Genomic DNA, 144,179 nt, shown 5'->3' with positions numbered 1-144,179 from the left:
GCCCAGCTCCTTTAGGCTCCTTTGAAAATCACAGCCAAGTCTTTTTTCGGTGAGGTGCCTAGATATTCTCAAGAGCTCAGAAAACAACGTGGCCCCCTTCTTCTGACACTAGAGCCCACTCTGACACAAGTGTCACCCCGTTGCTGAATGGTAACAGATGTCTGGGGCCTTGCAGGTTGACTTCCCAGTGGAGGAGAAATCAGTGAGGCAGAGTCTGGGTACATTCTAAATGCAACTTGTTTTATTTACACATATCCACCAGTCTTGGAATGGTGGTGGTCAAACAGCATGCAGGGCAATTCCTTCTTTCAGGAATCTCAGCCCAACACCAGTGCCCAGTTCCCAGAGAGCAACTTCGCCTCCAGAATTTACTTTAATTGGAGCCCCAGGCTAAGTGCAAACTGCTCACATAGCATCCCCTCTCCCAAAGTTGCCTCTACATAAAACCTTGCATAAGCCAAAAACTGAGAACACAGTATGTCTTCTCAAGAGTCAAAATTTGCTTGCACACTAAGAAAACAAACTAGGAAGACCATGTATGCTACTTGGTGACACCTGCCATAACAACAATAACCATTATTATTCCATTGATTATTAAAACAGGTTGAAAAATATGACCCACTCCACTGACTACATACATTTATTTAAAACAGTTTGAAGACCTCAACTTGCTCAGAATTTGTGAATGTGCCCACAACTGCCAGGGTAAGTCTTGGGCTCATCTGGCTCTAAGCCCATAAGCTTAGCAGCCGTTCATTGAAGTCATGGCTTTGCAGATGACACAAATATGATCAATGAGATGTCAGGCCTTTAAGGGACCTCATGCTTCCAGGTGTTAATGTGCAACAAAGGTTTAAAGTTCAGGGAAAAAGACAAGAGAAAACGCAGCTCATATGGCCACATGCATGTCGGCATTTGACATCTGACCTTGTGTGACAGATACAGGTCAACAGAAGTTATCTTTAGGGATATTGGCATGTCTTTTGGATGAATGTAATAGCATAGATTGTCTTAACTTCTCAGCCCACCGACTAACAGGATCTTATCTGGTACTGCAAGAAATTGTTTATCCTTACTGGAGGAGTGGAAACAAGCAGACGCTAAACTAAAACAGATTTTCCCACTCTGTTGCACCAGTTCTATGGCAGCGTAAATTCATTGTAATGAAACTGGAGAGTCGGGCTTAAAATCTTCAATCCAGTCCTCAACACTCCTCATTACAGTAATGTTCAGTGCCCTTGGCCCAGTTGTAAGTCTGTACCTATGTCATACTATAACAGATCCTCAGCTGATGTCAATTGGCATTACTCCATTAACTTCAAGTTTAAAACTAAAACCTAATGATTGTCTGGTTCTGCGTGGGGAACAGTTACTTGGCTAGATCCTAAGTTGGCGTAATCAGTGTACCTTTATTGAAGTCAATATACTATCCAAAATAAGAACAATGGTAGTTTAGGACGTGTTTATATTTTGATGGACTCTTTTCCTGCTCCCATTCAAATAAACTGAGAAATCCTTCTTACCACGGCTGTGAGTAACCAGGGGTTTGGGCAAGTGGTTGATACTGTGCAAAACATGTGCACGAAACTGAAGCCCTGTAGAACTTACCTGATTATGTTATAAAGTCGGGGCCCCATTGAGCAATCCGATTCTCATGGGTGGCCCCTTACACCCATGTAGAGTTCAACTGGGGGATCAGGGCCTTAATACTTAGACAAAAGCCTCACCAAGATTTGCGAAGTGTTTGAGTGACCTATGTCCTGCATGAAGTAAACCTGGGCCAATTTACAGTGTCGAGTGGAACACACCACAGGGTTTCACTGATTTAAATTATGGGCTTATTTAAATTGGAACCCAAAGCAAAGCTCAGAGGCTCATACGCTGCTAATATGTCTAATGCAATTTTGTTACATTGTGACCAGACAAAAAGTTTCGTGAAAAGTATGTGATTTTACAAGAAAATGAATTGTGCATATTAATTATTATGTTGTATTACTGTAGCACCTAGGAGCCCATTGTGCTAGGCGCTGTACAAACACAGCACAAAAAAACAGTCCCTGCCGCAGAGTTTACAATCTTGGGATAAGAAATGAGACGACAGGTTGAGACAGACAGATGATACTCCTGCCTGGAGTGCAGGGGACTGGACTAGAAGATCTCTCAAGGTCTCGTCCAGTCCTATGATTCTAGGAGTATAAGGTAACAACGAGACAATATTGGTTGCAGCAGCCTAAACTGTTGTCAAGTGTCTTGTAGAAATCAGGTTAAAGGAGAGTTAAAGAAAAATATGGAACACTTCACAAATGTGCATGTCATATAGAATATAGTTTGCCTGCAGGGAAGAGGGATGGTCTGGAGACTAAGGCATAGAAGTGGGAGTCAGGAAATCGGGCTTCTCTTTCTATCTCTGTCAAATACTTTGTGTGTCCTTGGGAAAGTTACATAACTATTCACAGTCTCCGTTTCCCCATCAGCACAAGGTAGCAAGACCGTACTGCTCTCACAGGTATGTATGTTTGTGCGGTGGTCATAGCTACAGTAATGAGTGCCGTAGAAATGCCAATAAATACAGAGTTAACTGGTATACAACTTAAGTATGCAGTAGCCCAGAGGTGGGCAAACCACGGCCCGCGGGCCACATCCGGCCCACGGGACCATCCTGCCTGGCCCTTGAGCTCCCGGTCACTCCCCTGCTGTCCCCGCTCCCCCACAGCCATGCCGCCAGCGCACTGGCACACCGCTCCTGCTGGGGAGTGCAACGTCATGGCTGCGAGCTCCTACCACTCTGAACGGCATGGTAAGAGAGCTGGGGGGGGCGGTTGGATAAGGGGCAGGGGGTTCTGGTGGGCAGTCAGGGGACAGGGAGCAGAGGGCAATTGGATGGGGTGGGGCAGTCAGGGGACAAGGAGTGGGGGGCGGTTGGATGGGGCAGGGGTCTCTGGGGGCCTGTTAGGGGGCAGGGGTGTGGATAGGGGTCACGGAAGTCAGGGGACAGGGAGCAGGGGGAGTTGGATAGGGGGTGGGGTCCCGGGAGGGGGCGGTCAGGGGTCAAGGAGCAGCGGGGGTTGGATGGGTCATGGGTTCGGAGGGGGGCAGTCAGGAGGCAGGAAGTGGGAGATGATGGATAGGGGGCTGGGGCCAGGCTGTTTGGGGAGGCACAGCCTTCCCTACCCGGCCCTTCATACAGTTTCGCAACCCCGATGTGGCCCTTGGGCCAGAAAGTTTGCCCACCCCTGCAGTAGACTGTCACCAACTTGGTAAAACTATTGCAACACAATGGGATACAAGCAGAAGGTGAAAAAAGGAGTGTGCTATGCTCACTTTGACAGCACATACTCTGAGGTCCCTGCCCTTCTTTGAATGTATCACATAAGGAGAGCCATAATTGTCCTGTGCTGAGGGGACCAGAGATTGGTCTGTGTGTTCCTGGGCGTGGGGGGAGGCAGGACCGTGGCCTGTGAGGAAGAGATGACACCATTGCAGGAGTTGGTACAGTCTGTACATCCCTGCAACAAGGTTCTGTTAATGGATGTATAATTCATCCCCCTGCTTCCCGAGAGGTAATGTGCCTCTGCACCACACCTAACGTACGGCTGAGCCTTAAAGCGATCTAGCCCTAAAATCAGAGGGATACATAGAAGATTAGCATAGGCCTTAAAAAAAAGCCAAAGTGTCACCCACAAAAATAAATGTTTCAAGAAGAAAGGAAGAAATAAGGTTTATATGAGTCGTGGGCAAAGCACAGCTATGTCCATTTAAAATGGAATTTGAAGCCACAATTTCATTTAAAGTTTACATTTGTAGCTGCTCCTTAGTTTGCACCCCAAACTGGGAGACACAGAAATTTGCACTTGCATGTGTGGGTTGGGGGGAGGGAAGGGGGAAGAGATAGAATGATCATGAACAACACATTTTTGCTTACCTGTCTTTCCATTCATCATAGGCTGGTTAGGAATAATGCAGTCCTAGGTCACAGAAAGAGTTCGTAACGAGCTTATGAAAAGGTCAGAGGCTGTGCAGTGCTTAACAACTGCAATAAATAACTTCAGTTGACAATTTTTGCCTCACTACCCATGACTAACTGTGATCAGTCCTATTCCCATTTATAAAACAAAACAGCTGAGCAAATTATTTACCTGGAAAGTAGAGGTGAGGGAACAGGTTCAAGAAAAGGAGAGATTAGAGAGGTCAAACATTCAGTTTGCCAAAATGATCATTTCCAAGTGTTAAGACTATCATCTAAACCATATAGCAGATTCTACATATGCTCACTGGATCTTCCTTAGCTAAGTGTGTTCAGCATGCGGAATAGATTATACTCCATTTAGACAAGGTTCCTTTTGCACTTTTACATGCAATTAAATACATGATAAATCTGTATGGTTTGGGTGAATTTGTGAACATGTCATTTTATTAGAGTGTGGGAAAATGGCAATCAGAATTTGTTTGGATTTTTTGCTTGCTTTCTTTTGTTTGTTTATTGATTTCTTGCAAAAAGTTTTTGGTTTCACAATGAAAAATGGCAGGTTTCAGAGTAGCAACCGTGTTAGTCTGTATCCGCAAAAAGAAAAGGAGGACTTGTGGCACCTTAGAGACTAACAAATGTATTTGCGCATAAGCTTTCGTGAGCTACAGCTCACTTCATCGGATCACGAAAGCTTAGGCTCAAATACATTTGTTAGTCTCTAAGGTGCCACAAGTCCCCCTTTTCTTTTTACAATGAAAAATGAAAATCCAAATAATTTTTGGTTTCTGAAAACTGTTTCTGACCAAAAAAAATCTGTTATTGGTAAAATTTCAGTTTTCAAAATGGACATTTTTGTTGAAAAATATAACCAAAAATGTTTCAGTTTTTAATTTTCAGATTTTTATTGAAAAACCCAAACATTTTGACCTAAATTAAAGTTTTTCCCCAAAATTTAAATTTTGGTCAAAAAGTCATTTTATGATGAAAAAAGGTTTGGGTGAACAAATTTTGACCAGTTCTAGATTTTATATATAAAGGGCCAGATTTTCTTCAAGTGCAGGTCTCCAGTTTTTGAAGGCAATAATTGTGGTTGGGAAATAATTGCAGGTGCAATTTTGTGCGCACAATTATGGTAAGTTAACTGACTAAGTCATTAATTTGCAGGTTACAAATTGTGAGTATGAATAACTGCAGCTGCAAAATTGTGCCTGTAAAAACTTGATTGAGGCTGGGTTGAATATTTGACTCTGTGTCTGTATATGTGTATGGTAAACCATTTCAGTGACCAGGGCAAATTTGCTCTCCTTGCTTTTATAGCCCTCTATGCATTTGCTTCAGACTAACTTAAGGCCTTTGGGTGGGATTTTCAAAGTGTTAAAATAACTTAGGGTATGTCTACACTAAATAAAAAGAACCCACAACAGTGAGTCTCATAATCTGGGTCAACTGACTCAGGCTCACAGGGCTCATGCCTCTGGGCTAAAAATAGCAATGTAGACATTCCCACCTGGGCTGGAGGCCGGGTTCCGAAACCCAGCAAGGGGAAGATCTCAGAGCCTGGGCTCCAGCCCAAGTGGGAAGATCTACACTGCTATTTTCAGCCCCATAGTGCAAGCTCTTCAAGCCTGTGTCGGTTAACCCAGGCTTTGAGACTTGCTGCCGCAAGTGTCTTTGCAGTGTAGACATACCCTAACGCATACAAATGAGGTGCTTTGGAAAACTTCACCTTTTTGTCTTGCTCTGCTTCCCTCTGCAGTACCTTTGGACATCTAACCTAGACCTCCTCTCTGTCCAGGTGCACAATCTCCCCACTCGTAGGGCTCACTCCTACAAGGCACAGAATACGCCCTTCCTGATCCAGCAAAGCACTTAAGCAACAGAATAGCCTCAATGGAGCCAATGGGACTATGCCTCGGTTTCCCCATCAGTAGACCCATCTGAGGTCTACAGATGAAAAGCACTAGGAACCAGGGCTTATTATTATCACTAATAAAGAGAACCATGAGCTTAAGTGCTTTGCTGGATCACTGCTTTGCTCAGCATCTGTCAGGATCCAGCCTTTAAAGCAATAACCTCATTTTATGCAGCTCCTGCTCTCTGGAATAGCCTGACTCTCTATCTCTTCATCTCATTGCAAATTTTACTGAAAATATAGCATGTTTCTGCGCTCATGCCTCTTCATTTGTCCCTCTCCATTTAAGGTGGTAAATTCTATAAATCAATACTGCAAAGTAGTTAGTTTGGGATACGGTTTGTATGAAAGACTCTCTCAAGCAGTGCTGTTGTGTGTCTCTTCACAGGTAATATTTTGCCATCTCCAGCAAACCATTTGCAGCTACTGTATAAGCATATCCAGCTGCTTTCACTGGCACAGGACCACACATTCTCTCTCTCCCTCTCTCCCTCCCTCCCTCTCTCTCACTTTAACAAATTGAAACTAGCGGGACACAAAATGGGCTCCCATTCACCCACAAAATTGGCAATAGTATTTAATGAACTCAGCCCAAAGCAATCTGTTTAAAGTGCACTTTATATTTTTTCCATCATCCTGCAAGCTTTGTTTTTCAGTTGCCGCCAATGAAGTAAATAATTACATTGCCAGCAAGCAACGACTGTTGTAACCTAAAATCAGTCCATAGCTTTAAAATATATATATAAAAGTGTGGAAAGACATATCTTATTTCTGGACGTGTTCCTGCTTTATATGGGTCCACTTCCAAATGTAGGAGGAATGTGTCATGGAATAAGAGGCTGAGACAAGAGTTCACAGCTACTCTAACAAGAGATTGGTCCTTCTTGATAGTTCCTCTAAATGACACCTGTCCTTTACTTTTAGAGTGTTCCATCTGAACATTCAACTCCACTGCTTAAGCAGGAAGGAACATGCTATTTCACCTCTTTAAACACATACACTCGAACAGATACACATGCTTATTTACATGTTGATACACTTACCACCACCAAACACACCCTTAAGTATTTCTAAAGCACCTGTCACCTTGGTTTTCATTCACACACTCGTGCCTGTTAGAAATTAAAGTTTGCAGAACCACACATGTTACTCCACCATAGGAAGAAGAACACAGTACAAAAAAGTCACACCTTGATGTTTGCAGTACGTTGTGCATCTGAGCTGTATTGTTTGCATAATTCAGGACCTGATCCTGAAACTTATTCAGGCATTAAGCACCCTCATCTCCACTGAAGCACTTCAGGCATAAATTTTATTTGTTTACATATTTTTGATGGATCAAGGCTGCTACCACATATTTCCTCTTACCCAATGGGATGTATCTGGTGATTCCAGAGTAGGTGGACCCTTCCCATTGTTAACACCTACCTACCCAAACATTTCCCAGATAACACTGTATTCTACAAATTGATTTCCTTTCTGTGGTGAGCTGAGTTCAGGGGCTCAGTGAGGCTCCCCAGGGGCTATGGGATCCACCCATGTGGACCCCACTGCAGATCAGACCCTTATTTGTTTCAGTAGAGGTCCATAGCACCAATTGCCCATTACTAGCAGAGACATTCAAACATAGTTATTGCTATTCACATGGCCGGGGCACTCAGAGCCAGTGCAGCCACCGCTAGATCGGATCTTTGTGGTGTGGAGATTACCACACCCTAGTGCAGCTTGCTAGCTAAGATATAGGGAGGTGGAGCTGAGGTGCCACCTCCTTCCCCCCCACCACAGAAAGGGAGTTGGGATGGAACGGCCCCTGTACTTCTCCATGCACAAGGTCTGCAATTCTGCTTGATTTTTCTGTGGCCCAGCTGAGAGAGGAGTGGGAAGATTTCTTCTTCCATCTTACCCACACATGTAAGGGCCATGAAAAATCTGGCCCTTCATTTCTATGTGACTAACTACAACCAAAACAATGTTCTGTCTCTTCTACCATAGATTTAAAGCAACTCCACAGCTTGTTGCCAAGAAGGTTATTGTTCCTGAGACTCAGGTAGCACCCCACAAACCCCCTGGCAGTAAGTTTCCAGCAGTCACGACACAAAATGATCAGTGGAAGAACTTACAGGAATGTGTGAAGTGGATATTTCCAGTGTGCCTGTAAGTACCTGACTTCCCAATAGGCCAAAGTGCCACTAGGCATGGTTTCTGAGAAGTGCCAATTCTTTCCTGCTGCTGACATTCAATGGCACAATACAAATGCGTTTCATATGCAACTTGATGCCATCCTGGCTGCATTAGCCACAGATCCCAGGTTGCCAGGGCACTCATCAGTCCTCTGTATTACAAGTAACTAAAATATAGCCAGAGATCATAGAGAAATGTTATTGTTAACAGGTAGGGAGGTTGATAACAAACAAGCAGTTAATTTGCAGGCTAGGGCTCTGTGTACCACGTCACACTTAAGGGTTAATTTTCCTTTAAGAGGTACAGAAAGGGAGGAAAAGTAAGCCCCATGCAACCCTGGGCCACAATCTCTGCTTTCATATGATTGTAAATGATCAGGAAGGAACCACTAGCAGGAGGAGATTTCTCTCCTAGCTACGGTTATCATCATAGGCCTACCCGGTATATGTTACGCATCTCCCTCTGTGTCTGGTACAGGTGCCTGGCTAGAGAGACTTAGTCCTTTCACTCAAGCTTGGGGGGGCTCAGTCTTTTAGCTCTAGAAGTTTCAGATTCAACCTCTGCTGACATCCAAGATGACAGTTGTTACAGATAATATAAGAATTGAATAATCCTACCTGATGACAAATTCATATATCCCTGCTGGAAAGGCTCCCTGTATATGTCCCATGGGCTTTATACATCTCTCCCCCCTCGCATACACACTCCAGTCAGAGCTCCTGAGCAAGAAGATAAGCAACAAGCTGGCCTGGATATTTCAAGGTGTGACAATTACTATAGCAGTTCTCTTCTCAGACAGCCTGTGATCGATTCAGTCAGACCTCGTGACACATACAGTACTGTAACTGGCAGCAGTCACGTGGTGTAAGCATTACCCAAGAAAAATCAAAGCAATGGGAACAGACTGACATTCTGTATATTTTAACTACTGAACAACGCAAGATCAGAGGGACGGTGGAGAGCGAATCAAAAATATGATTCTATTCTGAGATCCAGGCCTGGAAAGCAAAATGCATCATCTAAGAGCTTTTACCAAACCCCACACATCTCTTCTTACATCCCTGGCACTGATTTATTAATGAGACACCATGTCCTAGGGACAGTCACACATATGTTTCACATTGCCATCGGTTCTGTTTCCCACACATCTCTGCTATATGTGACCATTTGAACTCAATGTTTTACCACACAAAGCAAATTCTCTTCAATATTCTAATAGCTGGTGTCCAAAATTGGTGGACTATGTGACTTTGAGTTTATCAGAACCAGCCATCCATACCAGCACATTCTTTTACCTTATGTTTTCTGGACTAAATTAGATTTGGATAGAGGGGGGAAATGACATAAACAGCCTACACCTTAGCCTAATATCCCTTGTTTTGTCTTCATCTGCAGTCTGTGGTGTATGCTTAATAAAGACAATTAGAGTCAGTAAAGTGGCTTCTTACAGCCTGGAAAGTAGGCAAAGCATCTCTTTGATACACATCACAGTTAGATTTAACAAGATCCAAATCTGCCACTGTGCCAACTTTAACCTTCTCTTGCTGTACAAAGATCTGGTAAATGGGGGAATCAGTAGCTATCTAAGTTACTTAGATGGCCCCCAGTAACAAAGTATCTGTGCACTCCATGATCTTTAACATATTTGTCCTCACATCACCCCGGTGAGGCAGGGCAGGGCTAGGAGCCTCATTTTGAAAGAGCTTGCACTGCGGCACTGAAACCTGGCAAGGGGAGTGGGTTTCAGACCCTGGGCCCCAGTCTGAGCAGGAGCATCCACACAGATATTTTTAGTGCCATAGCACAAGCCCAAGTGGAGAGATCTGGGGTTTGAGACTCGCTGCCAGTGTAGATGTATCCTAAGGGTATGTCTACACTGTGATAAAAAAACCCTGGCAGCAAGTCTCAGAGGCCAAGTCAGTGGACTCAGGCTTGGGCTGCAGGGCTATACAATTGCAGTGTAGAGGTTCTGGCTCAGGCTGCAACCCGAGCTCTGAGACCCTGCCCCACTTGTGGAGCCCCAAAGCCTGGGCTCCAGCTCGAGCCAGAAAGTCTACACTGCAATTTTATAGCCCCTGTAGCCCCAGCCCGAGTCAGACGGCCTGGGCCTACTGCAGCCATGCAGCGGGTCTTTGATAGCAGCGTGGATGTACCCTCACCCACAGTCACACTGGAAGTCTGTGGTTGAGACAAAAACTGAATGCAGTTCTCCCAAGAGCCTTAACCACATGACCAATGCTCCTGACTCTTCTCTCCATATTTATTGCTGCCAGCGTCTGTGCTTACTCTTGCCTCCCAAAATAGAAAGTAACCCATATAGCCTCCTCTTTGCCCTCTCTGTCCATGCACTGTTACAGCGTGTCAGTGGATATACCAAACGCTCTGTAAAGGAGCATACTATTTGCTAGGGATTGAATTCCCTGAGGGATTATCCAGTCCTGGAATCCCAGGAGTGCAGCAATGCCAGAGCCAGCATTCCAGTCTGCAAAATTTCAGGCTCTGAATCCCAACCCTGGCGCTCAGTCAGAAAATAATTATATGTTGGCTGGCTGACTTTGCAGACTAGAAAGGCAGCTCTGAAATCTGCATGCTGAATTATAAGAGCTTTCAAGATCCCAGGAGAAAGTAAAACTGATCCTAATGCCCCAGGATTGAAAAGTCTCTTTAACATTGCATGCCCTACTGCAAACAACTGCTCGCCTGTTTTTACTAATCAATATATGATCCATGAAAGAGCACAGGGGTAAACTCATGCAGATAGATAAGGATGGGGAAACAAAATCTGGGAAAGCAGGAGTCTTGCAGCCATGAAATAATGAAGAGGGGACAGGGCTACTCATTCCTGTGTAACCCAGCCTATGCACAAGAGAAAACTTAAGTAGTGACAAGACAGGAATACTGCAGTCTTCCAGCACTGCTTTGTAGCATCGGTGGACAGTGCAATACACTGATCTAGCAGGACAGATTCCTGAGGGATTCTCCTTTAGAACCTCAAGTCTGAGTTTCCAGACAAAGAAAAAAAGACCTTCCTTTTTTCCTTAGCTGGATAACTGTTGTGTAAAGTACTTAGAAACATGCAAGAGATTATGGGTACATCTACAGTGTAGCTAGGAGGTGTAATTCCCAGATCAGGTATATATACTCACAGTGTCTTTGTGACCAAGTGTGCAAAAAATAGCAGTTTGGCCATGACAGCACGTGCAGTGGCTCAAAGCAGCTGCCCAAATACAACCCCATCTGAGATCTTAGTTACATACTTGGTTGGCTAGCCCAAGTTACTGCCCATGCCATCACAGCCACACTGCTATTTTTAGATGCTGGCGTGGAGCAGAGCTAGTGCATGGTCACCTCCCAGCTGCAGCGTAAGGAACAGATCCTCAGCTCCCATAAATTGTCACAGCTCCACTGATGTCAATGCAGGTCTGGCACTTTATACCAGATGGGTATCTAAAAACACTCATATTGATACTGGAGCGAGGCACAAGTGTGTTTGTGATGAGATGAGAAGTGCCTATGGGCACTAAGGGCTGGTCTATGCTACTGCAGTCGACCCAAGTTACAACGCTACTTCAGTTATGTGCATAACGTAACTAAAGTCAACGTAGCTTAGGTCGACTTACCGCGGTGTCTACACTGCGTTGGGTCAATGGGAGACGCTCTCCCGCCGACTTCCCTTACTCTTCTCAGGGAGCTGGAGTACTGGAGTTGACCGGAGAGCGCTCTGCGATCGATTTAGTGGGTCTTCACCAGACCTGCTAAATCGACACCGCTACATCAATCACAGTAGTGCCAATCTACCGGTAAATGTAGAAATGGCCTATCAGAAAATTGGTGGTAGATGGAGTACCTCAAAGAAATAAAGATGTCGTTAGAAGTATTTTCCAGAGATTTTAGGGGACAAAATGTGCTCCTGATAAATCAGAAAAAGACTGGTGTATCAAAGTGGCCAACACTAGCAAGATGGGAGACAAACTTTCCAAGTGAACCTTGAGTTTATATTTCAGAGTAACAGCCGTGTTAGTCTGTATTCGCAAAAAGAAAAGGAGTACTTGTGGCACCTTAGAGACTAACCAATTTATTTGAGCATGAGCTTTCGTGAGCTACAGCTCACTTCATCGGATGCATACCGTGGAAACTGCAGCAGACTTTATATACACACAGAGAATATGAAACAATACCTCCTCCCACCCCACTGTCCTGCTGGTAATAGCTTATCTAAAGTGATCATCAAAAATGGCCCAACTTGATGATCACTTTAGATAAGCTATTACCAGCAGGACAGTGGGGTGGGAGGAGGTATTGTTTCGTATTCTCTGTGTGTATACAAAGTCTGCTGCAGTTTCCACGGTATGCATCCGATGAAGTGAGCTGTAGCTCAAGAAAGCTCATGCTCAAATAAATTGGTTAGTCTCTAAGGTGCCACAAGTACTCCTTTTCTTCTTGAGTTTATATGCAATACTTTATAAAATCCATGGTTTGTCACTCCTAACTCCAAGAGAAATTATCGGACAAGCTTGCCAGGCTGTACACTCAATGGCATTTCTCTGTAGTATAACACAACTTTTGAAAGCTGCTTGTGATCACGTCCAAAGTTTCCAGGAATATTCTAGGGATCATTGGGCAGAACCCTGTTGATTTTGTGGAAAGTCAAAAAAACAAAGGAGGCATAATGGGGGATTTATTGAGCTCCGTTCCTCTGGTTAGCAGAGCCACAGCTTCAAGCACCTCTGCAATTGTCTGTAGAGCAAAGAACTGGTTGATGGCACCCATGAAGGCCTACAAGTATAACAATAACCCTATCTCAGTTCTGTCTATTCTCCCAATAGAGTTTAACATGCGGGGGAATGGAGAGATGCAAGGAGCCCCTGGTGTGTGCAGAGAGTTCGGGGGGTGGGTAGGAAGGCTGAGGTTTCCTACCCACTAGCAAGACATATGGGCAGCAGAAAATGACAGCATCTGAGAGAGGGTATCTAAACCTGCCATAAAGTGGAATGTGCAAGAGACATGCAGAGGAGGGTGGCTCATCGTCTGGGGGAAATGATTTATTTCCCTCCCCCACCACAAATTCAGGGCCAAAGCACCTCAGCTGGTGTAAATCAACCAACCACCTTTGACTCCAATGTCTCCATGCCAGTTTACACCAGATGTGGATCTGACCCAACTGTTTTCAGTCTAAGGGCGTCTTGACAATGTTATATGAACATTCAATAAAATGTTTTTTTTAAATTAACTTATTATGTATCCCTCCATTCCAGACCATGTCCTATTTTGGAAATGTATTTAAACTGCTTAACAGTTTGAGGTCGAGTGTCTTGCTGGGACAATGGAATTTCCATGAGCATATCAAATAGAGCTCTAAACGTTTTCTTCTTCTGCCTCTAAATTTAAAGATTGCTGGCTGATTAATAAGCAAATAAATTCTCTTACCTGACTAACTCTACAAGCAATATTGTTGCTTTGCTTCCAGGCTTGAGGGTTATCACAAGTGTTCACATCTTTAAAGGGAAAAGTCAGCTGCAAAGAAACCGGAAATCACAAAAGGTTTTAATTTTGTGCTTGAGCATGTGTGTGTGTTCCCAGGGCTACAGGCTGCGTGAAAGAGAAATGCATGAAGTAAATGACACCAGTCCAAAAGGGGCCAATTCTCCCACACAGCTCTGAATCAACAGGAAAGAAGCATCTCTCATGCTGCTCAGTTATGCTACTTTGAAAAAAACAGAAATTTTTCTCCCAGAGAGACAATTTACTGTGATCCTTGAAGATGCCGGTGGGAGATCCCCATGAGCACATTGCTGGCTGTATCAGCTACTGTTCGGTGTTCTTCAGAGGTTGCGTGGCCATTTCTTTCTTCCAAAGCTAGTGCTGTTTCTAAGCTGGAGCATACATACTTGTACTTAACTTATAAGCAATGATTTGAATAGAGGCCCTGATTCAGCAAAGCACTTAATCCCATGCATAAGTACTTTGATGAATCAGGGTCATAATAATGTAAAATCCTCAAACAGTAACAACTGAGTGTGGAAGGTTTCCCAATTAGACTAGTTTCTAATAATAATATGTTAGGAGAACAAGGCTCAAAGGGTTTGCACACGACAGCACAACCCCATCATAAACTATCTGAGGTAAGATTATGCAGTAGAGAGTCATCTTGGACTGGGAGTCATAAGCTCTGGGCTCCAGCACCCATTTTGCCACTGGCTCATGTGTGGCCTATGGTTGGTCACTGTGGCCAAATTTTTTAAAAGGCATAACTAGGGCTGTTGATTAATTGCAGTTAACTCACGTGATTAACTAAAAAAAAATTAATCACAATTAAAAAAAATAATCGCGATTAACCAGTTTTAATCGCATGGTTAAGCAATGGAATATTAATTGCAATTTATTACATATTTTGGATGTTTTTCTACAATTTCATATATATATTGTATTCTGTGTTGTAATTTAAATCAAAGTGTATATTATTTTTATTACAAATATTTGCACTGTAACAATGATAAACGAAAGAAATAGTATTTTTCAGTTCACCTCATACAAGTACTGTAGTGCAATCTCCTTGTCATGAAAGTGCAGTTTACAAACGTACATTTTTTTTTGTTACATGACTGCACTCAGAAACAAAACCATGCAAAACTTTAGCGCCTACAAGTCCACTCAGTCCTATTTCTTGTTCAGCCAATCGCTAAGACAAACAAGTTTGTTTATGTTTATGGGAGATACTGCTGTCCTCTTCTTATTTACAATGTCACGAGAAAGTGAGAACAGGGGTTCACATAGCACTTTTGCAGCTGGCATTGCAAAGTATTTACATGCCAGATATGCTAAACATTCGTATGCCCCTTCATGCTTCAGCCACCATTCCAGAGGACATGCTTCCATGCTGATGATGCTCATTAAAAAATAATGTGTTAATTAAATTTGTGACTGAACTCCTTGGGAGAGAATTATAAGTCTTTGGCTCTATTTTACTCACATTCTGCGATATATTTCATGTTATAGCAGTCTCGGATGATGACCCAGCACATGTTGCTCATTTTAAGAACACTTTCACTGCAGATTTGACAAAACGCAAAGAAGGTACCAATGTGAGATTTCTAAAAATAGCTACAGCACTCAACCCAAGGTTTAAGAATCTGAAGTGTCTTCCAAAATCTGAGAGGGATGAGGTGTGGAGCCTGCTTTCAGAAGTCTTAAAAGAGCAACGCTCTGATGCGGAAACTACAGAACCGAATCACCAAAAAAGAAAATCAACCTTCTCCTGGTGGCATCTGACTCAAATAATGAAAATGAACATGCGTCGGTCCGCACTGCTTTGGATTGTTATTGAGCAGAACCCATCATCAGCATGGACGCATGTCCCCTGGGATAGTGGTTGAAGCATGAAGGAACATATGAATCTTTAGCGCATCTGGCATGTAAATATCTTGCAATGCCGGCTACAATGGTGCCATGAGAACGCCTGTTCTCACTTTTAGGTGACATTGTAAACAAGAAGCAGACAGCATTATCTCCTGCAAACGTAAACAAACTTGTTTGTAAAAAGAAAAGGAGTACTTGTGGCACCTTAGAGACTAACCAATTTATTTGAGCATGAGCTTTCTTGAGCTACAGCTCACTTCATTGGATGCATACCGTGGAAACTGCAGCAGACTTTATATACACACAGAGAATATGAAACCATACCTCCTCCCAGCCCACTGTCCTGCTGGTAATAGCTTATCTAAAGTGATCATCAAGTTGGGCCATTTCCAGCACAAATCCAGGTTTTCTCACCCTCCACCCCCCCACACAAATTCACTCTCCTGGGCTATCACCAGCAGGAGATTGGTTAGTCTCTAAGGTGCCACAAGTACTCCTTTTCTTTTTGCGAATACAGACTAACACAGCTGTTACTCTGAAACTTGTTTGTGTGAGCAATTGGGACTGAGTAGACTTACAGGCTCTAAAATATTACATTCTTTTATTTTTGAATGCAGGTTTGTTTTTTTACTTAATTCTACATTTGTAAGTTCAACTTTCCCAAGAAAGAGATTGCACTACAGTACTTGTATTAGGTGAATTAAAAATTACTCTTTTTTTTTTTTCCACAGTGCATGCCTCCCCACTTTTTAACATAGGCATAGTTGGGAGGGACAGAGGGTGGTGTTGCCCCCACAAACTGCAAGCCTCAGGCAAGCGTGGAGTGGTGCCGGGCGCTCCCCCACTGCAAAGCACAGCTCCTGCCAGTGCCACTCCGTGCCTGCCCCCGAGGCTTGCAGGTTGAAAAACACCTCTCCCTGCCTCCCAGACTAGGCCCAAGTCAAAAAGTACCAGTGCCCTTGCAAGGAATGACGCAATCAAACAGGGGAGGCAAAGAGTCAATTAAAGCTCACAGGGAAACAATGGGGCAGCGAAACAAAATGGAGTTCATGCTAGCCTGGGAGGCAAGGAAAGCGAGGAAGACTTTCACAAATCACAGAGTCTGGGCACTGATACAGCAGAGCACATAAGTACATGCTTGACTTTAAAGCAAGCGCATAGCCCTATTTAAGTCAGTGGGATTTGTCACGTGCTCAAGGTTTAGCACATGCATTGCAGGGCCCAGGACCTAGTGAGGTCACTGATGGCTGGGGTACTGAAATCTTTTTCAAAATTTGTCTTCAGATAGAAAAGAAAGAAATCTATTTGGACTATTGCACTTAGCTGGCCTGTAAGGCGGCAGGAAATGAACTCCCCCCTGCCCACCACCACCACGCCTTATAACACATTTGTTCTCCTGCCGCAGTATACAGAGGGCACAATATATGTTTAAAATGTAGCACCCCTGTTACACCTTTGTGCTTAGATTTAGGATGGCAGAACAGAGAACTTTTAATAAAATCTCTTTTTGTTACTTTGTGGTTATAGAACAATAAAATGAAGCATTTATATAACACAAGTGTAACTTTAGAAACCCTAATTAATAATGTCACTCTGAAAGACAGTTATTTGCTGTGACAGGGAGAGGTGTTGCTGAACACAACAGAATGAGTCCACGACAGAGACTAGAATTCAGAAGCTCCCGGATCCCAGGCCTGTGTTTACTCTTATCTGGGAATTATTGATGTTGTTTGTGTTTCAGCAGCACTGTGGAAGAGTGGACTCTCTGCTAGAGTGCCCCTTCATGGCTGGACATGGCATGGCAGCTCTTTCCTCATCTAGTGACAGTCACTGCTGACATCCTGCTGACAGTCACTCTAATCCTGTGATGGTTTCTGTTCTCATGTCTCGACACTCCAGTCGAGTCACATTTAGTCCTACCCCATCTGAGGTAACAGAAAATCCAATAAAAACAAATGTCCAATCCCTACATCCGTTCTGCTGCTGTAGGTTCTGGACCCAGTTGTCCATACACACTCTTCTCAGGGTAGTCCATATCCCCTTCTCACGGGCTTCAGACCACTTTACCAGTGACTGGTAGGGGAACCCAGGCCCACCTTCAAAACTGGGTTCGAGTCTAGGAACCCTAGGAAAGGTAGTCAAGGTTCACTTTACCAGACTCCTTGCTGCCACCTCCTGGAGCTTCTTCCTACACAAGCCTCTCCCTGGGCTTTCTCCCCACAAATTCTCTAGGTTCACCCTTCTTTCAGGGCCAGGACTTATAAGGTTCTCCCCTGGAATCCCCACACACAATTACAAACCAAAAATACAAACTTTAACCAACTTTTTCCCTCCTCACGTTTGACCTTTCAAATCTCTTAAGTTACCTCAGTTCTATTCCTCAGTTAAATTCTTCCCAAGGCTCTTTCCCTGGAAGTCAAGATCCTGCCCTATTATCTGGGCTTGGTCCAGCCCAGTGATTACTCCATGTCTCTCCTAGCTTTCTGCCAAACTTTTCTACTCAGGAGAGGATCCCAAGGCCAACTCTCCCTCTGAGCTTCCTCCTTTATCCTCCCAGTTTCTCTAGTACCAGAGAGTGACAGCAGCATTCTTTTTTCTTTCCCTACAGTCCCCCTTTTGCTCAAGACTCTCCTTCTCTATAGTCACAACCCAGGTCCTCCCTCAGCTGGGCTTTATCCTTAATTAAGCCTGACCCACCCTCTAAGTGCAACTAGGTGTGTTAATTCATCTCTCAGGATCTCTTTAACTTTTTCTTTGCTTGTGTTCTGAAATAATTCTCAATTATCGTTCACGTTTTTCTGATTAAATTCTTCTCATAAGTGTTTTCAGCTTTTGAAATTGGCACTTTTAGAGCACCAGGTTATACATATTACTTATTTGGACTTTATTCTGTTTGCACATTATAAATGTGATTGAGACATGATCACTTGTACCTAAGCTACCATTAATTTTTAGTTTTGAGATCAGTTCCTCTTTATCTGTCAAGAGGAGGCCTAATATAGAATTCTGCTATGTTAGATGCAACAAATTTTGAATGAGAAAATTCTCATCTATATCCCGCTCCCCTATTTAAAGATAGAGCTTATTAGGCTCCCTAGAGAGTCTTTTGTTTTGTTAAGTGACCACTAGAGCTGAAATCATTAATAATCAGGTCTAAGTGCTTAGACCTGCTGCAGAACAGCATTTCTGTGGAAAAGACAGCCCAGCCTGCACTCGCTATGAGGTTAAGAACATACGAACATAAGAATGGCCCTATTGGATCAGACCAAAGATCCATCTAGCACAGTATCCTGTCCTCCAACAGCAGCCAGTGCCAGATACCCAGAGGGAATGAACAGAACAGGTAATCATCAAGTGATCCATCCCCTGTCACTCATTCCCAGCTTCTGAAAAACAGAGGCTAGGGACACCATTCCTGCCCATCCTGGCTAATAACCATTGATGGACCTATCCCCCATGAATTTATCTACTTTTGTTTTAACGCTGTTATGGTCTTGGCCTTCACAACATCCTCTGGCAAGGAGTTCCACAGGTTGACTGTGCATTGTGTGAAGAAATACTTCCTTTTATTTGCTTTGTTCCCCCACTGAGAGCTGAAATCACTGAACCTCAAGAGACCGACTTGCAGGGGTCATAGTGGCAGGTGGCAGCAGAAGGTGATGGCACAGGGCCATTGGCAGTGGAGTGAATGGTGGTGCGACAAACAACAGTGCCCGGAGTGAGCAGCTGGAGCGAGTGGTGAGCAGCTGGAGGAATGAGCAAGGTGCCTTCTCCTCCCCGCCCACTCCCCCAGGGTGGGAGGTGAACTCATGTGAAAGCACCTCTGAACTCTGGGTCTTCACTGACCAAGGACAACAACTATGAGTGGGGTGCAGTAGAGGGACAACGGTGGAGCACGTTAAAGGAACATTTGTTTGTTGGGGTACATTTTAGTGACTTTGCTCCAGAATGCTAGATTGGTGACTGAGAAACTTATATAAATATACATTTCCTAGTAGGCCAAGATTTTTAAAATGCATTATTTGCCAAGGTCATTATCTCACATTGTTGCTATCTTGAGATGTCGTTATCTTGGGGAGTTTCTGTACTAAACATTTTTATTAAATGGCTAATGTAGTGCCAATCTTTAAAAAAGGAAAGAAGGAGGATCCTGGGAACTACAGACCAGTCAGCCTAACCTCAGTCCCCAGAAAAATCATGGAGCAGGTCCTCAAAGAATCAATCCTGAAGCACTTACATGAGAGGAAAGTGATCAGGAACAGTCAGCATGGATTCACCAAGGGAAGGTCATGCCTGACTAATCTAATCGCCTTCTATGATGAGATTACTGGTTCTGTGGATGAAGGGAAAGCAATGGATGTATTGTTTCTTGACTTTAGCAAAGCTTTTGACACGGTCTCCCACAGTATTCTTGTCAGCAAGTTAAGGAAGTATGGGCTGGATGAATGCACTATAAGGTGGGTAGAAAGCTGGCTAGATTGTCGGGCTCAACGGGTAGTGATCAATGGCTCCATGTCTAGTTGGCAGCCGGTGTCAAGTGGAGTGACCCAGGGGTCGGTCCTGGGGCCGGTTTTGTTCAATATCTTCATAAATGATCTGGAGGATGGTGTGGATTGCACTCTCAGCAAATTTGCGGATGATACTAAACTGGGAGGAGTGGTAGATACGCTGGAGGGCAGCGATAGGATACAGAAGGACCTAGACAGATTGGAGGATTGGGCCAAAAGAAATCTGATGAGGTTCAATAAGGATAAGTGCAGGGTCCTGCACTTAGGACGGAAGAACCCAATGCACAGCTACAGACTAGGGACCGAATGGCTAGGCAGCAGTTCTGTGGAAAAGGACCTAGGGGTGACAGTGGACGAGAAGCTGGATATGAGTCAGCAGTGTGCCCTTGTTGCCAAGAAGGCCAATGGCATTTTGGGATGTATAATAGGGGCATAGCGAGCAGATCGAGGGATGTGATCATTCCCCTCTATTCGACATTGGTGAGGCCTCATCTGGAGTACTGTGTCCAGTTTTGGGCCCCACACTACAAGAAGGATGTGGATAAATTGGAGAGAGTCCAGCGAAGGGCAACAAAAATGATCAGGGGTCTGGAACATATGACTTATGAGGAGAGGCTGAGGGAACTGTGATTGTTTAGTCTGCAGAAGAGAAGAATGAGGGGGGATTTGATAGCTGCTTTCAACTACCTGAGAGGTGGTTCCAGAGAGGATGGTTCTAGACTATTCTCAGTGGTAGAAGAGGACAGGACAAGGAGTAATGGTCTCAAGTTGCAGTGGGGGAGGTTTAGGTTAGATATTAGGAAAAACTTTTTCACTAGGAGGGTGGTGAATCACTGGAATGCGTTACCTAGGGAGGTGGTAGAATCTCCTTCCTTAGAGGTTTTTAAGGTCAGGCTTGACAAAGCCCTGGCTGGGATGATTTAATTGGGGATTGGTCCTGCTTTGAGCAGGGGGTTGGACTAGATGACCTCCTGAGGTCCCTTCCAACCCTGATATTCTATGATTCTATGATTATATTATAATTAATTTTGACATAAGAACGGCCATATTGGGTCAGACCAATGGTCCATCTACCCTGTCTTCCGACAGTGGCCAATTCCAGGTGCTTCAAAGGGAATTAGAACAGGGCAATTATTGAGTGATCCATCCCCTGTCATCCACTCCCAGCTTCTGTCAAGCAGAGGCTCTCAGAGCATGGTGTTGCATCCCTGCCCATCCTGGCTAATAGCCATCGATGGACATATCCTCCATGAATTTACATAGCTCTTTTTTTAACTCTATTATAGTTTTGGCCTTCACAACATCTCTTAACAAAATGTTCCACAGGTTGAGTGTGTTGTGTGAAGAAGTACTTCCTTTTGTTTGTTTTAAACCTTCCCTTATTAATTTCATTGGGTGACCCCTAGTTCTTCTGTTATGTGAAGGAGCTTATTCACTTTCTCCACACCAGTCAAGATTTTATAGACCTCTATCATATCCCCTCTTGGTCCTCTCTTTTTCAAGCTGAAAAGTCCCAGTTTTTTTAATCTCTCCTCATGTGGAAGCTGTTCCATACCCCTAATCATTTTAGTTGCCCTTCTCTGTACCTTTTCCAACTCCAATATATCTTTTTTGAAATGGGGCGACCAAAACTGCAAGCAGTATTCAAGATGTGAGCATACCATGGATTTATATAATAAAAGTGGAGGAGCTTGGTTTGCCAGACAAATCAGCAAAGCCAATGCTGACAAACTGTGTGAAAAGGCTGCAAAACACAAATCCTCTGGACTGCACTGACATGCAGAAAACCTTATAAGCCAGTCATTGTCAAAGCCAATTTTAGAAGTACTTAATGAGGCTGTTAAAAATGCTGGAGACACAACACAGTTTATTCAAACAAACATGGCTTTCACATCATACTTTCTCTCTACGCAAGAGATACCACACACTACAAACTGGAGGCCAATGTTAGGTGCATTGTCATTTGTTTATCCTGAAGTTGGACACTGGTTCCGACCAAGACCGGCAAATGCTCTCTATCTTTCTGCAAGAAATTCAGCTGACTGGTTAGAAGCATGCAGTGCAACCGCAAAAGACTCAGCAGTTGAAAAAGTGAAGAACTCTCTCACCACTTTCAGAAAATGTGCATACATGGCTGATGAATGAACCAATGCAAATGGGTGTCACGTTATCTTGATGTCAGTGGTAGGCCAGTAGATGAATTTCTAGATGTTCAGGTTACAGAAGGCACATCAGCTGCAACTCTGACAACCCACGTCTTAGAAGAGTTAAATGCTTGTAAATTGGATCCCAAAGAGATGGCTGCTTGTGCATCTGATGGAGCTGCAAACTTCTCTGGAAGACAGTGGAGTACAAGCTTTGCTCATTGAAAAGTGTAACTCTAAACTCTCCTATATACACTGCAGAGGCCATCTACTCCTACTAACACTAGTACAAGCAGCAGGATCTTCAAAAGGCAGTTTAAAAGCTATAAATTTAATGTCTTCATTATACTGTTTTTTTTTCAGCAAGAGTCCAAAAGGACTGAACGTCTTGGAAAATCTAGAAAATACATTGGGACTGAAGTTAAATTAGTCCAACTTGGGAAAACCTGCTGGCTTCCTCGTGAGCAATCCTTGGCAGTTGTCTTAAAATTACTGCAACCATTATTATTGGTTTTGGAAAATATCTACCAAGATGGAATAGATCTAAGTAGTGAGGCTGGTGGACTACTTTTGCTACTAAGTTCAGAGAAGAAAATCACCATTCTCTCATGTAAGTCAACAGTTGAAACGACTTGGGTCATTAAACAATGCCATCCAGGCATCTGCTACAACAATAGCAGATCTCTGTCCAGCAATGGAAGTTACACTTGGATCAATCAGAGAGATATCCATTGAAAACATACCGAAAGAAGCAAAGACTTCAATTCAGAAGTTGACTATTTGGGGCACTTATATTGACAATTCAGAAGTTGACTTCTTGGGGCAAGAAGTGTTTGTTAAGCCAGCTGAAAAAGTAAAGTACACAGACTCGATTCTTATATCTCTACAACAGCAACTTCTGGATTCTATCAACCTCCATGTGGCTTTTACAGATGCCTGTCTTATAAAACACCTATAGTTGAGTGGAGTGAGGCACTACCAGCAATGGGGCTGCCATGTGATCAGGACAGAACAGGGAATTTGAACACAGAGTAGAATATCATACGACGAATGAATGAAGATTTAACTTCAACTTCTTCTTTATCATCACTAGAGGTTTGACCCAATTTTTGTGCTGTGTTTCCTGGGATGAAAGAAGCAGGAATTCATCTCTTTCTAGTCCCAGTCACAACAGCTACAGTTGAGCGATGCATTCTTTTTCCTCACTGAATAGAATTTTGTGTTCTGAAAGAAGTCACCTTCTGCCTGATCATGAGCATATCATGAAGGACTGGAAGTACCGGACTCATGAGAAGCCACCAGAAATGAATGCACTGCATTCAAGAAGTTCATTAACAGAGTTGTGCAAAATTACAAGAAGAAACCAAGAAGGATGTAGATATAATGCTTCATAGTGGTTTTCTGTAGCCAGCTTTAATTTGTGTGATGATTTAAAAACATGAGTTAAAGCTAATAAAATGGTCGTAAAACATTTTTCAGTTTTTACCATGGTATCATACAGCCCACCTTCGCCCTAACTGTCTCCCCCGTCATCGGTCCTCACACACACCCCATATTTTTGGACACCCCCACCCTAATGTCCATTCCTGGAGAAAACACTGGACAGGTGGTCACACCAGTACTATGAGTAACCTTGCTTTGCACAAAGCTAACCACCATGTGGTCTTCCACTTTACCAACCTGAACTGGCACAATGCCAGTCCAGAAGACAAATGCTGCCTTGCAGCCACAGAAGTGCAAATAGTTTTCCCATTGCTATCCCACAGTACCCCAGGCTACTCCACTTTCTACAGCATCACAACACTACCATGAGTTAGATTAGTACCAAATTATCTTCCCAGTTTTAGAGGGAATCTCTTTGTGTCACTGTTGACCTAAGTGACAGAGCCAAGGCCACATAATCAGTCTCAAAAAAGGAGACAGCATCAAAGCTGGGAATAGAATCCAGGAGTCCTGACACCAGACTATTGCTTTCCCACTGCCTATGGAGAAGAAACCCACTATGAAGATTCTCTGCTCTCTTTCTTTTATACTTCTGCAGCCTCTTAGTATACTGACCAGCACAGGGCTACTGTAGAAAACAAAACTCGAATAAAATTACTTCCCTATGCAGTCCAGCTTGCAGCAATTTTTCATGAATTATGCGTGTCTATGAACCTTCCCTTGCCATTGAGATTTTGGTTCTTGCAGAACTTCTTCAATGCCTTTTGGCAACACAAAAAGTTATAAAGCTCTATAGCTCCACGTCTTGGATCATCCTCAAATTCTAAGATGCTTTTAAACGGAATCAACAGCATCAGCATGCATCCATTTGTGGATGAAGAATGCTAGCAGCAGACAGTGCAGTTTTTTGTGGGATGGGCCAGAGGGGTTGAATTCATGAATGACCAACCACGACCTAAAAGGTGTCTTAAAATGTTGTTAAAGAGAGACTAATGCATCTCATTCTGCAATAATGGCTGCGCCTATGCAATCACAATGCCATTTTACAATGACCCACACATTCTATTTTGCTCATCTTAAAGCATGCAATTTGTACTCTTTGTTCACTTGTACTATATTTGACTTGAAAAGACTAGCTCATTTTCTGAAGTGTCCATCATACCAGTACCGTGTTTGCCAGGTGTGTTGGGGCTGCTCTGTTTCACATGGTGTATAATAAGGAAAAGTAATAAATGGTTTGGGGGATGGGGAGGTGGTTTAATATCTTCAGATTTTTTTTCACATTAGCCTGCATGTAGTAACAAATGTCAGTTACACCCTACAGACTCAGACCAAGAAAGAGATGCAGAGAGGGAAAATCCAAGTGCATATCAGCTTTCTATGCAAATCAAAACATTCAGAGGCAGCAAAATTTAGTGTTCAGTAGGACGAGGAGGACTGTTCAGTCTGTGGGTTCCTGTTTGCAATAATGACAATGTGTGTGTGATTTTCTTCACTTCTCTTGAGTTTGAATACACAGTCAGCAGATGCTTATTTAACTCTCTTCAAGATCTTGGCCGAGAGCCTTACGTTTTTTCAGATAAGTGTAGTTAGAGTGGATCTACTTAATCATTTCAGTAAGGATAGAATGACCCACACTGAGCTTCTGAGCTGATTTATGAAACAATTACATGAAATAGAATAAAGTAGTGGGCTGATACGATGGTGGTCACATAACATCCCTGCAATGTTCAAGCACAAGGCTCAGAAGAGAGACAATGCAGCCTAATTGGACAGCACAAGGTAAGGATCCTGCCTTCCCTGTAACATCAAACCTGTATGTTAAAGTTACAACATTAAATTTACAGCTGTAGAAAGCAATTCAAGTAGGGAAGGATGGGGTAAAATGGAGCCCAGATGGGGCCATCCTTGCCTCCAGACCCAGAAGTATGCCGGGGAAACCCCACAAAACTATGGGGACACTAGGACTCATACAGTGTCCATCCACCCCTCCCAAATCATCGTAGTTCACTCTGGATGTGTGCCGTTCCCCTTTCCCCTATCCTGTGTCTGTGTAGTCCATCTGGGCTGTAATATTTTTAGGGTAGGAATGGTCTCTTATTTTGTTTGAACAGTACCCAGAACAATGGGGGACCATTCTCAGCTGGCCACTAGGCACTGCCATAATACCCACGATTAATCAGTTCATTTCAGTAGAGTGCACGCTTCCTCTTTGACAATCCTATGTGACCAGCTTCCCTTCCTGCTGACTCAGAGACTGGTTGCTCAAAGAGCGGAGCTTCCTCAATTCCCACTTACTTCACTAGGCATTGAGAGCACTCAGACGCTTCCGGGAGGCACTTAGTACTTTGTAGTATTTGCCCCCTACTAAACATATTGTTGACATTATTCCACTAGGCTAATGCATTAGTCCAACCACAGCAGGGTGTCTCCCAGGCAACACTGAGGATCTAGTTTTAAAAAGGCCTATGCAGATCAAGTGCTTGGTCTTTAGCAGAGAGACAGGAGTACTTAATAAAGGTGATTTTCATGTCTTTTGTTACCATCCTTTAAGGAATCCATGGCCAAATACATATGAGGACCACACTCCTCAGCAAAACAATCTCTTTGGGTGTGTCTACACTGCAATTAAACACCTGCAGTTGGCCCATGTCAGCTCACTCGGGTTCATGGGGCTTGAACTGTGGGGCTGTTTAATTGCAGTGTAGATGTTTGGGCTTGGACTGGAACCTAGGGTCTGGGACCTCAAGAATAGGGAGGATTCCAGAACCTGGGCTCCAGTCAGAGCCCAAACATTTACACGCAAGTAAATAGCCCGGCAGCCTGAGTCAGCTGACACAGGCCAGTCGTGGGTGTTTAACAGCAGTGTAGATGTACCCTTGATGCCTCAATTCCTCATCTGTAAAATGTAGATAATACTTCCCATGTCTGTTTTATCTATTTAGATTGCAAGCTCTCTGTGGCAAGGAATGTATTTGAACAGAACCTAGCACAATGGACCTCTAATATTGGTTGGAGCTTCCAGGTACTGCTATAATATCAATAATTAATGATAATATTAGGAAAAAAGGGGATTAGATTGAATATATATAATGCCCAAATTCAGGAAAACTCTTAAGCACATGCTTAACTCTAAACATGCACATGAATCCAATTGAATTAAGCATGTGCTTAAGTGCCTTGCGAATAGGAATTGCTCCCTGGAATAGGAGCTATAATTAGGAGGATAAAACACAAATAGCATGTGCACTGCGCCTGCCCAGTGAAAGGAAACAAAAGGGGCTTTCTGAGTGAATGGACCTTGCTGCACATGCTCAGACACCAGATGATGAGCACAGTACAAGAACCAGAATTGAACTAATTTCAGTGAAAACAACTACATTTGCTAGCCTTTTGCTTTTCAAAAATGATAGTCACAAAGATTTACCAGATTGCGTTTTGAGGGGTGTTCTCCTGCAGGTTCCTACTGAAAACCTGATCTTCCAATGTCTTGAACATCCCTGATTCAAGCACTGAATGCCTAAGTCCATTGATCCTTGACTAACCAGAGAGACTGTGGCTGAGCAACACACAGCACGCTCTCTCCAGCCTGCTCCAATGCACACTGAAGCCAATGGAAACATTCACATAGATCACATGGGAGGCCTGTATAGTGCAAGGGGTGCGCCCCAAGAGCTGGGAATTTAACCCATGTTTCCAACATGCAGCAGTGCACAGCATTGCTAGCCAATATTTCTGGTTTCTTCTTTATTTAGTTATTTACTTTTGAACTGTGGTAATAATCCCATCTACACATTCTCTTATACAGGTTCACAGGTTTTAAAGCCAGAAGGGGCTACGAGATCATCTAGCCTGACCCCCCTGTATCCCACAGCCCATCCCATTTCACCTCCTGTACTGAGCCCGCTGCATGGGATGAAGGAGAAAACGTTGGGTTTTCCTCCATGTAGCCCAAACCAATTAAACTCCTTGTTCCTAAATTCCAGGTGCTCCCTTTAAGTGCTTTCATTATTGAATCACCAGCTCATTTACCAGGACAAACTGTACGTTTTGGTCCCTGCGCAAAAGAGCAGATATCTCCAACCAAACCTTGCAGCCCAAATGCAGTATAATTAATTCAGTCTTCCTCTACTCAGATGTTCTCCTGACTGAAAAATCAATGCTAATAAGGAGCCTTGGGAAAGAAGTGAGTTGCTGTCTGCTGTCAAATGGACTAATTTTAACCTGCTATCTAATGACTTTCAGACTGACAGACTTTAAAGAACCTACAAAGCCAACAAAGAGGTTTTTAAATGTCCCTTTCCGAAACAGCATTCTCGGCTGATGAAGGCATCTAAATGCATGAGGATGCATTTTTATTCCAACTCAGTTTCTCTATCAAGAATACTGGGTGCAAGGACTGAAGTGACAATTGTATTTTAACTTTGTCAGCCATTAGACCCGTGTGCAGGGAAGAACCAGGTAATGCAGATTTGAAAGACCAATCTCAGCTACTCAGAAACACTAACAGGTTCTGAATTCATTGCAACCTGTGAGGAAATTGGGCTTGATGTCAATGTGTGCTCAGTGAATAGATCTGCTCCCTGCACAGTTGCAGCCCAAACTGCATATAAGGTGTTAGGCTATATTTAAAAGAGGAAGAATAACGACATGACCATTATCCACAACACCATTGCCTAGCATCCCTCTACTGGCTCCCCTGGCTCCACTGCATCAAACAAAAGCTCCTTGTCTTCACCTTTAAAGCGAAGCATGATTTGCCCCTCCACCCATCAGATCCACTAGCTTACGAAGTCACTGCCCCCTGCCTTTGCTCTGCCAAGCATCCCAGCCCTGCTTAGCCACTTCTCACTCGAGCACCTTTGTGCTTCTTCTCCTGCTGCCTGCCCAAGTGTGGGGCAAACTCCTCTGGCAAAATTTGTGAAGCAGCCACATTTTATCCTCCTTCAAATCATTCTTTGAAGCCACCATTGCTGTGATGCCCACAGGTCACTCCCACCTGCCATCGGTTAGGCACGTGACAAGTGGTGACATTTTGTTCTCTGCTAAACTCTGTTAATTTTGTTGTTACCTGAGCCTTCCGACCCATTGGTTTGGTTCGTCCACCCCAGTTGTGAGCTCCCTGGGGCAAGGACTGTCTTCTTTGTTAAGTGTCTGAAGAGTGCCTTGCACAATGGGGCCTTGATTGTCAAGGGAGGCTCCCCGGTATCACTAGAATATAAATAAATATTACTGTTATTACGGTCTATCCTCACTTTGAATACTGCCTCCATGTTTGGTCACTTCATCGCCAAAAAGGGCCTAGCTAAAAAGGTCCAGATAAAAGTAATAATGGCCATTAGATGCATGGGCGAGAGGGATTCAAGAAGAGGGGAGACTGAAAATATTAGAACTATGTCGTTTTGAAAAGATTCAAGGTGAAATTCACTCCTGTGCAGAGCTCTAGGCACGATTTAGAAATGGGCTGTAGAGATGGTCTAGCAGTTAAGACACTAGCATAGGACTTCGGAGACGGGTTCAGTTTCCTTGTTTGTCACAGACTTCCTGTGTGATCCTGAGCAAGTCACTTAGTCTCTCTGTGCCTCAGTTCCCCATCAATAAAACAAGGGTAATAGCACTTCCCTGCTACATAGGGGTGTTATAAGGATAAATACATTGAAGAGTGTGACACAGTAATGTGGCAATATAAGTACTTTAGATTTAAGTCCTTAGAATACTCAGTTACTCTTTCCCCTTGCACAAGCCTTCAATGAACTTATAAGGCAATATATTTACAAAAAATATATTTAGTACATATACTTAACCTGTGGAACTCCTCACCACAGGAGATGAATATAATAAAAAATGTAATATTATGTTACATGTATATAGAACATTTCTCCTCAGTATCTCAACAGGATTTATAGTCATTAATTTACTCCTGTGAGGTAGATATTATCCTCATGTTATTACATGAGCAAACTGGGGCACAGAGAGATTAATTAATGTGCCCAAGTTCCCACAAGAAGTGTGTGGCAGAACTAAAAAACAGAACTCCAGTCTCTTGGCTCCTAATGCTGTATGTTAAGTGGGAATTTTCTGTAATATTTTTATGAAGCCTTAGAGACTAACCAACTTATCTGAGCATAAGCTTTTGTGAGCTACAGCTCACTTCATCAGATGCATCCGATGAAGTGAGCTGTAGCTCACGAAAGCTTATGCTCAAATAAATTGGTTAGTCTCTAAGGTGCCACAAGTACTCCTTTTCTTTTTGCGAATACAGACTAACACGGCTGCTACTCTGAAACCTGTCTTTATGAAGCCTGTTTGTGCCTCAGTTTTCTCTATACATAGTAATGTTACCCACTGGGTGGGAAAGGACTGTTTGCTCTCAGGGGAGGCTAAGAGACATAAATTGGTTAGTCTCTAAGGTGCCACAAGTACTCCATATCTATGTCTCTTAGCCTCCCCTGAGAGCAAACAGTCCTTTCCCACCCACTGGGTAACATTACTATGTATAGAGAAAACTGAGGCACAAACAGGCTTCATAAAGACAGGTTTCAGAGTAGCAGCCGTGTTAGTCTGTATTCACAAAAAGAAAAGGAGTACTTGTGGCACCTTAGAGACTAACGAATTTATTTGAGCATGAGCTTTCGTGAGTTACAGCTCACTTCATCGGATGCATACTGTGGAAAGTACAGAAGACGTTTTTATACACACAAACCATGAAAAAAAATGGGTGATTATCACTACAAAAGGTTTTCTCTCCCCCCACCCCACTCTCCTGCTGGTAATAGCTTATGTAAAGTGATCACTCTCCTTACAATGTGTATGATAATCCAGGTGGGCCATTTCCAGCACAAATCCAGGGCGGGGGGAGAGAAAATCTGGATTTGTGCTGGAAATGGCCCACCTGGATTATCATACACATTGTAAGGAGAGTGATCACTTTACATAAGCTATTACCAGCAGGAGAGTGGGGTGGGGGGGAGAGAAAACCTTTTGTAGTGATAATCACCCATTTTTTTCATGGTTTGTGTGTATAAAAACGTCTTCTGTACTTTCCACAGTATGCATCCGATGAAGTGAGCTGTAACTCACGAAAGCTCATGCTCAAATAAATTCGTTAGTCTCTAAGGTGCCACAAGTACTCCTTTTATTTTTGCAAATACAGACTAACACGGCTGTTACTCTGAAACCAGACATAGATATGAATGTCACCTTACTGTCTGGGTCATTGGGAAAAGACTAGCCAAGGCCAACCTCATATCAATGCAGAATCCATGAAGACAATGGCAAAGCCAATCACCAAGACACTGAAACCTAGCAACCAACAATTCAGAGGGAGATGGAATTCCCCAAGTCTCAGCAGGGAAGCTGAGCGACATTCACCAGCTCAGGAACAAAGAACTGGAGAGGTGTGAGGTAGAGGGGATAAGTGTTGGCTGATGGCAGGAGTCAGGGCTCTCACCTGGGATCTGACAAAGGAAGTAAGACTGAGAGACAGACAGAGATTGGATAATGGGGATCACGACAGGTTGGCCAGGCTCTTGGCTAACCAGAATAGACCTGGGCTATGCTTTAACCTTCCTTTCTCTATGCTCACCTAAGGACTTCCTATGCTGTGTTCCAGTTGACTAATAAATCCTACCTTTTTTTTGACAACTCTGTTTGAGTGTCACTGCAAATACTTGCTCAAATAAATTGGTTAGTCTCTAAGGTGCCACAAGTCCTCCTTTTCTTACTGCAAATACTTGTTTCAGTCTCCAGAATGAACTGAAGTGAAATGAGACCCCCAGCTGAAATATTGTGAACGTTGTTTTATTGTGTAATTGTGAAAGTGTACTTGTGTTTTAAGATGTGAAAATTGTAAGTAGCGACTAAGAAAGGACATATTTAATGAGATGCCAGAGATATTTATTGAACTTCTATCTATCTATGCTCTAATATAAAAGAAATACTGTTACTTCTTTTGCCATGCTCAACACATAATGTTTGATGACTTTCTAAAACTGCGGAACACAGACTTTTGCTCTCCCTAATACTGTTTTTTCCCCCTATAGAAAACGAAAGATGCCCCCAAAGAAGCCTGCAGGAGCACAGTATTGCAATCTACTTTCCAGCAAGGGGCAAATTTGATGGGAAAATATCTGAAACAGAACATAGACTTGTTGAACTAAAGGACTAGGAAAGGATTCAGAGTAGCAGCCGCGTTAGTCTGTATTCGCAGAAAGAAAAGGAGTACTTGTGGCACCTTAGAGACTAACCAATTTATTTGAGCATAAGCTTTCATGAGCTACAGCTCACTTCATCGGATGCATGCAGTGGAAAATACAGTGGGGAGAGTTATATACACACAGAACATGAAACAATGGCTGTTACCATACACACCGTAATCAGAGTGATCACTTAACATTCTAAGGCTGTCACCTACTGTAAACACAATTTAATACTGGTCCACCCAATGTTGGCACAAAGTTCAAGTTTCTTGATGTTAGTACATCAAGTTATTTTTAAAATGTAAAAGTTTTGAAAAGCTCAGAGGATATGATTTTTTTATTTGCTTATATATGGCATGAATAAATACAGACTTACAGATCCTAGCGTGCCAATTCATCATCTTAGATAACAGGAATAAATCATGCATACAAATTGTGCATCAAAGTCGTGAAATGGGCTACAAATGCAATAAAAATAAGGTATTCAAAAGTTTAACAAATGTAGGGGGTTGCTGAAGACTCTCCTCGCCTATGGAGCCATTTGGTCTAGGTCTGGCCCTGTCAAGCAGTCACACCTAAGTGCAAGATAGAACAGATTGTTTAGCATAAGTAGTTAGCATGTATTAAAATGGACCATTCAAAGTACAGTGCCTACAACTAAACTGCATGCACTCAGGACAGGCAGCTGTGTTCCTTCTTTCTGCGGGAGGGGAAGGCTAAACCTCTGCATATGGACTTTACTTCGCCCTTCACAGATTCAAACACAGCTCACTGGTGCTGCCAATTTCTTCCATTGCATAAAATCTCCTCCTGACAAGCCTTTCTGCGTGGTCTCTCATGCTGGTGCAAACAGGACATGTATGGTGTTTTGGTTTGTCTGAAGATCTGAGGTTATGGTTAACTTCTGACAACAGTGAGGTTCTAAAACATTGTAAAAGAACAAGTTAGATTTTTCCTCTTGGCAAAGTCACATGATGTGACTAAGATGTGTCAGATACTCGTTGCATGATGGCTGTAGAGTACAGCCGTATTTCAAGTCAGAACTGCTTGGTTTTATTCCACCTATGGTAATAAACTGATCAGTGTGGGTGTTTTCACACTGCAGTCTCTTAGATGGAAGCTGAACTTCCTAGTTATTTGTCACAGATCCTATCCCATTAATACTTAGCAAAGATGTTCCTCAAGCAGAAGGATAAGATGTGAGTAGAGCTGGCTGGGAAATGGTTTCACATCCCATCACAATATTTGAAATTTTGAAAAAAATATGTCCCAACTGGAATCGGGACAAAAAACAAAATCTTAAATTTTTGCAAACCAAAAATCAGCTCAGATCAACTGAAACATTTTGTTTCAATAATACTGAAACATTTTGTTTTGTTTTCAAACTTTTTAATTCTTTTTTACTTTTTTCTATAAAGTAAGTTAAATTTCAAAACAAAGTTGTATCAACTCCAAAAAATTAGAACTTCTTCGTTTAGAAAATGTTGAAAATCGAGGGCCTTTTGATAATTTTGAAAATATATTTTCAATTTTTTAAGAGGGAAATTTGTTTCAAACATTCTTTTCCCGCGAACAGTTTCAGTTTCAATGCATCAGCACTTTCCAATGAAAAAGCCTTTCATCAAGAAATTCCCACTCTGCTCTAGATCTGAGGTTTAGCCCCACTGCTGCTGTGAAGCTCCATGTGTCCAGGACACAAGTATGAGCTCAACTATAAGCTCCAAGGTGACCTCTGGCTACTTGCTTAATACAATCCATCTAAAAGGCTAGAATGCTGGATTCAGACACTGCCGTGATCTGCAGCCAGTCAGTCTCTTTCAATCTCTCCTATTGGAGCTGTTCCACTTTGTATAAATATTAATTGAGCCAGAAACAAAGATTGACTCTATAACCTGTTGGGTAGGAGCCTGAGGACCAAGTCCCTGCACTGACTGATTCAGTTCAGAGACCTGAGCTGGGTTCTCCCACATCCGAGAAGACTGTCCCAACTACTGGTTATTCTGGGGCTTCTGTCTCTCTTGTTTTTTCACAACAAATTTCAAAAGGACTCATTTTCCTTCTGCACTGGAATGAAAACAAACTTCAAAACCTAGCATGCTTTTGCAAAACACAATTGTTGTTTTCCAGCCAACCCCAGTTACTGCCCATAAAGCACATTGTGGATCATGAAGAAAAACAGATACATATTCTATGGCAGCCATTTCTTATGCCTGACGGCCTTACAGTAGATAGCCCATCATGACAGAGTGGGTAGAGGGTTAGGCAGGGGCACCACACAGCCTCACAGTTCAATTCTCTCTGAGCAAAATCATAAAATACATTTTCTTCTCCAACAAGAAGCAGCTCTTTCTGTAGCACTGGGCTTTGCATTGTAAGGACACTGCTGGCCATGAAGCACTCTGGACTATTCTAGCTATTTCTTTATTGACAAAACAAATTAAAGGGGGGGTTATTACCAAATGAGAAGTCCTGCTCTTTTGAGGTTAGCTCATCGTTAACAATCTAAAAGTCCCATTGACAGTGTCCCCCTCATTCAGGGATGGAAGAGATCCCATGTAAAGAATTTTGCCAGGAATTTCAGAGAGTTAGGCCCAGATCCTTCAGGGGCATTTAGGCACCTAACTCATAGTGAAACTAACACGGGGTTTGTAAGAGGATGAGGGAGGGGTATCCTCCCACCTCAACCCCACCACCTCCGCTCCCAGAAGAGTCTAGGGAGGTGGTTTTCCTTAATAAGAATCCAAAAAATGTCAAGGAAGGTTTGTTTCATCAACACAGGGCTTCTTTGGACTCCTCCCTTGGGGAGGGAGAAGGTGACCCAAAAACAAACTTAAAAGGGGGAATTCCCCAATCATTCAGAGTCCCAGAAAGTCTGTCCCAGGGCATGGCTCTTACCTCAGAGCCTGGGTGAGCAAAAAAGATTTCTTCACAGAGTCTCTCATATCACTTCTTTTGAGGTGACCCATGCCAGGTTTGGCTTGCAGCTGCCTGGCTTATAGCTGAGTCCCTTGCAGCCTCTCAGTATCAGTCTTCCCTACCTCCTACTCCAAAACCACTTCAGCTCCTTTATGAGGAACCTGCCCCAGGTGTCTCTGGCTGGCTCATTGAGCAAGCCGGCTCCAGGCTTCAAGTCTTCTGAGGCAGTTCTCTTATTTCTTTGCTTTGAGGATTTGGGCCCTCGGCACCCAATTCTCACTGAATGTCAGAGGGAGTTTGATATTGAGCTCCCATAAACTCTTCTGAAAACCCCAGACATTAAGTTCATCTTGGAGAACTTCAATGTCCATTGACTAACCTTTGTAACACATGCCTGCCACTCGAGTGGTTAGCTTATTTTGGGCAGAAGAGATCACTCTTTCCAGCTATGCTTGATTATCTTCAGGTGACATTACCTGAGAAAAGTATAAATAATTTTGAGCCAATGTTGAAATGCCAGACTATATTGACATTTTGGGTATCCTACGGTCTGCAGTTAAATTAACAGTGTTTGGATGTAACCTTAATGATTAAGCATTTGGGGGCCCAATTCAGAGGTTAACTGATTACATTAATTGTTAAATTGTGTGATTTACATATTGAATGGGCTGAAATAATGTGAAATTATAACAATTTAAGCTCCTTTAATTTCATTGTGGCTTAGTCTATGCTAGAAAACCTTTTCTAATACAGCTGTACCAGCATATCCTCCTAGTGTAGATGTTACTCAAACTGACAAAAAAGGGCCAGTATAGTTTATACCAGTTTCTTGAGTGAAATAAACTCTAACATCAAAAGGACTTTTTGCTGTATAACTCCATCTACACTAGGGCTTTTGCTGGTATAGAAAAATTAAAATCACACACCTAACCAACGTTTCTTTACCAGCAAAAGTTTCTTCTATGGATCTGGCCTTAGAATCACCTTTAAATCTGGCCTTTTATGTGTAACAATTTCCAGCTCATGGAGAAGGCGTGTTTTCCCATATTGTGTGACTGTATTATCCCAGTGTGGTTACAAACCCTTTGTTCCTGTGGCATGGAGTAAATTATTTGCTCCACTTAACTGTTCTTTAAGGAGTAGTTGAAAAGGTATCTGTATTTGCAACAGTGAACTACCAGCATCAGAAAATTAAATGATTCAGTATCACAGATTCAGGGTATTCTTGTTCATTTAGGTTAAGCCACTCATCGAACACATTTTGGCAATGGCACTGTTTCTGTAGCAGAATAATTACTATAATTGTCACAAATTGGTAACTCAGTGGGTGACCTTGTATAGCACCATTCATTCAAAAATGAGCTACACAATCCATGCAGCCTTTTAAAATCGTCTCCTTTGCTGAATAAATGTAACTGGAAGTCTTACACTTTATCCTACTCCTGCAAAGTTTAACTTCTTGTTGTTCCCAAAGCACTTTAGTATCCACTGAGGGAAGGTGCCCCAAAAGTACAATGGATTATTAATTCTTATGACTATTCTCTCTTCAGTTTGTTTCATAGAATTCTCACCCTGCTAAATCTGAAGGCCTTAAAAGCAACCTGTCATGGGGCGCACCACTCACAGTTGTCTGGCACCTCCTCCTTGCCACTTTGGCGATTAGCTTGAGGTAGAGGACTTCCTTCTGTGCTTGCTTTCCCCCCCATCTTGACTGCTGCTCTGCTCTCTCCTGGATCTGCAGTTCTCTCCTCCTGACTGGGCCCACCAGCCAGGTCACTTAAGTTCTCCCCTTCCAGGGAATCACAATCTTTCCTGACCCTGCTGTCTTCTTTGTATCTCCCACATCCTTAACCACTACCCAATGGCTGTTGGCGGGGATGGGAGCCAAGCCCATCCACTGCTAAAGGTCCTTGCCCAGAGACCCTCTGAACCACAGTCTGCATTCCTTTACCTTGACTCCCGCTACATTTCCCTAGGCCATTCCCCTGTGGACACAGGACCCTACTCAATCCCAGCAGCCCATCTGAAGCTCCTTCTCTACTCCCCAGGTCCCTGCCTGCACTGCTCTGTCCAAGGAACAGGTTGCAACCTACTAGGAACACAAGCTTCCCACAGCCACTGACCCTGCTCTGCCCTGCAGCTCTTCTTATATGGGCCTTCTGCGCCTGGATTGGCTGTTTCTCACAGCCCCCCTCTTATCGGTCGCTTCCCTGCACAGTCTCCCTAACCCTCTTAACCCCTTACTTGCCAGTGTGGGGTGGACGCCCCATCACACAACCCATCAGGCACGTTCAGCAGGCTGGTTTGCATCCACTCTATCTCAACTCTCATCTGAGCTGCGTTCTCCTTACATATCTCAGGGTTCAGTCTGCACAGCAGGCCTCCGGTAGATATTTCTGCATTTTAAAAAACAGCCTCTTATAGCCTGCGCTGATGAATTTTCTGCCACCGGTGAGTTGGGAATTCAGTTACCCAGAGTTTCCCTGCTGGTTGCAAAACATTTCCACAGAAGCAATGGATGAGTCAGGCAGAGGGGGACAAAATGTTCAGCAACCCTTCCCAGCCACTGTACACAACAGAGCCTAAGCTGCCACTGCAGTTAATCATAAAGCTATCAGCACCTGGAGCAACTTCTTCAGGGAGCCATTTCAATTATGGAGCCAGATAATAATACCAGTGAAAAAACACAGGAACAATGTACTACAGATGAGGAAGGGAGCCTACCTGGGCTCAGCATGTCAGCCCTTTTGCAGTAGTGAAACAGATTAATTTCATTACAAGCAAAAAGATATGACTAGAAAAGCAGCGTGGTCTAGTGGGTAAAGCAATGACCAAGCACTCAGGAGACCTGGGTGATATTCCCAGCTCTGACACTGACCAGCTGTATGACCTTGACTGAGTCCCTTCTGTCCTCTGTGCTGCTGTTTACCTTTCCACTTTTTGTCTATTTATTTAGATTGTTTAAGCACCTTGAGGCAGCAACTGTCTCTTACTGTGTGTACATATTGCGCATAGCACAATTGCACCTTGATCCTGGTTGGCATTTATAGGTGCTACTGAAATGCAGATCAATAGTAATAAAAGTCACACAATAACTTTTTGATACTCATTAAAAAGTTCTTTTTATCGGTATTTTTAATTTTTTCCTACCAGCAACCATTTCACATAGGCTAGTCACCTTGTTATACCTTTGGCTCCATTCAAATGCTTTGGCTTCTGTTCATGGATTTCAAAGCAATTAAGGGATATTCATGAATTAATTCTTTCACTATTAGAAGTGAAACATAGATTATCCCACTTTTCCATCTGGGGGAAACCAAGGAACAGAGTCTGTGAGTTGCTAAAGGCCACAGAAGAAGTTAGTTAGTTTCAGAGCAAAGATTAGAACTGGAGGGGTCCTGGTGCCCACCCAAGTGTTCAGATCACTAGAGGTAGAAAGGAATCCTGATCCTGCACTGGGATCCACATGGAGAGATCCCTGAATCAAGGACCTACGCCCAGGTCCTCAAAGGTATTTAAGTACCTGACTCCCTTGAATTCAGTGGGAATTAGATGCCTCCATACCTTTGAGGATCTAAAGACCATTCCATCAGAACCATTTAACTTTCAGACAGAGGTCTGGAAAAAAGGAAGAATGATGCTCCCTCCCCCAAGTACTCAGCACAGGATATTACTGGAGATGATGGCAACAACTTGATGCAACCTTTATCCCAAAACTTGTGTCAAAACTGGCTGTAGTATAATGGGCTGGGCTGGCAGTTGCTATTTATTCTCTCTGCTTATTAATTTGGTAATGCCTAAGGACAGTTAGAAAGCAGCATGACAGCAATCAACTATTTATGCTTCAGACATGCATAAATTACACACTATGAAGCATATGCCAGCCATACTGATTTCTCACAAGTATATGCATCTGCACATAGGTATCTGTGTCTATACACTGGTTGCATTAAAAGCTGTGTTTTGGTTGTGCCTAGTTTGTCAAGCAAATCAGACCACTCCTCCTCAGTGATCTGTTCTCCTCATTATTTACCGCCCCACCAACCTTTGGGTCATCTGCAAACTTTGTTGATAAATATTTTATATTTTCTTCCAGGTCATTGAATATGGATAAATATCGAATAGCATTGGACCAAGAACCAATCCCTGCAGGAGTCCACTGGAAACACCCTCACTCATTGATGACTCTTCATTCGCGCTGTCTGCACACAGACACACACCAGTGAGGGCTTGATTGGAAGTCTCGCCTTTGACTCCAATGGGAGCCAGATTGGGCACTAGAAGGTTGAATATGCCAGAGTTATTGCTCATTCAGTTTAACAGGAAATGTTCTCACTCAAATCATAGAATCATAGAATATCAGGGTTGGAAGGGACCTCAAGAGATCATCTAGTCCAACCCCCTGCTCAAAGCAGGACCACTCCCCAATTTTTGCCCCAGATCCCTAAATGGCCCCCTCAAGGATTGAACTCACAACCCTGAGTTTAGCAGGCCAATGCTCAAACCACTGAGCTATCCCTCTGCTTAAGCAGGGTTTTGCTACAAGGGAAGATGATTCCAATCATAAACTGTGTAACATACCAGAGGAGAAGTACTCAGCTGTGAATTCTGAACCCTACCATGCCACCCTTCCTTCTACACAGCTGCTGCTGGCGGTGACGCTGCCAGTTGCTGCCGCTCTCCTGCTGCCCAGCTTTGAAGGCAAGGAAAAAAATCAGACATTTTTCTTTTCTTTTTTTTTCATATTTCCAAAATCTGCCCACAGGGAGATAGCAGACCAAAAAAGAGGTCATGTCCGGGAAAACCCTCCACTAGTCTTGCGACCCCCTTTTGGGTTGGGACCCCCAGTTTGAGAAAGGCTCCACTAGTGGATTCCCCAACAACCTTGAGGTCCAACATGGCCAATAGTTTCTGGCAGACCGTTTCCCACAACTTCTGCCAAAGGGGTCGTAGATTCTCAGGGATCTTTTTTCCCGGGTTGGTATCCACTTGGTGGTAGGCTAGGTGGGTTTGTTCTGGCAATGCTACAAACACTAAGGAGAGTTCTTTGATTAGCTGTTGTATTTGCTGTCTCTGTTTGAGCCAGAATCATGGATAAAGGGCACTTATGGGGCCAGGCTCAAATTCTGGTAGAAAAGGCATTATGAGGAGACTCTCTTGGTCCTTCTAAGCCTTCAGAAAGTTCATGTAGTACATCTGTGCCTCTTTTCTCTTCCCTGGATGGCAGATTTAATAATCAACTGCCCTTGCCCCTTTTTACAGCCTTGAATGATCCTTGCCACTTGGTCACCAGTTTTGACTTGAAGGTTGGTAGCAACAACAAACCCTAGCACTGGTCTTAAATTTTCACATCCTGGCTCCATTGTTGTAGCCATTCCTCATTCTACTGAGATTTTAGCAGGCTTTTTCTCAAGGAAGCCCACGGCATCTCCAAGTTTTCCCTCAAATAGAACATGTACCATACTGGCTGTTCCTGGGTCTGGCTCCTCACATGGTTTGTGGAGATCAAAGATCCTCTCATAGAGTAGCGCAAATGGGGATAATAGGAGGTGTGGGATCAACTGGGCTAAGTGATGGGGATCTGAGGCCTTGGCTCTCTGGCCAGTTCACCAATTGAGTCCAACAAAATGTATACAATCCAATGTCCCCACAAAAGAAAAGGTCTTCAGCCCACCTCTGGTCTCCTGTGAGTGGCACATCTTTGGCTCAGGGCTTATAATTTCTCTACCCTCTCCTCCTCTCCAAGGGAGGGAAAAGGGGTCTATGTCCCTTCCATGAAATGGAGGGTTAGTACGGGAGCCCAGGCCCTCCCTCTCCACTGGGCAATCAAATGCCTCAGCCATGATACTCCTGAAGTTAGATCAAAGAGTTCTAGTCTTAGGGAAAGGCTAGCCCCTCCTCTCAGGCCTGGGGTAGCTGCTTAGCTTCTGCTAGCAAAATGTCTCCTGCAGCCTGGGCTCCTGTTGCACCATTATTCAGGATCTCCTGAGGTAAGTCTCTTGTTCTCTGCTGCCTCTCCCCCTTCTGAGCTGTCTGGCTCTGTGGGGTGGTGCATCAATGCAAAGGTGCCTGCCTTAGCCAAATGGGGGTGGGAGCATGGCTCTGACTCACTCAGCTGAACGGGGCTGTCAGTCCACTCTCCTGGTGTCCAGTAATCTGGACATCTTCTCTGTTCTCAGGTCCATCAGGGGCGTTGGTAGGGGAACCCAGGCCTACCCCTTCCACCGGTTCCAGCTCTGGCAGTGGGGCTTGGGGGGCGCTTTAAAGGGCCCGGGGCTCCGGCCACTGCGGGGATCCCTGGGCCCTTTAAATCACCGCTGGAGCCTTGCTGCCGCTACCCCAGGGCTCCGGCAGTGGGGCTGAGGAGGCAATTTAAAGGGCCCGAGGCTCCGACCGCTGCAGGCAAGAGCCAGTACGCCATGCCGGGCCGGACCGGCTTACTTTCACCTCTGAAAATATCTGAAACAGAACAACACAGACCTTTTGAACTAAAGGTCTAGGGTTAACATTCTAAGGCTGTCACCTACTGTCACACTATTTAATGCTGGTCCATCCAATGTTGGTGGACAGTTCAATTTCTTGATGTTAGTACATTTCAGTTATTCTTAAAATTAAAAAGTTTCTATAAGCTTAGAGGAAATGAATGTTTTATTTGTTTATATATGGCATGAATAAATACACATTTACAGATCCTAGTGTGCCAAATTTATCGTCTTAGATGACAGGGATAAATCATTCATGCAAATTGTACATCAGAGACATGAAATGGGCTACAAATGCAATAAAAAATAAGGGATTCAAAGTTTAACACATGGAGGGGGGGACTGAAGACACTCCTTGCCTGGGGTGCCATTTGGTCAAGGACCAGCCCCCAGATAATGGCAACTGTTGTGTAGAGAGGGAATAGACTGTTTACCAGTGTGTCATCTCAAAGTAGGAATAAATGATGTGATATTAAAACAAAAGACTGTCTCTTTCTACACTGCAGCTCTACCGATGGCAGTATCAGTGTGCGGGAAAATGCCACACAAATCTTTCTACCGCATACAAGTTGCATGAGCAACATGTCTATCATATGCACAGACACCAGAAGCAATCCCTAGTACACACCTTCCTTTGAAGCTTCTGGCTTTGACCACTGTTGGAGACAAGTTACCAGAATAGGTGGACTGATGGACTGTTCTATTTGTTCCTACAGTTGCTTCCAAAGGTTTACACGCAATGTGATGTCTAATTACATGATTTCTTTACTATTGTGTTAAATTTTTAATTGATATTAGTACAAGCAAATGCAGTGAAGCGTCTTTTAAGGAACCCACAAATCAGGTGTTTTTGAATCAAAACGTTGAACAAAATTGTGCTTGAATTTTTATGGTTAGTTAAGTGGTCATTTAAGACATGAAAAGAAAGTGTTTTTCCCCAAACCAAACCACCAAAGGGAAATTGCTCCCAAAAACAGAGAGGGAGGGAAGAAAGAAATATGGTGGAAAATGCAAAATGTTAAAGCTACATTCGTATTTTTTAGTTCTTTCAATTTTTTTCAAGAAATATACTTACCTTTTCCCAACCAACTCTACTGTCATCAGTGACATGCATTATCCTCATTTGACCTTGACATAGCGCCCCAGTGTTCCCCATGACTCCTTAGACAGCTCTTGTCCACAGATCCATCCCCTGTGCAGCTGTACTCCTATCTCATGTCCCTCCAAAGAGTCCTATTCTCCTTATGGCACCACTGTACAGTCCAGATTGCCCCAATCCTCCCACACGCCACAGCATGCTTGCAAAATTCATTTTTAAATGCATATTTAGATAAGCGCAGGTCCCGGATTAGTGCAGTTTACACCGCACTGGTTTTCAGAGCTATGCCTAACATCACAATCTAGCCTCAATGAAAAGTAAAACAGTGTGGACTAAAATGGCAGTGGGGGAAAAAATCCACCCACCGCACAGTATCCTGGGTTTTAATTTTACCTTTCAGTATGTATCTGTGAACTTCTGTGGATGACTAATTACCCAACCTCTTCAAAAACTCCAATTAACAGCACTAACAAATTGACGTGGATGCCCAACATTTAGAACAAGTTAAATACTTTGCAAGAACACAGCAGTAGAATTTTCCCCATCTAAACTATTGGGGGTTTACTTCGCGGTCGTATCCCTCTGCGGAGAGGGTGAAAGAAACCAAAGATTCAGTCAGTCAAATCTATTTTTAACTCAGAGATCCGGACTAATAATATCCGTGTAGCTAGTTTATCAGCTAGATCTTTTGCCTGATAAACCTTAAACACAGAGTCTATTGCCATGTGAACATCCCACAGGAATACTATTTCATTCTGCGTGTGTCTTGCTATCACACAAATAATGCTGCCTTTGACAGAGCGACTCATGCCAGAGTTTGTGAGTCTAATCCCAGAGGAAATGAGGCCTCTTGCAACAGCCCTGTCGACCAAGGAATTGATCATTAAAGTTTCGCTTTCTCACAAGACTCTTCACTTCGTGACTTGACCCTTTATGTTCCCCTCAAATGACTTTTGAGAGGCTGAGCTCAGACAATTGGAGAGAAATTCAATTGTCTCCTTTGAAAATCCTGCTAATGTAAGAAACTACAACATAAACCATCGCAGCTACAGGAATTTCTGTCCCTGAGATCTGAATTTACCCACTTTCTTTGTTTGTGGCTTGAGGCGACACTCCCAGTGCACAAGGAAAACCCCTTTTATCTGAAATGGTCTCCAGAACCAAGGACTTAGATTACTAAGAAATCATTATTTCTGACTTCTTGACCTACTTGTAGCATTTAACAGAGATTGGTTTGGTAATGCAAAAATTCCAGCACTGGTTCGATTTCGTTTTGTGTCCCAGTTCAGTATTGAAAGCTGCTGAGTTTTTAAGCTTGTGGTGATGCAGCTTAGTCTAGTTGATAGGGCCCTAGACTAAGAATCAGGATTCCTTTCTAGTCTGTGTCACTAACATGTTATACAACCATGGACAAGTCACTTCTCCTCTCTGTGCTTCTGTTTCCCCTCACACCCTTTGTATGTTTAGAATCTAAGCATTTTGGGGCAGGGACTGTCTTTCACAATGGGTTCTCTAGGCACTACTGCAAGACAAATACTATTACTGACATATTGACTGATGAGGCTCAGAAGTACACAAACATATATATCAAAGACTCACCCCATCCCCTATTGGTAAGTCTCCATCCAGGCCCTGGCATGCTGCCACTGCTCTTCCCTTTTTCTCTGCACAGTGAGGCCTGCCCTCATGACAGAGGTTTACTGAAACCCCAGCTTCACTGGAGAGCAGAGACTGTAAAACTGGAGGACCAGTGACCTCTTTACAGAGGTGGTCTTGGCTTGGTAAATTGATACAGTTACCTCTAACTATTGGGGATTAGGAGGAAATGTACCCTGGCTACAGGTTATCCCTTAATTACTTACTGCAGGATTTCTTGCACCTTCTTCTGTAGCATCTAGCACTCACCACTCAAACACTGATCCAGTATGACAGTTTCTATGTTATTAGAAAAGTAATTGTCACTAACGATTGTCTGCTACAAACATCTGTATAGATTCAATCTATTGGACAAGCAAGGGAGGTGTGTGTATTTTATATATATTCTGTGTAGTCTCTTGTGCCCTCTACTGGAGAATGACGGACTGGCTTAGCTAGCATAGGAATGTTCCTGCACAGAAGTCTGCAATTCAAATCCTTTAATGGTGCTGCATAAAAGGGGAATGTTTAAAGACCATAATGCAATAGTGCACGTGACCAACCACAACCTATTACAATGCACTGAGACCTCCACTTATTGTATGATAACTTGCTTACTTTATTATTGCTTTACTTCATCCTCCTCCATTTGTTTATCTGATCCACTTATTGCATCTCGTCATTATCTGAATGGAAAGCTCTTTTTTTAATGCATAGCTGTAGAGAGACCAGAACAACAGGGCTCCATATGATTGGGACTTTAAAGTGATCCTTTAATACAGATCATAACAACAAGACCCTGAGGCTTAATTGACATCTCTAGGACCTACTGCAATGCAAATAAATAAAAAAAGTAATTTTACGTTTTCTTCATTTACAGTCCCCCATGCACTTGGCCACACATGCGCTACCCACACACAAAAATCAATATACAAAACGTTTCTTAGAAGTATTGCCCAGAGAAGTTGTGCAGATGTTGCTGGGGTTTCTGAGCTCGACTCGCTAACATTTGTTCTGAATTCCTGGCTTTATCAAAGCTTCAGATGCCGACGGTATCAGAACTCTGCTCGCCTGCTATCAGGTTTCATCTTCTATTATATCCCCTTGAGTGGGGTGGACCTCATTTCTAAATGTCTGGAATCTTCATTCTGAACAGGAAACAGCACAGACCGACCAAATTCCAATCCCATGATATAACATTTCTGAGCCACTCCTGGTACGGGTTAGCGGAGCGCTGAGCTTCTCGCTGTAAATGTAAAAATGCTGCTAGGATTAAGGATTCCAAACTACTCATTTCCAATCGAAATCCAGTATCACTTACTGTCATGCTCCTAGCACCCAGGCAGCATGAACCCAAGCTGGACATGTTGCACCAGGCTATGTGCAGTGATTAATGATTTTTGAAGGGCTCAGGATGGAAAAGAATGCAGGCCGAATTCCAGACCAGAATGTAGGCCTTCAGCAGTACAGAGTTACACAGTCTGGCTCAGGTAGTTCTGAAGAACGCATCTCCACAGTACCTGAGATCCTCCCATCACTTAAATTCTGTAGAGATGGGCACCGCAGGACAGCTGGAGAGTATCTGAATGCCAAATGGAGTCACCTAGTTTCCCACAGTACTCCCCAAGATGACATCATAGCTGATTCTTCTCTCTCCCTCTCCCAGCTCATAGGAGAGGGCCTTCTGTACTTGGGCTTGAAGGTCTTGGTCTCCCACTGGCTGGGTCTCAGGCTTTCAGACTTGAGCCTCCCATTGGCCAGTTCTTCACCTTCATCTTAATAGTAAATGGAATTCAAATGGTCCTGAATGGTGTATAAATTATTTCTGAGCATAAAATACCTTTTAAATTGCATTACACAAAATCAGCACCCTAAAAAGTTTCCATAGACCAAAAGCATATCAGACTCTGAGCTCCGCCGGCACCTTGTCAGCAGTCTCAGCAAAGAGGCCAGGGATGAGTGGGTAAAAAAAGATTGCCCCTCCAGGTCAGAGTAGAGACCCTTAGGCAGGGCAGTTTGGAGAAAATTTGCACTACTGCCCATGCTGTACCCATTTAAGGACTCCACTCCCTGGGGATGTCTATCCAGCACCCTTCATAACAACAAAATCCACTGGATAAAAACTAAGTAAAATATCCACTTAACAGGACAGTTCCAAATGACTTACAGATCTGTAGGTGCTGACACAGAGCCCTTTGATTTTTTTTTCTTATTATTATTTTAAAAGGTCTTGTCACTTTGCAATACAGACATGGAATTTGTCTGCAGTACCAAGTGCTCCTCATTTGCAGGACCAGAGAATGAAGCGAGTTGTGGCACTGTGTTGAAATGAAGATGAAGTAAAGACAGTGATGGATCACCGAGCCTTTGAAAGGAAAAGTTGCACTATAGTAATTTATGGGAGGGAGAATTTGTAGGTGGGACAGCCACTAACAGAATGGTGGCATTTAGCCAATAAAAGATTCCTCACTTCAATAGAACTCTACTGCCATCTTCAGGACAGTCAGTTTCTCTCCAAAGAGACATAGAAATGTATTGAAACCTTTTCCTCTGAGCTTTTTTTTTTTTTTTTAAGCTCTTTTTATAGGCGGGAGAAAGCTTTTATTCCAACACTATAATTATTCCTGTTGCATGTTATCAAAGTTTGATAGATCATGCTTTTGTTCAACACTCTCCAACCTCTGAACTCTAAATGCCAGAAACTAGTTAGGAATCGATTGACTTAAATTGAATCACAGATTCCCAGAGATCCAAGATGGGAAAGACCTATCTAGGTCATCTAATCCAGCCCATCCCAGTGCAGGATTGTTTCTTAATGCATATTTTCTAGTGTTTTACCCAATCTAAGGGCTTGTCTACACTACAAAATTAAGTCGACTTTATCTAATTCGACCTCGAGCCTCCAAATTAATTAAATTGATTGTTCATGGCCACACCATGCTCATTGTCTTGATGGAGTGTGTCCTCACTAGCAGCGCCTGCATCAATGCACAAAGCAGTGCATTGTGGGTAGCTATCCCAAACTGCAACTTACCGCAGTGTGTTTTGGGAAGTTTGTGCAATGCCTCATGGGACCGAAACATTGTCACTGGGGAGAATGGGAACATTGCGTCATCATCCCATGATGCACTGTCCTCCCTCCCTCCCTCATATCAACAGCAAACAATCCAGTGTTTTTCACGCCTTAAAACCGCCGCGCGTACGCCATAACCCCAGGAGCATGGAGCCTGCTCAGTTGTGCGCTCTTGCTGTGAGCATCTCAAACACCTCACGCCTTCTCCTGCAGTATTTCCAGAGCCGAAGTAGGGTCCACCGCATGGAACATAGCGATGTCCTGCAAGCAGCCCTGCTGCAAGCCATTGAAAAAAAACAGTCACAGAGCAGCTGCACTCTGTTGAGCACCGTTTCTGGTCCCACGAAACAAGCGCTGACTGGTGAGACCACACCGTTTTGCAGGTATGGGGTGACAAGCAGGGGCTGCAGAACTTTTGAATGCGGAAGGCCACCTTCCAGGAGCTTTGTGCAGAGCTTCCCCCTGCCCTGCTGTTCAGCAACACAAAAATGAGAGCTGTTCTGACAGTGGAGAAGCGTGTGGAGATCACTATTTGGAAGCTTGCAACACCAGTCAGTGGGGAATCAATTTGGAGTAGGTAAATCAACCATGGGAGCTACTGTGCTCAAGGGTTCAGGGTCATTAATTGACTTCTGCTACGAAGGGTAGTGAGTCCGGGAAATGTGCAGGACATAGTGGATGGTTTTGCTGCGATGGGGTTCCCTAACTGCAGTGGGGCGATAGATGGCATGCATATCCCCATCTTGGCACCAGACTACCTTGCCAAAGAGTACATAAACTGAAAGGGGTACTTTTCAATGGTGTTGCAAGCACTGGTGGATCACAGGGGGCGTTTCACCGACCTTCAACATAGGAGAGTCGGGAAAGGTTCATGACGCGTGCATCTTTAGGAACTCGGATCTGTTCAAAAAGCTGCAATCCGGGACTTTCTTTCCAGACCACAAAATCAACATTGATGACATTGAGATGCCTGTTGTTATCCTGGGGGACTCAGCCTACCCCTTGCTCCCGTGGCTTATGAAGCCATACACTGGCTGCCTGGACAGCAGTAAGGACCAGTTCAACTATAGGCTGAGCAAATCCAGAATGGTGGTTGAATGTGCCTTTGGTCATTTGAAAGGGCGCTGGAGAAGTTTACTAACAAGGCTGAACCTTGGTGAAGAGAATGTCCCATAGTTATAGCTGCCTGCTGTGTGCTCAAAAATATCTGTGGAAAAAAGGGCGGAAATTTTCCGCAGGGGTGGGCAGTTGAGGCAGATCATATGGCAGCCATTTTTGAGCAGCCAGACACCAGGGCAATGAGAAGAGCACAGCAAGGGGTGCTGTGTATCCGTGAGGCTTTGAAAAGCCATTTTAGTAATGAGTCACAGTAATGTGAGCTGCTTGTCTGCATTGTGCTTACTCAAAGCTTCATCTGGCTTGTATCACTGTAAAGCCAACTCCCCACCCAAGCCCAGTGCTTCCACTCAATAAAGAACATTTTTTTCTCGAATCCATTGGTTTATTTAACAAACATAAGTAAAGAGGGAGAACAGGAAAAAAAGTTAGTCTTGGGGAAAAGGGGTTGTAAAGTTGGAGCAGGAGAAACGTTTCCAGCTGTGTAACATACCACTGCGTGCTAGACCATCAAAGGCCTGTGAATGGGCACCTTCTGTTCCTTGTATCCTCCCCTTGAGGTAAACGAAAGGGATAATGGACTTTTCACCCACACCTCATGGAACGCTTGGGGGACGGTGATTCTGCACCAGGTGATGCTGGCTGGCTGTCCACCACGGTCTGCAGAGGGACTCCACCCTCCTGCTTCTGTTCCTGCAGTTCAACCAGGTGCCTCAACATGTCTGATTGGTCCCTCATTATCCAAAGCAGCTCGTCCTGTGCCGCACACTCATGCTCATGGGAAGTTTTTCTGCTCTCCATGTCCACATCTAACTTCTCAGACAGTGAAATCCTCCATGCTCTCAGCTCTGGGTCAGCTGTCCTGGAGGCGTTCATTATCTCGGTGAACATGTCCTCCCACGTTCCCTTTCTCCTCCTTCTAACCAGCGAAAGTGTGCTTTCAGGTGTTGATGACATGCTGAAGGACACATTTCCAGCTGTCAGTCATGGGAAATAAGAAAGGGACCATTGTACATGCATAAAATGTTTCCATAGCAAGGCTGTTTTCATTTTTAAAAAACCCTACACTAGGTGCAAGCCATAACATGATCAGAATCTGTAACTATTCACTGCACTATTTTGCTGTTCCAGCCATGGTGAGTAGGCCCCCCACCCAAGTCACGGGTGACCACACTTTTAATGAAGTTTATGGCAGGCTCATGTTGGGAGCACAGGTAGCTAGTTGAACAATCGCCCCTCCCTGGGAAGCTGTTTATGAAGGGGCGGGGCGGAACGTTTTCACTCCCAAATTGTGGAATCTCACATGTGACCCCAGTTCCCTATCAGCCACTTTAACGACTTGCCGACCCATGCCGAGCACAATAAAGGCACATTAGTGGCCGCGTGGTTTGGCGATCCGGAATGTGGGGGGTGGGGTGGTCTAGAAGCTTTTTTTTTCTTGTAAGAGCCCCTAGGCGACCCTATGTGATATCAGTCTCCTGAGGGTAACAGAGGTGGAAAGGAAGAGACTGCAAACATCTGGGCATAGACCTGGTCCTTATGCTGCTATACCATGTACCACAATGATGCCAGCAGAATTAATTCAGGAGTTGCGTGAGAAAGTGTCCTACCATGGTGGAAGAAATAAGACTGCCCTGCCCAGAAACCTTCTGCAAAGGATTGCAGAATACCTCCATGAGAGTTTCTTAGAGATATCCATGGAGGATTCCCTGGGCTATCCCAGGCCACATAAACAGTCTTTTCCAGGGCCACCTTCTGCATAGCTGGAGCGGCCTCTTGTAAGCAGAGAACCACAGCACCTCACTTTTTCTTCACAGTAAACATGCAATGCCACCGAATGTGTGTGCCCGCTAAAGTTTAACTGGGCTTTCATTGTAATTGTATACTCACCAGAGGTGCCTTCCCCAGCATCATGGTTGGCCACCGTGAGCTCCAGGGTTAAAAATATTTCCTGGCTCTCAGGGAGAATGGATCCACCGCTCGCCTGTCTCCCATTCTCCACCTCCTCTTCCTCATCCACCATATCGTCCTCTCTGTTGTCCCTAGACTCACACACCTGTGAGGTGTCCATGTTACTTGTGGGGGTACTGGTAGGGTCACCCCCAAGAATCACATGCAGCTCATTGTAGAACTGGCATATGTGGGGTTCAGCACCAGAACGACTGTTCGCCTCCCTTGCCTTCTGGTACGCTTGGTGAAGTTCTTCTATTTTCACACGGCACTACTGTGTCCCCCTCATGTAGCCCTTCTCCCCAATTCCATGTGCGATCTTTGCACAGAAGTCAGCGTTTCTTCTGCTGGATCGGAGCTCTGCCTGCACAGACTCTTCTCCCCCCACAGCGATGAGATCCACCCCCTCCTGTGCAGAGCAGGTTGGAGTGTGTTTGGGGCGTGTAGTCTCCATGATCAGTTGTGCTCATGCTGGCACACTCCCAATGCTGATCAAACACGAAATGGGAAATCAAAAATTCCCGGGGCTTTAGCAGGGGAGGGGCTGTTTCCTGTGTACCTGGCTGCAGTGCAGCAGAGTTGAGAATGATCTGCAGAGCGGACACAGATGAGCATTGTGGGATACCACATGGAGGCCAATTATGTCGAATTATACAACGCTGCATCTGCATTACCGATGCAGTCGACCCATGAAAATCAAATTAAGCTCTGCGCCTTTCGCAGAGGTGGATTACAGAAGTCGACATTAGAGGTGATTTAGGTCAGCGTAAAGGACCAGGTAGTGTAGACACATACATTAACAGGTTGACTTAAGGCAGCTTCCTTCCACCTAACTCTGTAGTGTAGACCAGGCCTAAATTTTCAATGCCTCTAGGGATCAGATTTCCACCAGTTCCCCTGAAAGATATTTCTGCAGCATAATAGATCTCACTGTTGCGATATTAGCCTATTTCCCCCCTCTTCGCATTACTTAGAGTTATACTCTAATCTCAAATATGTAAATGTAACCTTCTGCCCATCAGAGTTGGCAGCAACAAGGGCCAGGTTCAATATCTAGGGGATCCATTCCCATAACACAATGCAAAACCGGCTCGAGCCCCCACCCAGTGACCTGGGACAAATATATACCACCCCCGCTGGGCGCCTCCAAGAGGCAATACTTCCCCTCTCGCAAGCACAGAGTCTGAGTGTGGCAAAAAGCCTTTTAATAACAGAGAAACAATGTGGCATTATGTTGGGGAAACACCACCAACAGGATTCATAACACAACCCATAAGTAAAAACCCACCCCAAGCAAATTGGGTCGTGTCCTTTCCCTTTGGTTCTTGAGTCCAGCAACCCAAAATCACCCAAAGTCCCAAAAGTCCAATGACCCAGAATTCTCTGTCCCTGGTCAGGGCAGCCCCAGAGTTCGAAAGTTTATCTGCAGAGCTTTACCTCCCAACCTGGGTGGAGATCGGGGGGGTGGAGGGGGGAGAAGAGAGGCAAGGGGCACCTTACATGATCTGAAGCTGACTGCCCCGCAGCTCCATTGGGCTCCGCTCCGCTCCATGTCCCACAAGCAGCTTCTGTCGTCCCACAAACTGCTCCACCAGCCTGTCCACAAGGCACTCCAGCCATCCCGCAAACTGCTCCACAATATCTCTTCAGGCTCCCCCCCTACTTAACACAACGCTCAGTGATTTCAGCTCTGAGTCAGTTCAGCTCTTTAGTGAATTCAGCTTGTAGTAGGGGAGCCCGAGTGCTGGTGCACCCTTAGCCTAAAGTGAGCTCAGCAGCCTGTAACTAGACTCCTAATGGAATCAAAATTAGCTCTGATATTCCACAGTGGAGAGAGAAGGAAGTGTAATTAGCATGTAAGACCCTCACCAAGGCACCCATACTACCAAGTACTAATACTTATCCCCAATCTCCCTCAATTCACAGTTTTGGAACCCATGACCCTTGCCTAGCGAGTGCTACTTAGTTGATGGTGAATCCCTCCATCATAACAAAAGGCCAATTACAGTTCCAAGCACAGTTCCCATAATCAGGGTAATAACAATTTATTCTTCCTGCCCCAATAACAGAGACACTGGGGTTCCCACAGCAGCCAAAGTGACCATTTGGGCAGCTATGGCCTCATTCTAGGCGGGGTGGGTGTGCCTATGCAAATGAAGTTCTTTTGCACAACTTGCCACACCTCACCACCAGATGTCAGGGTGGAGCTCATCCTGACTCTGCTTACATAAATATCTGCTACATGTAGAAGACACCACTGCAGGTCTAGCACCACCATAATGATATGCCATTTGTCAACCGCTTGCTTTTTGCAAACAGTTTTAAACATTTGCAGTATGATGATTATACACATGTATATATTATATATGAAAACAACATTAAAACATTAAAGTTCACAAAGTCAAGCACTGACAAGTTAGGAACTGGCAGAATTAAAGGTGCCTGAGAAACTTTACTTCAGCCCCTTTGCATTATGATAAAGTCTTTAATTACATGATCACAAACTTGTTTTGTTTTCCCACAGGACCCCTGACATTCAGTGCACAGGAAGAACAGTGCTCATTAAACAGACAGCTAGTCACTATTTCTTTTTATTCCCATGGTTCAGTATATGGCCCCATGCCTTATTTACTATACATTATTCAAACCCCGCACAGAATACAGAATTATCATCTTCCTCATGGGCTTGTCTATGGGGCTCATCGCTAGAGCATCCAAATGTTTCCCACATATTAATTGAATTTTTCTTCACAACACCCTGAGGTGAGATGGTATTATTATTTTCAATTATTTTACAGATTCATAGGCTCCAAGGCCAGAAGGGATCATTGTGATCTTAAAAGCCTTTAATGCTCACTGGCATTGGGTACACTGTCTCCTCAGACCCAGCCAACTCTCTACACCCAATACTCTGTTGTCATGGTATTTATCCAATTTCCAGTACCAATATTGTGTAAGGTATCATATGGAAGCTAATCACACACTGGTTATTAATGTAATTGCCAAATGCATGTGTTCATGTTATATGTGACATTATGAATTCCCTCTGTGTGATATTACTAGAACATTTGTAAGACCAGACTGCCCAGCCGAGGTAAAGGAGATAATCGGGTACGTCAGTTCTAGTCAAAGAAATGTGGGTTTACTTAAATTTACATATTAGCAGTAAGCAAAGCAATCGAGCAAAACCAGCCAGGGTTATTCTGAATTCCAAAGAAACAGAGAATTAACATGGCTCCTCCATCCCCGAGAAACAGGAGACTGAATCCCCAGGAGACCTTCCTGACTTGTAAGACAAAGACAATCCCTTTGGGGATATTAGGAACAGAGAGAGATTCCATCTTTATCCTTCACCTCAGGAAACAAAGGAAGAGGAATTTACTCACCTTGTGCAGTAAAGATGGTTCCTCAAGACGTGTGTCTCTACGTGTGCTCCACTCTAGGTGTATCTGCACCCCTGTGCCTCCGAGCTGACATTTCAGGTAGCGATGTCCGTTCAGCACTGGTGGCTGGTATCGTAGGCTGGGGGAGGCTGTGCCTAGCATGGCCCCAATGTGGCCCCACCCACACAGCCTAGCGTGGCCCTGCCCACACTCCGCCCCCAAGCCAGGCCCCATCCTGCAGTTCCCAGTGCTCTGCCCTGGCCCAGGCTGGCTGGGGCTGACCAGCCTGCCTCCTGCAGGGACTCAGGGTGACTGGCACAGGGGCCACACTGCCCACGTGGCACACCAGGGCTGAGGGCACTGCAGCTGCACCACCTGGTACACCGGGGCTGGGGCCTGGGCGCTGCAGTGGGGGTGCTCTGGGCTCCTGTGGGGTGGGGCGGGTAGAAAGGGAGGGGGAGGAGCAGGGCCAGGGGCTAGCCTCCCCCAACGGCTAGGCTGCCCATGCCATTCAGCCTCCCTCCCTTGCGGTCTGCCTCGAGACTATCTAGCACTGTGCACACAAACCGCCCACAGTTCCTTCTCTACCCCAGAGTCCCACACCGAGAACTCCAAAGTAGAGGGGAGGAGGGTGGGTTGTGGCGCACGCAGGGGGATACAAATCTTGAAGAACCATGATTACTGCACAAGGTGAATAACTTCCTCTTCTTCTTCTAGCAGTGACATCACAGCAGTATCCGCCCTGTGCGGGCTGAGGCTTCAGAGTGGAGTCTGTTATTACAGAGAGCACTGGGGAACCGAAGATGGCATCGGAAACCGAGGCTCCAGTGATCGCATAGTGCTCCAAGAAAGTATGGGCAGAGGCCCAAGTCACTGCACTGCAACTTTCCAAGATAGGAACATCTGTAAGGAAGAGATTGACCTAGTGGCGTGCGTACAAACTCCAGACGGAGGCACCAGGCTTCGCCCCTGGTAACAGTGAGTAATGCAACTGGAGATCCATTTGGATAATCTTTTAGTGAACATTATGGAACCTTTGGATCATTCCACAAAGGAAGAGTTTAGGACAGTGGTTCTCAAAGCCGGTCCGCTGCTTGTTCAGGGAAAGCCCTTGGCGGGCCGGACCGGTTTGTTTACCTGCCGCGTCCGCAGGTTCGGCCGATCGTGGCTCCCACTGGCTGCGGTTCGCCGCTCCAGGCCAATGGTGGCTGCGGGAAGGGGCGCGGGCCAAGGGACGCACCCTTCCCGCAGCCCCCATTGGCCTGGAGTAGCGAACCGTGGCCAGTGGGAGCCGCGCTCGGCCAACCCTGCGGACACGGCAGGTAAACAAACCGGTCCGGCCTGCCAGGGGCTTTCCCTGAACAAGCGGCAGACAGGCTTTGAGAACCACTGGTTTAGGAGACATCCTGAAGTCTTCAGTCCTGTCCAATTAAAATGCTAGCACTCTTCTAACATTTAGCATGTGCAGAATAGCCTCCCTGTTGTCATGATGTGGTTTCAGGGAAAAACAGGAAGATGGATTTGTTGATTCATATGAAAGGCTGAGGCTATTTTAGGGAGAAACTTGGGATATGGCCTCAGTGTTACTTTGTCTTTTAAAAAGACTGTGAACAGCAAGTGTGCCAGCAAGGTCACTATTTCTCCTATGCGTCTAGCTGAGGTGATGTCAATAAAAAATGCTGTATTCATGGATAGGTGTAAGAGAGAACAGGTTGCCATGGGCTCAAAGTGTTTCTAGTCAAGAACTAGATTGAGATCGCATATTGGAGCGGGTGATCTGACACGTGGGAAGAGATTTTCAATACCCTTAAGGAAACTGCATGTCAGTGGGTGAGAGAACACTGAGTATCCATCTACTTGACATTGAAAGGCCATTATAGACGCAAGATGTACCTTACAGGAGCTGAGAAAGAACTTTGACTTTTTGAGGTCTGAAATGAGAGGGAGGATGATGTTGGGTCTATGTGCTTAGAATGAACCAAATTTGGAATCGCTTCCATTTCTGCAGGTAAGCACACCAAGTGGTTGATTTTTGGCTGTGTAGCATGTCTTTCACCTGTCAGAGCATTCTACCTCTAAATCCTGGAACCAGGATGGAGCTAAGCCTGGAGGCGGAGAATCCAGAGGTTGGGGTGAAGGATCCATCATCTTGAGTGAGCAGGTGAGGAATGGGCCAAAGAGGAACCCATGGACATCTGATGAGGTTCAACAAGGACAAGCAGAAAAGGACCTACAGGTTACAGTGGACGGTTACAGTGGACAGGTTCAGCTGGATATGAGTCAACAGTGTGCCCTTGTAGCCAAGAAGGTTAACGGCATTTTGGGCTGTATAAGTAGGAGCATTTCCAGCAGATTGAGGGACATGATCATTCATCTCTAATCGGCATTGGTGAGGCCTCAACTGGAGTACTGTGTCCAGTTTTGGGCCCCACACTACAAGAAGGATGTGGAAAAATTGGAAAACGTCCTGCGGAGGGCAACAAAAATTATTAGGGGGCTGACGCACATGACTCATGAGGAGAGGCTCAGGGAACTGGGATAATTTAGTCTGCAGAAGAGAAGAATGAGGGTGGGATTTAATAACTTTTTCAACTACCTGAAAGAGGGTTCCAAAGAGGATGAATCTAGACTGTTCTCAGTGGTACCAGATGACAGAACAAGGAGTAATGGTCTCAAGTTGCAGTGGGGGAGGTCTTGATTCGATATTAGGAAAAACGTTTTCACTAGAAGCGTGGTGAAGCACTGGAATGGGTTTCTGAGGGAGGTGGTGGAATCGCCTTCCTTTTGGGGTTTTTAAGGTCAGGCTTGACAAAGCCCTGGATGGGATGATTTATTTGGGGATTGGTCCTGCTTTGAACAGGGGGTTGGACTAGATGACCTCCTGAGGTCCCTTCCAACCCTAATATTCTATGATTCTATGACATACTGCCATCTGTGCTTGGTTAGGATACCAAACTTGCCTTGGCCAAGAGGGGTCAATGAAAATAACTTTCACTTTGTCTCATCGTATTTTCAACAGGACCTTGGCTAGTAAGGGAAAGGCATATAAAAGGTCCCTGTCCCTTGGGAGGATGAGCGCATCTCTCAGAGACTGCTCTGGAGCACTAGCAAGGGCATTTCTTGTTCCAGGGCATAGCAAAGAGATCTATAGTTGGGGTTCCCCAAAAGATGAATATGTCTCAAAGCACCTCTGAGTTCAGGTCCCATTCCGTTCAGGTCATGAGAAAAGTTCCAACTGAGACTGTCAGCTGTCATGTTCTGTATCCAAGGTAGGGAGATGGCTGAGATAAGCATATTGTGTCAGATTAATCAATTCCAAAGTTTGAGTGCTTCTGTACAGAGCAATGGAGATCTGGCGCTGCCCTCCCCCCAGAGATTGATTGTCCAGCATAACCTTCATGTGGGTGTTTTTGAGGAGCGGGCGAAAGTGTGCACAGGCGTTCCTGAGAGCTCTTAATGCCAAAAGATTAACATGGTGGTTTGCTTCTGTAGGCGACCACTAGCCTTGAACCACTACAACCCCAAACCTTTTTCAGAGTTATTGCTCCCCAGGATACTCCCTCATCAGATAGTATGGCCTATATTCTGTGTTCCTTTGTTAATGAAGACATGAGGCACAAAGACAAAATGTCAAAAGTTTCCACTAATTTTGAATACTTAGTTTGAAATGCTTATGGCCTGATTTTTCAGATAACTTAGTGTAAGCAGAGTCAGAATGAACTCTACCCTGACATCTCGTCATGAGCTGTGGAAAAGGACTTCAGGGGCTGATCTTGTTTGCATGGGCACACCCACCCTGTCTAGTATGATGGACTGCTTGCCCAAATGGTCACTTTGGCTGCTGTGGGATCCCCAGTCTCTTTGTTATTGGGGCAGGAGTAATAAAGTGTTGTTATCCTGGTTATGTGAATCAAGGACAGTAGAACTGTACTTGGCATTTTATGATGGAGGGACTTGCCCTCAACTAAGTAGCACTTGCTAGGCAAGGGACATGAGTTCCAAAAGCCAATGACTTAAGAGTAGGGTTGGGGACAAGTATGTGTGCTTGGTAGTGTGGGTACCAAACACCACTTTGATCTCTTTGCTGTGTAATAATCTTTAATCTTACAAAATAGTGTTGCGGCTCGTTTAAAGGCACAGGGTCTGACTCTCTTCTGCCTTGCAAGGGAAGTTGTTAATAAGTTTTGGGGGGGAGGGATAGCTCAGTGGTTTGAGCATTGGCCTGCTAAACCCAGGGTGGTGAGTTCAATCCTTGAGGGGGGCCATTTGGGGCAAAAATTGGGGATTGGTCCTGCTTTGAGCAGGGGGTTGGACTAGATGACCTCCTGAGGTCCCTTCCCACCCTGAGATTCCATAATATCAGACAGAATAAATAAAAACAGAGCTAATTTTGGCTCTATTAGGAGTCTTGTTATATGCTGCAGAGCTGAAATTGCTGATAGATAGGCCTGAGCATTACACCCACTTTGGGCTAGAGGTGTACTAGCCCTGAAGCTCCCCTATTACCAGCTAAAAATCACTGAGAGCTGTGTTAAGTGGGGGGGGGGGGCTGAAGACACGTCGGTGAGCAGACAGCAGGATGGCCAGCGCGGAGTGGAGCGGATAGTAGGGCAGTTGGTGGAGAGGCGCAGCTGGTGGTGAAGACCGCAGCAGAACCCCATGGAGAGGCGTGGCACTTGGCTGTTGACCTGAGCAGCGGAGCTTGTAAGATGCTCCCCGTAGCTCCCTCCGCTTCCATCCAGGCTGGGAGGTAAACTCTGCAGATGAACGTCTGAACTCTGGGGGGCTGCACTGACCAAGGACAGAAACTGGTGGAGGAGGGTGACCATTGGGTTGCGGAACTTAAGACCCTGAGGGGGACAGGACACTGCCAAACTTACTTGGGGGTGGGTCTTTTGCTCCTAGTTGGTATTATGAATCCTGTTTGTGGTGTTTTCCCAATATAATGCCGCATTGTTTCCCTCCTTTATTAAAAGGCTTTTGCTACACTCAGACTCTGTGCTTGCGAGAGAGGAAGTATTGCCTCTTGGAGGCACCCGGGGGGTGGTGTGTAATTGTCCCAGGTCAGTGGGTGGGGGCTCGAGCCGGTTTTGCCTTGTGTTATTGAAACGGAACCCATAGATACTGAACCCGGCCCTTGTTGCTGCCAACTCTGATGGGCAGAAGGGTTACATTAGCATTTTAGAATACTTCTTCTGTTCAAAGCTCACCTGCCATTTGTGACACTGTACAGAATCTGGGGGACACTTTAGGATATTATGAATACAAATATTGTAAAATTGCAAGGAATCTGGCCAGATATGATATACCATGTAAGGTATTTATTAAAATGATATTATTTGCCAAATATGATGATCTTGTTTATATATTTGGATCACCTTTGTATTATGAGTTATAGATATGTCTGGTATCTCTTTATTTCCAAATTTGTGCTGTGTTTCTGTGTGACACCTCCCAGACAGATTGGCATCAATATTAGACCTGGCTTGATGACCCATCAAGGGTCATCAACTGTACAATGAACCCCTTGAAAGGAACAAGGACTACACCTTATGATTCAGCAAGACATGCAGGGGCATGCCTATGGACAGAACTCTAAGGCTTCCAGACCAGGTGCTGGGCAGCTTGTGTTTGCAACAAAGAAAATACAAGCTGCATGGCAAAAGACTATAAAATGCAGCTGCATCTTCTCCATATTGTCTTCAGTCCTGCTTCTTACCTCTGGAGTAACCTTCCTACAAAGGAAGCTCTGAACAAAGGACTGAATGACCCATCCAAGCTATGGATGTGTACCAGAGAGATTTTCAAGCCAGCAAACTCACCAATATTGCTAGGAATCTGATATATGGACTTTGAAGTGTTTGTATGTATGTGACTGTTTTACCAATTAACAACTCTTTTTGTGTTCTTTTTTCTTTATAATAAACCTTTAGTTTTAGTGGTATTCTGGGTAAGATCCAAACCTATACTGACCTGATTATCACTACAAAAGGTTTTCTCCCCCCCCCCACCCCACTCTCCTGTTGTTAATAGCTTATCTAAAGTGATCACTCTCCTTACAATGTGTATGATAATCAAGGTGGGCCATTTCCAGCAAAAATCCAGGCCTTCTCCCCCCCCAAACCCCCGTCCCCACTCCCCTGCCGGCAACAGCCCATCTAAAGTGATCACTCTCCTCACAACGTTTATGATAATCAAGGTGGGCCATCTCCAGCACTAATCCAGGTTTTCTTCCCCCCCAACCCACTCTCCTGTTGGTAATAGCTTATCTAAAGTGATCACTCTCCTTACAATGTGTATGATAATCAAGGTGGGCCATTTCCAGCAAAAATCCAGGCCTTCTCCCCCCCCAAACCCCCGTCCCCACTCCCCTGCCGGCAACAGCCCATCTAAAGTGATCACTCTCCTCACAACGTTTATGATAATCAAGGTGGGCCATCTCCAGCACTAATCCAGGGTTTAACAAGAACGTCTGAGGAACTGTGCGGGGGGGGGGGGGGGAGGGAAGGAATAAACAAGGGGAAATAGGTTATTGATCACTTTAGATAAGCTATTACCAGCAGGAGAGTGGGGTGGGGGGAGAGAAAACCTTTTGTAGTGATAAACACCCATTTTTTCATGGTCTGTGTGTATAAAAACATCTTCCACAGTATGCATCTGATGCAGTGAGCTGTAGCTCACGAAAGCTTATGCTCAAATAAATTGGTTAGTCTCTAAGGTGCCACAAGTACTCCTTTTCTTTTTAGGAACAATTTAGTTGCATAAAGGAAATATCATTTGCAAGAGGCTGGCAGCAAAGTGCTGAAGTGTACCTCAGAGACACCAACATGCCTCCAGTTCAGAAGCTGAACAGCTGAGGCAGGCCTGCCAGCATCCCAGATGTTCATCTCTCTGGGGAGAGGGACTAGCAAAATCAAAAGTATGCCAGTTGTAATCTGTCTTCCCAGCTGCATATGCCAAGAGCAATCATAGACCAGAAACGTTGGAAAGAGAAAGGAAAGCTCTAATTATTCTCAGGCTGCAAAGGAATGATGTTTAAAGGCAGAGACTGGAGGGAGAGCAGAAATGAAAAGCTGTCCGAAGCAGTCAAATTTAAAAGGCCTCTTTCAGGCAGCGCAGAAAGAAAAACCTGATACACTATTAAGTCCTTAAACAATAGCTTCCCGGCTGGATTTACTCTCTTCTAATGTCTCAAGTCTTTTATAATGAGATCTTAAATGGGGCTGACAAATTACACTTTAAAACATGCTCTCCAAAGAGGGGTTTCCTCAAACATGCTTTATTTCCAGTAATAACATGAAACAACGGGGAGTGGGATTGTGTCTCCTGAGATTATTACTAGATAACATTCATTGTGAAAAGACAAGAGGCAAAACTAATTGCTGCTCAACCTTGATGGTGGTGAAATCATCAGGATGGCGAGCTTTCAGGTACCCACTATGTGATTTCAGCTGTGCTGTTAGGAGGGACCATGCACACATCACAGAGAAAAGCTCCAGGTGACATAGTCTAAAGGAGTAGAAACCTAGGGTCAAATCCATCTGTGGGGTAAGCAAAGTCAGTCTATTGGATTGGATCCATCAGCTCCTCAGCAGGTGTCAATCAGCACAGCTCCACTAAGGCTGCCTACAGAAATATTGAACTGCTCTTCTATAAACCCTTCCCATGTATCGTGTATGTAGTGTAGACGAGACAGTTCCCTACCTGTGCTGTAAATGTAGTTCTTCCAGACGTGGGTGAAGCCGTGCATACCACTTAGGTTTCAGAGTAACAGCCGTGTTAGTCTGTATTCGCAAAAAGAAAAGGAGGACTTGTGGCACCTTAGAGACTAACCAATTTATTTGAGCATAAGCTTTCGTGAGCTACAGCTCACTTCATCGGATGCATACTGTGGAAAATACAGAAAATGTTTTTATACACACAGACCATGAAAAAATGGGTGTTTACCACTACAAAAGGTTTTCTCTCCCCCCACCCCACTCTCCTGCTGGTAATAGCTTATCTAAAGTGATCACTCTCCTTACAATGTGTATGATAATCAAGGTGGGCCATTTCCAGCACAAATCCAGGGTTTAACAAGAACGTCTGGGGGGGGGTATGAAAAAACAAGGGGAAATAGGTTACCTTGTATAATGACTTAGCCTCTCCCAGTCTCTATTCAAGCCTAAGTTAATTGTATCAAATTTGCAAATGAATTCCAATTCAACAGTTTCTCGCTGGAGTCTGGATTTGAAGTTTTTTTGTTGTAATATCACAACTTTCATGTCTGTAATTGCGTGACCAGAGAGATTGAAGTGTTCTCCGACTGGTTTATGAATGTTATAAATCTTGACATCTGATTTGTGTCCATTTATTCTTTTATGTAGAGACTGTCCAGTTTGACCAATGTACATGGCAGAGGGGCATTGCTGGCACATGATGGCATATATCACATTGGTGGATGTGCAGGTGAACGAGCCTCTGATAGTGTGGCTGATGTTGTTAGGCCTTGTGATGGTGTCCCCTGAATAGATATGTGGGCACAGTTGGCAACGGGCTTTGTCGCAAGGATAGGTTCCTGGGTTAGTGGTTCTGTTGTGTGGTATGTGGTTGCTGGTGAGTATTTGCTTCAGGTTGGGGGGCTGTCTGTAGGCAAGGACTGGCCTGTCTCCCAAGGTTTGTGAGAGTGTTGGGTCATCCTTCAGGATAGGTTGTAGATCCTTAATAATGCATTGGAAGGGTTTTAGTTGGGGGCTGAAGGTGACGGCTAGTGGCGTTCTGTTATTTTCTTTGTTGGGCCTGTCCTGTAGTAGGAGACTTCTGGGAACTCTTCTGGCTCTATCAATCTGTTTCTTCACTTCCGCAAGTGGGTATTGTAGTTGTAAGAAGGCTTGATAGAGCTCTTGTAGGTGTTTGTCTCTGTCTGAGGGGTTGGAGCAAATGCGGTTGTATCGCAGAGCTTGGCTGTAGACGATGGATCGTGTGGTGTGGTCAGGATGAAAGCTGGAGGCATGTAGGTAGGAATAGCGGTCAGTAGGTTTCCGGTATAGGGTGGTGTTTATGTGACCATCGTTTATTAGCACTGTAGTGTCCAGGAAGTGGATCTCTTGTGTGGACTGGACCAGGCTGAGGTTGATGGTGGGATGGAAATTGTTGAAATCATGGTGGAATTCCTCAAGGGCTTCTTTTCCATGGGTCCAGATGATGATGATGTCATCAATATAGCGCAAGTAGAGTAGGGGTGTTAGGGGATGAGAGCTGAGAAAGCGTTGTTCTAAGACAGCCACCAGGTTAGCCGTGACATTATCGGGGATAGTGTTCTTGACGGCTTGTAGTCCATCTTTGTGTGGAATATTGGTGTAGAGGGCTTCTACATCCATGTTGGCCAGGATGGTGTTATCAGGAAGATCACCGATGGATTGTAGTTTCCTCAGGAAGTCAGTGGTGTCTCGAAGGTAGCTGGGAGTGCTGGTAGCGTAGGTCCTGAAGAGAGAGTCTACATAGCTAGACAATCCTGCTGTCAGGGTGCCAATGCCTGAGATGATGGGGCGCCCAGGATTTCCAGGTTTATGGATCTTGGGTAGTAGATAGAATATCCCAGGTCGGGGTTCCAGGGGTGTGTCTGTGTGGATTTGATCTTGTGCTTTTTCAGGGAGTTTCTTGAGCAAATGCTGTAGAGTTATCAAAAGAGCACAAGTACTCCTTTTCTTTATACCACTTAGGTGCATGTACACCCCGCTCATCAAAGCCAGAGAACTTTGCTGAGCAGTACACTTCTGGGCAGAGCTCACACCCTCTGGCCTTCTAGCCCCGCCCTATTTAAGCAAGCACCACCCCAACCTCCCTCAGTTCCTTAGCACCGAACATTAGGAGTTGGTCTCTGATACAGAGGGGATGGAAGGTGGGTCAGGGAATAAGTCTGCACTCACATCTCAAAGAACAGTTACAGCACAGGTAGGTACCCGTCTTTTCTTCTTTGAATAGTTGAAGATGTGTACTCCGCTCAGGTTTCAGAGTAGCCGCCGTGTTAGTCTGTATCTGCAAAAAGAATAGGAGTACTTGTGGCACCTTAGAGACTAACAAATTTATTAGAGCATAAGCTTTCATGGGCCACAGCTCACTTCATCGGATGCATAGAATGGAACATATAGTAAGAAGATATACATATACACATAGAGTTTGTATGGCAACTTCCACCTTCTCTGTAAAAGGCTAATTAATTAAGATGAGCTATTATCAGCTATTATTAGCTTATCTTAATTAATTAGCCTCTTACAGTTTGTATGGCAACTTCCACCTTCTCTATACATGTATCTATCTTTTACTATATGTTCCATTCTATGCACCCAATGAAGTGTAGCCCACAAAAGCTTATGCTCTAATAAATTTATTAGTCTCTAAGGTGCCACAAGTACTCCTGTTCTTTTTACTCCACTCAGGTGACTCACAAGCAGTATTGGTAGGAGGTGGGGCTTGGAGTCTACTTTAAGAACAACTGCAGAATGGCTTTCCCAAAATTTGCATCTGATCTGGATGCTGTCGTAATGGCATAATACTTGGTAAAAGTATGTATGGAAGACCAAGTAGCAGCCGTGCTGCAAATCTTCAATAACGAAAAGTCACTGAGAAATGCAATCAATGTCACTTGGGCCCTCGTTGAATGAGCTCTTAACCTCTGTGGAGGCTCGTGAGAAGGGATGGGGATGGGAGGTGGGAAATGAGGGGTGTGCAGAAATTGGATGGCATAACTCAATCTCATGGTGCTTGGGACCCAATTGTCCATAATTACTGTGTCCCAAGCACTATAAAGGCGAGACAGCCTGTCCCTGAACTGAAGAGATTGGGATGGGGAGGGCACAGCTGTCCAGGAAATGACCGTCAAAATGGCTGCTTGCTCAACTTTGTTGGAGGTCAGGTTGGCTGGTTAAAATGGACCCAGGTCTTCTCCTCTGTGACCTATGACTCTTCCTGGAGATATCTTGCTGCCCACCAGAAAAGGACAACTCCCAGAAGAACTGCTGTGAGCACTATTGCTGCTGTTGTTCCTGACCTCCATAATCATGTCTGTTTGGGGCTAGGGCAGGGGGGTCCAACCTGAGCCAGAATTTACCAATGTACATTGCCAAAGAGCCACAGTCATACATCAGCAGCCCCTCATCAGCTCCCCCACCCCCACTCCCAGCACCTCCCACCCACCGGCAGCCCCGCCAATCAGCGCTTCCCCCCCAACCCCATCAGCTGTTTTGTGGCATGCACGAGGCTCTGGGGGGAAGGGGGAGGAGCGAGGGCATGGCAGGCTCAGGGGATGGGGCGGGAAGGTGGTGGAATCTCCTTCCTTTTGGGGTTTTTAAGGTCAGGCTTGACAAAGCCCTGGATGGGATGATTTAGTTGGGGATTGGTCCTGCTTTGAGCAGGGGTTGGACTAGATGACCTCCTGAGGTCCCTTCCAACCCTGATATTCTATGATTCTATAGTCACAGCTGAAGTCATAATATGGGAGAAAGCATCTGCTACAACCAGAGCTGACTGCAATGACATGTTGACCACCAGATGGCCCTCTGCAATGAACACCTTAAACATTTTCCTGGAGTATTCTAGCAAATTATCAATGAATTTGGACACAGCATCCCAACTGATGAAGCCATATTTAGATGCTCACTGCAAATCAGCAAGCATTGTTATCTGTAATGATGAGGTTGAATAAATTTTTCTCCACATCAGCTCCAGCCTCTTAGAGTCCCTGTCCTTATGTGTGGACTTGCTTCTCCCCCACTATGATCTATTGTTTGCTGCTGCTACAAAAGTTAGGGGCTGCATGGGTATAGAAGCATTTGAAACTCTGCATAGGGACATAATATTGTTTATCAGTACACATTGCTGTAGGTGGCAATGAAGCTCTTCTACAAGGATTAGGCTCCAAAAGATCTGGAGAGCTACGCACCAACATGAAAATCAATGTGGAGACGGAGGATGGAAGAACAGTCAATGTCTTATCTACGAAAGAGACATCACACTTCCACTCAGCAGCGGAGCAGATGGGGATACTGAAGCTGGAATCAGTATCAATCCTGAAGATGAGGTCTGCACTTAAAGTATCGTTGGTTCCAATGATAGTGCCCTCAACAACAGACCCCTCAGTACTGAAAAGAAGGCAGACCTCAACACTGCATGCTGCACCCCTGGTGGTGCAGAATATGGTAATGGCGAACGAGATAATTCCATGACCAGACCAGGTGGCACTGAGGACACAGCCAAAGCAGAAGAAGCCATAGCAGCTGAGTGCTCCTGAATTGCTGGAGAATCAGTAATGGAGAGGCAGAGCAGGTCTGATACTGTCTGGTACACCAATGGCATAGAGACAGTCTGTGCTGACACCAATGTCATTGGTACCAGACTCAGCAAATGCCCCATGGCCGGTACTAGAACCAACAATACAGTGTCCAACTGATCTTGATGCAGTAATAGGGAGCAGTTAGATGGCTTAGCTCCATCCCCTGTATATGAGGAATCATGGTGCCGGTCACCATCCCTCTTAGAGCACGAAGAGGAATCTCTTCGAATCCTAGAATGGTCTCAGTCCATCTTGTGAGACTTCTTCCTTGGACAACCAGAAGAAGGAAAGCAATCCCTCTCTTCCTCTTAAGCCAGAGCCTGGAACAACATCTCTCATTAGTTTTGAAGGGCTCTGCAAGTCTACACAATCAGTGGAGGTTTCCAGTGACAAAGCGGGTCTCAAGGCCTGCTCCAGAAAGTACTGCTTGAGGTGCAAGTCCCTCCAACTTGAGTTCTTGAGAACCTTTTCTTTAACGTGCCAGCTCCCAGGTGAGATAAGCACCCAGTGTGGGGGTGTGAGGAATAACCACCCCACATGGCAGGCAATATTTAAAACTTAGTGAGGTCATTACACCAGGCTAAAAACTACTGCTAGCTACCATTAACTAATAAAAACCTAAGGGTACTACTAAACTGACTTACTATATATAACAACTCCTGAAACTCTGGACAGAAAGAAGCATGAGGTAAACACCACACAGAATGCTCCGACAAGTCATGGGAGGTGAGAAGGAACTGAGAGGGCTACAGGGCCGGAGGTTACTGCTAAGCAAAGTTCTCTGAGAGCTTTGGTGAACTGGGTGCTTGCAGATCTGAATGGAATACTCATCTGCAACCACTCAAAATAGTTCTCAGCATTTTTCTAGTGGCAGCTGCTAAAAGAATCCTGAAAAGCAACCGAGCAAATAGCCAGCTCTTTTTAGATGTCTTACACTTTGCTTTACTAAGGTTCTTGGGCAGCAGTACAACCAATGAAAACAACAACAACAAAGTCTGCCAAAAAGAAATAGAGCAATGTCGTTAGAATGTCATTCTAATGCATTTTTTCTTAGCTTTTTCAGATTTATGTCATTGAGCTATCAAGGACAACAAAGGCACTAAGTAATCTGGTATTATAAGAAAAGGTCATGGATTGTTCTGAGAGAATGTCGGCTCTTTCAGCAAGAACGAAAACTAGGGGAAAGTATAACAAGAGTTAAGAGTACTCACTAGGTGGGATGGAAAGAGATGCAGCAAACAGAGTTAGCAGCAGAATGATCACTTGAGGGCCACAGCTGCTTGTTTCTATCACATTTAAAGGGACATCTCCTCTTCCCATGTTGGGAAAGAATTTCTATAGGACAACCATGCTGCCCTGGGGTGGACCAATAGGGACCAGGCAAACACAAAGGAAGGTGCTCCTGGAGAAGGGATTGCTTTGCCTTTTGTACCATTTTCTGTATCACAAAGTTTTATGCCTGCACATTGCATCTTCAGCAGAGGAGGAACCTCGTACTCTCGACAATTTGATGGCTACAATTGACTTATTCAGTGCTCCTCTAGCGAAAGAGTCATGATTAGGGACTTCACTCCTCCAAAGAAATCTCATTGTTTTGGTTCTGCTGTGACCCACAGAATACAAAATCTCTCCAATATTTTGTTATATGGCCGTTTTGCAGCTTTCTTCTCATCTGAGAGCAAAGATTGCATTGTATGTTTTTGAATGCAGGTCTTCTGGCAGGAATCCCTGGTGGCAGACATCTAGTCATCAGTTTAAGCCTTCCGATGCTCAGAACATGCTTCCTTCAACAATCATTATGTGGTATGTGAAGGGTCACCTGAGTCGCATGGTATTTCTGCCTTCGATTGTAAGACAAGATGAGAATAGATGAAGACCAGCCAGCAGATACTATTATTCCTGCACAAACACCCTTGTTTGCATGTGGATATGGGCATTCATTCAAATACAGCCATTCCCCAAGTATTTGTACTAACAAAGACTTGTTCGTGTGAATGTTCACAAACAAGAGGTACAATCATAGTCAAACTAACAATATTTTTACAGAATTCAAACTGCTAGCAAACAATGCTTTCGATCAGTTCAGACAGCTTGAGTCATGAAAATTTTCTAGACATTTTCTACAGAATAAACTTATTTTTTAAAGAAGTATTTCAATCCCTTCTAGTTGGGAAAGTTCACAATATAAAAAGGTACAGTGATGTTAATTAAATACTACATTTGGAATGTGCAATTTGTGAAGTTGTCAATAAGCACGTATAAAGGTTAAATTTTGAAGGATTTTTTAAATGAGAAATCAGTTTATTCTATGCAAATGCCTACTTTAATCTTTTGATAATTTTACCACAGATTATCAAAGATTAAAAAAAATCTCAACTAAGCGCTCTCCATTCTGCCGTCCCCATGTGTACCGTCTTCTCCATTTCGAACAGATTTTAATTTTGGGGTGGGGGGAGACAGGATGACTTCTGTGTTTTGAACATTGCTAGCACACTCACTGTTTAAATTTTAAAAAAATACACATTTTAGGTTTTTTCCATTGTTCTTTACTGGCAGCGCACAAATGACTATGGGACACAGTGAAAGAAGACTGGGATGTTTTGGGCTGCTTGGTTAAAAAAACTCCTGGACTAGCTGAACTAACATGATTTTTTCCCATCCCTTGCTTGTATGACTGTCTTGGGATTAGGAAATAACCCATATCATATATTGTAAATCAGGGACCCTAACAGATCCTGTTAGGCTTAACTAAGCACTGGCTCCATCCATTTCAGGTGATTACATGTAATGAAACAGCAGCATAGTTTTCACTATATAAAATTTATACATGTACTTTTCTGGTAAAAAGCCAAAAAAACATGGAGACATCTCACTCAAAACACTGGTAAAACAAACCACACTTAGAAAAATGAAAGCAGATTTTTATTATTTTATCCACAGCCAATCATTTGACATGAACATGCATACGTAATTTTGCTACGCACACACCACATATTTTAACGTTAGTTTTTAAAGGTTAAACATACAACATACATCCTTATCCTTACAAAAATGAGTCAAAATGCAAACATAACTTTTAAACAAAACAGTCTTTACTTATTTAAAAAAACTTTTGTGTTGAGTACCATTTTGTACAAACACAGTTAATTTAAACAAATCTGCTCTTATGTTTCCTCATGGTTGCACTTGAAAATAAGCCGCAATAGAAAATGAAGTCATTGAGGGTTTTTTAAATAGCAGAAATAGGCAGTTTTGCCATGCAGAAGAAGCAATATTAAATATTAGTTTTTCAAAAAAAGAAAAAACCACAAGTTTAAAAATATTTAGTTCAAGTCACAGAACTTTCCCCGTACAGAGAAATCCAAACGCAACGCATAATTAGCTGCCACTTAAGGATGGCTGTTCTGAAAAGTAAAAATACCTTCCAGAGTTGATCATTTTCATTGATTTGGCACAGAAAAGAAGTCTGAGCTTACTTAAGAACAAGAAAGTGATTAAAAAGGGAAAAGAGGAAGAGAGAAGAAAATAAAAAGCAAGAACGAATGAGATAGTAGTTGCAATCACTAAAAAAAAAAATCTGTGCATCTCAGTCATTGCAGAATACTGTCTTCTGTTTACAGCAGGGGCTAATTCCAGGTAACTGTTATTGCAACATAGATTTAATTTGCTTGGAGGTAGTCTCATCATTCAAATGCTTTGTTGTGTACCTAAAAATAAAAAAAAAAAAAAAAAAGATTTACAAAAGCACACTTACAATTCTGTTCTTCTACAACAGACAAAGCAGGTAATTGAAGGAACAATACCAAATTTATTTAGTTACAGTAAACCCTCACCAATGATTGGGAGATCTATTTGTGTACTTCCTAACTAGGAAAATTCAGTAATTCCCATTGAAAGTAACATACATCTTTCAGAAAATTAAATTTATAAAAATACTAAATGACAGATAATGCTACTCATGATTATGTCCAACTGTTCTGTTACAAAAGGAGATTTTAAATGGATCCCTACATGTATTTGGGAAAAAACCTCAAGATCTCTTTTGAGTTGGATAGACTAGAATCAGTAAGGAACACTGACACATTAAAGACTGTTAAACTGTCAGTCAACGACATCTAAAATGTGTAGGTCTGGACTGAGATTAAGGTTTGATAATGATGCTCTACTTGAGTAAAGACAAATTTTGGGAATTCCCTACTGTAAACAAATGGCTACTTATAGGATTTCTTATTCTTGAATTCTGTTTAATGCTGTAGGTAACATTGAACTAAGTGTTTATATTTACAATAGTCCCTATATTTGGATAATGTTGAAGAAACATTTAATATGGATAAATAGCAAGTATTTAAGTGAGGCCATCGTATGTGTGAATTACTACGGGAATTATCTAAAGTGTGTTTAATCTCATAATTGATAATGTATATGTGCTTCAAATTATGTAGAATATAAGGTAACAGACATTTAAGTGTATTTATGTGTGGACTGTTTCTGTCCTATGTCACTGGAGGAAAACTGAATTTAATTCCTGCTCTAAAACGCTTTCTTTTCTTGTACCCAGCTCTCTTCTCCTCTCCTTTCCCTTTAATTTTATGTTCACCAGATAATTTGTGTTTTCTATTTTTATTGGTTATACCAGTAGTTCCTTTGTAGAGTATGTTCTTTTTTATGACTGAATATACTGAAATTATGCCCAGGTGTTTTGCTGATGAGTGGGGGCATGCTTCTGATTCTTCCCCTCTATCTCAGGACCTGAGAAGCTCATCTTCTGAAGCCGCACCTGTGTGGAGTGTCAGAAGGCTTCTGGAGCTGGAAGGGATGGAGTAGCCACTAAGCTCATGGTTCTCATGGGAGACTTCAATCACCCTGATATCTGGCCGGAGAGCAATACAGCAGTGCACAGACAATCCAGGAAGTTTTTGGAAAGTGTAAGGGACAATTTCCTGGTGCAAGTGCTGGAGGAACCAACTAGGGGCAGAGCTCTTCTTGACCTGCTGCTCACAAACCGGGAAGAATTAGTAGGGGAAGCAAAAGTGGAGGGGAACCTGGGAGGCAGTGACCACGACATGGTCCAGTTCAGGATCCTGACACAAGGAAGGAGAGCAGCAGAATACGGACTCTGGACTTCAGAAAAGCAGACTTTGACTCCCTCAGGGAACTGATGGGCAGGATCCCCTGGGAGAACAACATGAGGGGGAAAGGAGTCCAGGAGAGCTGGCTATATTTTAAAGAATCCTTACTGAGGTTACAGGAACAAACCATCCCGATGTGTAGAAAGAATAGTAAATATGGCAGGCGACCAGCTTGGCTTAACAGTGAAGTCCTTGCTGATCTTAAACACAAAATAGAAGCTTACAAGAGGTGGAAGATTGGACAAATGATCAGGGAAGAGTATAAAAATATTGCTCAGGCATGCAGGAGTGAAATCAGGAAGGCCAAATCACACTTGGAGTTACAGCTAGCAAGAGATGTTAAGAGTAACAAGAACAGTTTCTTCAGGTATGTTAGCAACAAGAAGTCAGTCAAGGAAAGTGTGGGCCCCTTACTGAATGAGGGAGGCAACCTAGTGACCGAGGATGTGGAAGAAGCTAATGTACTCAGTGCTTTTTTTGCCTCTGTCTTCATGAACAAGGTCAGCTCCCAGACTACTGCACTGGGCAGCACAGCATGGGGAGGAGGTGACCAGCCCTCTGTGGAGAAAGAAGTGGTTCGGGACTATTTAGAAAAGCTGGACAAGCTCAAGTCCATGGGGCCAGATGCACTGCATCTGAAAGTGCTAAAGGAGTTGGCGGATGTGTTTGCAGCGCCATTGGCCATTATCTTTGAAAACTCATGGCAATCGGGGGAGGTCCCGGATGACTGGAAAAGGGCTAATATAGTGCCCATCTTTAAAAAAGGGAAGGAGGAGGATCCGGGGAACTACAGGCCAGTCAGCCTCACCTCAGTCCCTGGAAAAATCATGGAGCAGGTCCTCAAGGAATCAATTCTGAAGCACTTAGAGGAGAGGAAAGTGATCAGGAACAGTTAACATGGATTCACCAAGGGCAAGTCATGTCTGACTAATCTAATTTCCTTCTATGATGAGATATCTGGCTCTATGGATGAGAGGAAAGCAGTGGATGTGTTATTCCTTGACTTTAGCAAAGCTTTTGATATGGTCTCCCACAGTATTCTTGCCATCAAATTAAAGAAGTGTGGGCTGGATGAATGGACTTTAAGGTGGATAGAAAGCTGGCTAGATTGTCGGGCTCAACAGGTAGTGATCAATGGCTCCATGTCTAGTTGGCAGCTGGTATCAAGCGGAGTGCCCCAAGGGTCGGTCCTGGGGCCGGTTTTGTTCAATGTCTTCATTAATGATCTGGAGGATGGCGTGGATTGCACCCTCAGCAAGTTTGCAGATGACACTAAACTGGGAGGAGAGGTAGATACGCTGGAGGGTAGGGATAGGATACAGAGGGACCTCGACAAATTAGAGGACTGGGCCAAAAGAAATCTGATGAGGTTCAACAAGGACAAGTGCAGAGTCCTGCACTTAGGACAGAAGAATTCCATGCACTGCTACAGACTAGGGACCGAATGGCTAGGCAGCAGTTCTGCAGAAAAGGACCTAGGGGTTACAGTGAACGAGAAGCTAGATATGAGTCAACAGTGTGCCCTTGTTGCCAAAAAGGCTAACGGCATTTTGGGCTGTATAGGTAGGGGCACTGCCAGCAGATCGAGGGACGTGATCATTCCCCTCTATTCGACGTTGGTGAGGCCTCATCTGGAGTACTGTGTCCAGTTTTGGGCCCCACACTACAAGAAGGATGTGGAAAAATTGGAAAGCATCCAGCGGAGGGCAACAAAAATGATTAGGGGACTGGAACACATGACTTATGAGGAGAGGCTGAGGGAATTGGGACTGTGTAGTCTACAGAAGAGAAGAATGAGGAGGGATTTGATAGCTGCTTTCAACTACCTGAAAGTGGGTTCCAAAGAGGATGCATCTAGACTGTTCTGTGCTAGCAGATGACAGAACAAGGAGTAATGGTCTCAAGTTGCAGTGCGGGAGATTTAGGTTGGATATTAGGAAAAAAAATTTCACTAGGAGGGTGGTGAAGCACTGGAATGCGTTACCCAGGGAGTTGATGGAATCTCCGTCCTTTGAGGTTTTTAAGGACAGGCTTGACAAAGACCTGGCTGGGATGATTTAGTTGGGGATTGGTCCTGCTTTGAGCAGGGGGTTGGACTGGGTGATCTCCTAAGGTCCTTTCCAATCCTGATAGTCTATGATTCTACTGGTGTTCTCAAATTTCCAAAGTAGATTTTTACAATGATTCAAGCAGCATGAACATTTAGGCGCCCACCTTCCCCACTTCCAGGCTGCTACCATGCAGCCCTTGCTGTTGCTGCTAGCTCTGTTCTCAAAACAACAGGACAGCTGCACAGAACAGCTTTCAGGAGAGCTAACTGTTGGGGGTTGGGGGAGGAGCTGGCTTTTCCGCAGGGGACAAGAGGAAATCCCCACTGATGCAGCATGAGTTGGAGAATAAATTGAAACTGGCCACATCTTACTCATTTTTGGACATATTTGGCACATCAAAACTTCTGACTACAAGATCTGGCTACGGTCCTCTAAGGACAATGAAAGTCCTTTCCTGCAGATTTTTTTGGCTCAAATTTTCATTCTGACTGCAAGTTGTGCACCCCTGCATAACTAAAGAATCTGCTATGCACTGAGGTGTACATTTTCCCAAGTATCTATCTATAAGGTTAACATCAAGTATTTTCCAGATCTATGCAAATGCTGGCCACTGTTTATCTTTAATAAACAGGAGAATATTGTATACAATCAAGTTTATTATCCATGTATAACACCCCAGTTGTTTTATATTGGAGGTCTACTTTACTAAACTCCCATTAGACTACAGCTTACATTTATTCCTGTAACTAAAATCTGTTATACTAAATTATTAGCCACTTGTCTGCCTGTGATACTCAGTTACACGGATTTGGAAACTGGTTACTCTGATTTGTTGTTGCTGTTATCCTAGTGAACAAATATAGTGGTGCTTTCTTCCTAGGATTTCAATCCATTCTGATAATGTATGTTCTGCACAATAACAGACTAAGATTTTCAGAGATCCAGAAGGATTATACTGTACAGAGTACTGTGCCAAAGTGAAATGCTGACCTGTATTAGAATATTTAACTGAATCTTGAATTATAAACGTCCTATATCTTTCCCCATATACATACTAATATCATATAAACTCATCTTAAACAAACTGATATCTCAAAACATACAATATGAACATTTCTGACATTCCCCACAATCCAAAATTGAGCTTTCACTTCTGTGGTTCCTCAGATTTGCTTAAACTGGCTTCTCATATATCATTTTATGCCTCCTACTTCCATCTACCCAGTGAGCAACTAATTAAATTTCTCCAATTCTGTTCCTTTGCTTGTACTTTAAGAACTGGATTTGATGAGTCTATTTGTTTGGGCATGACATTTTATCCAGTGTTAACTCCCCTAGCATCTCACCTAATGTACACAGTTGTGCAGTTAGGTGGTTAACTGGCTATGGAAATGGGCAATACAAATGGCAGTTCCATGTTAGTAAATGCAAATTTTGAACCAAAAAACCACCATAAAACAACACAATTAACAGTAGGTAAGCTGACTGGCAGTCGTAGCCAGGGAGCAGGGAATGAATGGGCCTGAAGACTTGACTATTGTTTTACCCACAAAGGCAGTCAACTCCATGTTAGGATTAAGGCATGCTAGTGAGGAAGCCTGCAGAAGAGAGGCTCATCTTTTATCTGTTATATTGATAGAAGACTTCATCATCCAGGTGTCTCTGTTCAGCACCTTCTAAAAAATTCACGTTAAAATCATTTCAAGTTAAAAATAAGTACCTGAGAGCATTTAGAAGGCCTTCTACGCTGTTAGGAGGCTGGTCTTTAAGGACTTTGATGCATCCTTTCATCTGGAAATTAAACAAGTTAACACTCTGTATCATGTAAATGCCATACAAAAATAACTTGCAAAAAGTACAGTTCCCCAAGCCCTAACACTTAACTACTTTAAAAGACTTTAAATGTACATGTTATTCTTCTGGATATTGGAAAGGTAGCAAACATCTAGAACTCTGAAATCTTCCCTTAATGTAGAAAGGCTTATCTAGTTACTTGCCATCACACTGAAAGCAGTGGAATAGCTACATCAAAATCTGCTGTAAGGAACTGAAAGACTTTTACCTTAAGAACAATATAAAGGTTTCACAGGGTTTTTTTCTGGTTTTTAAAATTAATACTTGTTTTGTCAGTGTGCTCAGAACAATACAGAATAAAAACCCCTGACCCTGGACCAAGTTCCATGGGACAATATTTCTTTTGATGCATCTACTACACATTTAACAAATAAAACATACACGCAATAGTATACATCCAACAGCACATTTCAATTACAGAACAAAAGGGGGCAAAGTTGAAGGTTGGAGGACAATGCAACCAATCCAAGTTGGTCTGGATGATTGTGAGGGATGAAAAATTATGTGGCAGTGGGGAACACACTGGACCTACTAGCCTTTCATTTGTAGATATTCTAATATTTATGTTATTTAAAAGATACACATATTGTGTGAATAAAGTATAATAATGTTTCTGGGTGTTATCTGGATTCCACTGAAACTCACATTCTACCTTAACTCTTAAGATGCCTTTTTGTGCATTTGAATGTATATTTTGGATTGCTTGCTGTGTGCAGTCATCTATACGGTAGGCTGGTAGTATATGCCAACCAATTAGGACTATTCCAGACTGTACGCATACTTGTTATTGATCTATTTGGACTCAGAAAATTCATATTACAATGGGAGGGGGGAAAAGACAGTCTACGTATAACTTTGGTTTAAACATCCAAAGACTATGAACACCACAAAACTTACATCAATTTTTGAAGTTTTGGCAAAGGCGCCCACTGGATGCACATGGTCATAGAGTATGATGACACCCACCATTACCCTCAGACAGAATGATACTGTTTCCTCATTTGTAAACCTGCTTCTGTACTCACTGGAATTTTAGAACACAAAAATATCCATTATTATATCAAACACCAAAACAGGCCTTCGTCTTTAACACTGACATTTAGAGGGGAACCTTCCAAAAAAGAAAAGTTTCTTCAGAGACAAGAGCAACTATTTTCACCAACACAGAAGTTAAACCATTGCTTAGAAAGCCCATTATTTGGAAACTGGAAGAATAAATCTCTCTCAAGCCCAAACTGACATCTTGCTGTTAATTTTAGGATTTTTCGTATTAACTGTCTTGGCCTCTTCCAAACAAGTGAACATTTAGTTTATACCCAAAGAAGAAAAACACAATTCGCTTGTGATGTACGCATGGAATAAGGATGCCAAGTTTTTATGAGCAAGGCGTAACTGCTTGTCTGTCAGTGGCACAAACTGTCCCTGAAGTTCAATGTTTGGAGTCCCTCCTTCTTATACCCCCCACAATAAAACATGCACTGGTATTCAGCCCAGTCCTTTGTGTTTTTGTTTTTAATTTGACACGGTTACTTCATTCCTGAACAGCTATATCAATAGCAGCCTCTTCAGATCCATGAACAACTGGTTAGAAAAACTTAGCACACAATGTTTAACTTCTCCTGCCCATAGTTTGTCACATTTACAGTAGACTCAAGTAGCCCAAGCCTACAAGTTGTTATAGTCAAGACTCAAACAAGGACCAAGGCAGTAGACTTGCTGGAGCCACCATTCACCCACTGAACTCTCCTTTCATGCAGCAGTTAACAAGGAAACAACCATTACGTGCACTGCTCGAGCCACTTTTCAAAGCATGCTCTAGGCAAGTGTGCTCAATTTTCCTGAATTATGCATGACAAAGTCATTTACAAATGTACTGAGAGATCTGTTAACTTTCATACCCATTCTACTTTTAAATATTAAACAATATTCTCACAGAAAGTAGACAACATGCTGTGTCTAGTGCATGAGAAAAATAAGTCATAACAAGGCTAGAAAAATGTTATGGAATTTAGTAAAAAAAATTATTTGGCTCCCATTTTGTTAATTTTCCTATTTTTTCCCATTCATTTTATGCATTATGGATTATGCCTGACATGCATACTTATATTTTCTATTGATATTGTGCACAAGAGGCCTATAAATGAAGAAATGAATTTTGCCACTCAGATCATACTTACGGGGTTTCCAACATGACTCTGCACACACTAGCCATAGTGCTTAAACAATCTGTGGTATTTTCAATTGGTAAATTTTTATTCTGTGAAAGGAGAAATGAGTAATTCTATTCAGTGTAATGAAAGTGTAATACTGTAAAACCTAATACAATTCTAGGTCAATGAACACTACCTAAGACTGAGCGCTCGAGTTTAAAAACACACCCACATACCCCCCTTTAGGGGATAAGAAACACTGCAGTACTTTATCAATAAAACATTTACAATCAGTTGTTTTAAAACCATAGTGATTGTACCACTTCCACTATTACAGACACCAGGCCTTACTATAGTTTCCATTTTTACACAGAATTTTTCATTGATTTTTGGAGAGTTTGTTTTTGCTATATTGATTTCAGTGGGGAGCTTAAACAATGGCATGACAGGTCCATTGAGAAGGAAGAAAAATGTGACCTTAAAATAAGATTCTCTGTCTTTGACTGGAGATCATTATGTACTACAGTATTAATAATACATTACTATTCATTTGAAAAAGTAACATATTTTGTTTAAAAAAAACGGTATAGTTTTAAAAATAAAGGTTGATTTTTCTCAGCTGTACATGGGAAACTGTGGTAATAAGTGAGCCAAGTCAATAATAGTGGTGTTGTGGATGTCATGTCAGATACTTCAGTAGGTAGTTCAAGGACAAATGCGAAAGTAATTGGATACTTTGATCCTATTCCATAACAGGTTCAAGATTTATTCTAACACACTCGTGTATCTAATCAAGTTTATGCTTGTATTGTTGTAATTACATTTTAACTTCTATATGTACCAGAATGAAGCTCTCCTGGGAATCTTTCTTTTAAAAAAAGCACATCACTTCTTTTTTATTTGCTTCTCAATTTCAAGCAGAGATATTCAAGCCCAATTTGTTTCACTCTTTGTTTCTAGAAGCCCTTTTCGAGTATGGATATATGATTAGAAAAAGTGACCATCTAAAAATGCAGATTATCAGACAACATAACCGAAGGCACACGACCAGAACAGGCATGTGCTTATTTTACTGGATAAAATAAGTGTTTACTGATATCAGTACAGACATAGCTATTGGACAGCACCTACAACAGAACTGTTGGAAGGCCAGCTGGAACCTATTCTACCATGCATAGCATCTGCAAGACTGGCTGCATCTAAATTTCTTCTGCTTGTGTAAAAGGCAGATATTTGATTTACAGATTCTAAATTACGGGCTTGTATACATGGTGCCAGCAAAGCCCAGTAGAGGGTTGTGATTTGTTGAGCGCGCTCATGTGCTGCACTGTAACTGCCCTGTGCAGGTATGTAGACTGCTGGCGTGCTCTAAAAGGTACCTAGCTCGTCTTAACGCAGTCCTGTGCAGTTAGAACAAAGAATGTTACGTGATCTATAAATCATTCCCTTCTACCCCTCTGGTGCACTTTGCTGTGCCATGTAGACAATCCTTAAGTCTTCAGCAAATTTCACCTGGGAGTTATCAGGACAGAATGTCCCACAATAACTTCTTAATTGTTGTCTTTCAGAACATAGCTGCATTTTACAGTGCAATATCCAAGTCAAAGAAAAACCTTCTCCCATATGCTTACCTCTGACACAAATTTTGTCGTGGCATCACTTAAGGTTTTCAACATTGGCGTCGCTTCAGCATAAAATAAAGACATTCTATTTGCCAATTCGTTATTTACTTCATTTTCACCCTCTGCCTATAAACAAAGATACAAAATTATATGTACAGTAAAAGCTTTGTTATCTGGCATATTGGGGGAAAGGGGGGTGCTGGTAAGTCAAAAAAAATTCAGTTAACTAAGAGGAAGGGAATTTGGGTGTAGGAGGGGGCTCAGGGCTGGGGCACAGGAGGGGGTGTGGGCTCTGGAAGGGATTTTGGGTGCGGGAGGGGTTTCGGAGTACCGGATTCGGGCAGCTCCTGGCGAATGGGAGCTGCAGAGCCAACGCTCGGGGTGGGGCGGGGTAGTGTGCAGAGCCGCCTAGCCACACCACCGCCTAGGAGCAGCAGGCACATGTCACCGCTTCCGGGGAATCACGCAAAGCCAGGTAGGGAACCTGCTGGCCCTGCACCCGGTCAATAAACCGGACTTTCAATGAAGATGAGAAAAGCCAGTTTATAGAGCTTTCCGGTTGGTAAAGTGCCAGATAACACAGCTTTTACTATAAATTGTTTTATACCCTAAAAAACTGGATAAATAGTACTAGAAAGACAAAGAATTTAGCATTTAAAGTGTTTTTTCACTTCCAGAGGTTACCTACTGGAACATTATTAATCCTCATACGACTCAAAGTTCTTCTGTAGTAGCTGAAGTCATTCTGTATAGCAGGATTTGTCATCTACAAAAAGTGAGAAAATGAATATATTTTAGTGACAGATGCTCAGTTAGGATCCGAAGACAAACTTTATGGAGATATATATACTAAGAGGTATAGTGCACACTCAACTGTCATTGAAGTCACTGGAAGTATAGAGCACTCAGCATCTTGCAAGCCCTGGATGTCTTTAGAGGTTCTCAAACTGGGGGGCCTCTCAAATTGGGGGTCTGGGGGGAACAACCTTACTGTGCAGATTCAGAGCTGGGCAGCCGGAGAACTGCAGCTGCTGGCTGGGTGCCTAGTCCTGAAAGCAGCACAGCCGCCAGCAGCAGCACAGAAGTCAGGGTGGTATGATACTGACACCCTTACTTCTGCGCCGCTGCTTGCGGCGGTCCTGCCTTCAGAGCTGGGTCCCCAGCCACAGCTCACCGCTCTGCCTTAGGAGCTGGGCAGCTGGAGAGCAGTGGCTGTTGGCCGAGTGCCCGGGGTAGGAGAACGTAAACTACTACAGACTCAAAGAAGGGGGTAGGATTAAATAAATTTGAGAAGAGAAGGTTACTCACCTTTTGCAGTAACTGAGGTTCTTCGGGATGTATCTCCCTATGGGTGCTCCACTCCAGGTGATGGTGAGTTCCTGCGCCATTTGCTTGGAGAGTTTGCAGCAGTGTCTGTACAGGTCACGCATGCATGGTGCCTACCTCACACACCGTTGGCACTTCATCTAGCATGTGCATGACCCAGAATCCTCAGTTCCTTTTCTACCGCAGAGTCTACTTTAAACTCCAAAGTAGAGGGGAGGAGGGCGGGTAGTGGAGCACCCACAGGGACATACAACATGAAGAACCTGTTATTCCACAAGGTGAGTAACCTTCTCTTCTTCGAGAGAGATGTCCCTGTGGGTGCTCCACTCCAGGTGACTGTAGAGCAGTGCCCTCCTAGGATGGTAGGGGCTTCGGAGTTGGTAGGATAATTGCCGATAATACAGCTCGGCCTAGTCGAGTATCCGCCTTAGGGCCTTGTGTGATTGTATAATGTTTGGCAAAGGTGTGTTTGGAAGCCCCAGTGGCGGCTTTGCATATGTCTAAGTGAAACATTGTTTAGGAACACTACTGACACTGATATGATCTAGTAGAGTGCGTCTTCATCCCCGCTGGAGGTTGTGAGCATTTTAATTGATAACACAGGTGAATGCATCCAGATATCCATTTAGATAGTCTCTGCGTGGATATGGCGGTACCTTTAGAGCGTTCTGCGATGGATATAAAGTATTTTGGTGAAATTCTAAATGTCTTGGTTCTGTCCAAGTAGAAAGCTAGTGCTCTTCTAACGTCAAGGGTGTACATGTTAGCTTCAAACGTGTTCTTGTGTGGTTTAGGAAAGAAAGCTGTATAGGTTGATTAACATGGAAGGACGCTTGTACTTTATGGAGAAATTTAGGATGGGTTTGTAATGTGATTTCATCTTTAAAAAAGGTCATGTATGGTGGATCTGCCACGAGTGCCCCAATTTCTCCCACATGTCTAGCTGATGTGATTGCTATTAGGAATGTCACTTTCATGGATAGGTGTAGTAGGGAGCAGTTTGCTAAGGGCTCAAATTGTTTCTGAGTGAGGGCCATTAAGACCAAGTTTAAGTCCCAGGGTTGTGTGGGTGCTCTTACGTCCGGATATTGAGTCCTTGACCTTGTGGGGGCATTGTTAATCATATGTTAAACCTGTGTTCGTTTGGTCTGTAGATGGTTGCTAGTCATCCTTGCAGGCAATGAATGTGCAAGTGTGCATGTCTGACCACAAATGTGCATGCTGCCATGTGGCCAAACCGTTGTAGACACGTGTGGGCTGTTCTGCACTGTGGATAGGGGTGTCTTTACCATGTCGAATCTGTCTCGTGGAAGTGATGCCTTCACCGTCACCAAGTCGAGATAAGTGCTGATGAATTCTAATTGTTGAGCTAATTCTACTGTTGACTTCTTTTTGTTTATTTGTAGACCGAGACTCTGGAAGCAATCTATCGTTGTTTGGGTAGAGCGAATGGTATCTAATCGAGTGTATGACTTCAAGAGACAGTCATCCAGGTAAGAAAATTTATTATTCCTTGTTTTCACGGGTGCACTCGCCGTTACTACCGCGAGGATCTTTGAGAAGACACGAGGCGCTGTTGACAGACCAAAAGGTAAAACCTTGCATTGATAGTGGTCTGTGTCCGAATCTCAGTAAATCTCAGAAAGCGCCTGTGGGCAGGGTGTATGCTAACACAAAAATAAACATCCTGCAGGTGGAGGACTGAAAAACAGTTCCCCTGCTCCAGTGTTGGTATTATTATTGCTACGGTGACCATCCTGAACCGCTGCTTTCTTACAAACTTGTTCAGTCACCGGAGATCGAGAATAGGTCACCATCTCCCATTTTTCTTTTGTGTTAAAAAATAGTGGAAGTAAAATCCCTTCCACATGTGTTGTGCGGGAACAGTCTCCACTGCCCATAATTGGAGGAGATGATGACCATTTGCTATGTCAAGAGGTATATGAAAGGGGTCCCTGAAGATGAACGGGGAGGGTGGGAGGTTGGGGTGTAGATACAGGAAAGGAATGGTATAGCCCATTCGGATGACTTCTAGGGCCCATTTGTCCATGGTGATGGCAGCCCATTTCAGGTAGAATGAGAACAAATGGCTTCCAAATAGATGGGTGGATGGTGTAAGCACTGGAATGAGGGAGAGGTCTTCCAGACCCTCGAACAAGCCTTCAAATTTGTTTATTAGAGGCAGTAGGTTTAGATGCCACTCGTGGTGATGGACATTGTCATTGTGGTCTCTGTCATTGTTGTTGGTGTTGTTGCTCGTAAGGCCTCTGGTGTTTCTGTGCGCATGTTGGGTATCTATTCCTCTGATATGGTTGATACCTATATTGTCTCCTTCTTGTGGCAGGTGTATGAATGCCGAGGGACTGGAGAGTGCCCTGCGAGTCCTTCATAGTGTGCATTACCTCATTGGTTTTGGCTGCAAACAATTTTTCTCCATCAAGGGTGAGATCTTTGACTGTATTTTGTATCTCCCATGGGAATGCTGAGGAGTTAAACCATAAGGCATGTTGCATGATGACAGCTGTAGCAGTGGACCTGGCGACTGTGTCAGCAGAGTCTAGTGAGGCCTGTAGAGCCATGCGTACGATCATCTGTCCTTCAGAGACCAGAGATTTAAATTGTTGCCCCTTTTCCTCTGGGATCTCCCTAATAAAGTCCATAAATTTGCCATAGTTCCTGTGGTCATATTTGGCAAGTAGTACCACATAATTTGCCACTCTGACTTGAAGCATGGATGAAGAGTATACTTTGCGGCCGGAGAGGTCCAACCTCTTACTCTCTTTATTGTAGGGTGGATCAAAAGTGCTGATGTTTGCCCCTTTAGTTGGCTGCTTCCACTACCAGAAAATTGGGTGCGGGTGTGTGAATAGAAATTCTGATCCCTTCGAGGGAACATAATATTTTTGGTCCGCCCTTTTGCAGGTAGGAGGTATGGTGGCTGGAGTTTGCCACAGCATCTTGGCGGGTTCCATGATAGCCCCACTGATTGGCAATGCTATCTTGGAGGAGTAAGATGTCTAAGATATGTTCGCATATGTTGAGTTTCCAGCACTTCCTCCAGAGTAATTTTGAGCTCACTGACCACTCTTTTGAATAAGTTTTGGAAGGGGGTAAAGTCATCCACCATGGTTGGTGGTGGAGGCATAATAGCCTCACCCAGTGAGGAGGGAGGATGTATTGTTCTAGGTTGGCGAGGTGTCGGGAGCAGTGTCTTCTTCCTGCTTTGCCATGGGTTCATCTGTCTCTGTCACTAGCCTCTGAAGGTGGAGGTGGGGATCTGGCATCTTCCCTACGTGGTCTGTGGTGCCTGCTATAGTGTCTTTGGTAAGACCCTTAGGGTTCCAGTATGGCCAGTGACTAGGATAGGGTATGGCTGGTGCCATCCATGGGTGGCTGTACTATAGCAACATGTCGTGAGCATATGAGGGTTGTAGCCGTAGGGGTCCAGTAGCCATGGGGGAGGAATGGTGAAGGGAAAATACCCCTTCAAAATTCTTCTCTTCTTTGATCAAGAACTGTGACGCTATCGAAGACAAATGGTATGGTACCGCTGGCCCTGGTGAGATATTGGTGCCTAAGAGAGGAGACTCCAGAGTTGAGGATACCAATAAATCCTTGCGGTGCAGAAAATGGCGTACTGCTGAGAGCCTCGGTCCTGGAGGGCAAGGTCCCGATTGCATCGTTGGTGTGATGTGCTGAGCCAATATAGTTTGTATTGGCGTCATTGCCCTAGTAGCATTGGGCTGCGGCACGGAGATAGGAGCGGTTGTCGGTGCAGTCTCCTTTGGAGCTGCTGACGGTACCGTGGTGGAGGCAGGCAGCTTAGAGCCCTTAACCATGGCACTGTAGCGCTGGGTTCCGGCGGCCGCTGCCGCATGGACTGTGCTGGAGGTGCCCAGAGAATCATATCTGCTGAGCAGCAGTGTGGCTGGCACCGATGAGAGCGATTTGGTCAGTGACCGTTTTGTGTTGATCTGCTCTCTATGAGGTTAAGAGGATGGCCAGTTTTTGGCCTTCAGGGACCTTGGCAGTGGGGAGACCAGGGACCTATGCTGGGAAGAGGGTTCCTGTACCCGGGTCGGAGGCTGGTCTTAAGGACTTCTTCATCAAGATGAGTTTAAGTCTCAGGACTCTATCCCTTCGTGCCCTAGCCTCCAGTTTGTTACAGTGGACACATTTCTGAGGAATGTGAGCTTCCCCCAGGCAACGGACACATTGAGTGTGTCCATCTAACACAGGCATTGCCTCTCTGCACGTCGTGTATCTTTTAAATCCTGGTAAACTAGGCATTTTCCTAACCTAATTTTAACTGTACTAAGGGATGGAAAAAGAAAACTTTTTTTTAATTTTAAATAAAAGGAACGTAACTCTAATAACTGAAACTTAACTTGTCTAAACTATCCGAACTCACTAATATATCTAAACTTATCTATTTGAAATGAAGATTTGCAACGGGACTGCTGAGCAACGTCTTAGGCCGGGGACGGTTTAGAAGGAACTGAGAGTCCGGGTTGCACGCATGCTGTATGAAATTGCCATCAGCGCGTGAGGCAGGCACCGCGAGTGCGCGACCCGTACTGGCACTGCTGCAAAACTCTCTGAGAAAAGGCACAGGAATGTACCATCACCTGGAGTGGAGCACCCACAGGGACATCTCTCGAAGAACCACCACGGCTTTAGAAGTAGCTAGAGCACGTAAGATTTCCTGCTTTGCTCTATATAATTTTTCAGAATAAAAAACTAATGTGAGAGAAGAGTGGATGTTCTGATCTGCTCCAGTTTGCCAGCTTTACTGCCATAGGATTAGACCAGTGTGTCTAGACCATTGCTACGTGGTTTTTGGGAAACTACAGACACGATGAGAGTGAGAGAGAAAGAGAGAGAGAGTGTGAGTGTGTGTCCAGAGGTAGCAACTTTCTCTTGATGAAGAGGTATGTCAGACTAAAACGGGAAGACACAGAACCTCAGTAATGTGGGGAGACCTCAAGAGGCCATCTAGTCCATCCCCCTGCACTGAGGAAGGATTAAGTATACCTGTACATGGTTGATATTAGCCTTGAGCAACTGGAATAATACACATGGCTTTAGGGCTTGTCTGCATTATGGATTTTTGCACTTGCAAAGGCATGTTCAAGTAAACTGTCTGTGCAGATGCACTACACCAAGGTAACTTACTCCAGGAGGTAAGTCACACTGGCACGCACCTCACTTTACAGTGAAGCGACACATGTACACTGTGGGGTTTACATTGGTGTGGAAACAATGGTACAAAAATCTCTAATGCTGACATGCCCATAGTTTAGAAAAATCCCCAGTGCACAATTACTTGTGGACAAAAATAAACTTGGATCCAGGAGTATTTTTTTAAAGCCAAAATTAAAATTGGTATTTGGGGGCTACTGATTCCACATGAAGAAAAGAAAACTAATATTTTTTATTATTTGTATTATAGTAGCAACTAGGCACGCCAAGAGAGATCAAGGCTCCACTGTTCTAGGCACAGTACGGAATGAGCAGGTCTTCACTAGACATGCTAAATCAACCCCTGATGCATCGATCGCCGGAGTGTCGATCCAGCAGTAGTGTAGACATGCGTTAGAGACAGTACTCGTCTGAGGAGTTTACAGAATTATTGATGGGTCTTGACATTTCCATTATGTACAGACTTCATTATCAGAGTTTAACACTTTATCATTAACATTTGTGCCAAGTAAAAATTCTGTTTTCATGTTAGTAGGCATTTTGAAAATATTCCAAACAGAAAAATGAAAGGGATTACATTTCGAATAAGTAGTATGTTTTGTGCTCCCCATTTTTTTTAAAGTCCTATTTTCAAAAATTAAACCTGGAAATGGATCAGGCAAAAATATTTCTTGTTCTTTTTCAATCAAAAACAAAAATATACAGAATTTCAAAAATGTTGTATTGGTCACATGCAATAATTTTTAATGTAAAGGCAAACAGTTTGAGATTTAAGCACAATGAAAGTACTCTCTCTGTAAAGAAATCACAGAACAGTAAGTACAGATATATTTGGAAGATATATATATTTGCTTCATGCAAATTGACAAGAGCCAGGGAAACCCAAAGACCATCCATCTCAGTCATAAATTTCCTAGCTTTTGTTAATTGCTTTCTTCTCTTTTAATGTTAGCCAACTTTTTCTTCCTCATACTTAATTATATTAACTATTTTCAGGAACATAGGGCCAGATTTGATGCAGTGCAGCTACTTTGTACCACACTGACAGTGTAACCTGGACCTAAAGTCAGTTTAATCAGCCCAAGGGGATTTCACCTGTGTATGGGTGAACTTCAAATGGCAGAGAGCCAATTTATGAGGCTCTTATTCTTTTGACCACTTTTCTTTCACTCCTGCTGACATTGCAGGGAAAGAGGCATGGTCAGAAGAAAAACAGCACTGCTGACAAGGTCATGTGCTATACTAATCCTCAGCTGCATTTTCAGTGCCCTGGGGCCATTGCAGCCTGATGTTAAAGTAGCCATAAGGAGACCTAGCCCGCATACAGCTACAGCAGGATCACGGGAATGAAAAAGCGAGCTTTAAACTTTCGTTGCCCTCTCCCCACCCCTGACATTCGACTTGTGCAATTCAACCACATTCCAGAATTGGCCAATGAGTGTTGACAATTATATGCAATTTCTATTACATAAATGAAGCAATTCTCAATTTTTCCATAATACATGATGAATGCTAGCATTCAATGAAATAATTAACTTTTCATGATCTAGATGAGGGATTGTCAAACTGGGGGTTGGGACCCCTTAGGGAGTCGCAAGGTTATTATATGGGGGGTCGCGAGCTGTCAACCTCCACCCCAACCCTGCTTTGCCTTCAGCATTTATAATGGTGTTAAATAGATAAAAAAGGTTTTTTTATTTATAAGGGGGGGGCACACTCAGAGGCTTGCTATGCGAAAGGGGTCACCAGTATAAAAGTTTAAGAACCACTGATCTAGATAAAGTATCTGAGGATTTTAAGTATCAGGAAGCATCACAGAGGGACTGAAGCAACCATCATTCTTTTTACAGATAGGGACATCAAGAGTGATTAAGAGGTTTGCCCAATGTCACAGAGTCTGTGGCAGTGTCTGGAATGAAACCCAGGTTTCTCCAAACCTCAGCCCTGGGCTCCTTTTAGATGAACTGCCTATTTAAAAATGCATGGAAATTTACCTTGAGCTCATCAAATCGGAGTGTGAAATGAAGAATTTCTGCAAACTGCTTAGCAAGAGCCTGCTCTCGCTCCAGGTGCTGAGTCGGTGAATATGGGGTGCTTGTCAGGGCTCCCAATAGACCTCGCAATCCTGCCTCTAAATAAATAAAGAAAATCAAAACATGTCAAACGGTATCTGCTTCTACTATATATTAGTCGTTGACTTAAAATGCTAAAATGTATGGTAATTCCATGATCTAAAGTGAGTTTTAAGATCAAATAAGTTATAACTGGTTTTCATGGGGCATTTATACTGGAGATTACCCATGAATTGCTATAGATATAGAGCCTATATCTGGATTCTATCCTGACTGGATTCTACAGTAAACTAATTTTTCAAGTTGTTTCATGACTATATTCAATTTTTGTTTGAAATTGACTTTACATTGGTCATTTCAGTTAATATTGCTATATGAAAAGCTATTCAATGTTAAGGAACAGAAATGAAACAGTGACAAAATTTCCCTATCTACAAAGGCCATATCAAAAAATTGGAAATGCAGCTAGTAGTTAAAGAAGGCAAGCTGTAATCTCTTAAAATTTGGCAGGCTAAAGTTTTATTTAAAAAACAAACAAACAAACAAAACCTTTGTCATGAAATTATCTACTCAATTAAAAGATGCATTTCCAAGTATCTTTCAATCCACTAACCCAGAATGGAGAACTCTTCTGTTGGTTGAATACCTAATGAAGAAACTTTTAAACCTTAGCACTAACAAGTGAGAAGCTAAGTTAATAAGTGGCTAGTTTCCTATGTTCTTTAGACATGTTTATGTAGACCTTCAAAACGTTTTTCCTCTACAATTTTTTTTCGGTGGGGGAGGGGGGGAGAAGAGGACTGTGGTGAGATGAGATTGCCTGAAGAAAGCAGAGTTTACCTTATTCATGAAATACAATCCTGCACTTAGCACTATTTTGCTATTAACTGTGGAAGTGACAGAAGGTTGTTCAATAGACAAAGCCGCCAAAAATAGTTCTGAAAGTTCTATGGCTGATGCATTTCCAGCTTTAACATACAAGGGACACTCTGAGATATTGATTAATTACTATTTCTTAACACTGTAGTTCAAAGGGACATTCTGAAATCGTGTCTCTCTCACCAACAAAAGTTTGTCCAATAAAAATATTACAGGTTTCAGAGTAACAGCCGTGTTAGTCTGTATTCGCAAAAAGAAAAGGAGTACTTGTGGCACCTTAGAGACTAACCAATTTATTTGAGCATAAGCTTTTGTGAGCTACAGCTCACTTCATCGGATGCTTATGCTCAAATAAATTGGTTAGTCTCTAAGGTGCCACAAGTACGCCTTTTCTTTTTAAAAATATTACCTCACCCATCTGGTCTCTCTAAGGCCTGTAAAACTAAGATAAGATTTCACTTTTAATGGATTACATTTTTTCATCTTCAGAAACTTGGAACATTTAGGTGCAAGAAGATGCTACATTTTCTTGGAGACCACAAGAAGGTTTCCAATGACTGTATGCTAACATACAAGGAAAGTTCATGGAAACATATTCCTGCAGGAAACACACTATGGTGAGGGTGACATATTTTATCCTTTCTTTCAGTGGTGTAACTGGTTTGCCTCTACAACAGTGGGCAACAGTGCACGTTTTATAGTAAGTGAAGCACCTCCTGGAGGATAATCAAAAATACACACATCACATTGTATCCCCTCTAAATTTTCTTATGTTTTGCAACGTGCATTACTTTGCATTCATCAACATTCAATATCATCTGCCATTTTGTTGCCCAGTCACCCAGTTTTGTGAGATCCCATTGTAACTCTTTGCAGTCTGCTTTGGACTTAACTATCTTGAGTAATTTTGTATTGTCTGCAAATTTTGCCATCTCACTATTCACCCCTTTTTCCAAATCATTTATGAATATGTCGAACAACACAGGACCCAGTATTGACCCCTAAGGAATACAACTATTTACCTCTCTCCACTGTGAAAACTGACCATTTACTCCTACACTTTGTTTCCTATCTTTTAAACAGTTACTGATTCATGAGAGGATTTTTCCTCTTATCCCGTCACTGCTTACTCTGCTTAAGAGCCTATGGTGAGGGACTTTGTCAAAGGCTTTCTGGAAGTGTAAGTACACTATATCCACTGGATCACCCGTGTCCATGTTTGTTGACCTCAAATAATTCAAATATACTGGTGAGGCACGATTTCCCTTTACAAAAGCTATGTTGACTCTTCCCCAACAAATCATGTCCATCTATGTGTCTGATAATTCTGTTCTTTACTACAGTTTCAACCAGTTTGCCTGGTACTGAAGTTAGGCTTACCAGCCTGTAATTGCCAGCATTGCCTTGGGAGCCTTTTTTAAAAATTGGTGTCACTCAGCTATCCTCCAGTAGTCTTGTTAGGGTGACCAGACAGGAAGTGTGAAAAATCAGGACAGGGAGTGGGGGATAATAGGTGCCTATATAAGACACAGCCCCAAATATTGGGACTGTCCTATAAAACTTAAACGATCGGTTACATACCACAGTTAGTAGTTCTGCAGTATTATATTTGAGTTCCATCAGAACTCTTGGGTGAATACCATCTGGTCCTGATGACTTACTACTGTTTATCAATTTGTTCCAAAACCTCCTAATGACATCTCAATCTGGGACAGTTCCTCAGATTTGTCACCTAAAAAGAATGGGGAATCTCCTTCACATCTGCATTGAAGACCAATGCAAAGAATTCATTTAGTTTCTCCACAACAGTCTTATTGTCTTTTGAGTGCTCCTTTAGCACCCTGATTGCCCAGTGGCCCACTGATTGTTTAGCAGGTTTCCTTCTTCTGATGTACTTAAAAAAAATTTGCTGTTACTTTTTGAGTCTTTGGCTAGTATGAAGGCTATCAAGTCATTAATTTACCACCTTTCAACTTACCTAGCCTTTGAGAAAATTCATAGAATTTCTTTAGCTTGCCTACTAATGGAACAACTGCACCCCATGCCTTCTCCTGCAATTTTTCATCAGTGGGATGCTGTATCGCCTTGAAAATCGAACACATGGAGAAAGAAAGAAAAAAAAGTCACACCTCGCTTAACAACAGGAATCAAGACTAGGAAAGTTTTCTTTCATTCAAAATATGTATTAAAAGAGATTGATCAGAGGTACTGAGGAAAACAGAAGAAGGGAGCATCATTCTTTAGATTGTGGGAAAAGAACAGTTTCTCCAGACATTATGGGTGCAACCAGTGTCCTATTATGAGTCAGATTTTCATTGAAAATTATAAGCTGGTGTCTTTCATCACATATTGCACCTGTTATGCACATTCTTTACACATACACAATGAAAATAATTAAACACACTTTATGAACATAATATTTTATAGGATGTAAACCCTATTATACAATTACTTGTATGTGGACGATTTTTAAAGTTGCCTAAAACACAAAAAAGGAAACAATTTACACAGTACAATCTACTTGGTCAAATAACTGCTTTATCAGGATACTCCAAGAGAATGAGTTTAACCTAGTTTAATGATCATGGCTTGTACACAAAATTAGTTTCAGCTACAGCAATCGGTATCAGGTAATGGGGAGGGAGAACCAACCACCTTTAGCTCATGGAATTTTTATACAATCAAGTCAATACCGCTGGCAGAATATGACACCAGGGAAAAGGTGACTAAACATCTCAGGTAGTTGAGATTTTTTGGTGTTCTGACAGGAGTGCTGTGTCAGAACATTTGATATATAAACATTCTATATTAATTGCAGTTAGCTTTGCAGTATTTTGTCACATTTTATAGGAAAATATTTGTTCAAAAATTAAACTGTATAACATTGAGTTCTAGAATAGCAAGTTATTCAACAGTGTCAATCAAGAACTACATTTGCTTGTATTTGGAATTTTGCTTAAAAGAGGAACACTCAAATATTAAATGACCCCTTTGTACTTTTCAGATCATATAATGATAAATTCAGATATGTTATTTCATGCAGAATTTTAGTACAAACAATATATTTAATTCTATAAAATTATTTAGAAAAATTTTACTGCAGTAAATATTAAAGTTTAGAGTAATTTCCTTTCTCCCAAAACTAACAGGAAGCATAATGCACGCAAACAATCTTATTGATTTTTTCCTTCCATACTGTAAGGTATTGGGGAATTTAATTTTCTTTTTAAACCTTTCCTAGTCTTAACCTTCCCTTCCCAGTCAACTTAGATGAAAAGTGTACATATATCATATATCTTACAGGAAGGATACTAAAATTTTGAAAATAGACACTCTTGGAAAGAGTTGCTGTGTAAGATACCAACAGGCAGGAAGTTTAGAAATTCTAATGTTCCTGCATAACATTTGTGAACTGATACACTTTTATTTTCATCTGTCTAGTTTATACTGGTTACTACATTGTTTCACTTCTTGTTCACTGTTTTCTTACATGTCTTGCTGCAAACCTTGTGTTTCAGTCATTACTTTTGAACTAATTCTTATTATTTGTTAAAAACATTAGTTGATTTCTAACAGTGTGGAGGTATACGGTGGGAGTTTTTGTATATTAACACTTCATTTCTCTCTCCATCCCTGGTTCTCATCATTGTGGACACACTTAGATTACTCAGTGGCATCCCAATATGGTAACTCCTCCCTTAAAGTTGTCCTGGTTAATGTCATTTCGTTGCTGATCAATTAAAGAACATGCTCGCTTAAAGTTGCGTAATGCTCCCTTATAATGTTTGACAGCCTCCTGACAGAAAGAGCAGCCCGTTGGAGCTAGCTGGTAGGGGCTTGGAACCAGGGCGGACCAGAAGCCCCCTATCAGCTCCCCACTTCCCTAAATTCCCTGTGCAGCAGCCGCCCAGCAGGCTATCAATTCCCGGGCAGTTCAGCTGTCCCTCCCCCCACTGCCACGTGCTGCTCCTGCCCTCTGCCTTGGAGCTGTTCCTGGGAGCCTCCTGCTTGCTGTGCAAGGGGGATGAAAGGAAGAGGGGTGCTAATGTCAGGGTGTCCCCCTCCCCCGCTCCTTTACCCCATCTAAACAGAGCAGGGGCGGAATACGACAGGGCACAGGATGGAGGGAGCTTGCTGGCAGCAGCTGCTGTCTCAACTTGCTGATCTACTTAAAAAGGCAGTGTACTTAGAGTGGGGTCAGCATATTTAAACGGGCAATGCGCGTCTTTCTCACACACATGGTGTATGTCTCTGTCTCTCTCTGCCATGCTGTCTCCCCTCCCTCTGTTCGTGCTGCCTTGTAGAGCGTGAGGCTACACTGACAACGTGTTAACCCTTGAGGGCTCAGCCAAGTGCTAGTTCATCATTTAGCAGTAAGGCATTCCCTGGGAAATATCCCACCCTCTGACTCCACCACCTCAACCAACTTCACAATCATCATTGCTGGGTACAGTATTAAATTGTTTAAAACTTATGGTGTGTGTGTGTGTGTGTGTGTGTGTGTGTGTGTGTGTGTGTGTGTGTGTGTGTGTGTGTGTGTGTGTGTGTGTGTGTGTGTAGAGTCTTTTGTCTGGCAAAAAAAGTTTCCCTGGAACCTACTCCCCCTCCCCCCCTTACATTAATTCTTATGGGGGAACTGGATTCACTTAACACTGTTTCGCTTAAAGTAGCATTTTCAGGAACATAACTACAACATTAAGCGAGGAGTTACCGTATGGTACTTTAATTATATTTACATAGAAATCAATAGACTTTTTTCTCATTCAATTATTCAAAGCTGGGTATAGTAGTAATAGTCAACAGAACACCAAAGTGTGCCTGAATCTATCAAAATCAAAGACTCTGGGCTTTCCAGTCTAATCATTCCAAACTGATTCACAAACCTTGACTGTGACACTACACTATGACCACTCTGGTCTAAGCCAAGCCCAGCAGTTAACATGAAAGGTTCAAGTAGTGATTAAAATCTTCAAGCAGAAGATCTAAAGTTTCAGGAGCCATCCAAATCCATATTCAGAAAACAGAAACAGAAAAGGCAGACAATACCCTGAACTGTACACAAAAGAGTTGCTCCAGAATTGCAATTGTTATTATAGATGGGAGCGATATGGGGGTGAGAGCAAACAAGTCGGTTTGGGACACCACTGCAGGTTGCCTATATTGCCTACAACTGTCGAAAACAATTCTTCTGCCAGCTGTGACCAAAAGAGCTAATAGGATCCTGGGATGCGTAAAAGGGGAACCTCGAGTACGAGTGGAGAGGTTATTTACCTCTGTATTTGGCACTGGTGCGGCTGCTGTTAGAATGGTTTTTGCCTTCCTCTGCAGCATGGGGCACAAGTCACTTGCTGTTTTAAACTAGATTAAATGGCAGATTCTCTGTAACTTTAAATCATTTAATCAAGATTTGAGGACTTCAGTAACTCAGCCAGAGGTTATGAGCTATTACATGAGTGGGTGCAGGAGGCTCTGTGACCTGTGGTGTGCATGAAGTCAGATTAGATCAGTGGACTGCATATGCAGTTCTCTCTGTATTATGTGGGCCACATCCACACAATATACATACTACCTATATGGCCCTGAGGATGTCACATGGGCTGCATCTGTGTGCGGATTGGGCCGCAGGTGGCCCACGGATTGAGAGCCACTAGATTCGATGATCACAATTGTCCCTTCTGGCCGTAAATTCTGAGGATTCAGAGAAGAGCCATGATAATGATTAAACGGTAGAAAACATGCCGTATAGTGACTTAGCTTTTGAGTCTATCTATTTAGCTTAATAAAGAGACAGTTAAGGGGTGACTTGTTTACAGCCTATAAATATCTACACGGGGTACAAATATTTAATAATGGGTTCTTCAATCTAGCAGAGAAAGGTATAACACGATCCAATGGCTGGAAGCTGAAACTTGACAAATTTAGACTGGAAATAAGGCATAACTTTTTAACAGTGAGATTAATTAACCATTGGAACAATTGATCAAGGGTTGTGGTGGATTCTCCATTATTGAGAACTTTTAAATCAAGATTGGATATTTTTCTAAAAGATCTGCTCTAGGAATTATTTTTGGGAAAGTTCTATGGCCAGTGCTACACAGGTGATCAGACTAGATGATCACAATGGTCCCTTCTGGCCTTGGAATCTACGAACACTGAGGTTGTGCTCAGCTTTGCATTAAGAGCTGTTCAGGTCTGCAAAGTTTGACTTTTTTCTTGTCTATTTTTCTTTTAAATAAGTTGGACTTAAGAGCAGACCAGAGAAGTACCTTGTGGTGCCTTTTTAAACTCCACTGATGGTGATGGGTATATAAAATTAGTTAACAGGTCTGGGCAATTTCCACAGACCTTTAGTTACTTGCAGTAGGGTTACCTCTGGAGAACAGTTGTCATATTGGCCTGGCTCAGGACGACAATAGGACTTCATATACTTTTGGGGCATGGTGCATTGAGCTGAGAACTATGAATTCTCTAGGAATGGGAGGACTGCCTGCGCCACCGTTTTATTGGAAGCAAGGAACAACTGGAACAAGCTATTAGAGAGGGAACACCCCCCCCCCCAAATCTCTAGTTCAAATAAGACTATTAAAACGTATTATGGGGGCATTTCTTGTCTCTCAAGATTTGCACAGCAATTTTTCCCAGCAAACAAAAATACAGCTCCAACTGCTAGTCCTGAAAACTCACCTATGAATCTGAAAGGCAAGCTATGTTCTTTCTGGCTCATGCATTATTATAAGTAATAAAGATTCTGCAATTTCAGCTTAGTTAACAACGATTACATGTGTGGTCAGAAAAATCTTCTATAGTCTCCAACAGCTGTGTTAGCTTGCAATAGTAAACAAAAATGAAAAAGTTGTTTTAGTCAGTAAAGTCAGCAAATGTTATTGAATACACACAGAAAGCAGATCTCTGTCTCAGGCTAGTGACCCAAGATCCAGCAGCAAGAATCCTGTTAAGATAAAAGCTTTAGAGGAAACATCTTTTTAATTACTCAACTATGTGCATTTAATATGAAAGTTACTGAAGACAAATATAGTAGCCAGTGATATAGTAGCCAGTGATTTTTTTTAAATCACAACATTTTAGAGTAGAACCATATTTCAAAGTAGAATATTTTCATTTCAGATTATTAATACAATAGCCCTGCCAGAGAAGCTGAAAATTAGCTCATCTATCTGTTCCAGGTTATGATTGCAAAATATCTAACGATGCTTTACCTCTCGTATTTCGTGGCCAGCTCCTCTGTATGACTGTAAGTCTTCCAGGATTCCTTCTGCATCCTTTAGCACTACATTCACCTGATTATAAATTTCCTTTTCAGATTCTGTAGGCTGGGCATCTAAACAGTAGGAGAGCATATTAAATAATTTGTTTAACTGCATGAGTTTTTAAGAAGTCCACCATGATCGAAAGGACAAAGTTCCTAATGAATTCTTGTATAACTATTATTCCATTTACTGCATAAAGCTACCACTATATCTCTGAGAAACTTTACAAAGATAACTACAGTTGTGTATATTCCCCCATCATTTTTTGGATTTGGAATCTTTCGTGTATGAGGTCTACAGGCAGCAGGGATGTTAAAACCTTAAATTTACCTTCCAGATTACCAAACATTATGACCCATGGTTAGTTACAATTTTAAGGTTTTTTTTTTTAATTAAAATTGACAAGTTTTAATATGTTTTTATTTATCAAACCATACTAGGATTTATTCTCACTTTTAGGATTCAGCAGGAACTCAGTCGAAGAGCCATAGGTGAGTTATGGAAAGACACACTGATTAAGGATACACTAAAAGTGTTACAAAATAAGGTAGTCTTATCTACTTTCATTTTAAAAAACTGTACACTTATATATTTTAAGTTTTTGGAGCAGGAACTGTATTTTTGTGTTTTCTTTATAGCCCTGGGCACATTTTTAGTTCTGAACATATTAAAATATAAATGCTGATTAAAGGCCAGTAATCTAATTAGTCATGAGACAATCCATTGTAATTGGCTCAAAGACAGATGCAAAAAATTGTTAAAGCCACCTGTGCAGACTCTCCTGTATATTGTCTATAATTGGGATATATTGTTATCCCACATAATAGGATACTTAAATCTCTCTCTTTCAGCTATAAGACACTCTCCATCTCTGGGTATCATTTAAGTAATGCTATATTTGTCTAATAAACACAAAACTAATTCATAAAAACAATGTATATGTTTTAAGAAATGTTGTAATATTTTTGTGGTCTAACAAGTTTTTTTGTTTTGTTTTTTTTAATATTTAGGAGCATCATCCCTAATCCAAACATTTTATTTCATAAATTATTTACCTTAGGTGAGATCAGATTGTGAGAAAAAAAAGTTATAAAAGAATACAATTTTGGCTCCTTTTATATCCCTAACTGGTAATTATGGTGTCAGAAAGAAAAGCTATTCAGACCAATGAAACTGGTCATTACTTCTGAACTCTGCAACTTTAACATTGACACTATTTCTTAGCTATCTACACTGGCAAATGAGTTAGGAAATAAACTTTCAAAAGTAAATTAATCTAAGATTTTCAAAGTACAAAATCCAGGTAATTATATTGACCAAATAAAAATTATTTTTCTAGTAAGGATTATCTGTAAACAACTGACCACTAATGCTAATATTTCATGTGTTAGGTGCAGCTAGGCCTGTACAAGTTTAATGTAACTAATCAATACCACATTAAAGGTAAATTAGAGTAAAGGGTCTTCTGTCCATGATACAAATGCCTAACTCCCAAAATAAAACCAGCCCGCTGGGGTAGCAGTTCCTGCTCTTCCGACTGTTTTCTGCCTGTTGTACGTAAGCTGTAGGGAATGCCTGGCACCCTGGAGTACGGGATCCCCTGCGCCTGGCTCTCCCCTCCATGGGACTTGACAAGCAAAGCTGCTGTGGTCCTAGAGGAGACACAGAACTCTGTTCCACTTTTGGCAGGACTCTGCTGCCTTGTGACGGACACCAGGTGCCTGCACATTAGTGAAGAGTGTTTGGAATAGCTGCTTTCCCCAGCTGGCTCCTTGCAGCTCAAGGCATGTGTAGCTGTAGCCAGTGTGTTCCATGGGATATGTTGCCTGATTCTTTGTAGGTTATTTAAATGGCTTCTATTAAGTTATACAAATGTAAATAAAGTGCATTGTGGTCCATGAGTATGGACCACAATTGATGGGTGGTCCATGAGTCCACCCATCAATTGGAACGTACATCCGTTAATTTTATACATTGTGGAAAACAGTTTTAATGCATGGATCATGATGGAATAAAAAGGTTACACACACATTATCTATCTGGTTTTGTTATACTCAGTTTTGTTAAACCACAAAAATAGGACATCTATGTTACGTGCATAAAGATGGGGCATTGTTAGCAAGTGCACCTAAGTAGACCTTGTAACAGTTTATTAATACTTAACATTTCAATATTAAGAAGTATCTGAACACAAGGAAGCTTGCTGCTCCCTTTTTAAAAGGAAAAAATAGCACCACATTGATTAGGTCTTGACTACAGAAATAACTGGCCAACATTTTTGAGATTGTCATAGAAAAGTCAGATTTATAATTTCGAAAGCTGCTGAAGACTGCTGTAAGAAATTAAGATAAAAATAGCAGACAGGTAAGCAGCAGTTTACTATTAACAGTTCATGTACAAACATGAAATGCTATAGTACATGAAATACTATAGGACAGTATAGTCTAATATAAAGCTCTGTAGCATTCCAGAGTATTTGCATTGTTAAATAATTCAATCAAGACTTGACACTTTGGTTCTCTTATACTGAATACATCTCCTGTAACCTTAAAGCTTTTCCATTACCCTTCCTTGCTTCACCCTCCTTATAAAGGGTGCTCCTTTTAGACACTGACAGAGTAGTAGAAGGATTTGTGAAGATACTAGCCAATGTCAGAAATTCTACACAGAATGGATATGCTGAGTTGATGCATTAGAGTAGATTGTGCTCTTCGTTTCTGAAGTCATCTGAGGTGATACCACCTAGATACTCATCTCTGGGGATTGGAAGAAGGGCTGTTTCAGTTAAGGGTCTCTCGCTATGGAGCTCATTCCCTCAGGATGTGGGCAGTGAATGAGGAGGAGGAAGGATATTTATGCCGCAGTTCATTTTAAAGACAATCCTTTAATGACTGGTTGAATTTATCTATGTCATACACCCAGAACAGGATGAGGGGTTGATACAATTATTCATTCTAAAGCAAAGTTGAAAGAGCTCCCACTCTTGCTTATATGACAAGACCAGGATTCTACATTTCCCTTGTAACACCTGATGACAGCAAAAACACCAAAAGTTTTGCAATGTTTAAATGGTTGAGGTTGTCATTTGTTTCTGGGGGAAATTACAACCTTAGATCTTTCAGGTAAACAGGCTAACTTCACCTTATACTTGCTATTACCAATGAAGTCCTGGGATGCATAGACAGGGGAAACTTGAATAGTAGAGAGGTTATTTTATCTCAATATTTGGCACTGGTGTGACCACTGCTGGAATACTGTGCCCAGGTATGGTGCCCATACTTCAAGAAGGATGTTAATAAATTAGAGAGGACTCAGAGAAGAGCCATGAGAATGATTAAAGTATTAGAAAACATGATGTATCATGATAGAGTCAAAGAGCTTAATCTATTTAGTTTAACCAAGAGAAGGTTAAGGGGTGACTCAATTACAGTTTACAAGTACTTACATGGGGAACAAATATTTAATAATGGGTTCTTCAGTTTAGCAGAGAGAGGTATAACATGACCCAATGGCTGGAAATTGAAACTAAACAAATTTAGACTGCAAAGAAGGTGTAAATTTTTAAAGGTGAGAGTAGTAAACCACTGAAACATTTTACCAAGGATTGTGGTGGATTTTCCATTACTCAGAATTTTAAAATAAATATCAGATGATTTTCTAAAAGATGTGCTCCAGGAATTATTTTGGGGAAGTTCTATGGCCTGTGCTTTACAGGAAGTCAGACTAGATCAGAGGTGGGCAAACTACGGCCCGCGGGACCCTCCTGCCTGGCCCTGAGCTCCTGGCCTGGGAGGCGAGCCCCCGGCCCCTCCCCTGCTGTTCCTCCTCCCCCGCAGCCTCAGCTCACTGCGCCATCAGCGCAATGCTCTGGGCAGCAGGGCTGCGAGCTCATGCTGGACAGTGCAGTTGCAGAGCTGCGGCCTGACCCGGTGCTCTGTGCTGCGTGGTGGCATGGCTGGCTCCAGCTGGGTGGCACGGCTGCCTGTCCTGGTGCTCTGGGCAGCCCGGCTGTAGTGCTGCCAGCCACCAGTGCTCCAGGCAGTGCAGTAAAGGGGAAGGGAGCAGGGGTGGCTGGATAGAGTACTAGTGAGTTCGTGGTGGTGTTTGGGGGCGGGTGTGTGTGGATAGGGGTCGGGGAGGCCAAGTTTGTCCGCCCCAGACTAGATGATCACAATGTTCACTTCAGGACTTGAACTCTATGAATCTATATTTCTAGATTATAAACTAGAAAGACTGGCCCAGTTGTTTCAAGCAACTGATAGTCCTTTTAGAGCTAACCTTCAATGAATTTTAAAATGTAATTGGTATCGGAATGCACTAGATTCAATATATATTTAAGAATTCAGAAAAGCTATACAGTATTGCACTGAAGTAATAAGAACTAATAGGAATATGAGTACTGTCACATGGGCTGAATATTGGCTGAAGGACAGTACATAAGAGTATGACAGACAGTGTATCAAGTAGGGGGGATGTTGATGCCCATTCTAGTGCCAGAAGTGAATCTAACTTAAGAGGGAGAGGGTTTATTTAGGATAGTTTGAACAATGAAATTGAGCAACAAATAATTTACGCTGCATATCAGTAAATACTTCCCTAATGGCAAGTTCTATTGTACTGTGAAATATTCTCCCCAGAAGTAGCAGCACAGGAACCAGCAAGAAGAGCTGTAAAAAAGGGAGGTTGAGTAGGAGTTTGTAGGGGAGAGAGAGAGAGAGACAGGGGGAGGGTTCCCACTCTTCTTGACAGGAGCTTAGGAAGGAAAGCTATGACAGCTACAGAGACAGCAGTGCTAGTGACCCAAAGAAGGGAAGAAACAATTAAGATGACTGGATGTGGAAGCCATGGTATTTACATTATTCTGGAGTAGGTATCTGGAAGCTGCTTTGCTTGTATAAAGCGCTACCTGAAGATCTGAGGTTTGGAGACACAGCTAGAAACTATGGTTCAGTTTTGAAGGGGATTGGAGTGGATGATGGAGGGAAGGAGAGAGGAGGTTGAAGGGAAACCTCAAGTCTTGGAGATGGATGCTGGACCAGAGGACTGTGAGGTAGACTGCTGAATGAGGAAAGTGGCCAGCGGAAGCATGTGACTATGAGAACAAGTCAGAGGAAAAGACTGGCTAGCGAAGGAGAAATAGATATGAATAGCTTACTTTTTATGTTCAGCATGTATGAACAGCTTACTGAGTTGGAACAAAGTGAAGAGACAGGCAGTAACAAGATGAGAGAGCAAGGGAGAAGAGAAGAAGAGCTAATCCTACAATAAGAGGGAACGACAATGGAGATAGCCAGAATTCAGAGTCCCAGAAAGAAAGAGGATGATGCACAAAAGACTGCAAGTGATAACAAGACAAGACGACTTGCTGCTAGAAAGAACAGAAGGGGGAAGGCTGGAGAATTGCACCCACACCAGGAAGGGGCAGGTCTACGTAACTGGGGACTCCCTACTAAGGGGAGGAACAGACAGGCCTGTAACCAGAGCTGATCTCAAGAACAGAAAGGTGTGTTGTCTGCCAGGAGTTAAGATACAGGATGTGGTCCTGAGGCTAAAGAAGATCCTAATGGGAGTGCGAAAGAATCCACTGATTGTCCTTCATGTCAGAACAAATGATACTGTTTGATGCGTCCCAGCAAAAATCTGTGCCAGGCTGGGGAAGGCACTCAAAGAAATGGAGGCTCAGGTGATCTACAGTGGGATTCTACCTGTCCCTAGAAGAGGAGAGAGAAGGTGAGACAAGATTATGGTTATCAACAAATGGCTTAGCCAGTGGTGCTATAAGGAGGGCTTTGGGACATTCAATCACTGGGAGGCATTCACAGACAGAGAACTGTTATTATGGGATGAACTCCACCTGAACAGGAAGGGAAATAACTTCTGGGATAGAGGTTGGGACGACTGATAAAAAGCTTTCAACTAGGAATTTGGGGGAGACGGTTGGGAGATCCTCATGTTATCTCCACACGTGATGCTAATACTGGATGGTAGGAAAAGTAAGTAAAAGATGGAGAAAGGAACAACAGAGGGTAGGAAAATAGACAACAACAGCAAACTGTGTCAATAGGCCAAGCAGAAACAACTAAGATGTCTGTACACCAATGCAACAAACACAGGTAACAAAAAGGAGGAATTCGAATTACTGGTGCAGGAAGTGAAACCAGATATTATAGGGAAAATGGAAACATGATAGAATAATAGTCATGACTGGAAAACAGGTATTGAAGGGTATGTGCTGTTCAAAAAAGACAAATAAAGGGAAAGGAGGTTGAGTAGCATTGTATATTAATGATGAGGTAGGCTATAAAGGAATTAGAAGTGATGGAATGGAAAAAATTGAATTTGTTTGGATCAAAATCACTTAGGGAAAGAAAGGTAACAAAGGCTCCAGTAGAATAGTGCATAAATAAATACTACTGAGAATTGTGTGATTATGGGAAACTTTAATTTCCCAGATATAGGTTGGAGGACAAATGGTACAAACCAGATATTCCTGGATGTGATAGCTGACAGATTTTTTCACCGAATAGTCATGAAACAACAAGTGGAGAAGCCATTTTTGATTTAGTATTGGTAAATACTGAGGATCTCACAGAAAAAACGTTACCTACTTCTCATAACTGTTGTTCTTTGAGATGTTGTGCTCATGTCCATTCTATTCTAGGTGTGCGCGTGCCCATGTGCACAGGTGTCAAGAGATTTTTTGCCTTAGCAGTATCCATAAGGCCAGCAGTGGTGCCCCCTTGAGTGCTGCACTCATGCACCGGTACATCAGGCGCTGCTGAACCTACGCTCTCTCAGTTCCTTCTTGCTGGCAAATACGATAGAGGGGCAGGAGGGCGGGTAACCGAATAGACAGAGAATTATCATAGAGGCCAGCATCATCCTGGGCCTGCTGGGTCAGCGCATAATGGGACGTAAATGTGTGGACAGACGATCAGGTAGCAGCTCTACAGATCTCCTGGATCAGCACCTGGGCTAAGAAGGCCGCAGATGCTGCTTGTGCTCTAGTCGAGTGTGTTTTGGCTATTGCTGGTGGAGGCACACTCGCCAGCTCGTAGCAGTATTGGATGCAGGCTGTGATCCAGGATGAAATTCTTTGAGCAGACACAGGGCGACCTTTCTTCCGGTCTGCTACGAACAGTTGTGTTGACTTACGGAACAACCATGTCCTATCAATATATATGGCCAGTGCTCTCTGGACAACCAAGGCGTGTAATCTGCGCTTCTCTTCAGATTTATGGGGTTTCAGAAAGAAGACCGGTAAGAAAATGTCCTGGCCGGTATGAAACTGGGAAACTACCTTGGGCAGGAACATCAGGTGCGGCTGGAACTGGACCTTATCTTTGTAGGACATAACCGCCACCAGAAACGCAAACTTCCAGGAGAGAAGGAGAAGAGAGCAGCAAGCCAGAGATTAGAAGGGAAGCTCCATGAGCCTTGACAGCATGAGACTCAAATCCCAGGGAGGGACAGGATCCCGGACATGAGGGTAAAGATGTTCCAGACCTTTCAAGAACTGGGCCGTCATGTCTTGAGCGAAGACCGACCTGCCTTGGAATGGAGGGTGGAAAGCCGAAAAAGCAGTCAGGTGGACCCTGATAGATGACAGGGACAAGACCTGAAGTTTGAGGTGCAGAAGATAGTCCAGAATCACTTGCAGCGAGGCCCGGATATGCTGATCCAAAGCCCAGCACGTGAATCTTTTCCACTTAACTCGGTAGGTTGCTCTGGTGGAAGGCTTTATGCTACCCAACAAGAACTGCTGCACCCAGGTCGATCAATCAAAAGCTATGTGCACACTACAACTTACTGTGGTATAACATACATCACTCGGGGTGTGAATAAGCCACCTCTCTGAGCGACGTAAATTACACCGACTTAAGCGTCGGTGTGTACAGAGCTATGTCAGTTGGAGAGCTTCTACTGCCACTCGCGGGGGCTGGAGTAATTAAGTCGATGGGAGACTTCGCTCCTATCAGTTTAGAGTGTCTGCACTAGCAGTGTTATAGCGGTGCAGCTGCACAGGTGCAACGGCACTGCTGTAAGCTCCGTAGTTTAGCCATAGCCTTAGTTCAAGTGATCAAGAGTTAATTCAGTTTAAATTAAACAGAAAGATAAACAAAAATAGATCTTCAACTAAGGTCCTTGATTTCAAAAGGGCTAACTTTAAAATATTAAGGGAATTAGGGAAGTGGACTGGACTAAAGAACTCAAGGATCTGATTGTGAAGAAGGCTTGGAATTACTTTAAATCAAAGTTGCAGAAACTATCTGAAGATTGCATCCCAAGCAAGGGGAAAAAATTGTTGGGAAAGGTTGCAGACCTAACTGGATGAACAAACACCTTAAATAGGTTATTAAGAGAAAGCAGAAAGTCTGCAAAGAATGGAAGAAGAGATGGATCAGCAAGGATCTCTTGGAGGTCAGAAAATGTAGGGAAAGTGAAAACTGCCAAAAGCCAAGCAGAACTTGACCTTGTGTAGGAAATTAAAACCATCTGTAAAAGGTTCTTCAGCGATACACATAAAAAGAAAACAAGGAAAGAAGGAGTGGGACCACTGAGCACTTAGGATGAGGTGGAGATTAAAAATAATCTAGACATGACCCAAAATCTGAATGAAAACTTTGCCTCAATTTTTAATAAGAATAATGAGGTGCTTGAGGACAGAGGTAGGGTGACTACTGGGCATGAGGATATGGAAGTAGAAGTTACCACATCCTGTGTGGAAGCCAAACTCAAACAGCTTAATGGAACCAAATTGGGGGACCTTAATATTCTTGGATGGACATTATTCAAGGAACTGGCACATGAAATTGCAATCCCAACAGGAAGGATTTTTAATGAATCCAGGACCCCAGGTCATACCTTATGACGGGAGAATTGCAAATATAGTACTTATATTTAAAAAAAGGAAAAGAACAGTGATCCAGGAAACTACAGGCCCCTTAATTTGACCTCCATTGTATGCGAAGTCTTAGAACAAATTTTGAAAGAGAGAGTAGTTAAAGACAGAGGTAAAGGGTGACTGGGATAAAAAGAACATGGTTTTACAAAAGGTAGATCATGCCAGACCAACCTGATTTCATTCTTTGAGAAGATAACCAATTTTCTAGACAAAGGAAATGCAGTAGATCTAATCAATCTGATTTTCAGTAAATCATTTGATACAGTTCCACATGGAAATTAGTTGATTTGGAGAAGATGGGGATTAACGCGAGAACTAGTTAAAGGGAAGACTACAATAGGTCATACTGAAAAGAGAACTGTCAGGCTGAAGGGAAATTACTAGTGGAGTTCCCTCAGGGATCCATCCTTGGACCCATCTTATTCATTAATGATCTTGGCACAAAAGGGGAGTTTGCTAATGAAATCTGCGGATGACACAAAGTTGGGAGGTACTGCCAATCCAGAGGAGGACCAGAATATCATACAAGAAGATTTGGATGACCTGCAAAACTGGAGTAATAGAAATGGAATGAAATTTAGTAGTGCAAAGTGCAAGGTTATGCACTTAGGGACTAACAACAGGAGTTTCTGCTATAAGCTAGGGATGTATCAGTTGGCAGTGACAGGGAAGGGCAAAGACATGGGTTTATTGGTCAATTACAGGATGACTACGAGCCGCCAATGTGATGTGGCCATGGAAAAGACTAATGAAATCATTGGATGTAGCAGATGAAGTATTTTTTGTAGAGATAGGAAAGTGTTATTACCATTATACAAAGCATGGGTGAATACCGCGTGCAATTCTGGTCTCCCATTTTTAAGAAGGATGAATTCAAAATGGAACAGGCGCAGAGAGGGGCTACTAAGACGATCAGAAGAATGGAGAACCTATCTTGCCAGAGGAGACTTAAGGAGCTTGGCTTGTTTAGCTCAACAAAAGAAAGGCTACAGGGAGCGATAAATAACTCTTCTCCCTTCCCAGTGTTTAAGTTAAGGGTCAATGGTGGCACAAGAACAAATGCATATAAACTGACCATCAACGAGTTTAAGCTTGAAATTAGATGAAGGTTTGTAACCATCAGAGGAGTGAAGTTCTGGAACAGTGGGGGCAAAACACCTAACTGGTTTCAAGTTTGAGCAGTTTATGGAGGGGATTGCTCAACGGCATACGGCCCATCCACAACTGCTATTAGGAAATATCTCCATCGGTTGCAGATGGGACACTAGATGGGAAGGGCTCTGAGCCACCATAGGGAGCTCTTTTCCACGTGTTTGGCTGGTGGGTCTCACCCATATGCTCAGGGTCTAACTGATCATATTTGAGGGTCAGAAAGGAATTTTCCCCCAGGTCATATTGGTAGAGACCCCGGTGGGTGGGGGTTGCCTTCCTCTGTAGCATGGGCCATAAGTCACTTTCTGGCTTTAACTAGAGTAGATGGTGGATTCTCTGTAACGTGAAGTCTTTACATCAAGATTTGAGGACTCTGGATTCTATTTGTTTTTCAACTTTACTTGTTGAGTACTAATCAATATTTGCTCTTTTGGAGCAATTACACCAACCTATAAGGTCCACTGTCATCACCCTCTACTGCCCTGTTGCAACGACTCCTGTGTGTGTTTTCACAAATAACCACATCATACTGTCCCCACCGTAGCTGTGCCCCTTACACTGGTGGTCTTAGAATGTTGGTGCCCGGTAGGGTGACCAGACAGCAAGTGTGAAAAATCGGGACAGGGTGGGAGGTAATAGGCGCCTATATAAGAAAAAGCCCAAAATATCGGGACTGTTCCTATAAAACCGGGACATCTGGTCACCCTAGTGCATGGACACAAGTAGAAAACAAAAGGCTACTATTGGTTTTCAGATATTTAAGGAGTATTACAACAATGCTGAGTTTAAAACCATCAGTGTTGCAACACACTGACAATATCTAAAGGGAGAGCTGACAGCCCATCATACTAACTTTCTTGATATTCTCTCTTTGCATTCTCTGAAAGCCAGTGAGATTACTATCAGTGAAATCTAGCACCAAACAAAATTAAGTCTGGAAGTCTCAGAGACTGGCGTACAAATCCATACTACGTCTTTCAGGTTCACCACATATCCTTAGTAAACCTTATGGAGATTAACTTTGTGCTGTGTACTGCATTCTCTGATAATACGGGTGTTTAACAACTAACCTTTTCAAGAGGTCATTGTGAAGTGTGTTTATAGGCTTGAATTATATGGAACAACCACCCAAAAGTAGCTTGTTCTGTAACACTGATAGGCCAAACAAACACAGCAGCTAGCAAATTTGTATTTAATATGAAGCTTCCTCACTTGCCCACATAAAACACGACATTAAGTTTATCAAAAGATCAAGTGCCAAATCTTGAAGTATAAGATCTTGACTGTATCAAAGCCAAGATTCTGTAAATGCAAGCCATCTGAAACAGAACAGAGAGAATAGAGGGGCACGGACACGAAGTACAGCAGTAGAACCAAATGCAAGTTCAAAATGAACAAAATACATGACCTAAAACCCAGCCATAATATAAGCTGCTTCATTTGATTGCATATGTAAACACTTTGTGTCAGCAACCTGCTTATCCCCATGCCAATTACCCTTTTTCATGCTGAAAACATGCACTTTGCAATAGAACTGATCATTTTAAAAGGTCAAAACATTTTAAAAACTTAGCACAGATTTTTATCACATTTTAAGTTTGCTAGATGTATGATTCTTACCACTAAAGTCATTTGATGAAGTGCTATTAAATAGTCTAGAGTGTGTGGAGTGCATCTTTATTCCAACATTCTGATACACAACTCAAAAGCTCCCACAGTTAATATTTTACTGTCCTGAGACATGATAATTAATAAAGTATATTAATAATATTAAAGAAAATTTAAAAAAACAGTAAACCAAAGAAATCATACATAAAAGGCAGCTATGCCAAGATATTGTAAGGAACGTAAATATATTCAGGAAAGTCAATACTTTTAAATGTCAACAATAAAAGGCAAGTTTAGAATTAATTATTCTTCTACTGTTTTAAAAATTAAATTTAACTTTTTAAACTAGTTTTTTCACATTAAAACCAATACAACCAAGATGGCATTGTTTTGGCAAAAAGGGGAAATCTAAAAAAATGGAGAGTGCACTTCATATTTACGCTATATCAATATTTGCTCTCTTAATATTTCAGTTACATATTATTGATTATATTTTACTAAAAGGGCAACTCTCTTTCCCCACAGACTAACAGCATTAGTTTGCTTTTTTTCCATGTACTTTGGTGCACATCTGGGAAGTTAAATAATAGCCAAAAGCAAAGCAGTTAAACATGCACAGCAGCAGCCAATAACACTTACCTGCCATTTTTAGCCCATATTACATCATGCAGTGTGGAACAAACAAAAAGCAGAAATAATTAAAAGATATGTGAACCTTTCAGGACATTTGGCACTGATCAGGAAAGGAGATTTTTTTCTTTGCTAAAAATTACTAAAGTTCTGCATGTAGATTTTGGGGTTTTTTTTTGATGAACTGTAGGAAGCACTTCTGTGCTTAGTCAAGTTAGGTTCACATGTAATGCACCTTTAACATGCTGCTGTTAGAGAGTTATGAATGGCTTTTGTGAACTGATTAGCATGGTTAGCATACCAACGATTGTTTCAGTATATATTGGTATAGTGTGGAAGACTGGATTCACATTAGTATTCTAGTTCTGGAATCTGTAAGCCAGTTTTGGCAAGTCATTCTACAATTCTTTTTAAGTTATGACATATTGAGAGGATTATTTACCTCTATGTACTTAAATGTTTTGGTTTTTTTTAAAGGGATGAATGGACCATTATATGTGCAGGTTTTACAATTAGTGAAGTCTCAAATTTACAAGGCATAACATAAGGGGCAGATATTTTCTTTAAAATGTATTAATGTCTAGAAAAGGCACAAAAGCATATCAGATCCCAGACAATGTAATATCAAAAGCGATCGCTAAGACAAACTCACTTCTGGCTTCCCTTTTTTTAAAAAAAAGACAAGCTTACCTTTGTTAATATAAATATAGTGGGATATTGACAATTATTTTACTTTCCAATTGTTCACAAAAGTATTCATAACTCGGTCATGCAAAGTAGTTAGAAAGATGGCAAAGTGAAGACATATGTTTAGCATGAGACATAAATGCAGTCTACTGCAGGCAAAGAGAAATAGATATATAAAATCATCTTCTCACTTTCAAAATCAAGGAAAAAATTTGGCCCCTGCTCAAGGTCTGTGCATGTCAAAACTTTAAGAAGGTTCCCCATGTTAAGGTACCTGTCGAGACAAGAATGAGAGAAAAGAGAATATCCCTTTATAAGAAGGAACAGCCCAAATATAGTAGAATGAAGGTGGGGAGGAGGGGCCTGGGGAGTCCAAACAGTTCCATCAGATATAAAAGCATCCTTCAGGTTCCTGCTATGGTGCATGCTGGTGGAGGGTGATCCCCACCTCCAAGGATGTACAACTGGTGATCCCAGAGATGCAGTGTGGATTTCCTGTAAAAAGTGACAGACATATGTCACCCACATCTTTATAGTCTCTCCTGTGAAAAAGAAGAGCTCCAACTGAAGGCTTTATAAGTGAATAAATTCCATCTCACTGAGCCAGTGTCCTGAGCAAGTGTCTGTGCCTTCAAGGGTAAGTATTCTATATGCAGCATGGCTACTATGTTAATGTTGACCCAGACTGCGTTTGATGATGTGGAGGGGTGGAGAGCTTTCTTTTTTTCCTTTACAATTTTGTTAAAGGAGAAACATCATAGAAACCTGCATCTGGACAGTTTTTTCATTTCAGTTTAATGTGTACAAAAAACAACATAGCACCATATGTGATCCTAGAGATCCTGTGATCTTTAGGTAATGCACCTGAAAATTAACAGGTGTGACGCCCGAATTCACTTCCATTCATGACTTTAAATCCTGGGTAAAAACAATACTAGCCCTGCTATGAATGAACAAGTTGGAATCAGACAGGGATTTTACTGTTCCTTCATAAAAGTCTGTACATTTCACTATGGCACACTGACAGAATTTTTCATTGTAAGGCTAGTTGATTTGCAGACAGATGAAAGGACATCACTGACCAGAGAGACCCAAAATGATTAAGCACATGAAAATCAAGAATTACATAGTAGCATGATGGTGGCTTGCCTCTACTGAAAAAACAAAAACAAAACATGCAACCCTTTCTCAGACTGTGCTTTTGCAACTGCTGTTCCCTCCGCCTTCACGGTGGTGGAGGGTACATGCAATCCTACCGTGACCATTTAAAAATGCACCAGCTGCGAAGGGCTGAAAGACTTACTTTCAAAATCCAAGAAAAAATGTGCTGCATTGTGGTCTATGTCCCTGGTTAGCACTTTAATGAGATTACCCATGCCAGCAAACCTAAAAATAAAAATGGCAACATTGTTTAGTTCCAATAATTGTTTCCTTTTTTAAGCAGAGGACTGGGGTCCATTTAGGGCTGGCTCCTTTGTGGTTTCACACATGTGCTGATTCACCAACTTGTGGCTTGGACAGGGCTAACATGCACTTTGTGCAAGTGCCATTCCACCTATCCCTTCTCAGAAATAAGTGGTTAATGAAAAAGAAGATGGCAATTTATACAGAAAAACGAAATTCTGCCATTATGTGTATCCAACTATGACAAACATTTGTATCCAACTATGGAAGAGCAAGGAGTAATTCTAGCATTATAGTTGCTTAATACTGAGTAGTGTGTGATTTGCAGTGTCCCATGGGGTGGTCACAACTATTTCACAGACTGGGTGGAATCATGGTGTCCATTATAAATACAATTTTCTTCCTCTCTCTAAAATCCAGAAGAAATGCAATTCTGGCTAGAAATCTGGTAGAAGTAGTCTGTAGCAAAGGACAATTTTCCCCACCGAAACTGAAGTTAAATTGACAAGCCAAATAAGTTAAACTTTATTCCCCCAAAATATGAGCGAATCATATTTGAAAGGTTTTTCTTATGCTTTTCTGCTGCATCTTAGCTAAAACAAACAGAGAGTGAAAGAAAAACAATTGTGGTTTATTAGATTCACTTGGTTGAGACATATATCCACATGATGAAACCTCAAACATTACCAGCAAATTTTAGAAGTAATTAAATGCTTACGTAGGAATGCCAGAATGACACATCATGAAAGGGCAGCATTTTCAATGCACATCAATAGTTCTAAGACCAACATATAGCTCTCCATCATGCTTTGGCAAGATCTGCAGAACAGCAATGAGCATGAGCCAACCTAAATTCAGTGGGGTGCTTTAACAATGTTGCTGATACAAGGCCTAAAAGCAAATACTTACTACAAGAACGATCCCATTTCAGAAGCTTCACTAAACTAAAAAATGTGAGATGTGGATTTCAAGCACTTAAAAATAAAAATGTTAAATTAAGGCCAGATCAATAGTCTGACTTATGGGTTCAAATGGAAGGAGCCAAGAAGGAAGTTTATTGATCTGCAATTCATTGAATGCATTTGTATAAAAATCACAGAAATCTAGTGTTTTTCACTAAGGTGCTCTGAATTCTTTATTCATGGCAGCAATGTTTATTTGGAGCAGGAGAGCACAAGACCATTCACTCTGAATTGTTAGTGACTTGTAGAGTACATGACTGAAGCAGTGACCAGTAAGTTAAGCAAGCCGTTGGATCTCATAGTGCTTGGAATCAGCAAAAGGAACTGGGGTAATTTGGAAAGAAGTCAACTAAAGACACTGGAAACAGGCCCACTACTCCTATCCATCTGATTAGATAGTACCCCAGAATGCATCACATGATGTGAGAAGCAGTTGGGGGGGGAGAGGGGAAGAATTAATCCAAGACATGCAGAAGGTCATTGGTGTTTTGTTTATTTATGGATAACAAAGCATTTCAGAAGCCATTTATAATGAAGTCAGACAAAAGGCAGGCAATTATGAAATTGTTGGACAGTAATGAGAAAATCTCTCTCCATAGCGAAGATTTATACATGCTGCCCAATTTTAGCCGCTCTCTAATGTCCTAGAAAAAAAGTCACATGCACCTCAAATTTTGAAAGTCTGATCCGTATTTTTGCAATATGGAACTTGAGAAGTCAAACAGCTGGTAATAATCTTTTAAAAATTCTCCCTATCCTTTTTGCCATATACCTCATATCAAAACACAGCTATTTTAGAAACTCCAAATGAAGCTTATTTTTAAGATCTCAGCAAGATACAGTACCCAAGATCAATAAGGAGAGCAGTGGGGGGCAAAAAACCTAGCTGGCTTCAAGACTGAGCTTGATCAGTTTATACAGGGGATGTTATGATCAGACTGCCTACAATGGCATATGGATAATCTGTGATTGCTAGTAGCAAATATCCCCAATGGCTAGCGATTGGATACTACATGGGAAGACCTCTGAGTACTACAGAGCAGCAGTTCTCAACTGTGGGTCCGCGAGCCCTTTCAAGAGGGCTGCGAGGCCCTGCAGCTAGAGCCCTGATCCCTGTTGCCCGCCATGGGGCTGAAGCCAGGAGGGCGTGGGGCTGAAGCCCCAATCCCTGGCGCCCCCCAGGGGGCTGAATCCCCGATCCCCGGTGCCCCCTGGGGAGCTGAAGCTGGGAGGCGGCGGGGGGTGGGGTGGAGGGGGAAAGGCCCTGAATCCCGGAGCCCCGAGCCCTGGTGCTCCCTGAGGGGCAGAAGCCCTGAGTCCAGGGGCAGAGTTGGGGACATAGAGGGCATTGCCTCCCCAAAAACTGCAGTGCAAGAGCACAGCATTCCAGGGGGCAGCTCCACACCTTCACCCCACAATCTCCTCTCCCTGCTCCCTGGCCAGGTCGGAGGCAGGAAGCCAGAGCCGGGCACTGCGGGGCAGCTGCTGCTCTGGTGGTGCTATGGAGCAGGCAGCGGTAGCATTCCCTCTTCCCCTGCTGGTGCCCCAGGTTGAAGTTGCTCCTCAGGTTCCAGCCTCCTTTGCTCCCGCAGAGGCAGCCAGTAAGAGCCCGCCTGGGTGGAGAGACGCGGCTCCGCGGCCAGCAGACCTCTCTGGGAACAGGAACCGCAGGGGAGTCCTCCCTGCACATAGCTCCTAATACCCCTCTCCCTATACCCTGAGCTACACCTCCCTGCACCCTGAGCTACCCCCTACCCACACATAGCCCCTAGTACTCCCACCACATGCACAGCCACTTCCTGTCTGCACATAGCCCCTAGCTACCCACTTCGCTGCACCCTAAACTGTTTTCAGACTTTTTGAGTTAAGCCCCCCACCTTTGAGTTATAATATTTGGTTGTGCACCCCCCAAAACGCAGACAGGCTGGATAGCCTGCTGCGGTGAGTCAGGGAATGGAGGTGGCACTCCCTCCCTGGACCCCATCATGTGGAGGTGGCTTGAGCCCTGCTGGCCCCTGCCCCTCCCCCCAAAAATAGAAGTCAAACTACGCTTATGCCCAAGGCCCCTGCCCCGAGAATCCCCTGCCCCTGCTGGATCCTGGAGTTTTTATATATCGAGTGGGGCCTCAGATAGAAAAAGGTTGAGAACCCCTGCTACAGAGGATTCTTTCCCAGGTGTCTTGTTGTTGGGTCTTGCCAAAATGTTCAAGGTCCAACTGACTGCCATACCTGGGGTCGGAAACGAACTTTCCCCATGGTCAGATTGGCAGAGTCCCTGGGGTTTTTTTTGCCTGTCTCTACAGCATGGGACATGGTCAGTTGCAAGTTTAAACTAGCGTAAATGGTGGTAACTTGAAGTCTTTAAAACATGATTTGAGGACTTCAGTAATTCAGCCAGAGGTTATGGGTCTATTACAGGAGTGGGTGGGTGAGGTTCCATGGCCTGCCAAATGCAGGGAGGTCAGAGGAGAAGACCATGATGGTCCCTTCTGGCTTTAAAGTATATGAGTTCAAGGAGGCTGGGAAATACATTTATGAAATTACTCATTGGAGAATTAAGCACATAAGAATGGTCCATAAGGTTCCAGCAAATTCTAAAATATAATTAAAAAGGTAAGACTCTAGCCCTTTTTCTTACCAAAGCATTCCTAAAATGTAAGCCAATTGATCAGGATGGACTTCCCTAACATTTAAAAACAAAACAAAACAAAAACTTCAGAGTCTACACCCTCCTAACAAGCTGTATGCTCTCCTGTTTGTCTGGCTACTGCATAAAGGGTTTGCAATGCTTACCAAAAATTATAAATTTGAGAAATAAGACTAAGTTAATACAGCAGCTAAATATATTTGAAACCCACCACTATAGCCTTGAAAACTATTTTGCAGGAGAACCTATAACTAACCCCGTCTTCCAGCACTTCCCCAGCCCACCAAGAACAGGGACTGAGGTTAAGACAATAATGAACTATGTATTTTAGTAGGTTAAAGTACCCTCAACCCAAGGTAAATTTTTGGCATTTTTGGCTCTCAAAAGCTTGTTACCATAGATTAATTTATTTCCCAGTTTACTGAAAGGTCACAGAGATCTCTACAAATATCACTACAAATGGTTTCCTACTGGTTAATATCTCATTAGAATTTGCTATGTTTCAAAGAAACACAAACTTGACAGCTACAAAAGTTAACATAAGCAATAATCGACACTTCTGAAAGTCAGGTCACTTATTTAGGTCCCTAAATATGGACTCAGAAGCCTAACTTTAAGCACTTGTTTAGGAAAATCTTGACCTATTTCAGCAATGTAGTGAGACTCATGTTTTGAGGAGTTGTTTAGATGGATTGATTTTTTCCTAAATACACACACAATCACACACTTTCACAATGCTCCTTGCCAGAGCATCTGAGCCAGTCACAAATTTTTGACTTTTTCCTCAAAACCCACTTGTGAGGCAGGGAAGTAAAATGGGGATAACTACTACATGCTTACCTCACAAGTGTATTCTGAATACATATTCATTGTTTGAGAAGTGCTCAGATACTACAGTGATGAGCACCATAAATAAAATGAATTCATCCTTAGAGTTTCAGATGGGGGATTAAGATGAAGTGTAACTTCCCATTGTCACACAAACTTTCTAGCAGAGCCAGAAGTAAAACCCAGATCATCTTCTGAATCCCAATCTAGTGCCTTAATTAAAAAAATTATCCCTTCTCTCAAATGCTTATGTTGCTGCATAACTTAGGACACTTTTACGTTACTTGCTAAAAGAGAAACAAATATTTAAGTTTAACTATACATAATAAATATCTTTATGCACATCCTTGAGCTGCCCAAAAGTTCCCTCAAATATTTTCAGTTCTAAAATTATATTTTTTTTGTTTTCTGATTTGTTTTGGGCCATATATTAGTTACAGAAGCAGGAATTTTCTGCCACTGTTGCAACACGGTCAGATTAAGTGGGTTGGCGAGTGTGTGCTGCTAGGTTGAGAAGATGATAAAATATTCTAGGAAAAATCTATAGCCATCATTCGAGGGCAGTTTTAAAAATTGTTCAATAAAATCCCCCTCTCTTCCTAAAATAAGCTAGAGGGGAAATACAGTTTTGTGCCTAACGACTCCTCAGTCAGAAATGTCTTCATATAATAGATTTTCATTTCCTGCAGGAATCTACTGTTCCAAGTTTCTTTTCTAGGAATAAGGTTAACAAATAAAACCGTTGCCATGCTTCATTGAAGCCCTATGGTGAAATATCGCAGAATACATGCTGGATTTATAAACAGAAATGCGATTACCTAAAGGTAAACTGCTTAGTGCACTTCTCCCACAAAAGAGGCATACATAAGGAATTCATTTGTCTTTCTCAATTTCTACTCTGACCAAGTATAGCCAGAAGTAATGTGCTGCACAAATACAATGATGCCTGGACTTGTCATTTTGTTCCAGTTAGAATTTAGAGGTGACCAGACTTCTCAGACAATGAATTCATAAGCAAATAAAGAGTTTGCAAGATATATTTTAACTATCAGCAGAAAAAAAAAAATCTTCATATAGCATTTGCTCAGACAACCATCATGATTCCTTACGAAAGGCCTAACGCTATATATTTTCAATTTCAGTTTAAAACTAGAAGACAAACATTTTTTCCAAAGCCTGTTATTTAGACACTAAAGAGTATCAACTAAATGAAAAAATTGTTAGGGAGAAGCAAAAGACAAAGTCAAATTAGAAAATATTTGGTTTTGCTACCTAGTTTCAGAACAACTGTGAAAAAAATTACACAAGGCTCCCAAAAGTTTTCATAGTATATGAAGTCTGAGCTCTTGGAAGAAAGTAATGCTTTCTCCAGTTTCATAACAGTGGATTATGACCACAACTCCCCACTTCGAATTCTCAAAAATTTAAGCCATCTAGGTAATGTTCAGAATGTTTCCTGATCAACTAATTTTCAATGCGCTGAAAATATAGTATTAAAAAAAAGGGGGGGGACCCCTAATATACTTCAATACATAGGAAAGGCTGATTTGCTTTTTAATAATTGTGTGCCTGTCATATGAACAAAGACAGGAACTCTGAGTTTACAGAAGCACCAACAGCTCTAATATAAATAATTTAGACAAAGGCCCAAACAGCTGTGTATTCTGAAGAAAAAAAGAAAGCCTTACCATCATACAACAAACTGAAAAAGATATACTGTATTCAGCTTTCAAAAGAAAAGGCTGCACCCAATTTAAGTGCCCAAAAATGCTGTAATTACATGCTCAGTTCAAATACTGATATACACAAGGCTAGGCAAAGTTGGGCTAAATCAGTTGCTTGTTGATTGATCTCAACAGAAAACTAAGGAGGAGTTGCAGGAAATGGTGCTGGTGATTTGAGGAATAGCTTTCTTCCTTTCATGTCTGCACTGATCCAATGCCCCAGAATGGGATTAAAAGACACTGTGCTACCAGAGGCAGGGAAGATGGCTTTGGATGAGATTTGCAAGGAGTGTCTTGATCATTAGGAAAAAATTCCTTCTGCTTTTTATAAGGTCTAGGGATATGAGTTATGGTCCTGGCCAAATTCAAACAGTTATATTTTAACTACTAAAATATCACATCACATCTTAGTAACTTCTGTGTTCTTTACTCTCTCTTTTCTTAGTGTGTGTTGGCTATATATACAGTTTTTTTGTTTCACCCTAAGGTAGATTCTATAATGGGACGAGCGATACTCAATTTGCCAAGTGTTTTGGGATCTCTTAGGATGAACAGCACTATTATTTATATTGTCATAGGACCATGGACCAGACTCCTATTGTGTAGGCGCTGTACAAACAGAGAAAAAAAGATGGTCCTTACCCCCAAGTTGCTTGTAATCTAAGTAAAAGACAAGAGACAAACGGATGCAGACCAGGAGGGAAGGGGAATACAAGGAGTCAGCGTGATAACAGTGGTCTCAGCACACCAGCAGAATATATTATAAATAAGTGCAACATTTCTTAAAACATGTGGTGCTATTACTTAAGTGCTGATAACATCCTCTGAACAGTATGATGTGAAACAAAAGTTCTTTCCAAGTACCAGACAGAAAAGAGGGTGTACTGAGAAATACAAAGAGAGAGCAACTAGGTAAGTTTTGTGGGCATCCCTAAAGAATAATCATTAAAGAAAGTGCTAATGATCTGGGATTTTAAACAACTGCTGTTTAATTTAATTGTAGGTCTAGCCACTCTTGTTGCTGGCCTGGTAGCCTCCACCACTAGACTCTCATAGATTTGTAATGGGGGAGAAAACTGATGGCATCCCCATACAGAAAATAGAGAATACCTTAAAAACAGATGAAGGTATGCCGCTGCTCCCACACTCACTAATTAGTACAACGTCGGGGGGGGGGGGGGGGGAGGGAGGATGTTGTATGAAGATTTTAAATGTTACACTGAGTTGAGCTCCCAGGACAACCTCTTGTTTTTAAGGGATAAAGAACCAGTTCAAATAAGGCTGGGACAACTGGAAGCTTCCAGGTGTCTAACGCGGAGTTATTAGCATTTTAGTAATAGAGTAGGGAAGCCGCTACATGCTGTACACCACCACTCCTAGTCTAGCTGATTGGAGACATGCTGATTATCAAGACAGCACCAAGGCTTTCAGTCTGGCTGCTACCAAGGCAGAGTCAGATGCTCGTCTGAGACTTCCAAATGGGTCAATCAAGGTTGAAGCCTTTTGGATCAGACTCTTGTTGATATTTCCAGGTGGAAAGAACAGCACGCCAAGGTGGTTTCAAAATGCCTGAGGTTCTAACTGTTCATAATATCTGTAATCAAATCTTAGCCAAGCCAGAACTGGTCACTTCTGAAACAGGATGTACCAGCCATGCCTGTTCATAAGTAGATTTGGAAAGATTAGATTTTTATCAGTAAGTATCAGTAAACATCGATTTCACCATACACTCACAAACAAAAAAATTTCCATCGATAACTACTGAAATTTACAGATAGGCAAAGTTAGAAAGATGCTACTTGAGAATTTAGTTTGATTTAAGGGTATTTAGACATGTGATATTGACAACTTGTGTTTTAAAAGTTGCAAAATTTAACATTTTGAATCTCAACATGTCTTCATTAAATAATTGTCTGACCCCCCCACCCATAATTTCCCACAACTCTGAAAATGTAAAATCTATAAAAAGTAAAAAAAAAAAAAAAAAAAAAAAAAAGCTTTGAACCCATAATTTTGCACAAGTCAGAAAATTTTAATTGATAAAAATTGAAAAAAAAAGCTCACAAATGAACATATTACCCATCAAAATTATTTTAAAAAAATTAAAATTGAATTCTGCCAAGCCAATCCATACGAGATACTGTGTCATCACTGAACTGTACTTTTTTTTAAAAAAATAGCAATTGCAGAAAAGCCAGTCTTGCAGAGCCACGTAGTGCTGAAAGGCATCAAAAGTTTCAGAGCTCTGTCCATTATCAGGCTAACTCCTCTCTCATTCTAAGCAAAAAGTCACTGAGCTGCACTTTGTTGAATTTGAGCTTGGGTCCACCATCATATGACACTTCAATCAACTCTTTCTTTTCCTCAGCTGAGAGCCCATCTGGCAAGGTGTCTTCTATTTAAAATGGGTCTCTGATCCTTACCTGGGCACCAGGCAACTTGAGCTCCAAGCTGCTCTTATTCCCAGTTCCCCTCCAGTTCCCTCTGAGCCAGAGAGCTCTGCCAGTCCCACCGCAGGCCCTGGAATCTCTGGAAAGTCTTTCTTATTAGTCTCCTCAGGTGCTGATCTCAACTCCTTCCCCTGGACTCAGGGGCCCCACAGCCCTCCAGCTTAGGCTGCATTGTGATTCTAGCAGGCTTCCATTTTAGGGAGCCTCTCTCCTGACTCAGTGCTCCCCTGACATTGTGCTCTCCAAGCTGTCTGCCTTCCTCCTCCTCCTGGGAATCACCTAACAGCTGGGTTCTATATTAAGAAGGTAGCTACCTGATTAACACCTGGCCCATTTTCCAGCTAGTCTGCTGCTCCCTGGAAGCAGATCTCTGTTTCTATAAAAGGGGCTATATATCATGGAACAGGGATTAGCTGGCCCTGAGTTCCACTACTCCTTAAAGGGGACAGTCATAGTGTACCACTTCCAACAAGCTTAGGTCTCACAGTTTGGGGACTGCAAATGTATAGCGTAACTGTCATATTGTGTGTGAAGATTTGCAACACCAAGTTTTTGAGTACAGGTAAGGACGTTATACAGGCCAGTCTGATGGCTCTGGGCTAATCATGTGATTTGGGGACCAGGTTCCTTGAATCTGTAGGTGCTCCAAATGAGCTCTCCAACCTGTCCCTTGGGTTCCAAACACTAAGCCAGCTCTGCAATATGTTGTGGTATTAAGACCCTCTAGTCTGTCTGACATTTCACCAGATAATAGACTGGTCTGAGCCAGTGCTGAAAGTCTGGCAAGTGGCATCAAATCATGTACACGAATGCCAGCATGTGGCCTAGCACTGCAAGATATGTTCATATTGTTGTAGCTGGTTATTATAACTAGAGCATGAGTGAAAGCTTGTAATGACTGGAACCAGTTCTTGGACAGGTATTCTTTTTCAGATCTGGAGTCAATCAAGGATCCTATGAACTCTATCATATGTGCTGGGGTAAAGGATTATTTTCACAGTTCTCTAGAAAGCCCAGCTGGGTGAAAAGGGATAGAGCACATTATAAGTTTGTTGCTGCCTCTCACTATGCTGTACCTGTCATCTGTCAGTCATCCATGTATGGGCAAATGCGGACTGCTACCACGGCAAGGCATTTCATGAAGACCCTCTGTGCTGTTGAGAATCCAAATGGCAGTGCCTTGTACTAGTAATGATTTGACTCCACTGTGATACCCAAGCACTACCTGTGTGCTAGATGGATGGCTACATGGTATCAAGCATCCTTCGAGAGCCACAAATTAGTCTTGAACTTGACAGGAATAGAAAGATTGAGGCAACTGCTACCATCCTGAATCTGAGTTGGTATATACATTTGTTCAGTCTCTTCAAGTCTAGGGTAGGATAAAGACTCCCCATTTGTACTTTGGAGGAAAATACTAATGGAGTAAAAACTGCTCCATATTTCTGTGAAATCTCTTCTACAGCTCCTAGACAAAGTAACAAGGACACTTTTTGTAATAGGCTTTTGAGGGAAGGGAGATATGTGTAGAAGTGAATAGGATAAGAAGTTACTCACCTTGTGCAGTAACGATGGTTCGAGATGTGTGTCCCTATGGCTGCTACACTGTAGGTATATTTGTTCCCCCACACCTCTGATTGCACATTTCAGGTGTTCAAAGGGTAGTCCAGTTAGGGTTTTTAGAACTAGACTGAGGTCCAATGTTGGAGTTGGGTGTCTGGTGTGCAGGAATAGTTTTCCTATGCCCTTGAGGAATCTTCATGTTGTTGAATGGGTGAATACCAAATATCCATCCACTTCCTGGTAGAAGGCCATTGTGGCCCAAGATGTACTTGGAGTGAGCTAAGAGAGAGACCAGCCCTTTTAGCATCTAGTATATAATTTAGGCTCAAGGGAAGGGAGGAAGATGTTACAGCAACTTGTTTGGAATTGCACCAAATTTGGAATCATTTCCACTTTTGCAGGTAAGTGCAATGAGTCATCGATTTCCTACAGTGGAGTAACATTTCCTTCACCTCCTTGGAGCAGCAGCTCTCTCTGTATGGGAACTATAAGGAGCTAAGCCTGAAGCCAGAGGATCTGTAAGTTGGGGTGATGGAGCTGTCCATTGTTTAGGAAGAGTAGGTGAGGAATGGGTTGAAGAAGAATTGGAGGACACACTGCTATGTCATTCTTGGGTACCACACCTGTCTCGGCAATGTGGGTGCAATCAGTATAACTCTTGATTTTTTCTGACTTATTAATAGGACCTTCAAGATCAGAGGGAATGGAGGAAAAGCATATAGCAGCTCTCTGCCCCACTGAAGGAGGAAAGTCTCTCTTAGGAACGGTTTCCCCAGTCTGGCTCCGGAGCAGTAGTGGGGACATTTCTTGTTCCGGTAAGTACCAAGTAGGTCTCTTGTTGGGGTTCCCCATCAACTGAATATGTTGTGAAGCACTGCTGGGTTAATTTCCCATTCATGATCATGCTCAGTCTCCAGAATCACCGGGGTGTTCACCTCCAGCTTCCCTCTCAGCCCCACGGATGTTCCAGCAAGGAGTGACCAACATGACAACCTCTCTTTGACCTCACACCTCTAGCTGCCTACTTCCAGTTATTTTTACCGATTTAATTCACAAACTTAACTCAATATTAGTGAAAACTGAAGTTCTTGTTTTTTATAAGATCTCCTCAGCATTACTGTAGAACCTCAGAGTTATGAGCTGACCAATCAACCACACACCTCATTTGGAACTGGAAGTACACCATCAGGCAGCAGCAGACACACACACAAAAAGGGGGAAAGCAGTTAAATGTAAAAAAAGGAATTAAATGTCAACTACTAAAAAAAATAAAGTTTAAAAAAGATTTGACAAACTGTTTGTGCTTTTTTTCATTTAAATTAATATGGTCAAAAGCAGCATTTTTCTTCTGCATAATAAAGTTTCAAAGCTGTATTAAGTTAATGTTCAGTTGTAAACTTCTGAAAGATCATAATGTTTTGTTCAAAGTTATAAACAACCTCCATTCCCGAGGTATTTGTAACTCTGAGATTCTACTGTACTTTTTTCTGTTGCCACAAAGGTAGCAAGATAAAGCTAGAGAGAAAATAAATGCTACTACCAATCACTCAGCCCACAAAACTCTGACTATCCCTGTGAAGCTGCCCATAATCCTTTCTGGCACTCAAGGTATTTTCGCCAATGCTCAGGCCACGTGGAACAAGTTGTGGGAAACAGAAGGGCTAGCCAAGAAAATGGTTTCAAACTTGACCTACTTTCAAAAAAAATAAGACATATGGAATGCCACATTTGATTACAATGATTTGGCCCATTACAGCCTTATGGGGCTGTCTGATGCCGAGTGCAGTGTCAAGATCAGACAAGCAGAAAGCAAAGGCATATTTTCAAAACAAAACTCGCACGCATGCCCTTCATGCTGAAAACACCCCTGACAGATTTCAGTTTTTTACTGAAATCCAGAGGAAATTTAATATAAGTACATGACGTAACCAAATTCCCGAGCACTATAGACCAATTCCCTGAGGGGAACTGTACATTAAAGTACTTTGCTCCCAACTGGTGAACAACAAAATATATGCTCAATGAATGATAAAACCCTTTTTAGTATTTATGTAAGAAAATATGAGAATCAAGAATGGTGCCAAATGTAAAAGATGTGAGGTATAAAATTGCCATGCTTTTAACTCAGATAATGTACAAATACAGGAAGATATATTTGTAACCAATGAGGCTTTTTGTTTAAAGAATAAATCAACTCATCTTTGTAGAGGTAAAATAGAAAATACTAAAATATTCCTGTGATGGTTTATTATTTGCATTTAAATGCACATTAACATTGACAGCTATGATGTTTAAAATCAATAGCAATGTTCAATATATTTAAGGTCTTGTGCTTAATTACAAGCAGTTACCTTAAATCCAGGCTCTGTACACTAGTTGAGCTTCCTCTCCCAACCCTCAGACATGCAAGAATACATACCATTAAAAACATGAAAACAATTTATTTTCTTTGTGGGGAACTGGATCCTATGGAAGTTTTTAAGTCAGGCAAGCATTTGTAACTGATTTCAGAGTGGAAGCTGTGTTAGTCTGTATCAGCAAAATGTTTTGTTGATAAAGACTAACGAGGAGTACTTGTGGCACCTTAAAGACCAACAAATTTATTTGATCATAAGCTTTCGTGGGCTAAAACCCACTTCATCGGATGCATGCAGTGGAAATACAGTAGGAAGAGATATAAATATAGATACATATACACACACAGAGAACATGAAAAATTGGGTGTCACCATACACACTAAAACAAGAGTGATCAATTAAAGGGAGCTATTATCAGCAGGAGAATTCTGGAAATCAATTTGGCAACTCTGTCTTTTAAGGCACGCTGAACATGTTTTTATTTGAATGTATCACAAAGAGATGACCAGCTCTTCCCTGCTTAATGAGTAACAGTTATTTTCTGAATATATGATGTCCCAGAATTAGATTAGTCAGATAATGGCCTGAGCATGACATCAGAAAATAGCTACCCAATTGGTTTGAACTATTTGCTTTCTTCCCTCATGAAATATACAGTTTGTGATTGGAGGGAAGAGGAAATGGGAAGCTGAGGTTATACTCTGAAGCTTCACCACCAATATTGTGGAATTCAGAGGCTCTAGATACATTCAGCCTTCAAGGCAGATGGCAGGCTCCAGGAATGCAGAGAGGTTTGTAACCAATGATACTAGGAGTTAATCCTTTCACAGAAAGCGACCAGAAAGATCTTAATATTTTACTTGGCTCTGAATGTAGTCCACATTACTGTCCCATCTCCATAGTTATTTTTTCCCCCCTCCAATGGAGCCATATGAAGGAACAGGAATACTAAAAAGTGTAACCATCTCCATCTACTGAAAATCCTAGTATTATAGATGTTACCTAATGAGGTCCGCCTAAGGGATCTAAGGTTATAACTCAGGGACTGTATTGTGCAAACAAGCCTTAATGTCCAGCTTGGAAAGGATTATTCCAATAGATTTTTACTTGAAATCTAGCAGCTATTCAGACACTTGTACAAGCTTATAAATAACCTGCTCAACTGCTCATTGAGAATGCTCAATCTACAGACTGAGTGGAAAAAAACACAGCCCTATTAATGTTTATAGGTACTACTAATTTAAACTATGTAACCACTCAACAACAGAGATGCAGGTTTAAAATCCAATGACAAAACAGCTGTGGTGGAATTTTTATTTATTTTTTAACACAGGAAAGATGTAAATTTAGAGTTATGGACATTTACTTATTTCAGTGTATGATTCAGATTAAAGAATGGAAACTACCATGAATTTCATATGAGCAACTCAGAAATTGATCTGTGCTTTAGCTATTTAATACACAAATTACTTAGAGCACATTTTATTGTTTAATATTCTTACCATCAAATTTAAGTTTTGTGCATTCTTTTCCACGACTGACATCTAGTGGTGGCTCTTAAAAGAGCCACTTCAAGAACTCCATAATAGCTTTCACACAGACCAGTTTTCTCTTGGAACAATATTCTACTAAACTACCATGTTTTTCCATAAGTGGCCCTTCAATTCTGCAGTTGGAATAGTTCATGCATTGTTCTTTGATAAGAAAAATATTGCCTTAACTGAAATTAATCAGTTATGGAATAAATGTAGATTAAGTCTTTCAGCAACTATAATAGGGTTCAAAAAAGAACTAGATAAGTTCATGGATGATGGGTCCATCAATGGCATCCCTAGCCTCTGTTTCCCAGAAGCTGGGAATAGGTGACAGGATGGATCACTTGATGATTACCTGTTCTGTTCATTCCCATTCCTATTTGGGCATCTGGCATTGGCCACTGTCGGAAGACAGGATACTGGGCTAGATGGACCTTTGGTTTGTCCTAGTATGGCCATTCTTATGTTCTGTTCAAATTGTTATCTACTTGAGGGTCCTTCATAAGGAGTTTGACATCAGATTATAGGACTGCACAGCTGAGCGGTTCTTTATTAATATCTGAGCTGTGAATAAGTTGCCTTCTAATTTCAGAGGAAAGTAAAACACCTGTTTTTACTTAAGAAACTATTTTGATGGAGTGATATTTTTTAAAGTTGTATCAATAGTCTCTCCTGTGGCAGAGTTTAGGGGTTCAAATCACAGGACTTTCTTCCCAGGATCTCATCATTTGCCAGAGGAAATGGCTTAGTGAGCAAATCAACACCTAGATTCCCTGAAATCATAGTTTCAAAGTTTTGACAGGATTGATTCCACCCCCTTCATTTTAAAAGAAAAATGGATCATCATGTTATTTTTTTGTATGAATCACCGATGAGACCTTGAGCTGAATACAGTCTATTCTGTGTAGACACTAAAGATTCTTTTCAGAGTAACAGCCGTGTTAGTCTGTATTCGCAAAAAGAAAAGGAGTACTTGTGGCACCTTAGAGACTAACCAATTTATTTGAGCATAAGCTTTCGTGAGCTACAGCTCACTTCATCGGATGCATACTGTGGAAAGTGTAGATCTTTTTATACACACGAAGCATGAAAAAATACCTCCCCTCACCCCACTCTCCTGCTGGTAATAGCTTATCTAAAGTGATCACTCTCCTAACAATGTGTATGATAATGGCCCAACTTGATTATCATACACATTGTAAGGAGAGTGATCACTTTAGATAAGCTATTACCAGCAGGAGAGTGGGGTGGGGGGAGGTATTTTTTTCATGCTTTGCGTGTATAAAAAGATCTTCTACACTTTCCACAGTATGCATCCGATGAAGTGAGCTGTAGCTCACGAAAGCTTATGCTCAAATAAATTGGTTAGTCTCTAAGGTGCCACAAGTACTCCTTTTCTTTTTACTAAAGATTCTGTGGAACTTTCTTCAAGAATTGGAGGCCCCGTGGAAGACCTCATGTACACAGGGAAACCGGCCAGCATAGATGTTGCAAGAATAAGAAAAGTTCATCCTGTGGACGCTACTGCGGAATAGAAGTCACTTTTATTCTGGAATAATTACTATGCTTTGTGAACTGACTTACCCACAGCCAAAAACTGGGTGCAGTTCACCTTGGAGTGTGTAAGTCCAGGGTTAATACAGACTTGACTATTAATATGCTTTTCCTTTTCATAAGGACACAAGCTAAAGGATGTACTCTCTATCTTACTTCCAGATCTCTTTGTTTGTTAGGTGTTCCAAGCACACATTTTGCATTTAATTTTATATTTGCATCATGATCATGTAAAATATTTCTAAGTTGTATTTTTTTTAAGATGAAAAAGTTATTCGCCAGTCCTTATCAAGTTAAACAGTTTGTACTAAAAGTTAACAGATATAAATAATTCTTAGAATTAATGAATGGAAAAAAGGAAATAATTTTTCAAAGTTGAGTTCAATGCCCAGTTCAATGCCCAATCTAATAATATTACACCACCAATCTTAGTTACAGTATATTTACATTCAACTGCAAGCAGGTTTCAATCTTTCATATAAAAATTATCTTGTAGTACTTCATCTCCACCTGTAGAGGTCATTCATTTACAACTTGACCTTGCAGACCAAGGGAAATATTCATCACAACTTCAGAGAAACAATTATCATAGTAGATTTTTCTCTGCATATCCCCAGGCATGCAGTTCCTCTTCTTCTGCACTTTACACTGTGACAATCAAGATCCTCAAACCTTAATCACTGGTACCACCTTGTGACATTAATATATTTGTTTCCTTTCAAAGACACTTAAAATTTCTTCATTCTATTAGTGTTTTACACAGTCATGGGAAAAGTAACAAGAAATTCACGTAAATAAAGCTGCAAGACATTAAAAATTTTGCAAGGTGCTTTGGATGGCTCCGTGATTTAGACTGGGATACAGACCTTCACTCTTGAACCAGATCAGGTTAATAGCCAATGAGATAAATCATTACCTCAGGCTTGTTCAGTAGATTATTTGAAATAAATTGATGGGTTTAGTATATTTTCTAAGGGATGGGTGTCCAATGTTATAGAGCCCACACTACATACTTGGTAGTTACAGCTGTAGTGTTAGCCAAAAGGCCATACATTAAGTGATTAAGAATACCTTCTTCACTCTTAGAAGTGACACCTTCACAAAAGGGGTGAGGTGGGAAAGCTTGCCTTTTCTGTGGCTAAATTTTGTAATTCTCAGTGCAAGGATTGTCTTACGTTCCTTATAAAGTGTTATGCATATTTATTGTGTTTTACAGCAGTAATACAGGATTTTCTATTTCAGGGCTGTCAGTCTAGCACCTTTATTGAGCACTAAGCACCCCTTAAAAAAAAAAACGAACACTTTCACATCATAGATTTATCCATTTAAAGTTTCAAAACGTACAAGTCTTTTTGCCTCAATACATCATTTAAAAAAATATTTCAAATATTTTCACTCTGAGGTCTATTATCTATTGATTTATTGCATTTTTGGTGTGAATTTCACTTACGTAGAGGAGGGGAGTCATTTAATAACTTTTATTCCAATCATACCTTCTTGGAATCAGCAAAACTCCCAGTAGACTTAACTTTATTTCCCCACCCAAATGCCAGTCTAAGTGCCCAGCTATCCTGATGCTAGATTGTGACCTGAACATTCATATTGCTTCAGTTAATATAAAATATTTGTTATTCGAACACTGGAAAGTACATGAAGGTCTCTGTCCATAATGGCTCACTAATCCTGTCATCTGATCAAGTAATGCAAACAACGTGTTGTTTCTATGCATTGTAGCTAGAGAAAAAGTATTAGATAAAACTACAGCAAAACAGAAGATTCTTCAAAATAAATGGAAACCCTTAGTTCACTCTAACCACCACCAACCATCACAGATCAAAATGGTCATGACTGTGATAATTATCAATAATCACCTATTTAATTATGTAAATGCCTATTTCCATATTCTAGCTCCCAGTCCTCAGGTTTGTTTTGCATATCAGCCAGTAAAGATGACACATTCAGTATTTGAAAGATATAAAGTTGTTTTTCTATACATTTAACTATCAACCTATGAGAGTTAACTAGGGAAATACAAAGGACAGCTCTAAGGAAAGAGAGCACTTCAGCTCCTGTAGCCTTCAGATCTAAGAACCTGACGTGGTTCAATTTTGGTATTGGAAGTCCATCAGATTGAGCTGTAGGGGATCTCCATTTCCAGAATACCTACTGAGTGCAGTCCCATTTGTTTGGCAGAATTTGGATGAGACTGAGCCAATACACCATGATAGATTCCAGCTATGTTAACTGTTGACAGAGGCAGCAGGTTACTTTTGGCACCTGGGAGGATATTACTTCCATTCCCAAAGTCAAAATTGGAGATTTTCAAATACTAAAATAGCTGCCACAAATCTTTGGGGGACTCAGTATGAGGATTTTGAGGATCAGACTTTTTGCATCTATAAATAGGGCAAAAGCTAGAGGGACAACAGCGATCCTTTAAAATGTTGGCCCAACAGTGCCCCACTTTTTAAATTTGGGTTGCAGCTCTAAAAGAAAGGCTCCATCTCCAAAGGAAGCCAGTGTTTTATTGATTAAAATAGATGAAAACTTTGAAAAAGAGTAGAATTAAATGGAAACAAACACTTGGACGTTCATATTTGTATTAACTTGCCCCATTATATTTTGAGAGGTTTTGTTCTTGATTTGGTATGGCAGCTCACTTGCTCGGAGTCTGGTCCTTGAACTGTGCCAAGTCACTACCATAAGGGGCAGTTTATACCACTTCTTCTGTAAAAAACTTCTTTATGTTTCCCTGCACACATTCTAAAGCAAATACTGAGAAAGTTCTCTTGACTTACATATATTACTATTTCCTCATAATTCTAAATTCCACCTACTTGTGATCTTGTAGACTATGAAAATATTCCCTGCTTCGTATATCTGATTTTTAGTGAGGAGACAGCCAATATCAGAACTGCCAGGAATCTCACTACAAAGTACTTAAAATTAGATTTATAGGTGTCAGTGAAAAATCAAACCTTCTTGTAAAAAAAAATGTGAGACAAGTATGCAAACACAAAAAGGTTTAACCCTTTTTGATGTGTGGACAATGTATATACATAAAAAGCTCTTTTCCATCAAGAGGAGAAGAGACTACAAAAGTCAACAACTGAAAAAAAAAGAAAAAAAAGAAAAGAAAAGCAAGAAGCTAGGCACAGATGAGTTACCAAATATGGGGTGAGAACACGCAATTACTTGCATGGTCACACATTACTGAACTGAAGTCTCCCAGGAACTGAGATGAACACTTAACATTTGAAATAAGCAGATATCTAAAAATCAGTTAAATTCCTCGCCATTACTATATTACACTGTGCACCAATCAATTATTTCACTAGTGACTATGTTTTTACAGTGTTACTAGTAAGAACTCTTAACTGAAGCTGAAGAATGGAAAGGAAAGATGGACTTATGGTTCAGGCACTGGACCAGGACCCAGGCAATCGAGGCAATTCCCAGCTTTGCTACAGACTTCCCATGTGACATTAGGAAAGTGACTTAAATCCCTCAGTGCCACACTTCTTTATATAGAACAATCTCATAAAATATGTTCCTATCCCCCTACATTCTTATTCCTTAAATAAGACAATTAGTTTAATTGGTAACAAAGAGTCTTCTTGACACTACTCCCAACACTAATCAGACAGGACAGATGTAGCTAATTTCCCACCCAATGATTCAAACACTTTCTTGATGATGCATCAAAACTAAGAGGTAAGGTTCATTCTTCTTCTATCCGGTGCCAGTGGTATCTTCTTCAGCATCTCTAGTTAAGAGACAGCCAGCACTGCTGGGCCTCTGTTGGCACAACACCAGATAAACATGGAGGTACAATACAACTATGCTTTATGTGCTAACTTATATGACTGCAAGATAAAAAGCTAAAAAGATAGAGTATTTATAGTGCACACCCCATTTCACAGAATCTTAAAGGTGGTAGAAGATGTTGCTTGTTTTGAAGGTAAAACATCTGGTCTAGGAAAGATCCTAAAGCAGATGCCACTGTAGCCACATTAAGAAAGCATTTTTAGTGTGTTGCAAAGATCTGAAGCAATTAGTTTTCTCTTTGTTTGGTCTTCCAAAGAGTTTAAGAAACACTGCCCTTGAAGGTCATTATCATTTTTAAAGGCTATCAATGATTTACATGCTCAGAGCCCATGTTTCTTTAAATGAAAGCCATTTTAATTAGCTTTCTTCAAGTTATCTTCTTATTCCTTCACTGTTATTAAGTTGAAGACTGTGTTAGGATATTGAAGGAGCAACGCAGAAGCAAAAGACTCCTTTATCTGTTTTCTCCCTGGCAAGATAGTGTGTAAAGTGCATCTTAATGAAAAAAATTAGTAGATCAAGCATATTTATACTCTCTCCTACCTTCTGAAGGTTAAAAGTAAGGCAATGAATAAGTGAGAGAAAAGGTAGGTGGGGTAATATCTTTTATTGGACCAACTTCTGATGGTGGAAGATAAGCAGCTCAAAAGCTTGTATCTTCCATCTTCCACCATCAGAAGTTGGTCCAATAAAAGACATTCTTTCATCTACCCTGCGACCAACATGGTTGCAATAGCACTGCAAACAACCAATAATAAGTTTCAGTCATTCCTTTCTAGTCTGAAAATCTAAGTAATTCCCAATGAGCTTTGTACATTTCTAAAATCAAAGTAGCCAATTGGGGCTTTTCCTTCAAGATACAATTAATGCTAGCTTAACAATTTTCTTCCATTTGCTATCTTTTAAAAGCTTATAGTTTTAATTCCCTTGGCCAATTCTCTCCCCATCAATGCACTTACACAATGATAGAGAAGTTAAAATTCTTACCTACAGCCAGCGCTGCTCTCTGTTTTTGGACCCCCGTCTGTTTAAAAAAAAAAAAAAAACATACATACATTATGAAATAATATATTTTCTGCACCTAGATTTTATAAAGCATTTTAATAAATATTAAATGTTTAAAAAAGCCTAATTTTAAGATGTTTAACACATGCTACCTAGCTTTATAAGAAGAATATATATCTGTTTGATCCACGGTACTGTTCTTTTGAAACTGATGAATGTATAGAACATCAACGGTGTGTAGTACTGAGACATTTTACAAGTGTGGGGAGTTTTTAATGAATGGCTCAATACCACATGCTAGTTCGTTTCACTGACAGATATTAGAATAGATCAGGCAGTTCTGATTATTTTACAACTTGGTTTCAAAATTTGCTTTTACAGGAGTTTGCTAGATTTAGTTTAGCCATTAGTACACATATCCCATCATTACATTAATCTCTAGGCTCTCAATACAAATAAAGGCAAAAGTTTTCAAATACTGTGAGAGACAGAAGCTTTAAAATACACTAAATATCTTCTGAAAATAGAACATCAGAAGGTCTGGCTCCAAGGCTCAGAACATGCTTCTTTTAGGAGTCTACACCTCTGATAAATACATCAAAGGGTTACATCTGTGCAGTGAGGAAGGCCACATGGCTCCTACACAGCTCTAGTCTGTGCTATATGTTACTTTCATCAACTATCAACATTTTAGGGTTAATATAAAAAAGAAACACTACTAAAATGGTTTGAGCATTGGCCTGCTAAACCCAGGGTTGTCAGTTCAATCCTTGAGGGGGCCATTTAGGGATCTGGGGCAAAAATTGGGGACTGGTCCTGCTCTGAGCAGGGGGTTGGACTAGATGACCTCCTGAGGTCCCTTCCAACCCTGATATTCTATGATTCTATGTTAACAGCATGCTTCCTCAAAAGGAAGCAGGGAAATCCACTGAATCCAATGCAGCTCCCAAGCTAGACACGACAATATTTTCTACTGATAACAGTACCAAACAAGAACACTCAGCAGGTACTGTAGCACCAGGAGAGACAGGGATGGAGGGAGAAAGAGGAATCCGAGTTATCCTCCCCGCTTGGCAATACCCAGATCTGCGTGGATCATCAGATACTAATGATTTCAGACTACTTTTGTGCGTGTGCATGTGTACACACAGGCAGTTTTAGTACAGTAGAGCCCTGATTCCTGACTGGGGACTCTTTGTATGTGAGTCGCATCTACTTTCTGCTCTACTGGCTATTGGCTCCTGCCCTCTTTCTTACAAATAATAACCAACATTAGCAGCTTCTTCCACTACCTCAGCTGAATATTCCATGTTAACTGCCTTTTGTATTCGAACAGGGATTCTCAGTCTGGAGGTCACAAAGAGGTTTGAGGAATCATGACAACCCTACCTTTCCTCTCTCTCTCTCTCTCTCTTTTTTTTTTTGGTTTTAAATAAAAATGTTTATAGCCTTCATGGTCACAGACATAACCTCAAACCAGGAGCGAGCATAAACCAAAGTAGTGATATCTGTCTGACTCTATGGACAATCTGAAATAATAGCTAAGACATGTGAACTGCCTGAATTGTTTCAGCCAGAGCTCTGTGGACTATGCAAATCTACAACAATGGAATTTGGCATTTTTCCAGTATAACACAAAATCAGAACTTTTGCCACAGAATTTGCCAGTTTGCTGCAGCCAAGCATCTAACATTCTGTTTAGTCTCCCTGCTCTGCTGGGAACTGGCCTGCAGCTGCTTCTTGCTCCCCAGTTTTCTGCTCCAGGGTTAAATACATTGGACTATATATAGCATGTGCCCTACGCTATTCCATGAAGCCTGGCAGCAAGGCTAGGCTTGGCAAGCTGGTCAACTGACCGGCCAAATAATATCATCTGACCAATAACTAGCCCCCTATTTGACCACCTGTCAAATACTCCTGTAAGAATGTCCAGATGTAGGTGGGGGCATATCTTTTTGACTGCACCACGGTGCCATCTATTACCAAGCCTACTTCAATGTCTTGCTCAATACCCTTTATTATATGCTAATGCCACCTGTTGGGAAAAAGGTGAACCAATTGAAAGCTAAGCATCTTCTAGATGTGTCATGAAATCTTCTAGAACAAAGGCATTACGTATTATGTATTTTTATATAATTAATGTACATGGCAGTTTTCAAAGCACAGTAAATTTAAAAATCACGCTTCTTGACCCAAAGAAATAACTCAGAAGGGAGTGGGAGGAGAGGAGGGTTCATAGTCATTAAACCCCCTCTCCCAACACAGAGAGGAAAAAATGTCCAAACATTAAGCCTCTTCCTTAAACAAAAGGATCACAGCTTTTAATTGCCCCAGCACCTCTCCCGCACTTTCAAAGCAAACAACCCACATTAAATGCCCATGTAAATAAACCACCACTACACCTCTCAACAAATATCCCATTCATAACCTCCCTCCCGCCCACATATCATTAGAACCTGCAGGGCTGGACCAGGGGGGTTCTCAGCTGCTGTTCCTCCGCATCAGCGTAGGAGGCTCAAGTTGAGCTCCCATGGGAGGACCCTGTGAGGTTGGGCTTGGTAGGAAGTACAGGCCAGCAGGACCTGAGTGGTGGCCCTCACAGCCCCCCGAGTGGCCAATACCAGTACTTAAACAAGGAAGCCATGAAGGGGAGCTTCCTGAGCAACGACACAGACTGCCTGCCTGTCTCTGCTCCAGACCCCTGGTTGTGATTAGTCTCCAGCTTCTGACCCTGGTTTGCCCTCACCTTTGCTCTTTGATGGCTGTCTGTAACCCGGCGCCTGATCCCAATCTCCTGGTAACCTGACCCTGCATGCCCCCCTACACCTGATCATCAGTTCACTCCCTGGCCTGTCTCAGACTCTGATATACCGGTACCTGACTCAACCTGGCTCCCAACTCCTGTCCCTACCACTAGATCTGACCACTCTTGTCCCAGTCATGATACATATCCTCAGCCAACTATTACTGATAATATGAAAAGTTCTATGCTAATGAGAGGACATCACATCTTGGCAGAGGAACCTCCCTTTCTATTCTGTTCCTCCTCCTCCTGCTTATGAGTCCATTGGTTTGCTATAGGGATGTCTGCTTCCCTTTCTCTTCATGTTATCTAGAAGTCTATAGGGGTCCTGGAAAGAAGGGGCAGCATATGACCTAAAACATTCATTGGTTGGAATCTTCTGGGATAGCAGCAGTTAGAAATAGAACTGAATGGCTACTGGTTGATTGAAATACAAGAGATACTTCATAATCTAGAGGGCATCCCAGAAGTAGTGAGACATTAATAACAGTGACAATGAATTATACAGAGTCCAGGAAAGCCTAAATAAAAAAAAATTAAAAATCCATACAAATTAACCAGACATGGAAAAACTTAAAGCTAACTGCACATTTCTGTTCTTCTGAGTATGACACTCATGTAGACAGAATGGAGAAACACTTGTTGAATTTTTGTGATGTGTGTGTCCAGTCAAACCAAGAAATGGAAAATTAGTCTGCAACAAAATTTGTTTTCTTCTGTGCATTTCCCTACTTTGCTTTTGGCAGCAGCATCAGAAAGCATGGAGTCTTTTGATGAAAACAGTAATGAAACAATTAAAGTGAGGCTAATTCCATTTCTTCATCTTTTAATACAAATTTTACTACTTCAACTGCTAGAGCATCAAAAACTCCTAATTCAGGAAAGTCTTCAGATGTTCATCAAATTGGTATTATGACGTTTTTGAACAGAATGTCCAATGACCAGAAAAACAAACCTGATTGTATGTTTGCTAGAGCTATTCATGCCAGCAATACATAATGTCGTATGGTTGAAAATCCTTATAGTCTAGAATTTTTTCATAAGTTGTATCCAATTTACAAAATGTCAAGTAGAAAATGGTTGCAGGAAGTCTTCTGAATCTCAAAATGGATAACGTGAAAAAGAGTTGGTATTCTTATTGCACAAGCTCCTCATGTGTTTTTAGTGTCTGATGGATGGTACGACAATCACAATGAGAACGTAATCAACTTCATGGTTGTAATTCCACAATCAACGCATAACTGAGTTTCACCACATGGCTCAATATATTGCTGACCAGTTTAAAAATGCAATCAGAGAACTGGGTCCATTGAAGGGAATTTCAGTTGTGACTGACAATGCAGCTAATATGAAAGCTGCCTGGGCTCTGTTAATAAATCAGTATCCAGACCTTTTGTGTTATGGATGTGCTGCCCAGATAATGTAGCTTTTCACTGGTGATGTTAAAGATCTGACAACTTCTCATCATGTGTCAAAAGTAAAAAGTATTGTCCAGATTTTCAAAAGCAAACATGTACTAGAAGCCATTTTTCATCATCGCTTAGTACAGCCCTTGATTTTATCCACCCTGAGCAAGCCATGTCACACTCAACAGGAAATCTCTATTAAATGTCTCAAAGATGCAAGAAGGGTCTTCAATCAGCTGCTGTTGAAAAACAATTGGCTGGATGATGCCCCCCCCCGAGTATCCACACTCACATTTTTGATGACAGTATCTTTTGGATGCTAAACTCAAAATTCATTTCACTGCTGGAACCCATAAGCTCAGTCCATTCAGAATATGGATAATGATAGTTATACACTGTCTGATGCCACGAAGGAGTTCTTGAATGTCAAGAAACATATTTGTGAGAATGAATACAGTCCACTTACAAAAGCTAAAGAGAAAATGACAACAAAATAAAATCACAAAAAAATCAAGTGATCACTCCAACACATAATGTTGCCTACCATCTGGAGCACATTTTCAGGGACAAGACCTTTCTGATGATGTATTTCATTCACACTGTGACCTCCTGGTGGCTTTTGCCAATTTCAAGAAAATACAAACAAGCAATTCTGATGGAGGTAGCAAATTATAAAGCAAAAAGACATAAAACAATTTGAAGTGCAATCCCAGCAGTTGAATAAAAAGAGTTTGCTCCTTCATCATGCTGGAAAGGGTTGTGTCCTCCCTGCTCTTTAACTACAGTGGCAGAAATTCTTTTTAACACTTCAGCATTCAACTGCATGTGCAGAATGAAACTGGTCAGTTTGAGGAACCATCCATTCAAAAACCCAAAATAGATTGAAGACCTCCACTGCTGGGAAACTGGTGACCATGTATCACAATTTACGATTAGAGAAGAAAATGGCAGATGAAGATTAAACTCCGTATTCATCAGATGAAGAACAAGGAGATACTGATGATGACGACAAAGATATAGACAAATCAGTTGAAGCAGATAAAGAAAGATGATAATGAAAAACAAGATGCTTCAAGAACTGGCCCAGCACTTACCTAGTATATGTACATTTAAAATTGCCTGGTTTTTTAATAGTTCCTATTTTTGTTTTATTTCTGCTTAAATTTCATTTTTCTTTTGTAATTGTTCAGTCTTGAACAACAGTCACATTTAAATGCTAACCCAACACTGATAAAAAGGTAGTAATTCTCATTTTATATAAATGCAAAGCACAATGAAATGAAGTTTTCTGAATTAAAATAACTCAAGTAACATTTTGTAATTAGGCATAAGTTTCTAAGGCCAAGCCTACTGGAGACCCTGAACTCCTACTCCTTTTTGTTACTGTTCTAATAAATTAATGGTTTAAAGGAGCTTAAAACACAACTAGACAACTTGAATGATGGGAAACTACAAAATGTGAATGACAGATAAGGGTTAAGAGGCTTCTTACCAGTTCCAATTTTTTATTATTAAGAATTCTCTTCACTTCTAGAGGCCCCAATTAGTAATTAGAGCCTCACTAGACAAAGAACTGAACACACACAATGAAAAGAGTCCCTGTCTCAAAGAGCTTACAATCTAGTTGTTTAACACACACATCTGATTATCTGGGATAACCAGTTCTTATTCTATAGCCCTCAGGGTTATTTCCAGCAGGGTATTTAAAATGCGAACAAAGCAGCATGGGCTTTGTGGCATAGTAGGATATGAGAGCACAGGATTGAGAGAGAAGGCCAAGAAGGCGGCACCTTAAGGCTTTTCTACACAGTTTTTGTACCAGTTTAACTATATCTGACTTAATAAACACCTTACAAATGCATCCACAATAGGGGTGGCATAAATCTTAAACTATAATCGGTTTCCAAACAGATACAGTTAAATCTGTACAAAATTTGTGTGTAGACAAGCCTTTAGTCACTACTCTTAAATGGAGAGGGAAGGAGAAAAGAAGTACTTTATGATCTGGGACAGGACTATCTAGGTATATCTCACGTAATCATTTCCCTTACATTGCAGGGGCCTTGGACACTGGTGCACCTCAGTCCCTCCGATTCTCTGCCTGGGCACATAACAGTCTAGTCTCCTGTTAAATGTAATATTTTGGCCTAATTTTAGTTGTTGGGTTTAATATTCAGGTAGTGGGTGGTATTGGTGACCTGTGATAGACAAGCTGATGTGGTGGTCTTTTTTGGCATAAACTCTATGACTGTGAGAAGTAAAATCCACCTACAGAAAACAATGTCAAGATCTAAGCATTTCCAGTTTTTTCTTTTTATTACTTTTAGACCTGACTGTTTGTAGCATTAAAAAACAGCAAAAAGAGTGCATTGAATTAGAATTTAATCTTTTGAAATGCTTAGCTGTTATAAAAAAAGTCTGAAAAAGAATTTCCATCAAGTTTATTGTACAGTGTGGACTATTCAGGCAGTATGTTTTATTGTGATGCCTCGAGTGGCTTTTAATATATATAAAAAGTTAAAAGCCATCAACGGAAGATCAGAAATATTCTGATATGGGGAGAAAGTGAGTCAAACTGGAGGTGCATAAAGAGTGGAGGGGAAAGACAATGCCAAAGGCCAATCAGAATGAAGAATAAAAATACTCATAGCCAATTCCTGACACCCAAGAGAGAAAAAGTTAAACACACAATGTTGGGAAGCTAGAAGCTACCTAATAAGCCTTGCGAATCATACTTCAATATCAATTTTTTTTATTTTTAGTGGTATTCAGAAAAATACCAAGTGCTAATTATATGCCCAGCTCTAGATGAACACATCCAAATTTATGCAGTTAAACTAAATGGAGTCAGCTACAAATATGAAGACAGCTGCTTAAGGTATAACCCAAACTATGATTTGTAAATTAAATACCTTATTTAATTCTACTCTTATGTGCTATTCCCAAAAGCACATCTTTATTAGAAAAACAGTAACTGAGTATTATTCATTCTTAAGGCTCCTCAAAGTGCTACCAAAAAACCCCAGACATAACACATAGAAGTGCAGTGACGTATGGGATATATGTTGGCAACCATAAACATGACGCTGTACAATAGTAGAGTAGGGAAACAATGGCCAAGGACACCAGGACAATGATGTATTCTTATGAGCCGTGTCATGGAATCCTGAATGCACAAATAGGAGCTCTGCTTTATTTCCATCCCAAATATGCTCAAATGGTAAATTACATGGTACTCAGTTTATTGTAAAAAGATGAATAGTTTAAATTCACTGCATTGAAATATAATTGTGTGCTTCCAAGGAGTCTAGTTATTCCAAATCTGAAGTTTAGATCACTAGGATATCTCCTGTAGCAATAAATATGCTACTTTGTTTTTAAAGTTGATAGATTTCCACTCCATACGGCTAAATGCAGTGCCTTACATAATGACAGGTTTCAGAGTAACAGCCGTGTTAGTCTGTATTCGCAAAAAGAAAAGGAGTACTTGTGGCACCTTAGAGACTAACCAATTTATTTGGGCATGAGCTTTAAGCTTTAAGATCGTGCCCAAATAAATTGGTTAGTCTCTAAGGTGCCACAAGTACTCCTTTTCTTTTTGCGAATACAGACTAACACGGCTGTTACTCTGAAATTTGTTTTTAAAGAAAACTTACTTTTAGACACAACCTGGGTGTGGTGATTTTTCAATTATTAAACGACTTTATTACAACAATTTAGAACAAAAAGGAGCGCTTATCATTTGGAATTTAAAGGAAGCTAAACTACAAAAAACTAAACTAAAAAACTAAAAATAGTTCAGTTGAGTCTAATTTGAACATTTGCTGTTTAAAATGATCCAGTGTTTAAATATTTATCAACAGTAGAGCAGAATGAATGAAAAATTAGGGCAAAAACCTTAAGAGTCTCACTGTTTCTCCTTGCTTCAAGAATTGCCTCTGCCCAGTGCTTACTCTGACCTGACTCATTATGACCCATTATGGGACGGGGGATGAGGAAGAACCAGGTTCAGGTGGCTGATCAAGGTGGTTGAATCTCCTCACTGCCAACTCAGCCTCTTCTCTGCCCACTCTAGCTGCTCTCTATTCCACAAGGCAGATAGGTATGAAAAGGGGCAGGGAGGGGGTGATGGTGGTGGATTAGATAGAAAGCTAGATGAGTCAGCCAACAGTCCTAGCTGAAGGGCTTTTACCTGGAAATAAAAACAGGAGCAAAGCCACTGAAGGAAACAGCAAGGTGGAGATAGGACTCAAGAGTTGAAAGCCAGGGAGATATTTTTCTGTCCACCTGCAAACACAAGGTCATGACCCACAGGTTGGCAAACTCTGCTTTAAGCACACCACACCAGACAAACAACTAACCACCAAGAAAACATCGGACGTAATAGCATACTACTGAGCATGTGGTTAAGCTCAACTGCAGGAGTGCATCAACAGGACATCATGCTTATGTCTCACATAACTTGCTGTTGAACACATGGAGTAGCTGCACTGCCTGGGAACTAACAGCATATGAAGATTTTATTTTGCCTTTTTTTTTTTTAAACTCATTCTAAGTAGGAAGTGTTTGAAATTTAAACAGTGAAAGTTAAAGAGGTGTCCCTACTTATATTTGAATATTAGGACACTAAGCAAAGGTTTGAATTTTCAAACATTTGGTATGACACTATTCAAACATAATTCCTTCTAGTTTAAAGACTGCTAAAAATGTGCTCCCACACTAAGAAACCAGAAGACAAGGTCTGCCCAAAATTCATTTTTAACACCGAGATGGACAAAACATTTACAAGTGGAAATAACGACAGAACTGCAACAGGACTGTAGGGCTACGCTACGCAGTGAATTAGTATGGAATATGCCCCATATTCACCTCTAAGAGCAGTCACAATTGAAAGTTAAGTCCCTTATTTGTGTAAATATCAAAAATTCATCTTCCACCCAAGGACCTCTGAACACTTGTCAAATCCTTGGATAAATTCTGCTTGTCTTATTACGTAGTCAGATCCAGTGACTTCACATATAATATTAAGGGGATCAATATTTGGCTTAAAAATCGCCTTACTACCCTAAGGAATAGGTAAGTATTATTGCACACATTTGACACATGGGAAAATTGAACCAAAAATGGGAGGATTTCCAATGGTATCTAGTGAGTCAATGGCAGCGTCAAGAATAGAATAGAGAGTTCCCCACTTTAGCCACTAAGCCAAAGTCCCAGACTCAAATCCATTATACTAATTTAGCACGTTTATACAGAAAGTAAAAATTCTAGAGAATGCAATAGCAGGGCTGCTGCAGGTGACGACATGGGTGCACTGACACAGCTGGTGTTCAGGACTATTAATCCCTCACTTTTAGAGACATTGCTTTCATTCAAGGTTTTAAATATACCCACTATGACAGTATCAATAGCACAAGCCACATCATTAAACCAGTACAGTTGTGACTAAGGAGATTGTTTGTACATTCAGTGTCTACAAATATACCATTGTTGTTTGACATATTAGATAAACACCAGATAAATTTATTATGCAATTTACAATATTAACTGATACAGAAGTATTACATTTTATTATAGAAAATAAGAACAGCACATAAATATGCCTAAATCTTTTGGGGTTTTCCCAGTGCTCAGCTCAGGTACCAGCATTGCTATAAAATATGCATGTGCTGGAAAGACGTTCAAAATTATTACAATGCAAATGAGCAGGCAAATGTTTTATGGTAAATCTTTTCTAAAAATAATCCATGCCTTTAAAATTTACAAGAAAATTGCTTCCTATCATTCCGCTGCTACGAAGCATTTTGATTTAAATTCAACCAATACTACAAGAACCATGCAAACAAATCAACTCCACAAGCTGTCTATATAAAATAACATTAAAGTATTTTTATGCTTCATTGTATTGGTGTCCTAAATATTTTTATAGCAATTTATGTATGATAATACGATCAGAGAAGATTATTTCTAATTTGTGATGCTAATATAAGACAAAATACAAGTGGTTTCACTCCCCTGGAAAATAAATATAAAATGGGATTTTCCACATATTTCTGGTATGTGATACTATCATTCTGTAGCTTGTTAGCATGACTTTCAGTGAAAAATTATTATGCATGGTACTTTGTAACACAATTTGAAATTCTACAATTAGTACACCTTACTACATTTTCCATCTTGCACAAAAATTGAGGGATCTGTGCAATTCAGATTTCCCTGATGATAAAATACATGCTCTAATAAACAATTTTTAAATATTGTTAATCTCTTACTTAGAATCTATTTCCTAATTTACTATAGGAAACATTGAATGGTGTGCTGTAACAATAAAAGAGAGCCTCATATTATACTGCTGGCAACACAAATAGATTCTTCGTTTACTTCCCCACCAATTAACCCAGAGAATTGTTTCACAAAGTTATCAGTGTAACTACATGGAAACTCGTTATCATATGCAAGATTGTGAGTACTGGACAACACTCACAACATCAGTTCTGAATGAGCTATTTTGCTACTTTTTTTTTCTTGTTTTAATTGTTTTGGGGAGAAAGGAGAAGAGGAAAGGAAAGGGAGGATATAAAGGCTTGTGCTAGATTGAATGCAAGTTAGAAGGTAACCTACACCTATTTTTCACAACTAAATAAGAAGGGGTTTGTGCTGAATACTGCAATTGTTTTGGGAAAAAGGACATTTCACACACAATTTAAAAATTTCAAAGGAAAATGGTACACTTCAAAAAAAAGTTTGTTTAAAAAGTCAGCACACAAGATGTAAACCTGTTAATCCTTGGTTATTATGATACCAGCTCTGGGATACAAGCTGCATAACATGCTTAGAGCAGATTGTACAATGCACCATAATAGATCAGCATATATACTCATCATTACAAATTACAGGAAACTTCAACTAGCTACATAAAAACAAATCTCTAACAACTTCTAAAACATGTGGGTGAGTCACAGGGTTGCAGGTGACAAAACAAAGCTATTTATAAAATTACAAGAAAGAGTGGCCATTCCTGTATTTATACCCTCTGAAGTAGGAGACATAATTACAGAGATCAGAGTTATTGAAAGGGGAGTGGAGCATCTCCCCCCACCGCCCCAAGAGAGTCTATTACAAATAAAAATGTCCATAAAATTCAACCTTATATATTCTACGTAAGTATCAGCTACTACATCAAATAAACAAGGAACCAAACATTTTTAAGATTCCTGTATAATTTTGTATAAACTTAATTTTAAGATTATCTTTTTGTCCTAGAGCACAATATTTATTCTGCATATCTTCAAAATGCAAGATATGTTATCCTTTTTAAGGAAAGGTGGGGCTTTGGCTTTAGACTCGATACTCAACAAAAGCTTCTTTTTAGAAAGAGGGTTCCTTTAAACAAAGGAAATAGCCTACCTGGAATCAACTAGTTTACTCCAATGGATTTCTTCCCCTGAAAAACCTTGTATTTCCTATTAATTATTGCTATTAGCTCTCTAACTTTGTTTGCGTGCACAAGAACAGGTCAGGCTTGTCAGTCATGCAGTGACATAAGCACATATAGTATTTGTACTAAAAAGACAGCGTGGTTCAGTTGACTCTAGTTCTTGACCCATAATAGGACTGGCTCAAAACCAATGTTGAGAATGCAATATTTGGGTATATCGTCAAACGTGCCATAGTACAGATGAGAAGTCCCTTCTGCTTGCCCAGATAGAAGTTAAGGGTCCCATGGTGTTTTTCAAAACTAGCAGGGAATAATCCCCCACCTGCAAGTCCTAATGTCAATGTCAATAGCCACCACCTCAGGAAGCCAGGTGCCTATATCCAAAGCTGTTCAAGCTTTCAGTTACCTCAAAAAATTGCTGAACTATAAGACTATAAATCAAGCACTATGTTAAACCTTGTATATAGGAGATACATATAAAGCCAAATTCATAGAATGTGGTGTCTGCATTTCAAATAGCTAGACAACATTGACTACTGTGTTTTTCCAGACCCTTGGTGCAATTGTCTTCTTACAAATTTAGCAAACTACTAAGTATGGCAAAGCATTAAAACAATCACTATTCTTCCGCTCCATCCCACCAATAGTAAAGGTTACGCAACCACTTCCCATTATAACACTCTTTTCAGTTGCTTATAATTTTGCCAAACACAATCTTTGAGCTGAAATTTTCCATGCCAAGTGTCTGCCCCAGGCTGATTTTAAGTTTCAGCTAAAATGGTTCATCCGTCTGTCAGAATGAGTTCAGGAAAAAATAAGTTGTTTTGCCCTCTCTTTCATCCTGCAACATCTTTGCAGTACAGTGTCATCATTCATTCCTGTCCATGGCTTGCTCCTCCAATAAGGCCAGACTGGTCACCTTCCTGCATATGATGTCCCACCATCTAGTTGGTGGTCGACCTCTAATTCTTACAAGTGTTCCAGTGAGATGCTTTAGAGCCTCTATAGTAGGCCACGTCCCTTTCTCTCTGTTTTTCCTCCTCCCTAATCCTAGGCCCAGTGGTCCACTCTCCCTCTGGATTAAAAGACTCCCACAATCAGCTAGTTTACTTTGTCCTGTAGCTCAAGCAGTAGCAACCTGTGCTGACATGCTGAAAGTTCAGGGTTCAAACTCTATTGCTGGATCACAGTAAGGGGTTGTTACAGTTTTGTGTGTGTATATAAATAACAGAATTTGTTTTTACCTTTTTTCTTTAAAAAGCCTCAGGAAGTTGCATACAAAACACTACATTTAAAGAATGTTATTTAGGGTGCAAAGACAAGAAATTGAAAAGTTAGGAAATGTCAGCTTTGCAGTCGCTTGTGCAATCATAATTCTGCCCCCTCGTGCCAAAGCATTATCATATACACTTTAAATTATATGATCACATACTATTTTTGCTACAGTCCCTCTGTCTCATTCAGTATACAGTGTGGAGACACAAACAGACAGAAAATACATTTGCCTGTGCAACCTTATTTCTAACTTTTGAGTGTTTGACTAAATAACTTGTTTTAATGCAGTTTTTGGTATGTGATTTATATCTACACTACAGGAAGGGTAATATTTTGCCACATACCAGTAGACATATGAGGTTTGAGGCCACTTATCAAGACAATAGAATACCTAAAAATCTTGAACTGTTTATCTTCTTAAATATAGCTATTTTATCCTCCACTTCTGAAAATGCTTTAGATTTGAAATTTCAACATTAGTTTTATGTTACTACTTCAACTATGCAATCTTTGTGCAATGCGTTTTGTATTATAGATGTTCAGAGAGATGTGAGATGTCAGGGGTCTATGGAATGTAAAAATTAATCCATCAGGCAGACTCTAAAAACAATAAAGGAATAGTTACTATTATTTAAAAAACTCACCACGACCTAATATTTCCCAATATAAAGGGTTGAGTCTCAGTGGATAACACATTGATCTTTAAATTTAATTTGGATTCAGTGAAGTGTAAAATGCTATTCTTTCACTAAAAGGAAGATAATTAACAGTGCACAAGCAAGGACACCTGAATAAATATTTACCAGTTGATGAGATCTTCTTGATGTCTTAATGGAAAATTCCTACTCCTTATGGAGTTGATGTAGCAGCTTGTCTTCAGAACCTGAACAGAGAAACAAAGTTAAAAATAAATGGCACATGGTCTAATTCAGTAAAAATACCACAATTAATTTTTATAAAAAACTTTAATGTACAGTAACAAACTTAAATTAATTACAGGTTGTTAACTATTTTCATGTCAAGGAACCAATATAATTATTCCATCTTAAAAACAGAACATGGACGACATGCAAAGAGCAGCCCAGAATAGCGAGGGATGGAAGAACCTTGTTCATGCCCTAAGCAACGTCTGACAGCACAGGAAGGATTCTGACTCAGAAGAAATGCAAATAAGAATCATGATATTTTGAAG

General features: G+C 42.0%; 1 protein-coding gene across 4 annotated transcripts; it reads right to left on the bottom strand.

Moving 5' to 3' along the window:
- Positions 1-68,573: 68,573 nt before the first annotated feature.
- CYRIB (CYFIP related Rac1 interactor B) lies at positions 68,574-143,870 on the bottom strand. 4 transcript variants are annotated; one of them, XM_084620985.1, is made up of 12 exons: positions 143,791-143,870; positions 130,048-130,084; positions 108,400-108,482; positions 95,176-95,297; positions 89,937-90,042; positions 87,002-87,138; positions 79,168-79,245; positions 78,489-78,605; positions 76,885-76,964; positions 75,605-75,731; positions 74,574-74,644; positions 68,574-69,380 (listed from the first exon to the last, which is right to left on the bottom strand). In XM_084620985.1, exons 3-12 carry the CDS (start codon positions 108,470-108,472, stop codon positions 69,317-69,319), a joined length of 975 nt encoding a protein of 324 aa, XP_084477111.1. In that variant the 5' UTR covers positions 108,473-108,482; positions 130,048-130,084; positions 143,791-143,870; the 3' UTR covers positions 68,574-69,316. The 4 variants fall into 4 exon arrangements, with proteins under 4 accessions (XP_084477111.1, XP_084477112.1, XP_084477114.1 ...); XM_084620986.1 differs by having other exon boundaries at positions 130,052-130,084; XM_084620988.1 differs by lacking the exon at positions 108,400-108,482 and adding an exon at positions 109,512-109,594 and having other exon boundaries at positions 143,791-143,855.
- Between the last annotated feature and the right edge of the window lie 309 nt (positions 143,871-144,179).

The sequence above is a fragment of the Lepidochelys olivacea genome, assembly GCF_965140295.1.
Source record: "Lepidochelys olivacea isolate rLepOli2 genome assembly, chromosome: 2".
NCBI lineage: Eukaryota > Metazoa > Chordata > Testudines > Cheloniidae > Lepidochelys > Lepidochelys olivacea.
The sequence above is the reverse complement of the archived record's forward strand: the minus strand, read 5'-3'. Positions and strand labels throughout refer to the sequence as shown.

Excerpts from the sequence above, each read along its gene's own strand:
- CYRIB (XM_084620985.1), bottom strand. The coding sequence starts at position 108,472 with ATGGGGAACCTTCTTAAAGTTTTGACATGCACAGACCTTGAGCAGGGG. Across the intron at positions 75,732-76,884 it reads AGAGTCATGTTGGAAACCCC|TGAGTACAGAAGCAGGTTTA; the intron begins GTAAGTATGATC and ends CTAAAATTCCAG. Across the intron at positions 74,645-75,604 it reads CCAAAACTTCAAAAATTGAT|ATGAAAGGATGCATCAAAGT; the intron begins GTAAGTTTTGTG and ends TTTAATTTCCAG.